Source organism: Heloderma suspectum, chromosome 2 (genome assembly GCF_057233095.1).
Source record: "Heloderma suspectum isolate Gila_16-S chromosome 2, 16-S_ref, whole genome shotgun sequence".
Lineage (NCBI taxonomy): Eukaryota > Metazoa > Chordata > Lepidosauria > Squamata > Helodermatidae > Heloderma > Heloderma suspectum.
In genome coordinates this window covers 21,780,729-21,924,907 of record NC_139459.1, presented here as the reverse complement: position 1 = coordinate 21,924,907, position 144,179 = coordinate 21,780,729, and the positions used below count along the sequence as shown (strand labels likewise).

General features: G+C 45.0%; 1 long non-coding RNA gene across 7 annotated transcripts; it reads right to left on the bottom strand.

Moving 5' to 3' along the window:
- Window positions 1–32,621: 32,621 nt before the first annotated feature.
- Window positions 32,622–108,958, bottom strand: LOC146351971 (uncharacterized). Of its 7 annotated transcripts, XR_014787511.1 has the most exons (6): window positions 108,742–108,958; window positions 95,079–104,585; window positions 77,928–78,009; window positions 58,985–59,076; window positions 42,265–42,666; window positions 32,622–40,873 (listed from the first exon to the last, which is right to left on the bottom strand). It is a non-coding gene; the product is annotated as an uncharacterized LOC146351971 (long non-coding RNA). The 7 variants fall into 7 exon arrangements; XR_014787506.1 differs by lacking the exon at window positions 108,742–108,958 and having other exon boundaries at window positions 95,079–108,735; XR_014787510.1 differs by lacking the exon at window positions 108,742–108,958 and having other exon boundaries at window positions 32,622–40,652; window positions 95,079–108,735.
- Window positions 108,959–144,179: the final 35,221 nt, after the last annotated feature.

Sequence of the window (144,179 nt, the reverse complement as noted above, 5' to 3'; positions counted from 1 at the left end):
ACCTTTGAGGTTCCTTCCAGCTCTGTGATTCTAAAAGGCAGGCCTAAAATCCATCTGTTGTGCATTCAGACTCCTCCGATGTGCTCAAATGCCATTAGGAACCTTTGGGGGTGACGCCAAGTTGCAGCCCAGGTGCAGCAGCTTATATTCCACAAAATGAAATAAATCTACCGGATGCTGCTGAGTGAAAGCCTGCAGACTGTTATGAAAATAAATCTGGTTTGAGTTACTGGCATGCAAGAAAGACCTTGCAAACAGTATCTCAGTAGAATGTTTATGGCAAGGGTAAAAAGGGCTGGGAAAGCAGGACATTTATGCTGGGGGGAAAACTCGTTCCAGCCTATAACTCGAACAACCTGAATGGACAACATTTGAGCAATGGCCATTGCGTTTTGTTTTCTCCTACAAATAGCTGTAGACTTTAGCTGTATCAATAGTAATTTTTCAAAAGCTGGGAGAACTGCGGCACATAGTTGAGAGAGTTATACGTTTGCTCTTTATGCAACAGGGACAATGCAAGGAAACTGCACAGAACCAGCTGTGTCTGAATAAGACCTGTTTATCAAATTAAAAACTGCAGGCAAAGCTGAAAATGTGGGCACAGAAACCTGGATCAGAGTTGTGAATACCGTAGGAATGGTTACTTGTAATGGTATCCCATGAGGTGTCTACTCAGAAGTAAGACACATTGATTTCAATGGGGTTTACTCACAGGTAAGTGAGCATAGGAGCGCAGCCTAAAATTATTATACTAAAGGGCACACCCACAGACTTGTACTGGTTTAAATGCCATTGCCGTTCAAGCCCTGATGATCCTAGTTCCATGGTGGACTAGGAATCTCTGATACAGAATTCTCACCCAACTACAAACCCCATGGTTCTTTGTGGGAGACTATGCCACTTAAAATGGCCTAAAACCAAGTCTAAGTTTGTAATGTAGATAGTCCCTCAGGGTCCATCTGCCTGACAGCTTGGGGTATGTTCCGGAATGTGTGTGAAACATACATCCAAGTACATCCAGACACCGGAACTCTGACTGCACTGGTCACCCCTCCCTAGGCAACCTTTGGACCATGGGCACATCTTGCAATTTGAGAAACTGTCCTGGGCACCACCACAAGATGGCTACCATGGGAGGCATGGCAAGAGACAAGTAACCTGCCCCAAAGACTGAGTACAAGGCAGAGGCTGGGTCTGATTCCCAACACACTGAAAACAATTTGAACTCACAGTTTTCAACACCAGCAGAAACCTATTCCATAGCAATCCCAGCTGCTGTAAGAAAATGTGTTAATTGTTTTTTAAAAAGTGGGAGAAGTAGGGCACCTTGGTCAGTGCTAAGAAAAGTGCACATGGGCACCATGTTGCCTACTCCTGCTCTACTAGATCAGGGATGGGGAACATCATGTGGCCCTCCAGATGTTCTTGGATAGCTGCTCCTATCATCCCTGACCATTGGCCATGCTGGTTCGGGCTGATGGTGGTTGCAGTCCACCAACACCTGGAGGGGCACATGTTCTCCACCCCTGTAAAGAGATGGAGCAATTTTAGGAGTGGTGGACTGGCTTTGGAGTATCAGCATGACATTGTCTTAGGAAAAGCACTTGTAGAGTGTTGGACAAATTCCTGGAGATGGCTATCAATGGCTACTAATCCTGAGGGCTATGTGCTACCATAGGCAGTATGCCTATGTACAGCAGTTGCTGGGGAACATGGGTGGGAGGGTGCTCCTGCACTCATGTCCTGCTTGTGATTTCCTGGTCGACAGCTGGTCGGCCACTGTGTGAACAGAATGCTGGACTAGATGGACCCTTGGTCTGATCCAGCAGGGCTCTTCTGATGTTCTTATGTTCCTGTGAGGCAGATGGCCAGCTACTGATTTTTGAGGTTCAACCTTTTTATTTTAAAATACATTTACCAGATGTTTTTATAAAAATGAACCTGAAATGGCAGCACTATACTATAGTTTGTGGCATGTGCTCCTGCTATAAACACAAATGATAAAGCTCCCCTACTCCTTCCACAATTACCGTGCACTGGTGTATGGCACAGGAGACATTGCACTGTACATATGAATGTGTGACCACAGATCAGCAATTGCATGTCAAAAAAACAGTGATATAGTGGTGCCCTGGGGGAGGATCCAGTGGCGCACTCCCGCTACTGATATAGTGGTGCCCTGGGGGAGGATCCAGTGGCGCACTCCTGCTACTGATATAGTGGTGCCCTGGGGGAGGATCCAGTGGCGCACTCCCGCTACTGATATAGTGGTGCCCTGGGGGAGGATCCAGTGGCGCACTCCCGCTACTGATATAGTGGTGCCCTGGGGGAGGATCCAGTGGCGCACTCCCGCTACTGATATAGTGGTGCCCTGGGGGAGGATCCAGTGGCGCACTCCCGCTACTGATATAGTGGTGCCCTGGGGGAGGATCCAGTGGTGCACTCCCGCTACTGATATAGTGGTGCCCTGGGGGAGGATCCAGTGGTGCACACTCCCTCTACTGTTATTGATGTTGTGCTAGCAGAAACCAATGCTTATGCAATGTCAATAGTGCTTGCTAGCGCAACAAGTTTCCCAGGGAACCCATTGTACTTGCAAGTGCTATTAACATTGCACAAGCATTGGTTTCCACTAGTGCAATGTCAATAGCGCTAGTTGGACAGGGCCATATGAGAATTGGACAGGGCCATATGAGAAATGGACAGGGCCATATGAGAATTTTGTTGTGGCTCACAAATTATCTGAACTTGCCTCGTTCCTAACCCTGAATGTGAATTGGAAGGCATTTTTTAAAAAATGTTTGCAAATTCCTGAACTTGTGAACATGTTTGCAAAATACATTTGTTTTTGAAAAATGCACATTTTGAAATGTACACCCCCCTCCCCAAATACACATTTTTAAGTTTTAGACAATGGGGAGGAAGCTGCACACTCGTGGAAAATGCACACAGAAATGTGCACTTCACCTGTTTGAAATGCAAACTTTTCCCATTTAACAGAACTGAAAAATGGGTTGTGGACCAAAATGGGAGTGAGCTAAACTGAGTGAAGTGCAGAGAATTTCAGCGAACCTGAACATCCCTGGTTCTCCCAACCCCAGCTTTAGAGCCCTCCCTTGAAAACAAATGCGGTTCTTGTGTACAATGTGCCTGCATCTCTGTAGAGCTCTATACCTTTGAATTTCTTTCTCCCTAGAAATGGCCGGAACAGTCTTCCTTACATTCTGTTGGAGTTGAAATTAATTTGAACAGAGAAATCACAAATGAATGCTCCTCATTCATTTGTGATTTGCAGAATTGCAAAATTTGGGATTGTACTGAAACGGTTTTGAATGCACTGCTCCCATTCATATCAATGGAGTTTTAGCCAGAGGACCAGGAAAGTGCCTGATGGGGATAAGTTGACATTTACTCAGGCACAATGAATTCTAACATAGCTGCACTGGAAACTATCATTTCACAGCTTTTACCCAATGATTTTCTGGGACGTAAAGCATTTCCCTTGAAAACAGATCAATTGAGGCATCCTTCAACTGTCTGCCTGCACAACTTCGTCTCCGTGCCAACGGCTAATCAGTCCCTCGGTTCCAACAGCTTCTTCTCTAGTCTGGTCTTCCTCAGGATCCAAACACTTCCTTTCAAAACTGTGCTCAGGTAATTTATAGATACTGTACTTCCACATTTATTTATTTATTTTAAATTTCAACCGGACTCTAATTTGATTTGTAATGTTCCCCAAAAGCCATTCTTGCAAAATCTCTTTTTAACTGTGGCTAATTACGCACATGCGGTTGTGAGATACCAAAAATAAGAGCATCTGATATCATGTTTATTATTTCTCTCACAAAGGGGAAAATCATAAATTCTTTTTAATGGGATCTTTAATAATAAAAAAGAACATAATCATTACTATCAAAAGATGAATGGCTTCCATGGGGTTTACTCACCAGCATTTTGTCTGATTACATCCCTGTTATACTCACAGCATTAATTACTGGAGACTAATTAGACAAAATTGCAATGTAAACCCTAATGAAAACTAGTCTGACACACTCTTTACACTATTCTGTCTCTCTGCTAGTTTACCTTTAGATAGTCGTTAACCAGTGCTTGCTTGCCTATCTATCTATCTATCTATCTATCTATCTATCTATCTATCATCTATCTATCTATCTATCTATCATCTATCTATCTATCGTATGGCACATTTACATCGCATTACAATAAAAACATAGAGCATAATAAATATGAAATGTAAAACATAAAATATAGACAGGAATATTACAAACGTATGTCTAGGTTACAGATATAGTTTTTTACTTCAGTTGTCACAGCCAGGAAATCAGCAAAGTCTCCACTGTAGGCTCGATTTTGACACTGTCACTATATGTTGGGTAGTTATTGCTTATTATTACCAGTGCTTATTCGTATTATCTAAAATAAGAATGACTAGTGATCAAAACCTGGAAGGTTTTCTTTCACCCAGAAATGCTTCTGCCTGTCCCAAGTATCCACAGACTGCTTGTGATTGCGGTCGGTGCTTCAGAGGAAGCACTCTGCATATGTACAGAGGCACTGTCTTCTTTATTTAACTCACATGTTCTATGGCTGAGTTAGGACTACACAATGCAGCGGGAGCACTGGCTTTGCTTCACCTAAGAATTCAGGCTTTTAAACTTGTGATGTGACAGTTCCCATTTGAAGAATGAAAGTTTGTTTAAGGAACATTTCTGGTTAAAAATACACTCACTGGTGCCCCCACAAGTACTAAATAGGGATGGACAAAATCAACCTATTTTCAGTCCATGTTGGTTTCTCATGTATTAAATCATCAGTCTGTTCAGTCCAATTTCCTCATCAGCCTGTTGGTGTTTGGTTTTTTTTAAGCACAGAGATTCACATATATTTTCTTACACAATTTCCTTTATTGTAGAATTTTGTACACAATTTTTCCTAACATACACATCTTTGGGCAGAATCCAATGGGCTGTTTACACCCCTGCCGATTTTCTTACTCCCCGCCAAATTATTCCGTTGTGCAAGCGGCCCCCACCACCTGTGCAGAAGCAATTTAGCACTTCTGGGCAAGGACAACCCAAGACAAGTGGTAAGGCTCGTTTCTGGAAGGAGGCAGATCAGCAGAGCTCACATAATGGAGCTCTGCTGACCTGCCTCCTTCCAGAAACGAGCCTTTCCACTCATTTCAGGGCTTCCTTTAGGAAGTATTAAATCTCCTTTGCGTATGTCGTGGGTCCAACTTGCGCAACAGAATTGGTGGGACCCGCCGCTTGTGGAAGGGAATTGAAAAGCCAGAAAGGAATCAGTGGGAACATAAGCACTCCATTGAATTCTGCCCCTTTTATACAACTTTCCTTAAAATACAAATCTTTGTATGCCATTTTTGAGCTTAGAACTGCATCGCAAAGTTCAGAAAAGTGAGCTGTCTGAAGGACAACTGAATCCCAATTCTCCCCCATTCTAGTAGCAAAGAGTACCCACCCATTCAGTTCTACCCACACAAGATTTGTCTTGGTCAGGATGGATTTTTCAAGATTACACTTTCCTCTGAAGTGTACTGCTATCCATGAAGGCTTAAGCCATAATTCATCTGTTGCTCTTTCAGGTGGCACAGAACTCTTCACTGCTGTTGCTGCAACAGACTAATAAGGCTGCCCTTCTGGAAATTAAAAAAAAAAAAATAAGTTCCCTTTATTTACCGTCACTGTGAGGGCATGGCAGGTTGCTTATGGGGTCAAAGGGCAACTTACTAAGGGTGCAATGCTGGGAGTTGTGGGACTTTTTCTGTCTAAACATGCATAGGATTGCGCCTTTAAAGTCCTGAAAAATATCTAAACTTTCCGTTATCCCTTGCCCATTTTAAATTCCTAGTATATTCTCAATGACAGCAGCTAAAAGAGAGAGTTTGAGGATCACCTCAGGTTGATAAAGGGCTGAAACATACACAGAGCTACACATAAACAGGGGCAGAACACCAAAACGCACGCAAAATGGATGCCTCCCTTCAACACAAGCATATGTGAGCACAGAGCCAGAAAGCCCTCCAGTTGTCTCCAAATAATCACTTTTGGGGGCAGCTGGCAGCCCCCAATACCTCCTCTACTTCCTTTGTAAGTTCAGAAAATTGTGTTGCTGCCTTTCCGCTATGCACGTGCCACTCTCTGCATGTGCCAAGTAGTACACATGCAACAGAATGAGGTGGCAGAGTGGACTGTACCACAGGTGGGTGATACTCCATTGGAATACTCCCCTAGGTTAAAAAGCAGCTCTACCTCTCATTCAAATCTTCACCAAGGTTGGCTGTAGAATCCCTGTCCAAATGTCTGGAGATGGTGAGTGGCTGGATGGGGAGGAATAAGCTGAAGCTGAACCCTGACAAGACCGAGGTACTTTTGGTGGGAGACAAGAGGAGGCTAGGGGATGTTGACCTGGTGCTGAATGGGGTACGGCTACCCTTGAAAGACCAGGTCCGCAGCCTGGGGGTCATTTTGGACTCCCAGCTGTCCATGGAGGCTCAGGTGTCAGCTGTGATCCGGACAGCGCTGTATCAACTCCATCTGATACGGCGGCTGCGCCCCTTCCTTCCCGACCATCTGCTTCCATCGGTAGTACATGCCCTGGTCTCCTCTCGTTTAGACTACTGTAATGCGCTTTATGTGGGGTTACCCCTGAAGATGGTTCGGAAGCTGCAGCTGGTACAGAATGCGGCGGCTCGCCTGATTAAAGGCAGCCGCCGGCAAGATCACATCACTCCAGTGCTGAAGGAGTTGCACTGGTTACCAGTTATTTTCCGGGCCAAATTCAAGGTGTTGGTTTTGACCTTTAAAACCCTATATGGTTCCGGCCCAGCCTATCTTAAGGAGCGCCTCCAGCAGCACCAGACAGGCCGCTTAACAAGATCAGCCTCGGATGGCCTTCTCTCTGTCCCATCAGCCAGGACAGCTAGACTGGTGGGGACAAGGGAGAGGGCCTTTTCTGTGGTGGCCCCCACTCTGTGGAACTTCCTCCCTAGGGAACTCCGTCATGCCCCCTCTTTAATGAGCTTCTGTCGTGCATTAAAAATGTGGTTGTTCAGGCAGGCATTTGGGGTGGGTTAGGGTATTTTAGAAAATGTTTTTATTGTAGAATTTTATTGTTTTAAACTGTTTTATTGTATGTTGTACATCGCCCAGAGTGGCTGGGTGACCAGCCAGATGGGTGATTAATAAATTTAATAATAAATAAATAAATAAAAAACTCCCTGCAAAGAGAAAACTAGCATAGAAGGCAAAGATCTAGGCTAAAACCTTGCTCTCTGATGTGATTGTTTTCTCTTTGCAGGGATTTTGCACCATGCAAGAGTGGTATCTCCCACCTGCAGCCTGGAGTGGTACAGTCCATTTTACCACCAAAAGCAGTCTTTCCCCAACCCTGGTTCTGCTATAAGGGAGGAGCCAGAATAATTGCTTCTCCAAATGTTACCAGCAGCATGAAGCAGGCAAGCAAGCAAAAATGGGGACTGCTCACTCACAGAGACGTTCTCTCTTTTACTGCTTATGACTCATGCATTGATCCAATTTAGCAGTTTACACATTTGAAATAAAAGGATGCTTAGAGCACAAAATGACTAAACTTAGGCACAGTTGAGCTCACTGAATTCAATGGGAAAGTTAAACAGGTACTCAGCACCATTCTTCCGTTGATGAAAAGAGTGAGATCTGAAAACACTTCAATGTGGCTGGATTGTGCTCTTATCCTGTGTCTTGACCTATTTATTATATTAATCTCCAAGAGGAGATCAAACATTTCCAAGAAAATAAGGGTGTAATCCTAAACTCCCAGGGAAATCTGCAGAGTTTGTAGGGTATTGCGGCTGCAGGTGGGTGGAGACAAAAGCCTACAAGCAGAAGCATCTCTGATTCAGTGGCAGAAAATTCCACGATCGTGGCTGACCTGCCTGGGTGTTCCATGGGCAAAGAGGTCCTGAACGGGGTGCTCTGGGGCATGTTGGGGAGGCTGTGGGTCAGCAAAAGCCTGGCATTTTTTGTACATAACATGTAGCCAGCCCCTGAGTCCTTCGGAGCTAATGACTGATTATTATGGACTCTAGCCTTCCTAATGATTATCACTCAGATTACTCTAGCAAGTGATAAATCACCACTTCCACCTTGGAACACACTTTCTCCAGAGGTCTGTAAAAGCCTGAGTTTAGGTAGGAAGTCATGCACCTTTTTAAAAGGGGGGGGGATCCATTTTAGTTAGTATGTGCAAATACTAACAGGGGGAGGGGGAATCCATTTTCAAATCTGTTTTTCCAGTGAAGAGGTTATACCGAAAAGCCATTGACCCATTCAGATGTTAACAGGTTCCTTTCATAGCTGTTGCCCTTCCTTCCTTCCTTCCTTCCTTCCTTCCTTCCTTCCTTCCTTATTTATTTAAAACATTTATTGGCCACCTTCAGGGAAGAAGCCCTTCCAAGGTGGCTTACAGCAATAAAATACATAAAACAGTTAAACTATCAAGACAAGTGGGGAAGGTCGGTTTTCCAGGAACCAACCTTGGAGTGAGGGCTCTGAGGTCGGTTCCCAGAAATGAGCATATCCTATGGCTCTCTAGACAGTGTCTAGTGGCCAAAGGATTGCTCCCTAAAAGTGATAAAAACATAAAAACAATAAAACAAAAATAAAAGCCAACAATAAAACCAGCAACAATGTTAACAGCAGTAACAACAACAATAGCAATCATATCAAGAGAAGGCCGTGGTAAAATAATGTTTTCAACACCTTCTTAAACGCCTGCAATGATGGAGCATGGCGGACCTCCAATGGCAGCTTGTTCCAAAGGTGTAGGACCGCTACAGAGAAGACCCTCTCCCGTGTGATCACCCACCTGACTGCTCTCATGGGTGGGCAGATGAGAAGGGCTTCTCTTTCTGATCTTAAAGTGTGGGCAGACTGATATGGGTGAAGGCGGTCCTTCAAGTAACTTGGTCCCAAACTGTTTAAGGCTTTAAAGGTCAAAACCAGCACTTTGAATTGGGCTCAGAAACACACTGGTAACCAGTGCAGGCATTATGTGATCAAAGTGCCTCCTTATTGTTCCCTTTGAATAGAGGGAATAAGCTATGGTTCTGAGTTCAGACTACGTGATGAGCCATGATTTAAAGAAGCCAGTCTTCTTCATATGCCAACAACAACCATGGGTTCTATTTGTGGTTGTACCTGGTTAACAAACCATGGTTTGTTTGCAGGGATGGGTTCAGACACAACGACAAGCCAGATTCTAACAAACCACACCATGGCTTAGTGTTATGTGCCACGTTTTTAGAGTGTCTCAGGATTCTGTTGTTTCTGCTACAACACAGTAATACGGTTACTGTTCTGGGATACATGCATGCATGCATATATAGTGAATGTACTATATACTATATGCATGTACTATATACTTGAATGCAAAGAATTTTGATCAACTCTTATGGAAGGATCCCTGAATTATTCTTTGGACTCAGGGCCTCAAAGATGCTTCCGTGACCCTACTCATGGGGTTGTTTGGAGGATAAATCAGATGAGAAGTGCAAAGTGCTGAAAATGGTAAATTGCTGAGAAATGTGTTAGAGACATGATTATTAATAATAATCACAACACCACCACAATAAATAATCCCAGTCATGCTGTGTCCACAGTGAAATGCACCAATATAAGTGGTGGATGAAACAGTTATTTCATGACCTCCTTTACAGCTGAGCTGGCAATGCTTAAAGCTCCTTTAATGTCATGACGGATGTGCTTAGTCAGCTTGGCAAGGTCACAAATTTCTTTTCCTCCCCAAGGGCCAGCTGTCCTGGGACACAACCTTTCACAGAATCTCCAAAAAAACCAAAATAAAAAGAGAATTTATGCTCAGTGGTACAAATAGAGTACGTGGGGGGAGGGGGAATCAGGGACAGTCAGGCTGGATTAAACCATCCCAGTCTCAGGACATGCTGAACATTTGTTTTTGCTGCAGAAACCAATGCATTCTGGGCCTATGCTAGACTTATCAGCCAGTTAGTATTTCATTGGCCCAAAGATGTGGCCTCTAGGTGCAGGATGCTACCTTGCTAAGCCGGTTTGGGTCTGGTCAGTGCCTAGCAGGGCTGGGTCAAACATTCTGCCCGGCTGACTGTTCTGAGTATTTGGGGGCAGGGTGTGGTGAAAATCCTCCCAAGGTCCGGGAGAATGTTTAGGCGGAGAGAGGGAACATTTTGGGGTAGGGTGCTTAGTTGCTTACAAGTTTAAACAAGGAGGCAAGGGTAGGGACACTGGAGAAATTCGAGATGGATTAAAATGAGCTCGAATTTCTAAGAATCCGACCTGAGGAATCTACTGCGGAGCACCCCATTCAGGCCGTGCAGAGTCCATGGACTTTCGGATGATTTTTTTACTTTCCCGAAATTTGCGCATATAAATCCGTAGAAAAATACGTACGTTTCTGCTGAGGAAGCGTTGAATGGAATGTGGACAATGCACTAAATGTTACATACTGAGGTAAATTATGTAAATACTTCTGTGAATACTTATGTAAATGTTTACGTAATTATTTCTGTATTTTTCCGCCTGATGAAAAAAATATTCGCATCCATCTGTGGGCGGATGACGGAACGAAAGGTGTCTGACAATCTGTGAAATACCGACAGACCGAATTTTACACAGTTCGTACATCCCTAGGCAAGGGTGCCTTGTTTTTTTTCACCACTTTACTGGATATCATTCTTTTCCCACTTCCTCTCAGCTCCATTTTCAAAAGGGCAGCTCACTGCTTTGGCTGCTGTCCATCTCTCAGCAAAACCCCTGCTTGGAGCCATGGTGTGGATTTTAAAGTCCAAGCAAAGGGTGGGATGGGGGGAGCAGAACACCCTTCCCACCTTGTATGAACTTTTAAGTAGCTAATCCCTCCATATGAAAGCCAAGCAATCTCCCCCTCCCATCAACTGTATTCCCATTCCACCTTCACAAAAGGAAAAAGGTGGCCAGGGGGAGGGGAGAGGAGGTCTTCATCTAGCCTTAGTGCCTCAAAGGGAGACCACCTGTGAACCGTATGTACTGTATATGACCTTGAGTTTAATGATAGAAGAAAGGTGGTATATAAATGTAATCAACAGATGACAGGGGTAAGCTATAATTCTCCCCACACACACACTTTCGTGGCCCCCATTCACAGACCGTCAATCAAACAGAATTTTACAGAATGTACCATTCCTAGCTCCCACCCCACCAGTCCCAGGGGATGCCAGCTAACAGTGCCTGTTTTGAGTCCTATTTTCATTAAAAAAATAGTGTTTCATGTTATAAAATAAATAAATAAATTTACATTTGTCAAGAAGGATATATGTTTACGTTTCCACTTTAGAGGACATCTAATGTCTTCTGTGTTGAGCATGTGGTCTGGGTCTAGGAAGGGTCACAGTCTCTCAGATCCTCAGCCACTCCCTGCCCACTTCCAGCTCCCTCCCCACAAATGCCTAGTTTGTAGTTTCTGACCTCATACAGGACTCCACGGTGGCTGGCTTGGGAGGAGCGAAAAAGAGGGCTCTGATGTATATAAAACCCTCTGAGGCTGTAGGATTGTGTTGTACAAAGCCATTGGAGCTAAAATGGTATGTCTTAGACTAAACTGTACTTGGATTAAGCAAGAATGGCAGTGTGGTGTAATGAGAGCCAGTATGGTATAGTGGTTAGAATATTTGACCAGGACTCAGGAAATTTGAGTTCTACTACTGACTCATCCATGAAGCAAACTGGGAGACTTTGGGCCAGTCACTACCTCTCAGCCTAACCTCCCTCACAGGGTTGTTGTGGAGATAAAATGGGGAGGAGGAGGACCGTGTAAGCCTCCTTGGGTTCTTTGCAAGTGGGGAAAAGGCAGGACATAAATGTAATAAAAAAATAAATACTGTACTTTATATTAGCACTTCCTGCAAATTGTCATTTGGAAGGAATTTGCAAGTATTCACATTTTGCTCTTGAAGTTTTTAATTAGAAACACACAATTTTTAATGTGAAAAATATACAGCATACTTATTATAACCCATAACATTTGATGCACTGCAGTTAAATTATACACATCTAGCTTAACCACAGCGATAATATTTTCCCCCTCCGTCTATTTTTATTTATATTATAACTTTGCATATAAATATTAGAATAAACTGAAAACAGAATAAACCAGTGATTAAAACAGAGTTGTGTTCTGGTAGTAATTTGGAAGTATACTGTATACATTACTCGCTGAAGTCTTTAGCAAATACTTGGGCACAATTTACATGGCAGGAGAGACAAAAACTGTGTCTATACCCCCCAGACCCCTTGTTCCACACAGATCCTGGCTTAACAGTGTCTTAGTAAGCTCACAAGTTTTAGAGATGGGAAAGATAGATAGACAGACAGATAGATGGATAGTTTCTTACGATCCAAGATCAGCACATATAAAATATACAATAATTACAATAATTACACACAGTGTACATAAATATACTACTACTACTACTACTACAGTGCTCAAATGGACCTTGACCCTGGAGTATTAGTCAAATAAGATATTACTGTTTTGTCAAAAGTTTATGAAACACACTGGCCGCTGTGCAAAACCTAGCCACCTTATCAGTAATCTAGGGGTCCTGGTCAGAAAGAAGAAAAAAAGATAAAACATTTGATCTGCCTGGCATTTTTGTGAAATAGGTGCAATAAAAACACACTGAATATCTTGGTAAAAGGAACAGTATAATAGCACATGCCCAACAGTTTCGACTTCCTCTCCATCACAAGGACATCTACTTTCATGGTACAGCACCTTCTGATATCTCCCTCTAAAGGCATGGAAGGTAACACATTGAATCTAGCTAATATAGAAGCTTTTCCGTGTTTGAGAATTATTAAATTAGTCAGGTAATTAGTCGGTGCAAGTACCTTAGTCTCAGAGTTGAGATGTTTAGTGACAGAGCTTAGAATACGTCTGTAGTTCTGTATCCCATATACATTGCTTAATAATTACTTTGGCTTTAGAGTAGCCAAGGGTTATTAAACTGCTGGGTATAAACCTGTAAGGCAGTAATTTCTCTGTCAACACCCTTTTCGAGATGGAAAAGGGTAGGCAAGCTAACTGGGGAATATGCCCCTTTGGCTTCAAGGGGATTTAATTCCATTTCCAAGTAAGTGTATTTAGGGTTGTAGATCTAAATCCAAGAGTTGCACACCAAAATCTTCATATTGCTGAGATCCGCAAGATGGGACCCCACTGAACTCCCCCTCATTTAGCCCAGTCAAAGTGCTTTTCCCATGTGCAGTTTGTGCTAGTTTTGCAAGCTTCCGTCAGTCTTTTCCTGGGCTTTCGTCCCTTTTTCCTCTCCACCCCCCACAACTATGTCAACTATGATGCTGCCTCTAGGGATGTTGGCAGATATCCAGCTTGATTTCTTGCCAGCTTAGCCCCCCCAGATGCCAGTCTGTGGATCCCCTGTGCAAGCTGAGTTGGGCAAGCACAGTGATCCCCGCATACCTGTGAGTGCCATTTTGCACATGAATTGTGGAGAAGCTACTTACATAAATCACAGTTTTCACAAAATGGCAGCCATAAATAGTACCAGTTTAACAAAATTACAGGTGTAAACAGCCTAATTAGACCATTTATGCCTGTACTTTTGTGTAAATAGTGCTATTTACGGCCACCATTTTGTGGAAATTGCAATTTATTAAAGTAGGTTAGTCATGATTTTTATGCAAAATGGTGGCTCATGGGAAGAAGAACTGCACCCCACTCAACGGGCACTCACAGACTGTCTGATGGCTCGCCCAGCATGCCGAACAGGGTCAGGTAAGCAGTAGGGCTCTGATGAGTGGTGTACAGGGTGGGCACGGGTGTATGTGTGTGTGCCCATCCCTAGCTGCCTCTTCTTCCCTGGTCTTGCCACACCTCCTGGCTCCTTCAGAACATAAGAAGAGCCATGCTGGATCAGTCCAAGGGAACATCTAGTCCAGCCTTCTGTTCACACAGTGGCCAACCAGCTGTCAACCAGGAACTCACAAGCAGGACATGAGGGGAAGAGCAGCCTCCCACCCATGTTCACCAACAACTGGTGTACATAGAATCACTGCCTCTAGCACATAGACCTCAGGACTAGTAGCCATCAATAGCCTTCTCCTCCAGGAATTTGTCCAACCTCTTTTAAAGCCATCCAAATTGGTGGCCAACACTACATCTGGTGGTAATAAATTCAATAGTTTAGCTATGAGCTGTGTGAAGAAGTCCTTCCTTTTATCTATCCTGAATCTCCCACCAATCAGCTTCATAGGATGACCCCACTGGGTTCTAGTATTTTGAGAGAGGGAGAAAAATGTCTCCCTATCCTAGGGGTATATGAAACCCCACTTACCTGGCTCCACTGGGGTCCGCAGTTTGGGGGAGGTGATCCATTCCTCCCCCCAGAATCCTTGACGGGGGGGAGGTGATCCGTTCCTCCTCCCCGGAATCCTGCCTGGCTGGCTCTGCTCCACAGCCCATCCGCAGAGCCGCCAGCCTGGCCAACCCACAGTGGGGCCTCCAGCTGCTGCTGGGCTGCTGCAGACGCAAATGTAGGGATGTACGAAACGACTTACCTGTTTCATTTCATGACATCCACGGTGGGGGGGAGGCACTCCATCCCGGCTCCACTCCACGGTGACTCCGCAGAGCTGCTGGCCAGGGCCACCAGCAGCGACATCCAGCCGCTCCTGGGCTGCGCAGGGACGCAAATGGTGGCCACCGTAGCTGCCGCCATTTGCGTTCTTTTTTTTTCGCGGTGATAGGCTATGTAAATATTTACGTAGCCTATCATGGGGGGAAAAAGGGAACAGAAATGGCGGCGGCTACAGTGGCCACCATTTGCGTCCCTGCGCAGCTACGGCGGCTACAGTGGCCGCCATTTGCTTTCCCTTTTTTTTCTCGTGATAGGCTACGGAAATATTTACGTAACCTATCACGGCCTCCGCAGGGATGCAAATGGCATCCCTGCATTAGCCGTGATAGGCTACATAAGTATTTGTGTAGCCTATCACGGTGAAAAATCATGAAGCAAATGGCGGCCACAGATGTGGCTGCCATTCGCAAAGCAGCGCAAACAGCACCAGGTAGGTGTAGGGATGGCGGAGAATTTCTCCCCGAAACTTCGGGGGGCCGAGCGCCAACGTGTTCGGCCCCCCGAACAAGTTTCAGGGAGAAATTCTCCGCACCCCCCCGCACCCCCCCCAGGACGGGATTTACCTTTGCCGAATGTCCCTCCCGGCGGCGGGTCCGGCCAGCAGTTCGGCGGGTGTTCATCTGGGGCGGGAGCGGCAGCCGGTCTTTCGACTGGCTGCTGCCGCCGCCATTGCAATAAAAGAAAAAAGAACAAAAACGCCCCTGTGATAGGCTACGTGACGATTAACGTAGCCTATCATGGCTAGATCTGCAAAGTCAGCCGTGATAGGCTACGTTAATCATCACGTAGCCTATCACGGGTGACTTAAAAAAAAAAAAAAGTGCGTATGGATAATGGCGGCCCCCATAGGGAGCCGCCATTCCCATTCCTTATTTGGTCGCTGTAGTCTACGTAAAGATTTGTGTACGCGCTTTTTTTTTTTTTTAAGTCACCCGTGATAGGCTACGTGATGATTAACGTAGCCTATCACGGCTGACTTTGCAGATCTAGCCGTGATAGGCTACGTTAATCGTCACGTAGCCTATCACGGGGGCGTTTTTGTTTTTTTAAAAAAACTTTTGAGTTCGCGGCCGGGTGAGGCGAGGCGCCTCCTCCCCGGCCTGAATTTCGGCCGGGCGAGGCGGGAAGCCTCCCCCTCGGCCTGAATTTCGGCTGGGCGAGGCAGGAAGCCTCCCCCCCCGGCCTGAACTTCACGGGGGGAGCAGCGAAGCACCTCCCCCCCACCACGAACAAGCTTCGAGGACAGGTAAGTGACTTTCGTCCACCCCTAGGTAGGTGCTCCATTTCGCATGCCTTTTGAGAGGTGGTGAGGAGGGGGGGCTTTGTTCCGCCATGGATTTCGGGGGCCCAAATGCACTGGCATTCAGCCTCTCTGAGATCCGTGATGGAATTCTGTGCCATCCCTATGCAAATGGCGTCCTGCGTAGGGGACGCCATTTGCATCCCTACGCCGGCCCATGACAGGCTATGTATATATTTACATAGCCTATCACGGCTAAAGTGGGAAAGCAAATAGCATAGTGGACGCCATTTGCGTCCCTGCTTTAGCTGTGATAGGCTACGTAAATATATACGTAGCCTATCACGGGCTGGCGTAGGGACGCAAATGGTGGCTGCTACAATGGCTGCCATTTGTGGCCACAGCAGCCTGGCAGTGGCCGGAGCTGCCACCATCGCTGCCACCGCCGCTTCATCTGCCGCTGGAGCCACTGCTGCCACCACCGGAGCCGCAGCCAGGTACGCTCTGTTTCATGTGGCTTTCGTGCGGGGGGGGGGGTTACTCTGTTATGCCACAGATTCCAGAGGGCTGAATTCACTGGAATTTGGCCTCCCTGAGATCCATGGCAGAACTCTGACATCCCTACCCTATCCATATTCTCCATGTCATGCATAATTTTGTATACCTCTATCATGTCTCCCCTTACCCTCCTTTTTTTCCAAGCTAAACAATCCCAGCTGTTGTAACCTTCTCTCATAGGGGAGATGCTCCAGCCTAGGGATGTCAGAGAATTCCGCTACGGACTGAAATGGGATCAAATTCCCTTCAGTCCATGCCACGGAATCCTCTGCGGAATGGCACCACGAGGTCCTGCGGAGCCAGCAGTCATGCGGCTTTTTCCCCATCTTCTGCAAAGAGTCACGAAATTTTCATAAATAAAAACTCATTGTAGTATATTCTAACAATAAATACGTAAGGTTTTTTAAAAAATGAATTGTGCTTACCGCCTTGTTTGTGGGCGTTTTTTTTAAATTGAAATCATCCGGCTCCGTCCACTTTCAGCCAAAACACTTCCTCTTCCTAGGGGCTTCCCAAAAGAAGGCTGTCTTAGGTGTGCCTGAGCGATAAACTATTTGTTTAAATCAAAGCTGTTTTAAAGAAAGAAAAAACCTTTTAAAATGACCTTGCCGCTCCAGGACCAGCATGGTCATTTTAAAAGGTTTTTTCTTTCTTTAAAACAGCGTTGCTTTAAACAAATAGTTTATTGCTCAGGCACACCTAAGACAGCCTTCTTTTGGGAAGCCCCTAGGAAGAGGAAGTGTTTTGGCTGAAAGTAAACAGAGACGGAGGATTTAAATTAAAATAAAAAAGTAAATATTTACGAAAAATGCGATTCTTACAGAAGTTATGCAGGCTCATGGAGATGGCTGGGCACCGAAATTATGGTTGTCGGTACAGATTTATCTTTGTAATTTTTGGAGCGGAAAAAAAAGAGGAGAATTCCAGGGTCTTGTGAACGGCGGAATGGAGCACTGGTCGCAAACTGCGGAAGTCAAGGGGCATGGAAGGTACACAATTCGTACATCCCTACTCCAGCCCCTTGATCAAAGTTGCCCTTTTCTGCCCTTTTTCCAGCTCTACAATACCCTTTGGTAACACAGGCTTGGCCTTCAATGATGTCATTCTCAGGTAGCCCTGGACACATTGGATCTGTCTGACCAGGGTCAGGTCTAAAGCTGAAGGCACCTTCAGCAAAGTCCAGTCCAGTGGGTCCCCTCCCTACAATGGTGACCCCCCAGCTGGGTTGAGTTGACTCCATGTTGAGGTGGAAATGTCACTGCCACAAAAGACATCGTGAACACGGTCTTGGATCTTGGATATCGTGAACACCAGGGGTGTTGCTAGGATATGGGGCACAGGCCCATAACACAGTTTTATTTATTTGTTATTTGTTTCATTTCTATACCGCCCAATAGCCAAAGCTCTCTTTCAAAACACAAATTTGCATATACATTCCCCACACACACACATATACGAGTCTAAGCGCACGTCTAATATATGTGTGTCTGTGTGGTGCGTGCATGCAGTATGCTTGCATGTGTGTATAGATTACATACATACGTACATACATACATACATAAGAAGGGTGCACTAACCCCCCACCCCACTTCAACTCAGACCCCGATTCAGCATTTTGGAAAACATCCCACTTCTGCTCTGGCCAATTAGTAGTCGGTAGGGATGTCAGAGAATTCCGCCACAGACTCCATGGCCCCCTGGAATCCGTGATGGAACAGCCTCTCCCCTGCCACCCCGCGGAATCCCCCCAGAATGGAGCTTACCTGGCGGCAGGTGCAGCGGCAGCTCCAGCGGATGTGGCGGTGGCTCCAGCTGGTCTCCCAGCCACTGCCGGGTTGCTGCGGCCGCAAGTAGCGGCTGGCATAGCAGCCGCCATTTGCGTGGCTTCCTTTTGCCATGATAGGCTACGTAAATACTTACGTAGCCTATCACAGCTTGGCAGCCATGCAAATGGTGGCCGGCATAGCGGCCGCCATTTGCGGCTTCAGCAGCCTGGCCATGGCTGGAATTCCGGCTGTGGCCAGCCCTGGCCGGCAGCTCCGCAGAGTCTCCACAGAGCGGAGCCAGCCAGGGAGAATTCTGGGGGGAGGGACAGAGTGCCTCCTCCCCACCGCTGATGCCCTGGAACGGATGGGTGAGTGGGATTCGGACATCCCTACTAGTCAGATTACTTCAGCTCAGCACCAAACCTGAGTAGGGATGTCAGAGAATTCTGCCACGGATCTTGGTGAGGCTGAATGCCAGTGCATTCAGCCCCCTGAACTCCGTGGTGGAACGGCCTGCCCCCCGCCCCCCGCAGATCCCCCCCGGGATGAGACTTACCTGGGGCGGATGTTCCGGATGGCAGCGGCTCCAGCGGCAGCTTCGGCGAAGGCAGCAGCAGCGGTGGTGGCTGGTCTTCCGACCGGCTGCCGCCACCGCCGCCACCATTTGCAGTCTGTTGTTGTTGTTTTTCCCCCCATTCATGATAGGCTACGTAAAGACGTACGTAGCCTATCACGTCTGGGTTAAAAACAAAAAAACGCGTACGCAAATGGCGGCGGCTACGGCTGCCGCCATTTGCGTTCCTTATTTTTGGCCATCTTAGTCTACGTAAATATTTACGTAGACTAAGACGGCCAAAAATAAGGAACGCAAATGGCAGCGGCTGTAGCCACCGCCATTTGCGTACACTTTTTTTTTTTAACCCACACGTGATAGGCTACGTAAGTCTTTAAGTAGCCTATCACAGCAGAATACAGGGATGCAAATGGCGGCGGCTATGGCCACCGCAATTTGTGTCCCTGCTAGCCAGCGGGCTGCTGTCGGAGCCGGCCGGCAGCTCTGCGGAATCCCCGCGGAGTGGAGCCGGCTGGCCAGGATTCCGGGGGGAGGGATGGAGCGCCTCCCCCCCCAGCGGAAACGGCGGAGCCAGGTAAGCGGGGTTTTGTGCACCCCTCAACCTGAGTCAAGGTTTGGAAAAATGAGTCTTTATGCTTCCTGTTGACTACCATGGGAAATTAGAAAAAAAAAACTGTAATTTTTTTCTCTTGGTCAGAACTGGATAATTTCAGGCATAGTAGACCCCTAGAAGGGGATTACACCTGCCCAATGTCAGAAAAATAGGTGCAGGGTTTATATTTTGATTTTCTTTTAAAGGGAATGGCCAATAATGTTTTAATTCCTTGGAAGAATTGGATAAAAATGTCAGGATTCATTGTCCCATCAGCTGAGATCATGTCTCCAAATTTCAGAGTGCTAGCCACAAGGGCTTTTGTGCAAGGGTGGCCTTGACATTTTGAGGCCTCCAAAAGAGGACATACTTATCTCCCTATGTTCCTTGTGGACCATTGTTCTGAAAGTTACAGACAGCCTAGAGTTGTCCCTAAGTAAGAAACGAGCAAAGTTTCAGAGGATAGGTGCAGCGATTCATGTGGAAGGGGAGTTCTCCAGTTTGGGGGAGGGAGTGATTTGCTTTCCCTTCCATTCACCAGTACTTTCTGGGTAAATTTGTATGAAAATACACAAGTCATTAGAGGTGTCCCCCAGGCAAGAAACCTGAAAAATTTCTGAGGGATATACATGCATTCTAATTTAGAATTGCTAGAATTTATTTACATTTCACCAATGTTAGCAGAAGGGGAACATGGGTGGGAAGGTGCTATTGCGCTCATGTCCTGCTTGTGGGTTTCCAGTGGCATCTGGTTGTCCACTGTGTGAACAGAATGCTGGACTAGATGGACCTTGGTCTGATGCAGCATGGCTCTTCTTATGTTCTTAAATAGAGAGTGCCTCTGAGCATGTGCAGAATGTTTTTCTTTCACCACTGGGCACTTAGATTTTCCCCCTACCAATTCTATTCCCCTCCATGCAGCCATCCCTCCTTATCCTACCATCCTCCAGCAACTCTTCATAAAAACAGATGTCTTGTTTTGTGCAACTCCTCTCTACCTCCTCCTTGTTATGCACAAGCTCTCATTGCATCTTCCTCCCCATAACTTAATTTGTGCCAAGACTTCACCAGAATTCAGCCCATGAGTCTGTTTTCAAAACTAGGGCTCAGTTATGGAGAAACTCTGAGCATGCACTAAGTGCCTTTCCCTCACCACTGAAGCTAGAGTTCATGCAAAAAAAGAAAAAGAAAAAACCCCACACCTACAAATGACAAAACATGCATAGGCCTGAGCTGAAAGGGTAGTCAATTCATTAGACAGAATTGAGTAGGCACTGTATTAAGCCTGCAGTACCATGCTCACAACTCAGGACTTATTTCTGAGTAAGCATGCAGAACATCAAGGTGCAAACCTCCCTGCAGAAGTAACTTGTGCTGGAATCCTATGCACACTTTCCTGAGGGTAAGCCTCATTAAACATAATGGGACTTCTCAGTAGGCATACACATGATTGCATAAATTAGCAATATTTATCTCCCCTCCACCTAAAATAATAAAAAAACAAACCAAAAACTCCTATTTTTATTAAAGCTTTCTTTTCAGAGGAACACAGGAAGCTGCTTTGTACTGAGTCAGGCCCTGGGTCCATCTAGCGCAGTATTGTTGACACTGACTGGCAGCAGCAGCTCTCCAGGGTTTCAGGCAGGATTCTTTCCTAGCCCTACCTAGGGATGTACGAATCCCCTTCCCTGCCATCTTCGGGGGGTCCGCCGGGGGGGGGAGGTGATCCATTCCTCCCCCAGAATCCTCGATGGGGGAGGGAGGCGATCCATTCCTCCACCCCAGAATCCATCCAGGCCAGCTCTGTGTCAAACGTTTACAGCTGCATTTTGGCTAATCGACCAGCTTTACAGCCACAAATGGCATCCTCTATGCCTAGGGATGTCAGAGAATTTCGCCACGAATCTCGGGGAGGCCAAATGCCAGCACATTCGGCCCCCCGAAATCGGTGGCGAAACGGTCTGCCCCCCCGTCCCCCCGGGACAGGAAGTGACTTACCTTGGGCGAATCTCCCTGGCGGCGGAGGCTCCGGCGGCGGTTCGGCGGCGGTTTGGCAGCGGCGGCTGCGGTGGCCGGTCTTCCGACCGGCTGCCACCGCCGCCATTTCCAAATTTAAAAAAAAAAAAAACGTGATAGGCTACGTAAATCTTTACATAGCCTATCACGGCTAGATTTTTAAAAAATACCGTGATAGGCTACGTAAGTATTTATGTAGCCTATCACGGCTGACTTAAAAAAAAACAAAACCCGCGCGTACGCAATTGGCGGCGCCCATGGGCGCCGCCATTTGCATATGCGCGTTTTTTTTTAACTCAGCCATGATAGGCTATGTAAACATTTACGTAGCCTATCACGGCTGACTGCAGGGATGCAAATGGCGGCGGCAATGGCCATCGCCATTTGCAGTCCCAGCTGGCCAGGATTCGGGACGGGAGGGACGGGGCGCCTCCCCCCCGGCCAGAATTTCAGGGGGGAGGGACGGGACACCTCCCCCCTGGCCAGAATTTTTTGGGGGAGGGATGGGGCGCCTCTCCCCCCGACCAGAATTTCAGGGGGAGGGACAGAGTGCCTCCCCCCCACCGCGAATCAAATTTCGTCACAGGTAAGTGACTTTCGTACATCCCTAGCTATGCCATTTGCCTCCCTGTTTTTGGCCATGATAGGCTATGCAAATAAATGGCTACAATTAGGCTAATCGACCAGCTTTATGGCCGCAAATGGCGCCCACTACGCATTTGCGTCCAGGGGACTGACTTAGACAGAGATATGGCACGGCAATGGCTGCTGGCCGTATTGACTTCTCCAGCCCTGTGGAGCTGGCGGCTGGCTCTGCAGGTTCAACGTGGACAGGGATCCGACCTGGATGGTTCCCGTGGGGAGGTGGAGGTGAGTGGTCCGTTCTGCCACAGAGTCCGTGGCAGAATTCTCCACTATCACTAGCCCTACCTGGAGATAGGGGTGTACAAAACACTTACTTGGTTCCACTGGGGCCATCCGTGGTGGGGGGGGAGGCGCTCCATCTACACACACCCCGGAATCCTCCCCAGCCGGCTCCACTCTGCCCCACCCCGCTCTCCCAGCTGCCATTTGCGTGGCTGCCAGCCGTGATAGGAATTCGGCCCCCTGAAATCCATGGCAGAACGGCCTGCCTCCCCGCCCCCCACGGATTCCCCCCCCGGGATGAAGCTGAACTTGGGCGGATGTTCCGGATGGCGGCAGCTCCGGCGGCAGCTCTGGTGGAGGTGGCTGGTCTTTCGACTGGCTGCCACGGCCGCCATTTGCATCCTGGTCTTTGCCATGATGGGCTATGCAAGTATTTACGTAGCCTATCACAGCAAGCCAAGCCAAAAAATCCACAAAAAAACAGCGTACGCAAATGGCGGCTTTATGTAGGTTTTAGCCTACGTAAATATTTACATAAGCTATTATGGCGGGGAAAAAAGGAATGCAAATACTGCCCACTACGCTATTTGTGTTCCCCTTTTTTTCGCCATAATAGCCTACGTAAATATTTATGTAAGATAAAATGGCGAAAAATAGGGAACACAAATGGCGGCCGCCATAGCTGCCACCATTTGCGTACACTGTGTTGGGGTTTTTTGCCCAGCCGTGATAGGCTATGTAAATACTTATATAGCCTATCATGGCAGCCTGGCTGGATGCAAATGGCGGCTGCTAGAGCAGCTGCCATTTGCGTCCGCAGCAGCCCGTCTGCGGCTGGAAGTCCAGCTGCAGATGGCCCTGGCTGGCTGCTCCGTGGAGCCGCCGCGAAGCGGACCCAGCCGGGCAAGATTCCGGGGGGGGGGGACCGGATCACCTCCCCCCCGTCAAGGATTCCGGGGGGAGGGATGGAGCGCTGCCCCCCACCGCGAATCAATTCCGCAAAAATGTAAGTGACTTTCGTACATCCCTAGCTACAGCTATTTTGGAAAAATTAAAGTGGAGGGGGAGAAAGAAGTTTGTGGAGGCTGATCGGATCCTTTGCTGTACTGAAGCTACCAAAGTTCTGCAGAAACCAAAGGTTCCAGTTTGTGAATGTTGTGTGAAATACCAGTATTTCACATGGAACTCCTTCTTCCCTTCCTTCTCCCTCTTCAAAATTTCATTGCAGGCAAGCTCACAACAGTGGGCATGTAAAAGCAGAAAAGAAAAATAGGGGGAGAAAGGTTTTTTGCACCTCAAAAAAACAAAAAAATACAAAACACACCCTACAGCAGAGATTAGGGATAGTGATCACATAATGGTCACCTTAAACACCTTCTGATTAGGATCTCTAATCCCCTGGGTAACTTGACAGTTTTTACTTTTTGTTTAGACTTTGAGAAAAGGAAAATTTACGCATGGCATGCACGAAAGCCACTGGACCTAACTGTCTGAAATTTGGTAGGTTCAGTCAGCTCCATAGGGCCTGCTAGGTCCTCAAATTCCATGAATTTATGTGGAAGTACAAAAAGTTTATAGCTCTTTGCTTTGACAGGTTTTCCTGGAAAAAGCAAATTTTACCTGTGACTAGCACAAAAGCCACCAGACCTAAATGCCTGAAATTTGGGAGATTCAATCCGTTCCATGCGGGCTACCAAGCCTCCAAATTTCATATATTTATCAGACAAACTAAAAATATTATGGCCATTTTTGTTTTCAATGCAAGTCAATGGGAAAATGTTTAAAAAATGGCAATTAGGACAGCTCAAAAGATCCTGGGCACAGTTCAAAAAAAGCCGGAGCCCGTGCCCAGGTGAGCCCTATTCGAATGATGCCCCTGGTGAACACCATGTTTATGTGTGTGTATTGCCCCTGCAGTAGGCTTCGAACTCTTAACTTAGAGGTGCCAAGATAGTGATAAATCAGATCCAGGTTTACTTACAAGGAGATACTTTATTGCGTACAATCAGCATTCAGGTGTACCCAATGGTTGGATCAGACAGCTTTTCTGAACCCAGAGCCATGGGGTAAAATGGGTTTTATACCATACAAACAGGGATGTTGGAGAATTCCGCCACGGACCCCAATGAGGCCGGATTCCAAGAATCAGGCCCCATTGGGGTCTGTGGCGGGACAGAGCACTCACCTCTGTGCCCTTCCAGAATCCGTCCAGGTTGGCTCCTCCATGTGGTGATCCTGCGGAGCCAGCTGCCGGCTCCACAGTGCTGGCGATGCGGCCAACTGCCATTGCCGTGCTGTATCGCTGTGCTAAGTCACTACGTCATTTGCATCCCTGTTTTCCTGCGATAGGCTATGCGAATTATATTTACGTAGATATTTGCGTAGCCCATCACATGAAATGGCGTCCTGTAATAGAGTGCTGTATCGCTGTGCTAAGTCACTACGACCATTTGTGTCCATGTTTCTTCATGCGATAGGCTATGGAAATATCTACATAAATATAATTTGCATAGCCTATTGCTTGAAAACAGGGACGGAAATGGCATAGTGGACGCCATTTGTGTCCGGACTTAGCACAGCGATACAGCATGGCAATGGTGACCGGCCGTATTGCCAGCGCTGTGGAGCCAGCAGCTGGCTCCACAGGATCATCACGGGGCGGAGCCAGCCTGGACGGATCGCCTCCCCCTTGTGGACCCCCCCAGCTGGAATGGGGTAAATGATCCATCCATCCCTACATACATATCAGCAGTGAGGCAGCATGCCAAAAGCAAGCATTAATTAGCGTTCATTCCCAGCCTAGACTAACAATACTTGTTTCCCAGCATGGCCACGTGCAGTTTGGCATAAAAATAGCCTCACTTCCCAGGCACATCCTAGGCCCTGATAAGATACTAGCCTTCATTAGCATGGAATGTGCTGAAGCCGCTATCAACCTTTGACTCATCTCACATGCTCAGAGGCCGACAAGCAAGGAAATTGCACCAATAATGAACTAAAGCAAGCCTTATGGATCTCTAGGCCCCTCTAACACTGCAGGTGACTTGGTTACACTCCTGGGGCCAATACAGTGTGGCAGCTATTTTTTCCCATCACAATGCCCTACAAGTTGAATTGTCTTCTAGGTAGGGATGTACGAAACGACTTATCTGTTTCGTTTCATGACATCCGTGGTCGGGGAGGAGGCACTCCATCCCTCCCCCCAAAATCCTCTCCGGCCGACTCTGCGGAGCCACCAGCTGGGGCAGCCCACAGCGACATCTGGCCGCTGCTGGGCTGCACAGAGACGCAAATGGCGGCCACTATAGCTGCCACCATTTGAGTCCCTTTTTTTGCTGTGATAGGCTACGTAAATATTTACATAGCCTATCACGGCAAAAAAAAAAGGGAATGGAAATGGTGGCAGCTACAGCAGCTGCCAGTTGTGTTCCCTTTTTTTGCTGTGGTAGGCTACGTAAATATTTACGTAGCCTATCACGGCAAAAAAAAAGGGAATGCAAATGGCAGAGGCTATGGCGGCTGCCATTTGCGTTCCTTTTTTTTTTTTTGCCGTGATAGGCTATGTAAATATTTACGTAGCCTATCACGGCAAAAAAAGGGAACACAAATGGTGGCAGCTATGGCGGCTGCCATTTGTGTTCCCTTTTTTGTTGTGATAGGCTACGTAAATATGTACGTAGACTATCACGGCAAAAAAAAGGGAACGCAAATGGCAGTGGCTATGGCGGCTGCCATTTGCGTTCCTTTTTTTTTTGCCGTGATAGGCTACGTAAATATTTATGTAGGCTATCACGCCCTCCGCAGGGATGCAAATGGCGTCCCTGCATTAGCCGTGATAGGCTATGTAAGTATTTATGTAGCCTATCACGGGAAAAATCGTGAAGTGAATGGCGGCTGCAGACGCGGCCGCCATTCACAAAGCAGCGCGAACGGCACCAGTTAGGTGATCTGTTTTGCGCGCCTTTCGCGGGGTGCTGGGGTGGGGGGGCTTGGTTCTGCCACGGATTTCGGGAGGCTGAATGCACTGGCGTTCGGCTTCACTGAGATCCATGGCGGAATTCTCCACCGTCCCTACTTCTAGGGCATTGTCGAAAAACAAGCTGGTATGTTGTTTTGCAAACTGGTACACTTATCCACATGTGATTGTCATGTCCTCTGGTAGAGGCATTTTGCGACAAAGTCTTCCCAGAAATTAACAATATGACAAAGCAAAACATCACCAAGACTCCAGTATTGGCACTTCCAGGTATCTTTCTAAACGTTTTACAGTTTACCCTACATAAAGACTTTATTTTACACTTTTTAATGGCAGCAAGACCAATTATTTTGCAAGCCAGTGGAAAAGTTCAGGGGACTTTTCTCTCAAGGTTTTTTCAGGGGATTTGGGATCTTTTATTAATGGACAAGCTTATCCACCATATGAAAGTTGTTAAAGGTCATGCAAAACTTGAAACATCAGATGCAGTGTGGTGCCCATTTCTGAGGTATGTTGATCATATGTTCCAGACCCCTTCCAGGTCATTATAAGATTTTGCTAACGTACTAAGAGAAAATAATTTCAGCTTGAATGTTTTGCAATTCTGTTTTCTATGCATCCTAACTGAATTGGATTGTGTTTTATTGTTTTCTTTAACTTTCTCAGGCTATGTTTAGCCCATGTTCATTGTGATGATAAAATGATATAAAAATACCCCCCCCCCAGCCCCCCAGCAAAGGATCAATGGCGTCAGCAGTAGACCATGCCGGGATGCAGGAGCTGAAAACTGTAATGCAAAGCAGAGAAGGGCGAAAATGGAAGGATAATTGTGTTCCAGCTCATGTATTTGTCTGGGAAGAGTGAATCAGGTCAATTCGCTTAAAAATGCAGACCGAACAAAATTCTCAAGCATCCTTACACCACCTCCGATATTCAGGTTCGGGGTTTTCTCTACTCTCTCTGAGTGTAAAAGCAATCCATGCTCACAGAATAATATAGGCTTTGATCACATATGAATAAAAGATTCATCACAGCAATGTTACCTGGAGATTTATGCAAGAAATATGTATTACTGAATAAATGGGAATGTGAACAGCGATGATTCTTGTGCTGTTATCAGCTGACATCCAAAGAACCATGTTGCTTATTCGCTGCACCACTTGATAACTTAAACATTGGGAGCACAAGGCAGGCAATATTGCGTTTAGGGAATTAAACAGATTTAAATGATACTACTCTGAATGCAAAGGGTTCTTCAAATGTGTCAGTTTCATTTGCAAAAATATGCATGGCAATCGAATTGGAGAAACAAAGGGCAACATGACAAATTGAAAATGAACTATCAAGGCATCAAAAAGAGAATAACTCCAAAATGGAGAAGTTCAGAAATGACCCAGTTTTTGGATTTTTTGATAAAAGTTAAAGACCATACGACCTGTTATTGTTATAGGAGATCCCTTTGCCTATATAGTTACATTTTCATTTTCTCTTTTATTTCTGCAGTCTTCTATGTAATACTCAAATAAATGGATTACAAATAACAGTCTATTGCACAGATTTAGGGGGATAAGACAGTCCATCCCATGGGCACAAAAATACACATGTGGAAACCTATGCATAGGTGCATAGCTCTGCGTAGACAGGATGTAAGATGGCAGCGGCGGGGGGGGGAGTTGGTAGGCGGGAAGCCAAGAGATGATGGGACATTGGATTGTCCTTTTATATCAGTTTTATATCAATGTAACAATTATAACAACCCAAACAATACTGGGAATGGTAGTGTAGTGCGAGGATACAAATTCTCTGTTACAGATCCCTAGCCACCCTTACAGAACAACACTTTCCAGGGCTCCTTAAGTAGGCTATTCAACCAGTTTACAAGTGAGACTGCAACTAGGGATGGCGGAGAATTTCTCCCCAAATCTTTGGGGGGCCGAGCGCCAACGCATTTGGCCCCCCGAAATCTGTGGTGAAATTCTCCCCCCCTGCCCCCCCCCCGGGATGGGGCTTACCTTTGGCGAATGTCCCTCTTGGTGGCGGGTCCCGGCGGCAGTTCGTCGGCCTTTCGTCGGGGGCGGGGGCAGCAGCCGGTCTTCCGACCGGCTGCCGCCGTCGCCATTACAAAGTGTAAAAAAACCCAACAACCCTGTGATAGGCTACGTAATGATTAACGTAGCCTATCACGGCTAGATTTCCAAAGTCAGCCGTGATAGGCTATGTAAATCGTTACGTAGCCTATCACGGGTGACTTTGGGAAAAAAAAAAGCGCGTATGCAAATGGCGGCGCCCATAGGGCGCCGCCATTTGCGTTCCTTATTTGGTCCCGGTAGTCTACGTAAAGATTTACGTAGACTACAGCGTAGTCTACGTAAATCTTTACGTAGACTACCGGGACCAAATAAGGAACACAAATGGCGGCGCCCTATGGGCGCCGCCATTTGCGTACGTGCTTTTTTTTTCTCTCAAAGTCACCCATGATAGGCTACGTAAAGATTTACGTAGCCTATCATGGCTGACTTTGGAAATCTAGCCGTGATAGGCTACGTTAATTGTTACGTAGCCTATCACGGGTTTGTTGTTGTTTTTTTAGACTTTGTTTCGCAGCTGGGGAGACGGGGCGCTTCTCCCCGGCCTGAATTTTGGCCGGGTGAGGCGGGAAGCCTCCCCCCCGGCCTGAATTTCGGCCGGACGAGGCGGGACGGCTCCCTCCCCTCGCCTGAACTTCAGGGGGAGAAGCAAAGCACCTCCCCCCACCGCGAAGCAGCCCTGCGAAAAGGTAAGTGACTTTCATACATCCCTAACTGCAACACCTACCCTAAAAGGATGAGGAAGCCATGACATTAAACAGGGCTGGCCCAAGACATTTTGCTGCCTGAGGCAAAGGACAAGATGGCGCCCCCTCCCATTCCATGTACAAAAGCCAGCTGGAATGGCAGTTGAATCTGTCTTCGATACTTGCAATGGGACAGCATCCTCTACTACACCTGAAGGCAGCAGACTAGCTTAGGGGGCACAGGGCAGGCCACATGGCAACAGCTCTGTCCTCTAACATCTCACTGCCATCTCCCAGTATCTGCTGCCTGAGGCAACCACCTCATTCTGCCTACTGGAGGGCTGGCCCTGACATTAAAGATCTCAGCCTGAGGCCTTGGATTGCTGCTACTCACTGAACTGCCTGAACAGCAATGATTTTTGGGCACAAGGCAGCTTCCTATGTCCCTGTAGTGCTAGTGGACTTAGATTTGGGTTGAATTGCCAGCCCCAAACCTGAGCATTTAATAGCTATATAGTGCGCTATGTGTAGGGTGGCCACTTATGCCTTGCCAAAAAAAGAGGAAATGCATAAATGTATCACAACAGAAGATGACAAAAGAAGACACAGATTTGCATAAAATTTACGCATATTATTTACATGTATAGATGCAAATCTGGAAATAATTACTACAATTTAAATAGAAATACAGTATGCCTAGGGATGTCAGTGATATCCACAACAGAATCAAATAAGTTTAGATTTCTATGAATCTGCCCCATGAATTTCACAGTGGACCAGCTTTTCCCGAGTCTCATGGATTCCATGAACTTCAAGACAATTTTTTTTCACTTTCCAGAATTATATGCAAATTTAGTCATAGAAAACTATGTAAATTTTTAAAACACAATGGCCAAAAATATCCATTTTCCCCATAGGCTAAAGCATGAAAGTGTGCATTTTAGGGAGATTTGTGCCTTGGGGGACTGCATATTTTCACAAGTGGGATTTTGCTCAAATTCAGGAAACGGGGAAAAAATCCTATTCTGTCAATGAGGAGATGATGGAATGAAGGACACCTGAAATCTGCGAAATGCAGACAGAATGGATTCTTCAAAATCCGTACATCCCTAAGTCCGCCACAGATAATGGGGAAGATTGTGACCAGGTTACCTGTGTGCCTTCTCAGTCTGCTGTCCAGGTGCTACCTGTTAATGGCCTTTCTTGTGGTTCTTTCTCCGTAAGCCGGCTTTAGACTGGACAGGCCTTCAAACAGTACTGTAACGCAAATTGTAATTTTGGCCTCTGTAATTGTGAGGTGTCCAAAACACACCCACATGGCCATCCTATGAGTGGAGTGTGTTTGTGACAGGGGAAAAGGGAAAAGGAGTAATTTTACTTCTCCTTTCTGTTGAAACATCAGGAGTCAAGTACAGGGAGGGGAGGTTTGTAGGCTCAAGAGATACAGAAAGCCAGTGAGATGTAGTGGTTAGAGAGTTGGACTGGGACTTGGTTGGAAGATCCAGAATTCAGTCCCCCCTTGGCCCTGAATGTCACTGGGTGAATTTGGGCCAGTCACTGCTTCTCTGCCTAACCTACCTCACAGAGTTGCTGTGAGGACAAAATAGAGAGGAGGAAGAGGCTCATGTAACCCATCTTGGGTTCCTTTGTGGAAAAAAGGTGGGATATAACTGTAATAAAAAATAAAAAAATTAAAAATCCCTAACTCTAATTCCATCCCACCCAGGAGGCTTACTGCAAACTGCTAGGGGTTTGAGCAGTTTAATCCCCCCCCACACCCACCTCCAGTTTCTTTTCTGGTCAACTGACACCTCAACGTTTGGTACCACCAGGAGCTCACAGGTGCTTGTTAGCCCATTCTGGGGTTTTAAAACGTTTTAAAATGTTAGTTTACAAACGTGTACACACGCCCATTTACCTAGGGAGTCCCTAAGCATTTAGAAATCACTACCTTATTTTTGAGAGGTCCCATTTCATGTGCAAATTGATAGGCAGTCGACAACCTGAGTTCATTATTAGAGGAAAGATGTATGTGGTATATAAACGTGTCCTGACTCGGATGCCTTCCCCAGCCTGGCAAAGCCCCACCAGCAAAGGCAATGTTGTGGATGATGGGAGTTGTAGTCCAAAACATATGGAGAGTGCCAAGTTGGGGAAGGCTCACCTATGAGCCTTTACTGAAGATGATTCAGATATCTTTCGAGAACCCGTCACTGACACAAGATTGTTTCTCCATTTCAGTTGAGTTTAAGCTCACCTTTCCTGCTCTTGTGCTCTGCTCCCTCCTTTATACCATTACTGAGGATGCCATTCTCTGACCTCTCCCCCCCATCTCTGTGTAGCACCAACAGAAAGATGCAGTTGAATCCATAGTTCATTGTTACTCAGATGGCTTGGGCTTCCACTAGGGATGGATGGACTCACCTGAGCCCATGCTCGGCGGGCGCTCAAGAAGCCACTGCTGCTGCTCGCCCACATGAGCAGGGCCTCAAGAGCTCCTGGAGGGCTCAGCGAGCAGTCCAGGCGTGCCCCGCAGCTGCCCACAGCTCCATGTGAGCCACCATTTTTACAAAAGATGGGGACTCTAGATTTTCATATACCCAATGTTGTGCACAAAGGCAGCTGTAAAGGGCCATTTCTGCAACATTAGATATACGGAAAGGGGGGAAAGGGCCCATTATGGCCACTGTTCTGCACAACATTAAATATATGAAAATGTAGAGCCCTGATCTTCCATAAAAATGATGGCTCACATGGAGGACAGGAAGCTCCGGACACAAATGGACAGGTCTGGCAAGTCCAGCTGCTCACGCAGCTCAGCATACAGTGGCGGTGGCTCACCAAGGCAAGTTTAGGGGGGAGCGAGTGGGGGGGGAGAGTCTGAAGGACTCCCAGACCCAGTCAGGCGCCTGCGACATCCCTAGCTTCCACGTGCTTTGCATGTGCTGAAATTTGACATTGCTAGAGGCTAGGAATGAAGTACTTCCTTAGTACTCTCTGCTGTTCTACGTGGTCTCAAGCATCTGGATCTGGCCCATGTCAGAGTCAGGGAATTAGGCTTAATGGACCATTGGTCTGATGCAATAGGGTTGTTTCTTAATAACGTTATTATGTTCTCCTTCAACAGCTGCTGAGATTTATGGCTGGCAAATCCAAGCAGCAAGATTCTCTATTCATAGAAACACAGAATTGGAATTGGAATAAAATACAGTTCATCTCCTTGCCTTTGTTCCATAGAACCCATATGTTGCCTGCCCAGTTATGTCTTCCATGTGTTTAGGGAACGGGAGAAATATATAATGAAGTCTTCTTGTGTTCCTGACTTCACAATTGCTTCAAGATGCCAAGGTGACTCCAAGGTCAGAAAACTTGTGTCTGCCAATTGACAAAGGGTTCTCTTAGAAATATACAAACCGCAATCCTTCCATTATTGGGCCAGTTTATACAGCCTGATCTAGACATGCAACAGAAGGAGGTAGCAGAATCCTGAGGTGGTAGAGGGGGCTGTACCATATCAGATGGAAGGTGGGGTTGCCCTTTTTCTGCGCGCTCCCATCTTTGTTTGTTTGTTTGTTTGTTTGTTTAAATTCTGCAGGTAAAGACGCACACATAAAAATCCAGCACATCAGGAAGAAAAGTTCTGTTCCAGCCCACTTCTTGTGGAGCTTATTTTCTATTTGCAGGGAAACATTTATGCAAAGGAACATTAAGAAAATGCACCTGAAGTCTAAAGCAGTACAGTCTGTGCTGTCACCTCATTCTCTCCTCATTCTCTTGAATATGGAGACCAGGCCTACAATCAGTAGAATCAAATGAGAAAGCTTTTTCTGGACTATACCATTTCAGATTTTAGGTTGGGAAGTTGTATAACTGAATGCTGCATTGTGTGAAGCAAGAAATAGAAAACTAACATGTCAGGAAGAATGGTTTAGGCCTTGCCTACACATGTAGCACAACGACATAGAAATGAGGTGGTACAATGCTGAAGTGTTGGAATGTACTGTACCATCCCAGACTGCAGGTAGGAGATACCACTTTTGAATGGTGCCCATGTAAGAAACTCCCTGCAGATAGAAAACTAGCAACTCAGGGAGAAGAAGAGCAGGTCCAGAAGATGTTCACCGTTACAGAGCTAATGATTCCCAATGGCTCCGGCAAGGAAGTCAAGACACAAGACACACAGGTGGCAAAGAGGACAGGATTTTCATAGAGTCCATCAGCCAGTTTTCAGGAGAAGGAAATGTAAGAACTCCATTCCTTTCAACAGGTCCTGCATGCCTGTTAATTTCTATACACTGAGTGACCATGGCTATAGTCATCATGGCTATCCAGAGTCAGAGGCAGCATGCCTCAGAATATCAGTCACTGAGGAACAAGAGTGTAAGAGTACTATTATGCTCACATCTTGCTTTTGGGCTTCCTAGGTGCATCTTGTTGGCTACTGTAGGAAACAGGCTGCTGGACTGGACAGGCCTTTGGCAGCCCCAGCCCAAGTCTCTTGCCACCTGAGGGAGAGAACGCATGCCACCACCACCACATTGCTTCCCCCTCCCCTTTGCAAACATGTGCATTTCTGTGACTGCCATTTTATTTTTAAAAAAATGGCAACTGCTGAGCTCAACAAGGCCACCGGGGTGAGTGCGGGCTGCTCTCTGAGTGCAGGCACAGGGCGAGTGGGGCAGGGGCTTGGGGGTGGAGTCAGGGGGGGTTCAGCCAGATTCCCGGATGGAATCGGGCACCCACACTATCCCTACTCCTATCATCCAGCCCCAATTAGCAGTCTCTTAGCCATGTTCTGAACTAGCAGAAGTTTCCAGAGCGTTTTTATTGTTAGCACTACATATAACATATTGCGGCAGTGCAAGCAAGAGGTAACAAAGGCATGGATAACTAAAGGAAAGCTACTACCAACATCCAGGTTATAATCCAAATGTAATCCACAAAAAAATACAATGTAATCTGCAACATGTATTTGGGATCCAGAATTTGATAAAATTCTGGTGGTATGTACACAGTATGCACAGAACCCTAGACTATGATTGGGGGTATTGTAATTGCTGTGGGGTCAAATATTATGCAGGGGTCTACAGTACTATCTAGCAATGATATCAGTGGAAGGAGGAGGGACAGTCACTGGGTTGTCTGCTGTTGCTGGCTGCTTGCGGTAGAAGCTTGTTCCATTGGGCCAGTCTACACTTGCATATACAGCTAGGTATGACGCTGTAGTTTGCAGGCAGATTGTCCACCAGATGGTACAGCCTACTCTTTGAGAAATATTTGAAAGGACAACAAAATACAGCAGAAGCCATTTGACAGTCCACATGGCCAGGGTAGACTTAGCCAAAACATTTCCATGGGCATCAAAACTAAAAGATAAGCAGGTTGCAGACTATTGTGGCGGCCTTGTCTTTACATCACCACACCGCTACTGCTGTGGCAATGCAGAACTGTACAGAGCTAGTGCAGAATAGGTCACGACTGATGTACCAGCCTGAGCCAGAAAAAGAGCCCTTCATGCCACTGGGGAGACTTCTGTTCCCTGTTGTTCCAGCTGCCACGTCGACCTGACTATCTAGGCATGCCAAAGAAATCCATAATGGATTTCAGATTTCTGTGAATGTGACCTATGGATTCCACACCAGACCAGCTGTTTCCAACTTGTGAAAATGTCAAGTGGCATAGTAGTTTAAAAAAACAAAATACGTTGGGGGTGGATTTGCGCAAAGGCACACTTGCATTAGGGCAAGTGCGCCTTAGCACAGGTGTGCATTTGCAAATGAACAAAATTGTCCTACCAAAGAATCTGATTCTGTCAATGAGCAGATGATGGAACAATAGACACCTGACAATCCACAAAACACAGACAGAACAGATGTAACAAAAATCAGTACATCCCTACTGTCATCTCTGTTGAGTCCATAGCAGGCTGTGGAGATACCCTTCCTCCCTTGGATAAGACTGATCCCGAACATTGATATTCCTCAGGCCACCAGTTTAATAAACACTCTAAGGATGCTGGAGAAATTCAAGATGGACTAAAATGAGCTCAGATTTCTAAGAATCTGACCTGCAGAAACCACTGCAGAGTGACCCCCTCAGGCTGTGAGGAGTCCGTAGACTTTCAGATTTTTTTTTTAAACTTTCTTGAAATTTATGCATATTTATTCGTAGGAAAATACGGAAGTTCCTGCTGAGGAAAAGTTGAATGGAATGGGGGACAATACGCTAAATGTTACCTACTAAGGTAAATTATATAAATTCTTATGCAACCTCTTATGTAATTATTTGCGTATTTTTCCGCCTGTCAGAAAAAAATATTCACATCCGCCTGTGAGCGGATGACAGAACAAAAGGCATCTGACAATCCATGAAACACAGACGGAGCAGATTTTACACAGTCCATACATCCCTAGGGGACTCAAGACCTGAGCCCTGTGAGTCATAAAGACTAGCACGGACTGGACTGGGGAAATATGGCAGTGCTAAAAAGCCATTATCCCCCAAACTATGTGCACATGGGCATGATTAAGAGGGCATCCCTTATTTTGCCAGTGTCGCAGGAACCTGTTCTATTCCAGGCCATTTATCAATCTAGCCCAGTATTATCTTCTCTGACTGGCAGGAGTTCCCCAGGGTCTCAGGTCAAGGTCTTTTGCATCACCTGTTACTTCAGGTGGCCATGTGTCTTCTTCTACAGAGGACAGTCCTGTATTTGAAGGGCTGCTAGAGAAATATCCTCTATTTGAAGGTGTCTTCTGTTTCAAAGGCCTCCCTGTTCAATTCTGGTTTAAAGACAAAGAGCCATGAGAACTGTTTCCCATCCAGTGAGTACCTGGGCAGAAGGCCTCCTCTTTATAATACCCACCTCTTATACCAGACCAAAACAAAAACCTACCTTCACACCAACAGGTTGGAGTAGAACACTGGAATCACATTTTCAATGCTCTCTGAAAACTCCTTAAAACATGGGTGGCTCCTTATGGGTGGCCATTTGTCCTCTTTTACAGAGGACAGTCTCCTATTTGAAGGGCTCCCAATGGAGCATCCTCTTCTTGAAGGTATCCTCTCTTTGAAGAACTGTTTAAAGGTAAAGAGCCGTAGGAACTGTTGCCCGTCAACAGCAAACTGAATAGGCAGGTACAGGGGTCACCTGGTCACAGTCTTCTGTGCTATGGTCAGATGTACTGTATTTCTACTTAAATCATAATAGTTATTTCTACATTTGCCCTATAGATATAAATTAATATATGTGGATAATATTTTTGTTGTTGTGACAAAATTGTAAGAACCTATGGTTATATGCAATAAAATCAACTAACTGACTGAATATTATGCAAATCACTGTCCTCTTTTGACCTATTTTTGTGTGCGATGCATTTCCTCTTTTGGAGCCATTCAAAAGTGGTCACCTTTCCTGAGGTCCTAGCTAAATTGGCTATGCCAGGGAATAAACCTGGGACCTTTCACATGAAAAGTATACACTTTTCAATTGAGTGCTCCTCCCTCCTCAATGTCTATTTGTGTTGCAGCATGTAAGCTTTCAGGTTACATAGAACAACAAAGTGTAAAAGCACAGATGGGAAATGTAACTGTGAAGAGGGGTGGGGGAGTGTATAGGAATGCCCATCGTTTGAAAATCCGACCCTTTTTGGCCCAACAGATTCCCACTGCTTGCCTGGCTCAGCTTGCATTTGCGAGCCGACTCATGGGTTTCCCCCCGAAACTGGGATTTTTTTTCAGTTTTTTTCTTCGTAAATAGAAAGTTGTGCAACTTGCAGCTGCAATTTATGTAATTTGCACAAATCCTAGCTGCAATTTGTGTAATTTGTGCAAATTCTGCCTGGGATTTGCGCAAATTCTGCCAATTGCAACCACAATTTGTGCAACTTTCTATTTACCGGGGGGGGGGGGGGACTGGAAAATCCGGGAGCTGACTCTAAGTAGATTGAGTCGGGCCAGGCTGCAGGGACATCTGAAGGGGCTATGCTGATGAAAGCTTGGCGTGTTCCACCCCCCGGATGGATTCCTCCAACATCCCTAATTTTGTAGCACGCTAAGGCCTTGCCAGCTTCTTCCATAGAAAGGAAACCAAAAAACACTGAATGTCTTAATTGGATCCTTGTGAAAGATCCCGTGTTTCCACTGATTAAGGCAATTAAAGGTGCAGATTCCACTGCTCAGAGGCTGACATCTTCAGGTGTCTCTACATAACCAAAATTAATGCCACCGCTAGCTGTGTCACCTAGCCAGGCTGTAAAGTAAATTAATTACGGCAACAGAACTAATAACAGCAGCTCAGGCAGAGCTGTAACAATCTTCCTGCTTACCGTCAGAGGCTGCACCGAGACTTTTGCCTCTCTGCTGCCCATGAGTGCAACCTGGCAGTTGCTGACTGTAACGTTTCTATTGTATAGTTTATGCTAAATATGCATATCTTAATTGCATTAGTCAAAATAATTAGCTAATATATTTTTGCATAATGACGAGGTAAGCAAATATCACTGTAGCTCAGTGCTTCTTGCATGAGTAAATTTGGAAAATTAATAGACTCCCAATTTCCTAATTATCTGTCTTTTATTCCAAACTCAAACAATGAAATGCTATTGCGCACTCTTGGGCATCTTGTAATTCAGTTTGCACCTTGAATTTTTTTTTTTTTAAACCACCTGGCTTATTCTCCCCTTCTTCCAGGAAAAGAATCTAAACTACCATTCTTTCCCCTGAATGGTTTTTCAATGAACCTGCTCCACCAGCTTCTTAATTTCTTGACACAGCTCAGGCTCATCATTATAAGAGGTGGGCTGGGGTTTTTTGTTTTGTTTTTTGGTATGCTATAAAATTGTTCTAATTCGAAAATGTTTAAATGAGGAGGGGAAAAGCCTGCTGAATGAAAGATGAACTGGCAATTAAAATACCATCCTTGAGATGAGTAAATCGTGTGGACAGCCCCACTTTGAACTCTGGCAAGTGACTAGAATACCTGAAGGTTGTCAGTTCAGAACGTAATTTGAAGCATGTAGAATTAAGTATGGTCTTAATTTGGGGGCTTCAGAGTACTATTTCAGTGCCCCTGAACCCACTCCCTGCCCATCCCAGAGTCACCACACTCCATTGTCATGACTACAGTGCCCAGTATGGGCTCTCAAATCCAGTCTACACTGAGGTGATTTACCTCTTCATAAATAGCATGTAGTATAGCCCTTCCTGGACTAGATGTGTTTCAGCCTGCAAATCACATTGTAGAATGCTCCCCTGTGTAAAACAAACAAACAACCCGTCTTGTTCCTGGAAAAGTAGTAGGTATACCTTCTACTAAGGGTATAAACTTCCCACCAAGTACTCGCTTTCCAAGTACAAGGAGTTCTGGAGAAGAGGTAGTATTCAAACACTTGATCTCCTACCTGCATTCTGATGTGGTATGGTCCAAGGCCCAAGCTAACTTTTGGCTAATCATGCATAGTGGAGCTATCCATGATTAGCCAAGGATTTCATTTGTGGCTGTGTGCAATAGTTTTTCTTACTGTCCCGTAAGAGTGCGGACCCTGATTTGGATTGGGTCGGTGACATTTCGGGAGGGAGAGTTAAACTTTTCTACCCATTTTCCCTGAAATTCCAACACACACATACACACAGCGGGGAGAGGTATTAAAAGATGGGGGGGGGGGAGAACCTTCATAGACTCCATTGGCAATTGGTCCTGGAAGATGTAAACTGGGTAAATTCTGATAAAAAACGAACTTACCATACAATGAATTTATCATACATCCCCCACATGTCTCCCCTCAGTCTTCTCTTCTCCAAGCTAAACATGCCTAGTTCCTTCAACCTTTCCTCACAGGATTTGCTTTCCATATTCCTGACAATCTTTTTTGCCCTCCTCTGAACCTGCTCCAATTTGTTTACATATATGAATCATAGAATCATAGAATAGTAGGGTTGGAAGGGGCCTATAAGACCATCGAGTCCAACTTCTTAAAATGCAGAATCCAGAACTGAAGACATTACTCCAGATGAGGTCTGACTCGACTCCTAATGTTCAGAATAAAAAGTGGAATTATTACATGATTGCACTGACTGCATAGCTTGGCCCTTAGACCCAAAGATGGAACCTGATATATTAGGATTGCTGCAAGCCCACTTAGCAGTATTCATGTCCACATCACATCCTTTCTTTTTCTTTTTCTTTTTGAATATATTTTTCTTTATTTTATCATTATAAATAAAATAAACAATACCCAAAATACCAACAACCTGATCAATACTACAATTTCCCAGCAATACAATATTCTGATGAGGACACCACATAACAAAGAGAGAAGGAAAAAGAAAAAAAAAGGAAAAGAGAGGAGGAAAGGAAATAAAGACAAAGAAAAAGAAAAAGAAAAGAAGATTCTTTCCTCTTCCCTCCCCCTCTCCCTCCCCTTTAAAGAATTAAGTTTAAACTCCATTACCCCCCAGCCTCTGATGCCATTCTAATTTAAAAACTATATCTATAACCTTAACAATCTTAAGTTTAATAAACAACCTTACATTTCATTATCATATTATCATCAATCTTATATCAAAGAAACAGGTCTACAGTTCATTCCCAGTAGCCTATATTAATAATATTAATAATTAAAAAGAAATACAGTATTATATAATAAAACTTAAAATAAACCTTAAACAATCAGTAATATATTTTATACTAGATATACAAATGCATGTGCACAATATACCCTCAAACAGTAAATTTAAATACAACATACCATATCTATTTTGAAATAAAAAATATAAAGAAAAGCAAGAAAAAAAAGAAAGATGAAAGAGAATAAATTAATATATGTATAATCCTTTATCTTCTGACCTAGCCTGGATCATGTAGACTAAACACAAACAGTTCACAAAGCTTGTTTAAAGATTCCAGTTCATGGGGTTGTAACAGAAATCTCACGCATTTTACGTTCAGCCATGCCTCTGCCATTTCATGATTTAGAAACTTCTTCATCTGACCTTCAGACACAATACAAAGTGTAGCAGGATATTTTAAGTAATATTGTAAGTTCATTTGTTTTGCCATATTTTTCACTTTGATAAATCGCCTTCTTTTATTCGCCACCTCTTTGATGTAATCTGGAAATAACATAACTTTATCTTGTTTCCAGGAAAGGCTTCCACCCTCTCTTGCCAAATGCAGGATATAATTCTTTGTGGAGACTTTTGCAAATTGGACTATGATCATATAGTCAGTCTCTTTCGCATTTAGCACACAAAATGCCTGCTCAATATCAAGTAAATAATCAGATGGGATAGGGAGTATCTCATGCAAAAGTTTATCCACAAAAATAGGCAATTTTACATCATTAGACTGATTTTTAATCCCAATAATACATACATTGGATCTTCACGTGAAGGCCTCCAGTTGAGAAATTCTGTCAGAGACATTTTTAAAACAAACTTGTATTGTAGTTTCATTTCCTGCCACTTGGTCTTCTAGCTCGTTAATGTTCGCCTCCATTTTTTGCCATGATGCATTAATTAGATCCACAACTCCTTACAAGGCGGTGATGGAATTTTGGATTAAATCCAACCTTTTGGCTTGCTCTGTAAATTGCGAAGATAAAGTATCAGAGTAAATAATTCCCCTATATCTTTTGTTTTCGAAACTTTTGACACAGGAGGTACGGGGGGAGTTGGCAGTGATGCCAGACCCTTTCTTTTCCTCGATGCAGTCATGTTTCTCTCAAACAGATCTTGCAGGTCCTCAGATGTTCTCAAATATTGTTAATATTTTTTAAATCATCCCTCAGGAGTTGTTGATATTTCTGAAAGCATATATTATTATGGAACATGTCAGCCCTATTTTCTCCTATGAAACAGGAGTTTCAGAACAGCTTTTTGCACTGGAAAGCTCTGGGGAGATAATCCTGGAATCCAGCCCTCCCCCCTCACTATCTCATGGGGGGTACTTTTCTCCAAGATGTTATCCAGATGCTGCCTTGCCCCCACTTTAATTCCAGGGGGGAATGGAAAGGTTTTTCAACCTTTTAAAAAGCTGTTTGAGAAAGCTCCCACAGAGATCCCGTGGGATGCTGCCAGAGCGACATTGGTTCCAACCCTAAGTCTGTCCACATCACATCCTTGAGTAGCACTGTTTGGCTGAAACTGACATACTCCAACCACAACCAGTATGCAAATATTATCATCATCCTCACCATCATCATCATCAGCATTTCTGTATAAGCCTTCCTCTAAGGAACTCAAAGCTCATTGGTATGACCTAGCCCAAGGTCATACCAATGAACTATATGACTGAGTGGGAATTTGAACCTGGGTCACCCAACACTGTGGTGAGCATTCTAACTGCTACACCACACTGGGTCCTAATGATCTGTGGCAACTGATCAAGTGTATGGTACAGCAGTAAGAAACTATGCAGATGCAACCAAAGTGGGAAGAGCTGAACATTTCAGTCCTGTAGGAAGCAGATTTATAGCCAACATTTTAACATGATTATGAGCAAGAGTCCTGAGGCCTTCTACAGCTGGATTGGAACTTTGTTCCAAAGCATTATGCATCAAATCTCCCAAACAGCAATGGAGTGTACAGAAACAAGCATCAGGGAAAAGGAATTACCCTTGCCTTTCCAAAGAGTATTCACACTTATTGTGGCTTGAGGAAAAGCAATCCAGAATCTGATAAGATTGCTCTTGCTTGATGAAACTCGTTTTGGCAGGATTCTTGTCTCAGCTCATCTCGAGAAGGATAGGAATGATTCTTCAGATTACAGCAAGAAAAGAATGTGTGAGTCCATTCAAATGGTCAGAAAATGTGTGTTCAGACTGGTGTGTGTGTGTGTGTGTGTGTGTGTGTGTGAGTGAGCTCTTACAGACCCCACTTCCAGATTTTAGCCAAATTTTACATCACCTTCTGAAAATAACAGGGCCTTTCGCAAAATTATGGGGGCAAGTTGCCTCTGCTCACCCTGTAAGCACAGGGCAAAGTTCCCTGCAGCTGGAAAGCTAACATAACCAGAGAGGCAGAGCTGGCATATCAGAGAGGCCCTTGAAGGCAAGCTTCCAGCATGCAAAGATTTATTTTTTAAAAGGAAGGAGCATTTAAACAGTCATTTCTCCACCTGCATTCTGATGTGGTATTTGCCCAGAAACTTATACCCATGATTTTTCTAAATATATGATCCGTTTTCAGTACTCACTTATTTGGCGATGGACAAATGTTGCTCAAACACATTGGGATGGGATGGAGAAGGTACAGTTCTGGCCAATCCACACCACTGAGCCACAAAAACCAAGTGACCCTCAGGCATGGCTTCCACCACCATCACAGCCACATCCTTTAAGGCACATGCTTTTGATCTTCTCCTGGAGTCAGGAAGGGCTGCTTAGCTGTACGTATTAATGAATCAATTCTGTTTGCACTGTTTTCTACCACTGGATCCAGGATGGAATGGAATTAGAAAGAGGTCACTCCCTGGGGTGCCTGTCATGGGCTGTCTGCTCAACTATCCCCTCAGTATCAGGAACAAAAATGATACAAACAGATCCTCTTCACGTGTACAGCTGGCAATGCACATCTGTGTAGTTGGCCTGTAGGGTGTCTATTGCAAACAATGAGGAAATGCATCACCAGAAAAGAGGACAAAAGAGAATACAGATTTGCATAAAATATGCATGTGCTAATTTATGGGTATATGTGCAAATTTAGAAAGGATTACGATATTGTCTGAGTTCATGTGTTGGTAACCCAACCCTACCCTCCTCCTCCTTCCCAAGGCCAATTGTTCCCCTTGCCTCTCTGTCTTAAAGCAGGTGAGCCAATGGGCAGTTATACTTAGGATCAGATCCAGCCAATGATCCAGAGGTCCCATCTTCACCATCATCAACACGAAATCCCTAAGCCCATTACAACGCAGATTGTCTGTTGGCAGCAGCCTCAGAAACTATGTGAAACTATATTTTATGTCAATATAAAAGCCTATAAATTAATACATAGTCCTCATTAAAATAAAGAGGGGAAAACCCCAACCCTGTCAGAATTGGCTAAACTAGGATAGAAGAGATCTTTATGAGCTTAAGGAGAGAACACAATCTCTTAACTTTCTTTCTTTCTTTCTTTCTTTCTTTCTTTCTTTCTTTCTTTCTTTCTGCTGCAATATTTTCATTGCCATAGACTAACAGCCAGCTTCTCTAGACAAAAAAGGAAACATACTGAACTCTCAGCAGGGCTTCCTCTAGGGATGTATGAAACACTTACCTGGTTTCGTCCAGGGACATCTGCGGTGTGGGGGAGGTGATCCTTCCCTCCCCCAGAAATCCTCAATGGGGGGGAGGCGATCCGTTCCTCTCCCCCGGAATCCTGCCCGGCCGGCTCCGCTCCGTGGCCAGGTTGCGGAGCTGCCGGCTGGGCCAACCAGCAGCAGGGCCTCCAGCCGCTGCCGGGCTGCTGAGGACGCAAATGGTGTCCTGAGTAGGGGACACCATTTGCGTCCCTATGGTAGCCCGTGATAGGCTACGTAATAATTGACGTAGCCTATGACTGCTAAAGCGGGAATGCAAATGGTGTCCCCTACGGGATCTGGGGGTGTGCAACCCGCCCCACCATCCTGTGAAAGCCCTGCGAAATGGAGCCTACCTGGCTTCTGCTCCAGCGGCAGTGGCAGCTCTGGCTGCTGCTGGGGTGCTGTGGATGCAAATGGTGTCCTGAGTAGGGGACACCATTTGCGTCCCTATGCTAGCCTATGATGGCTAAAACGGGGACGCAAATGGCGTAGGGGACGCCATTTGCATCCCCGCTTTAGCCGTGATAGGCTACATAAATATTTACGTAGCCTATCACGGGCTAGCATAGGGATGCAAATGGCGTCCCCTACTCAGGACACCATTTGCATCCGCAGCAGCCCGGCAGCAGCCGGAGCTGCCACAGCCGCCGGAGCAGAAGCCAAGTAGGCTCCGTTTCGCGGGGCTTTCGCAGGGTGGTGGGCGGGTTGCTCCGTTCTGCCACGGATTCCGGGGGGCCGAATTCACTGGAATTCGGCTCCCCTGGGATCCATGGCGGAATTCTCTAACATCCCTAGCTTCCTCAAACATTAAAGAAATTAGAAGAAAGGAAAAGAAGTTATTGTTCTTTCGGAAACAAGACTTACTCTGAGGTGAAATTCAAAGCACAAAAGCAGTCAAACTCCAAAATACTACATCCAATAGTTCTGAGTATGTGACAGTAGAAACCTCATCCGCTCCAATGCCTTCATCCATATATATGTAGAGATGTTGTAGATGTCCGACTGGGTCGAGGAGTCCATCCCCCCCGGACCGCAACCCCCTGACGGTGCCCGCTGAGCCCCTGCCCTCGCTTGCGCCCACTCGCACCCTCCTGGACTCACTGAGACCTGTCCGGCAAGTGCCCGATACTTTGCCACCTTGTTTTTACAGAAAAAAGGAGAGTTTAAAAATGTGCATATTTAAATATGCACAATCTGGGGCTGGGAAAGCTTAATATGTGCAATATTAGATGCATAGTGCATCTTTTTCAACATTTTACACCATTTCCTTGGGAAAACTCCCCACAGGATCGATGGGGAAGATAGGCAAGAACATTCTGAAGAGGAATGCATGCCTCATGTGGATTCAGGAGACAGAAGAAACATTATGTCCAGATATTGTTTGTTTGAAGCCATTTCAAGGGACGTGTTTAATTCCTGGGGTCTCAGAATAGCTTTGTTTGGTAACACACACACACACACACACACACACACTCCCCATGTTATAATTTTTGATATAATTATAATTCAGGCAAAACTCCTGAAGCAAATTCTCACAGATTGAATTTTTAGTTGCAAAAATGTGGATTTAAATTATATTTTTTTCCATCTGGAGAGTTATTATGGCTTTTTCTGTTGCTTTTATCCTTCCATTTTCTAGATATATATACATGCTTTATTGTATTTTGACTCTGTTTTAACTTTGTAAATCACCTGGATAATTATATATTAAAGGGCAATATAAAAATTAGACAGACAGATGGACAGACCAAATTTGGTTTATAATATTTTCAAACATGGTAGTGTACAATTAATCCAAGTCCAACTAGGGCTTCTGTTTGGTTTTCGCAAGGATGATGGAAAAATGCATATGCAAATACATGATTCCTCAGCCCAATATAGGAGGCAGGGCTGTGCCTGCATATCCTAGGGCATGAAGCTGGATGATTACCTGGTTGGAAAGGGGAACAGAGGGCTGGGATCAATCCTCCTCTCAACACCTGATCCAGGGAAAAGCAGCCTGGACACAGGCCCAGCTGTTACATACATGCTCTATCAGATCTCGAGGGGGTGGGGGAGAAAGAGAGTGGAAGTTCTGCAGAAAGAAAGCTACTGGGGAAGAAAATAATTTGTCTAATGTCAGCTAGGGATGTCAGAGAATTTCTCCACGAATCTCGGGGAGGCTGAATGCCAGCGCATTCGGCCCCCCGAAATTGGTGGAGAAACGGTCTGCCCCCCCCACCCCCCCGGGACGGGACATACCATGTGTGAATGTCCCTGGCGGCGGCGGCTCCAGCGGCGGTTCGGCGGCGGCAGCTGCAGCGGCCGGTCTTCCAACCGGCTGCCGCCGCCGCCATTTCCAAGTTAAAAAATAAAAAAACACACACGTGATAGGCTACGTAAAGATTTACGTAGCCTATCACAGCTAGATTTTTAAAAAACACCGTGATAGGCTACGTAAATGTTTACATAGCCTATCACGGCTGAGTGAAAAAAAACACCTGCGCGTACGCAAATGGCGGCGCCCATGGGCGCCGCCATTTGGGTTCCTTATTTTGGCACGTGTAGTCTACATAAACATTTACGTAGACTACGGCGAAAATAAGGGGAACGCAAATAGCGTTCCCCTTATTTTTGCCGTAGTCTACGTAAATGTTGACATAGACGAAATGTGCCAAAATAAGGAACCCAAATGGCAGTGCCCATGGGCGCCGCCATTTGCGTACGCGTGGGTTTGTGTTTTTTTTCACTCAGCTGTGATAGGCTATGTAAACATTTACATAGCCTATCTTGGCTGACTGCAGGGACGCAAACAGCTGCGGCTACAGCCGCTGCCATTTGCGTCCCGGCAGGACAGGAGGATTCGCGGCCGGAGGGATGGGGCGCCTCCCCCCCGGCCAGAATTTCGGTGGGGAGGGATGGGGCGCCTCCCCCCAGCCAGAATTTTGGGGGGAGGGATGGAGCACCTCCCCCCCACTGCAAATCAAGCTTCGGGTTCAGGTAAGGGACTTTCGTACATCCCTGATGTCAGCATATGCAGAGAAAACACTACCAACTTTTTCACCTAAAAATGGATATTGTAGAGCTGGAAAAAGTGCAGAAAAGGGCAACTAAAATGATCAAGGGACTGGACCATCTTCCTTATGAGGGAAGGTTACAACAGCTGGGATTGTTTCGCTTAGAACAAAGGCGAATAAAGGGAGACATGACAGAGGTGTACAAAATTATGCATGGTGTGGAGAAAGTAGATTGGGAAACATTTTTCTCCCTCTCTCAAAATACTAGAACCCGGAGACATCCCATGAAGCTGATTGGTGGGAGATTTGGACAGATAAAAGGAAGTATTTCTTCACACAGCACATAGTTAAACTATGGAATTTGCTATCACAGGATGTAGTGATGGCGACCAATTTGGATGGCTTTAAGCGGGGGGTTAGACAAATTCCTGGAGGAAAAGCCTATCACTAGTCCTCATGGCTATATGCTACCTCCAGTACCAGAGCCTATGTGCACCAGTTGCTGGGGAACATGGGTAGGAGGATGCTGGTGCTCTTTTGTCTTGCTTGTAGGTTTCCTACGGGCAGCTGGTTGGACACTGTATGAACAAATTGCTGGACTAGATGGACCCTTGGTCTGATCCAGCAGGGCTCTTCTTGTGTTCTTATGATTATAGCATCTCCCCTCTTCCATTCAAAAGGAGTCTAAATGGCCAAACTCTGCCATTTGTATCATGACTTCTTTGAGAATTAAGCTTGGCTTGTTTCGCTCAAAAGCACTCAGTGCAATTGAAGACAGGCAGGTTTGGAGCATAACTATCGCCACCTGTCAGGTCATATTACTGAGATCCTTCACACCAGAGATTTGTTATATTAAGGGGCATTGGAATTACTTATGTCAGGTAAATGAATGATAATTAAATGATATGTAGATTGTTAAAATACTCTTACTGTAACAGGGAAACATAAACAATAACATAACTCAGCCCCATTACAGAATTAGCTTCCTTTCAGCATTTCTCTTTGATTTGCCATTCACTGAAATCACTCTACACTATCACGACCATGCTCCTTCCTTCCACACATCATAAGCTGACATATACAATGAAATCTGGTGTCACCGTTTGTTGATAAGACAGGCTTCCAGGCCCCAAATTTAACTTCTTTGGAAGAAGACACACACACACACACAGATAGAGGCATTGCTAAATCTAACATTATAATAGCTTTCAGAACAACAACAATAGCAGACCATCACTCCTTATCATCAATATGCAACAGAAGGCAACTCGATCAACGTCCAGCTCATGCTACGAGACTAGTGTCATCATTACTAGAGACTGAGTAATTTCTCACAAGGTTTGTCTCAGAAATTGTAATTTGCTCATCAGTTTACAAATACCTCGGTCCAATCTCGGAAGAAAGTTCTCCATTCTTTTGAGAGCCCATTATGTGCCTATAGTGGGAATTGCCCATTATATGCATAGTGGGAATTGTAGCATGGCATCATGCTATGCATCATGATGTCAGGCATCACTACATTATGTTTCCCTCTCTAAATGGCTGTTTTCACATGTCCTACTGTTTTCCTGCAGTCAGTGTGGAGCTGCTGGAGCCAGAGGGAGTGGTTGTGGTGTGAGGTGTGAGCAGCATGAGTAGGAGCTCTGGAAGGATCACCTCCCTCTGCTGAAGGCCATATCTCCTCCTTGCCTGCCAGCCACCCCTGGCTGTCATACTCCTGTCCTGATCTCCTCCTCCTTGGATCCTTTTTCCAGTATCCTCTCACAGTGCCACCCACCAGTACCCAAGTCTAAAATAAATTTTTACATACTGAACAAGGAAAAAGCCTTTCTTTCTGAACTTGAGAGGAATAACCTCAATTGACTAGCTGGATACAGAAAGGAAACTAAGCCATGTATGAGAAAGACACAGTGAACAAGGGGTGGATACTAACCCATGTGACTATTTCTGCAAATCTGATTAGATTTTTGAAGGTTTTCAAATGCAAACTTGGATGTATCAGTTTGGAAAACAGTAACTAAAGGATTAAAGTGACATTATTTCATGAGAATGAGCACTGCAAATGTTTACATTTCCTTCAGAAAGTAAATGGTTCAACCAACCAACATCAGGACATGCACAGAAATGGCAGATTACATGGTTAGTCATGTAGGCTATGCAGGTGCAGAACATAGACATCTTGTTTTGAATAACAAAAGTACCAAAGTTCATAACATAGTCACCCAGCTATGGGCACATTATGAACATAATAGATTTTACCAACAAACTGCCTTCTTTTGAGTTTCATGAGCATCCCAAATCAGGACCCAAAACTGGGTTGCAGCAGGCCAATTTAAGCTGAGTCTCACCAGGACACAACCACCATTTCCTATTTTTTAAAAAATAAGTTTTAAAGGAAATGGGAAAAGAGAGGATAAAACAGATATGGGACCTGGAGATAGATTCAGAGTAATATGAGGGAGGGAGGGAGGGCCAGAAAGACAGACATATATAGAAAAAAAAAGAAAGAAGACAAAAAAGAAAAGTGGGTTCCATGTAGCAGGTAGGGATGGATGAATCTGTCAATTTCACTTCCTCCCACATTCAAATTTTGCATTCTGTCCTGTTGATGAAGAAATTTATTTTGGTAAATTCTTATAAAAAATTACTCAAATGAAATTCTCACACATCTGCACCAGTCAAATTCAGTATCCCCAGTGTGGAGAGGACCTTGTCGTACCTGCATCATGCCACGAGGACAATGTTGGGAAAAAAGAAGTGGTAACCCCACTTCAGTATCACAAACATAGCTGAACAGAGAGGGTTTCAAACCCAGACTTTTAAGAGCCAAGCACTCAGAGCCCTCTGTTGGATGTATGAATCTGTCCATTTCAGTTTTTATTTATTTTTTTATTTACTCCATTTATATCCTGCCTTTTTTCCTCCAAGGAGCTCAAGGCAGCATACATAATCCCCCTCCTCCTCCATTTTATCCTCACAACAACAACCCTGTGAGGTAGGTTGGGCTGAGAGTTTGTGACGGGCCCAAAGTCACCCAATGAGCTTCCATGGCCGAGTGAGAACTAGAACCCAGATCCCCCGACTCCCAGTCCAGCACTCTAGCCACTACACCACACTGGCTCTCAGTGTTTTCCCACATACATTTTTTAAAAAATCTTAAGTTATTCCCATCCTATTGATGAAAAACCATCAAATGTTGATGAGTTCTTATAAAAAATGATCTGAACAAAACTCCCACCCATTTCTAGTAGCAGACTGAGTCTACATTTAGGTCTGAAAAGGTTGACGACCACTGTCTTGGACCAGCATGCAATCTTCTCAGAGCCCTTTCCTATTTTGGCTTTTTTTGAGCATCTGCTGCAGAATATCTGTACATTGCAGGGGATTTTGCCCAGTGGCCATGTTGGTTGGAGACGATAGGACTTGCAGTTCAATACCTCTGGAGGGCACCAAGTTGGAGAAGGCTGTTCTAAGTTCACTGGCTAGAGTTGATGGGCTTCATTGCTGTTCCACATAAACTGAGAGTGAGGCACAGAATGAGTCACTTCTTGTGGCTGTGCATGGCAGGAGAAGATCAGTAGGGGCGACAAGTTTTTCCAGGGAAACTGATCTACTGCTGTTGAATTAAGGGATGGCGTGGGTGCTCAGCTGAGTCTGGGAGTCCGACAGACTCCTCCCTGCTTGTGTCTCTGGGCTGTGCCCGCTGAGCTGCTGCTCCCGCTCATGCCCCTGCACTTGCCGAGCTGCCCACACCTACCCTGAGCTGTTTGCCAGTGCCCATGGTTCTCACAGTGGCCATTTTGCTAAAAAGTAAACATAAAAATGGCAACTCAGGAGTTTCCATACACTTAATATTGCACACACAGCACCTGTAAAGGCCCCATCTATGCAATATTACAGGCATCAATGGCTCATTATACACCTGTAATATTGCATCTCTGGGGCCTTTATAGCTGTTTCGTACACAATATTAAATTTATGGAAGTTCCTAAGTTGCCATTTTTTTCACAAAATGGCAACTGCAGGAACAACAAGCACTCACAAATGGTTCAGTGTAGGTGCAGTAGCTCGGCAAGTGCGGGGGGCACATGTGGGCAGATCTGGAGGTGTGCAAGCAGAGACAGTGGCTGGGCAGGTGCCCAGAGAACCGGGGCTGGGGGCATCAATCCATCCCTAGTTGAATTTCTCATAGAAAAACCACCAATAAGCTCCCAACAAATGCCAGCATCTCCCAGAACACACTTTATAAAACTGCAGCTTCAGAGTGTCTTTTAATAGGGTACGGACTTTTATAGGCAACAGTCTACTTTGATTGAGAGGTCATGATTCCTAGCCTAGATGCTTCTGTTAATGTCTTTTCTACAGTTGCGTCATAAGAGTAACATTACTCTTAGCAGCCAATGCATATGTTGTGTGTAGCTTTCTAACTGGATACAGGCAGTGATCATGGCAGGTTTAACCTATGTTTAGTGTATCACTGTCAATAACTGTTTTGTGAAACTTCTGCAGTATATATGAGCCAGCTGGTATTAGAGGAGGTGTGAAGATATTTTCATTTTGGGGGTGGGGGAGAAAGAGGTGGGAGGAAGGGGAGGTTTGTGGGTGCATTGCAAAGTCTGTTGCCATGAAAATTATAGATTTTATTTTGCTAATATGTCTTTAGTATTTTCACTCAGTTTAGATGGATTTATGCCTTGTGAAATCTGCTGATACTGTGGCACTTATTTTGCTTGGCAGCTGCTATTAAACCTTGTGGTACATTTGCATTTTGTAAACTTTCACTCCTGGGAATCCCAGTGGGGATGGAGAGTTACACCATGAAGTCTGATCCTGGCTGATTTGCCTCTGAGCATTTATGTGTGAGAGAAAAACCTGGGTGATCATGAGATGTCAGGGGGATTGGAGAGCTCTGGAAGAACAATGGGTTTGATCACTGACTTAAACACATTTTTAAGGGTGTGTGTGTGTGTGTGTGTGTGTGTGTAGTGAGGAGGGTGAAAGTGAAGGGACAAACAATTTTGAACTCTATTCCTTAAAGAGCATGCAGAACCATATTTTGATTCAATATATCATACACAATAATCATCCACTATGTTTTGCACACAAAAGCACATGATTCATATTACTCAGATTCAGTCAACCTTGTAATGTCCACCTAATCCAGGCATGGACAACCTTTTGTTGCTGTTATTGAGGGCTTGTGGGTAATCTGTCTGGAGCTGCATGTCAGAAAGGATGTATGAGAAATTCATTTCAGTTTGTTTTTCACCAGAATTTACCCAATTTGACCTCCTGGTTCTGAATGCAGAGTCTGAAGCAAAGTCTGTACATCTCTGAGCATGTGATGTGATTCATGGATGAAAATAATTCATTCAACAACATGTGTACATTTGGAAAATGTGCATGAAAATATGCATACTTTTGAAAATACCCTTTAACAGAAATACCCTTTAATCAATGGGAGAAAAATGCCTGCATTTCAAAAATGCACACAATGGATGCATAAAACTGGGAAAATGCACATGAAAATGCACATGGAGTTTTGTGCAAATAGAAAAAAATGCTCACAATCTGATAAGGACATGAGTCACAAGTGTCAAGGTGGAATTTGAAGAACCACAGCGAACTTGAGTTTTCCTGATTTGCACATTCCTACATGTCTCAGCAGTGGGCAGGGCCAGTGGGTAGGCAGGGCAGAGCCAAAGGGGGTGGGACACTGGGACTCCCCTTTTCTCTTTCTGCCACTTCCTTTTCTCTCTCTCTCCTTTTTCCTTTGCACCCAGTTTTCTGCACTGGAAAAAGTGCACAAAAAGGCAACTAAAATGATCAAGGGGCTGGAGCATCTCCCCTGTGAGGAGAGATCGCAACAGCTGGGATTGTTTAGCTTGGAAAAAAGGAGAGGAAGGGGACACATGATGGAGATGTACAAAATTATGCATGGTGTGGAGAATGTGGATAGGGAGACATTTTTCTCCCTCTCTCAAAGTACTAGAACCCACTGGGGTCATCCTATGAAGCTGATTGGTGGGAAATTTAGACGGAAAAAAAAGGAAAGACTCCTTCACACAGCGCATAGTTAAACTATGGAACTCGCTACCACAGGATGTAGTGATGGCCACCAATTTGGATGGCTTTAAAAGGGGGTTGGACAAATTTCTGAAGGAGAAGGCTATCAGGGGCTACTAGTCGTGATGGCTATGTGCTACCTCCAGTACCAGAGGCAGTGAGCCTGTGTACATCAGTTGCTGGGGAACATGGGTGGGAGGGTGCTGTTGCGCTTGTGTCCTGCTTGTGGGTTCCTGGTCAACAGCTGGTTGGCCACTGTGTGAACAGAATGCTGGACTAGATGAAACCTTGGTCTGATTCAGCAGGGCTCTTCTTATGTTCATATGTTGCACTCCCAGGGAAATGACAAATTGCTCTTGCCATTGATTCCATGAAGGCTTTTGAAATGAGGGTGAGGGCCAGATGATGTGAGGCTGAGAGCCACAGGTTGCCCACTCTGAGCTAAACCAAAGTAGTGGTGGTTCCTACTTCCTGAGAGCCAGAAAGATTGGAGTGAGTAGGAAGCAGAGACCTGTGAATTCACCAGTGGGCAGTATCAGGATTGGGCTCAAGCTCCCTGGTTTAGTTTTGGACTCTGATTCAGATTTGGAGGCAGAGTTAGAAGAACCCCAACCAAGACAGCTAGCAGGGGAGGAAATTCCCCAGGACTAACCAGGAGTCAGGGGTGAATCTTCTCAGGAGCTTATCGAACAGGAGGCCCAGGTTCAGAGACTGCCATCCCTCCTGCCCTTGGGAACTCACCCTTGGTCAGAGGGGGAGGGAGCACTGGAACTGACAGATGCCAGAGTTCAGCAGAGAGTTAAGTGGGCGGAGCTGAGAAGAGGTGGGAAGCAGTCTGCCAGATTGGTTGCCTGTCAGAAATTAGGTCAGGAAGACCCTCCCTGCAGGAGGAGCCCGTTAAAAGCCTAGACATGGCAGGAAAGAGTCCATTTGAGTTGACAGACTTTGTTTAGCTAATTAGGTGTAATGCTACAGGGTGTGAAGAGGTGTTAGTAACTGAAAAAAGGTTTTGTGGATTGCACAGTGAGTCTCTGTTACCTCACTACACAGCGGGAGGACTTAGCAATCCCCGATAGGCAGGGACATGTCAGCACATTCACTCAAATGGTCATCGTCCTTTGGTGGATTCACCACTTCAGCCAGTACCTCTAAAGCTCATCCAAGTCCAGCCAGATCCACAACTATGGATGTAAACTGGTTTAACAGTCATTTCTTTTTTTCTCAGGAATTCTGGGAATTGCAATCCTGTAACGGGATCTGGGGACATCTCAGGGACACTTCTGACATTAACTTTAGTAGTGTTGCACCTGCTGCAGCACATACCCATTCCATGCTTCTCCAGTAATATTGGTAGATACAAGCCACAGAGGAGGAACTCACAATTCAGCTTCTTCCCAAAGCAGTATCAGGGGGTCTTCCAAACCAGAGAAATGCAGCCAGGGGATGGAGCCCACAGCATGCCAGTGAAGTGCAGGATGAGTGCATGCCGTGTCATGCACAGTCTAAAGGGGCCTTCACAGATATTTCTCAGCAGCTCTCAGGAGCCACTGGGGCTAGAACTAGAAACCCTTGGCTCTGTGGGCAGCTGCCCCATGCGTTAAAGCCATCAGAACTGTGGTTTGGACAGAGGAATCTGTCAATTTCAGTTTCTCTCAGTTTCTCATTTTCCTAAATGTAAGTTTGGTTCATTGTGAACTTTGAGAATTTTCCCAATCTTAAATTTGGTTCATTTTGTACTTCAAGAATTATTTATTAACAGTATGAATGAAAAATCCTATGCATTTCTGTGTGCACTCCTCCTAATATATGTATTTTAAGTGCAATTCTGCCCAATATCCACATTTTTGCCAGCAATATTCCCAAAATAATGCAATTTGAATGTTATTCTCACAAATACACACACTTTGGTTTGCACTTTTCCCCTAATATACACATTTTTCTGTGCATTGTTTTGATTGGAGAATTCCATTTCAAATTTTCAAGTGCAAATATAGAAGGATATATCTGTGTGAAATTAGGAACATTGGCATAAAATGTGAATCTAATGAATTTCTCCCCTATCCCTAACTTGGAGCATCCCCCTGGCAGTGAAACAGTCTCAGACTCTGGACTGGCACTGCCCATCCAGCCTGCTCATTAAGGGCGCAATCCTATAGGGACAGGCAGCCACCTCCAAACTCGGAGGCGACCGCCTATCTGATGCACAGCAGGAGAAGCACAGAGGGGATCATTCCCTCCGCACTTCTCCTGCCCTGCATTTGCGGCTAGACAGCCAATTTCGGCTATCTAGCCACAGGAAGGCGGAGCAGGGGAGGAAGCTGCCGGATGACACATAGGATGTGTTGTACCAGCATTTCCACCTCCCCCCCCAGAATGCCCCCCCCCGGAATGCCCCGTTTTGGCTGCTCCATGCTCCTCTACCGAGCATGGGCAATGGGGCTGTTCCGTGCTGCCTGCGAGGCAGCATGGAATGTGGGAGGTCAGTTATCTGGGAACCAATCTTGGAGCATGGGCTCCGAGGTCAGTTCCCAGAAAACCAGATATCCTATGGCTGTCTAGCTACTGACTAGCGGCCATAGGATTGCTCCCTCCACTGTTAGACAGGAAGGGGCATAATGGCCTTCCTGTTTGTGTTGGCATTTTGCTAAGCATCTATGGTTTTCCTGCATCTGGTGAGTTTCTGTGTGTTCTTCAGCTCTGACCTTCTGGTAGAACTCTTGGCTCCTAGTGCCTGCCTCCTGGCACTCCTCTTATAGCTGCCTATAGCTCAGCCCTGACAGTAGCTCACTAAACTACTTTTCCCAGGCTTCTTTGTGGAAGCAATGATGATTAAAATGGTCTAAAACCAATATGTGTTCGTGAGGCAGTCTGAGATTTGGAGAGCCATCGTAGTGACAGCCATTTGCGTGCTTGCAGGCAGCCACGATAGGCTATGTAAGTATTTATGTAGCCTATCACGACAAACATTCCACCCTGACTGCTCATTGGAAGGACAGATACTGAAGCTGAAGCTCCAATATTTTGGCCACCTAATGCGAAGAGAAAACTCCCTGGAAAAGACCCTGATGCTGGGAAAGACTGAAGGCAAAAGGAGAAGGGGACGGCAGAGGATGAGATGGCTAGATAGCATCACGGATGCAATGAATATGAACTTGAGCACGCTCCGGGAGAGAGCGCAGGACAGGAAGGCCTGGCGTGCTATGGTCCATGGGGTCACAAAGAGTCGGACACGACTGAACGACTGAACAACAATCACGACAAACAGCAGGGACGCAAATGGCGCCCACTATGCCATTTGCGCCCCTGCTCTTTGCCGTGGTAGGCTAAGTATTTACGTAGCCTATCATGGTAAAGGCAGCCATGCAAATTTGCGTGGCTACCTTTACCATGATAGGCTACGTAAATACTTACGTAGCCTATCACGGCAAAGATCAGGGGTGCAAATAGCGTAGCGGCCACCATTTGCGTCCCTGCTTTAGCCATGATAGGCTAAGTAAATATTTACGTAGCCTATCATGGGCTACCGTAGGGATGTAAATGGCATCCCCTACGCAGGACACCATTTGCGTCCGCACTCCGCACCAGCCCAGCAGCGGCTGGAGGCCCTGCTGTGGATTGGCCTGGCCGGTGGCTCCACAGCATGGCCGCAGAGCGGAGCCAGCCAGGCAGGATTCCAGGGGGGAGGACTGGATTGCCTCCCCCCCGTCGAGGATTCCGGGGGGAGGAACAGTTCACCTCCCCCCCCAGCAGATGCCCCGACTGGAACCAGCTAAGAGATTCGTACATCCCTACTTCTTTTAAGGCTCCTTTTAATTTATATATTTATTTAAAATGGTTTTTAGGCCACCTTTAAGGATGTAGAAATACTAATAAAAATAGTGATAAATCATTTGCTTTGACAATATCTGTATGTTTCTAAATTGCTGGTTGCTGAGATTTTTGTCACAGCTGGAGCCTTGAGTGTTTTTCATACAAATAATTTCATTGACTTCATTATTCTAATTTTTTTAAAATGATTTCAGTATAAACTTTTTCTTCTCCTATATGCATGGGCAAAAGCACTCCCTTTTTTTAATAAAGCAATTTTCAGTTGTTAAACAGACATATGTTGGTTTTCATTCCTTCTGCGGCACACAATAAAACTAAAGGTTTTTTTTCCTTTTGTTTTTTAAATAGACAACACCAATGAGCATGATGAATAATTAGGTGTGCAATCCTATGCATGTTTAGGCAGAAAGAAGCCCTACGACTCCCAGCATTCCCCAGCCAGCTATGCTATGCTGGCTCAGGAATGCTGGGAGTTGTAGGACTTTTTTCTGTCTAAACATGCATTGCATTCTAAACAACAAACAAGTTCAAACACCTCAGTTCAAACAACAAATGGTTGTTCAGAGATGGCATGAAGTTTTTTAAATGTATTATCCTTCACCTGCTTCGAAAACCTATTTTATATTAGTAGATTTCCAGTGCTGGAAGAGGCCCTAAACCAGGAAATCCAACCCCCTCTTCCGTCCTGAGTTAGGAAGCCAAGGGGGCATAGGACTGATGACTCTAGGATGGTGCCATTCCTGAAGAACACTCCTTGGTTGTTTGGAACAGGGCATTTAGCATAGTGGTGCTCACTATGTTGAATAATCTTTCCCCTGAGATTAGACATGTGCCCACAATTCTTAGTTTTGGTGCATGTTGACAACACATCTATTTATGCGAGCCTTCCCAGTGTAATTTAGCCTACCATGGATAGGTAGATACTATATACTGGATAGGTAGGTAGTATATATTGATTCTATTTATTGGATTTATATTTTCATGATTTGTGTACACTATTGAAATCTGAAGATGTGTGCGTGTGCGTGTGCGTGTGTGCGCATGTACACCTATATCATCATCAGCATCGTCACCATGTTTTATATCGCCTCATAGCTGAAGCTCCCTGGGTGGTTTACAAAGATTAAAAACATTAAAAATACAATATGTAAAATTTAAAAACATAAAAAACATACAACAGACAGTATACACAGAGCCAACATATACCTAAAAAGAATTTTGAGTAATCAACAATCAGCCAACCAAACCACATAGACTCACAAATAAATACATACATAACAGGGAAATTATGCCACTTGAGGTTTTTATTGTCACAGCTCCATACTGACTTGACAACCCTAATGGAGTGAAGAAGGTCAACCTAACAGCAAGTGGTAGGCCACTGGCAAAGCTTCACATCTTGATCTGAACTACCCTGCTGATTCTTGGGCTGCAGGATTCACATAAAATGGACACACTCCATTCATTTTCCAGTCAAGCATGCAGGATGCAGTTCCCTTTCTTTTTAGTTGGAGTCAACGGGTAGGCTGTAGGCATTGGGTGCAGATCTAGAACAAGTGAAGCATCATTTATTTATTGTGGAATGAGCGTCTGTACAATGGTGGACTCCAGTGAACGTTAAGCATATGGAAATTGTCTTCAAACCAAGAGGGTTCAAGGACTTCACCATCCATTTAAAAATATTATTTTTGTCCATTAGTTTTAATGCTTCACCCATTCTCGATGGGCAACCAACAGCCTATGTATAGCAGCTTGGGAAGGGAATCTGAACTGGGAAAATGTTGCAGGAGGAAAAAATTAAAACCCACTCCCTGAGTGCTATGGTCCTGGTCTGAATCAACCCCCCATCACTTCATTTACCTTTTTTTTTTAAGTGGAAGAACATATCACAGCCAACAGTCAACAGAGCCTTCCCTTAAACTTTCACCTGGAACAGAGGAAGTTTCCCCAAGGTCCATGTGGCTCAGCATTATCTTTTTACATTGGTTGGCAGCAGCTCTGCAGGGCTCCAGACAGGAGTCTTTCCTAACTCTACCTGGAGATGCCAGGGATTGAACCTAAGACCTTTTGCATGTAATGCATGTGATCTACCACTGACCTATGGCTCTTGTATCACCTGACAACATATTACCTGATTTGAATCTAGCTCCTGTGTCTTGCTCTGAACTGAAATGTGTACTGTCAGCCCTATCACAAAAGTACTTCTTTATCAAAGGTCTACCAATTATTTTGTACAGAACAGATGTTTTGGTAATTACCTGATTTTTATCTTTGGATACTGGCCATGTATATTTCATTATTGTCATGTTATGACCTATCTGCTAGCAGAGAGGCATATACTGAAACTACCGTTTCCATCCAAGTCTCAGTAAGTTATTGCTCTATAGATTTCATTTGCCATTTTAATTACTGCTCTGGAGAAAATCACAACTCGTTAGTTAAAATGGTGTATATAGAAGTGACATCTATATGCATATCCTCTTCAAAGCAGTTTCATTAGGTTTGGGGGGGAAAAACTGTTTTCAACCCTTAATTATTTTTTTTTAAACCCTCAGGTGCCAGGGCTCAAAGTATGCTTACAAGCCTCCCTATCATGGAATCAAAGCCCCCTAAAAACAGATTTGCCATTGCAAATTGGCAAAGGAGATGCACTCTGCATATTCTCAGAGGAACCTACAGATTTAGTGGGGTGTGGGGAGAAGCTTATTGAGATCCCTACTCTTACATGCATGCACAAAAGTACTTACTTTTTGATTAAAGTGATTTTCAGGGAATCTCCTCTTTTAGAATATGAGATTTTCTGCTTTGATGGCCAAAAGTCAGTTTCAGAATCCTAATGCTGGAGATCAAATAACAATGGAGGTTTTTTTATTTCTGTTATTTGTCTGGTGACCTGGCCATATAAAAAGATTTACCAAATAGTATATAATATTCTCTTGATAGCAACCAACAATTGAAATAACATGGCCAAACTACATATAACATTAAATGCATCTTGGTGTCTCAGGTGTAAGTTCAGAGGAAAATCCATCATACACTATTGGTAGTATTTGCTTTGTGTGGAGGGGGAATCACACATTGGCAGCGAATGGGATTTTTCTTTGGGACTGCAACAGGGGAGGAAAGGATTAAATCCCCACTCCACACCTGTTCTGGCCCCATTAATTATTAACCCCACCACCATAGCTGATGGCATTTGCATTTTTAAAACCTGCACCTTAGATGCAAAGATGCAGTTAACTGTCACACATCGCATGTAATTTGGCCTACAGCATTGTGTTAAAAAATGCTAGAAGGATTGTGAATCATGCTGGGCATACCTATGCAAAACTATTTCTATTCTCATTTCGTTTGTGTGTTTGTATGCTGCTACGGCCTACACCAGGGATGTTGAACCTCTTTCAGCCCAAAGGCCAAATATCATTTTGGATAAGGTCTTGGGGGCACATTCCAGTGGTGGGCAGGGCTGAAGGCAAAATGGACATGATCTGAAATACCAGCATACTTTAGCTTAAACCTCTTACTGCCAGTAGCTAAGCTTTAGAAGAGGCACTTCAACCTTCTAGACAGAGAAAAAAACTGCACAAGATCTGGGAAACCAGCAAACAATCAGTGTTTGGAGGAAAGGGGTGGGGCCAGAGAAAGAGGACAGAGCCACCCGGGGAACCCCATAGGGTTGGATTAGGACACTTGGAAGGCTGCATTTGGCCACCTGATCTATGCCATTAAGAATTGGTTCAATTAAAGGAAGAACACACTTGTCTGCAACATTACGTATCACAGAAATGTGTTATAAATTCCAGTAGTATTTTGATACTGGACAGTGATGTTGCTCTTGGACTCACTGTAGAAATTCCAGAGAGTCAACAAAGGACCCTGTCATTGGATTGGGCTGCTTTTGTCTCCTCTTGTAAACTTACCATCTTCATCATGCATGTGATAAACTGCAGTAAGCGATTGTAGCAAGATCGCATGAGGTATGCAGTGAGGCAGGATGGATTTTTCCCACCTGCTGTGGGTATGATGCTACCAGAGCGACGCTGACATATGTGTGGTTTGGTGTGAATTTGAAGGCCCTGCTGTTTTAGAGAAATGCCCCTCTATTAAATTGCTTGTGCTACGACACACCCCAAAGGGGTTTCTTCTTACAAGATCCAGCTCTCCCTGAAAGAGGACATACTTAAATGAAATGATAATTTAATATTGACCTCCTAATCAGAAGCATTAGTTTTAGAAGGAAGTGGTATTTTTGTTAATATGTTTAGCTGATTGTGGCTCACAGTGAATTTACACACTGGGAAACATTGCCGAAAGCTAACATTTTCTGCTGGCAGATGCTATGCAATTTCACTCCAGCTAAATATATTGTAAGCTTTCAGAAGGACTGTGCCTCAGTAACTTTGTGAGCCTTGAAATGTTGATCACTTGGCATATATGACAATGGCTTTATGGGTTAAAAGGAAAGCATGGTTATGCAGAATAGCCAAAAGAAATGCTGAAGGGAAATAAGGGAGGAGTAAAGTAAGTGAAAAAAAGGATCAGAAGACAGCGAGTGTGAGAAGATAATATTTTAGCATATGGCTTGTATGAAGGTTTACAGATAGGTACATAAAACAAATTCAACTCCATGAAAATGGATGCAGACCAGTATGAGAGTTCTTATTATTTAAGAGACAATATAACACGCCTTTAATGTCTTGAAAGCAAATTATAATGTCCTACGGGACTGGATGGCTCAGTGGATTAATGCACTGAACTCATCCATGACTAATCTGACCAGTAAACATTTTAATTGGTTAGCATTAAAGGAGTCCATCAAGAATGAGTTCAGAATGACTTCACTAAGCCCGTCTTGGTCCTTCAGGTCAATTTTTATAAACCATGGATTATTCAAGATATAGATACTGTATCCTTCAAAGAGGGCTTGATTAAAAAACCAGTGATACTTGTGGTTATTTTTGAACCCTGCTGGCTATTACAATATACAATTGTTATGAAAATAACTTTGCAGTGGATGGAAAACAGTAACTCATCACATTTATGGCCCCCTCCCTTCCAACCAGAACAGAGGGTGGCATATACAGAGTTATTGCAGTTCCTCTCAGGAGATGTAAGTTGGAGTGCAAGATAGAAAGACATGGCCAAGAGATTTGAATCCACTCCTTCCCAGTCCAAGTCGAACAATATATCTGTCACATTGGGAACACATGAACAAATTAAAAGAGAGCTAGCCTAAACCAGATTATCTTATTTTCATTGTATGCAGCGCCTGTGTATTACGTATGCATTTCCTAGATGATAACCACCATGCTCCTGCTGCCATATTCACGTCTTATTTATCTATTTATTTGATTTATATCTGGCCCTTCCTCACAAAGAGAGACAATAGCAGTTCACAACTTATATGAAACACAGTACACCACATAAACAACATTAAAATCTTGACTCTAAAATAAATATATAAATAATAAATAATATATAATAAATATATATTACAATACAATACAATCCTCAACACAAGAAACTGATCAAAAGCAAATAGACCATTTGCCTATAGGCCAAAAGTCTGCACAGATACATTGGTCTTTAACTTGGATGTGACCTCATCTGTAGCCTTCTTCAGGACTTCTTAGTCACATGGAGAACTAGGGATGTTGGAGAATTCCATGACGGACTCCAGTGAGTTCTAAAGAATCCGGCCCCCCGGAGTCCATGGCAGAACAGCCTCCCCCCACCACCACCCCGCGGAATCCCCCTGGAATAGAGCCTACCTGGCAGCGGATGCAGCAGCGGCGGCTCCAGCAGCGGCTCCAGTGGTGGCTCCAGCGGCAGCAGCGGCTCTGGCTCATGTTCCAGCCGCTGCCAGGCTGCTGTGGCCACAAATGGCTACGTCGCTATGCCATTTGCGCCCCTGCTCTTTGCCATGATAGGCTACATAAGTATTTACATAGCCTATGACGGCAAAAGGCAGCTACGCAAATGGTGTAGCGGCCGCAATTTCCGGCCACAGCACCCCAGCAGCAGCTGGAAGTCCAGCTGTGGCCGGCCCCGGTCAGTGGCTCTGCGGAGTCACCGTGGAGTGGAGCCAGCCAGGGAGGATTCCAGAGGGAGGGATGGAGTGCCTCCCCCCCACTGTGGATGCCCCGGAATGGAGCCAGGTAAGGGATTCGTAAATCCCTGGAGAACCTCCACAGGCACAGGAAGCTCTCCTGTTGAGATTGCTGCTAGTGCTGCACCAAAAAAATGTCCTTCCTTTCTGCCCTGAACATTCTCATCCAAATTGACTGAAAGGAAATTGCTTTCAAAAAGAAATTCAAACAAAAAGAAAATTGTGAAGGATGCAAAGTCTAGGCTGCCAACACTTGATGCTGTTGCACCTTGCAGTGGCAGTGCAAAACCCCAAAACCCTTAGAAAAAAAGGAAGAAGTTGTGCTACAACCCTTGTCAATGGTGAGCATTACCTGTGAGCAGGGATGTGAGAACTCACCCCCATTTGGGTTCTCCGGATGTCTGCCTAGCCCCTGTCCCTGCTCGCCAGTCCCCGGATCACTCTCAAGCCCATCCCATGCTCGGGGAGCAGCCTGCACTCACCCCAGCAGCCTTGTTGAGCTCCATGGCCACCATTTAAAAATAAAATAAAATGGCAATCGCAAAAATGTGCATGTGTTTGTATGTGCGAAAATGTGCATTTTTGCAAATGTGCATAGTCTCATGTGTGAAACGTGCATTTTTGCAAAGGCACACATTAGTGTGTGTGTGTGTGTGTGTGTGTGTGAGTGTGTGGAAATGTGCCTTTTCAAGAAAATGCACACTTTCGCGCATACGCAAATATGCGCATTCACAAAATGCATATTTTTGCATGTGCACAAAAATGTGCATTTTTGTGATCAACCTTTTATTTCTCAAAAAATGGTGACCGCGAAGCTTGACGAGGTCACCAGGGTGAACGCAGGCCATTCGCTGAGCGTGGGCAGGGGGTGAGCAGGGGCAGGGGCTCAGCGAGCGGGGCTCAGGGGTGTGGGCAGGAGTGGGTCCGCCAGATTCCCAGACTGAATCAGGCGCCCATGCCATCCCTACCTGTGAGAAACTGTTGGAGATTTTCTCCTCTTCCTGGAGCAATTCAGTAAAGTTGTTCACCCAATTTCTCTGTCCACAAATAGAGTGGAGAGTTTTGAGAGGCACAGGTATGACTGTTACCCTCCAAGTATACAGGGTGATGGATGTGACACAGGAGAGGGGCAGAGCTGGAGTGGTCCTCTCCTCAGATGTGAATACAACACAGTTTGGGGGGAGGGGAGAATGCCTGAAAAGGGCTTATGTGGCATACATAATGTGTAGACAAAGCAGGAATGCTAGCCACTGATATCTGGGGACAGGGGACAAATTCATTTGGTTCACATTTTAATGCAAACCAACCTAATTCACACTTCCAAGACTAATACGCGAACAGTAACACCATTATCCTTTGGGTTTCACACTTCTCTGTATTTTGCAATGCAGTTATCCATTTTTTAGGTGTACAATGCATAATTAGGGAAAATTCCATACAAAAATGTGTACATTAGGGGAAATCACTTGCAAATCTTTGCCTATTAGGAGGAATTCTGTGCAAAACCACATATATTAAGAAAAATGATTCCAAAACATAAACAAATATTTATGGGACAATTTTACCCCAGAAATTGAAAACTGACGCAAAAACACGGTGGAACAAAGCTGTGCCTGAAAAAAAACCCAAAAGTTGTAGGAAGTGAAATAGACAGTTTCATCCATCCCTTCTAAAATCCCAAAGATGGCCTGACATATCCACTTCATGATATGTCCCATGGGCTCTTTTTGCACCCTTGCTTCCTCTGCTTAGATACAAAAGAAAGAGTTACCAAGGGGTACACAGGGAAACCAAGCACCAATACCTCTCCTTGCATGATAGCATTAGCCATCTGACTGAACGTCCTTGCTGATCCCCTTGTTCACTATTCATAGACAGTTTGGTACAGATCACACCATTTGGCAATGTAAGGGTGCAAGGCTGATGTTAAACTGACAGGCAGTTTTGGACAAGTGTTAATCCTGAGAAAGCTAAGAGATTGGCCAGAAATTAGAGGTTTTGAAGAGAGCAGGATCTGGGACAAACCTTGTGAGAATTTACTCAGTCTCTAGTAATGATGACACTAGTCTCATAGCATGAGCTGGACGTTGATCGAGTTGCCTTCTGTTGCATATTGATGATAAGGAGTGATGGTCTGCTATTGTTGTTGTTCTGAAAGCTATTATAATGTTAGATTTAGCAATGCCTCTATCTGTGTGTGTGTGTGTGTCTTCTTCCAAAGAAGTTAAATTTGGGGCCTGGAAGCCTGTCTTATCAACAAATGGTGAAACCAGATTTCATTGTATATGTCAGCTTATGATGTGTGGAAGGAAGGAGCATGGTCGTGATAGCGTAGAGTGATTTCAGTGAATGGCAAATCAAAGAGAAATGCTGAAAGGAAGCTAATTCTGTAATGGGGCTGAGTTATGTTATTGTTTATGTTTCCCTGTTACAGTAAGAGTATTTTAACAATCTACATATCATTTAATTATCATTCATTTACCTGACATAAGTAATTCCAATGCCCCTTAATATAACAAATCTCTGGTGTGAAGGATCTCAGTAATATGACCTGACAGGTGGCGATAGTTATGCTCCAAACCTGCCTGTCTTCAATTGCACTGAGTGCTTTTGAGCGAAACAAGCCAAGCTTAATTCTCAAAGAAGTCATGATACAAATGGCAGAGTTTGGCCATTTAGACTCCTTTTGAATGGAAGAGGGGAGATGCTATAATCATAAGAATATAAGAAAGAGGGGAGATGCTATAATCATAAGAAGATAAGAAGAGCCCTGCTGGATCAGACCAAGGGTCCATCTAGTCCAGCAATTTGTTCATACAGTGTCCAACCAGCTGCCCGTAGGAAACCTACAAGCAAGACAAAAGAGCACCAGCACCCTCCTACCCATGTTCCCCAGCAACTGGTGTACATAGGCTCTGGTACTGGAGGTAGCATATAGCCATGAGGACTAGTGATAGGCTTTTCCTCCAGGAATTTGTCTACCCCCCCGCTTAAAGCCATCCAAATTGGTGGCCATCACTAGGGATGTCAGAGAATTCCGCCACGGATCTCGGTGAGGCCAAATGCCAATGCATTTGGCCCCCTGAAATCTGTGGCGGAACGGCCTGCCCCCCCACCCCCCCATGACTCCCCCCCAGGATGAGACTTACCTGGGGTGGATGTTCTGGGTGGTGGTGGCTCCGGCGGTGGCTCCGGAGGTGGCTCCGGAGGCGGCAGCTTCAGCGGCTGGTCTTCCGACCGGCTGCTGCCGCCACCGCCATTTGCAGTCTGGCGTTTTGTTTTGTTTTTTTACAGAGACGTGATAGGCTATGTAAAGACATACGTAGCCTATCACATCCCGGTAAAAAAAAACAACGCATACGCAAATGGCAGTGGCTATAGCCGCCGCCATTTGCGTTCCTTATTTTTTGCTGTCTTAGTCTATGTAAATATTTACGTAGACTATTACGGCGAAAATAAAGGGGAACGCAAATAGCATAGTGGGCGCTATTTGTGTCCCTTTTTGATTTGCCGTTTTAGCCTACGTAAATATTTACGTAGGCTAAAACGGCAAATCAAAAAGGGACGCAAATAGCGCCCACTATGCTATTTGCATTCCCCTTTATTTTCGCCGTCATAGTCTACGTAAATATTTATGTAGACTTAGACGGCGAAAAATAAGGAACGCAAATGGTGGCAGCCACGGCCACCGCCAGTTGCATGCGCCTTTTTTTTTTTTAACCAGCAGCCACCGCGGCCCGAAATCCGGCTGCGGATGGCCCTGGCCTGGCCGGCTGCTCTGCGGAGCTGCCGCAGAGCACAGCCGGCCGTCGAGGATTCCAGGGGGGAGGAACGGATCGCCTACCCCCCTGTCGAGGATTCCGGGGGGAGGGACGGAATGCCTCCCCCCACACACCATGAACAGAATCCGCAGAAAGGTAAGTGACTTTCGTACATCCCTAGCCATCACTACATCCTGTGGTAGCGAATTCCATAGTTTAACTACGCGCTGTGTGAAGTACTTCCTTTGATCTGTCTTGAATCTCTCACAAATTGGCTTCATGGGATGACCCCATTGGGTTCTAATATTTTGAGAGATGGAGAAAAATGTCTCCCAATCTACTTTCTCCACACCATGCGTAATTTTGTACACACCTCTATCATGTCTCCCCTTACTCGCCTTTGTTCTAAGCAAAACAGTCCCAGCTGTTGTAGCCTTCCCTCATAGGGGAGATGGTCCAGTCCCTTGATCATTTTAGTTGCCCTTTTCTGCACTTTTTCCAACTCTACAATACCTTTTTTTTTTTAGGTGTAGCAGACCTTTTTTTAGATGTGGCTAGGGATGGACGAAAGTCCCTTACCTGGTCCCACAGCTTGCTTCGTGGTGGGGGGGAGGCGCTCCGTTCCTCCCCCCGAAATTCTGGGCGGGGTGGGAGGCGCCCCATCCCTCCCCACCGAAATTCTGGCCGGGGAGGCGCCCCGTCCCTCTGGCCGAAATTCTGGCCGGGAGGGAGGCGCCCCGTCCCTCTGGCTGCGAATCCCGTCTCCTGCCAGGACGCAAATGGTGGCGGCTGTAGCCGCCGCCATTTGTGTCCCTGCAGTCAGCCGTGATAGGCTATGTAAATCCTTACGTAGCCTATAACGGCTGACTTGGGGGGGGGGGGAAAGCGTGTACGCAAATGGCGGCTCCCATGGGCGCCACCATTTGCGTTCCTTATTTGGGCACGTGTAGTCTACGTAAACATTTACGTAGACTATGGCGAAAATAAGGGCAACGCTATTTGCGTTGCCCTTATTTTCGCCGTAGTCTAGGTAAATGTTTACGTAGACTACACGTGCCCAAATAAGGAACGCAAATGGCGGCGCCCATGGGCGTCGCCATTTGCGTACACGCTTTCCCCTCTCCCCATAGTCAGCCGTGATAGGCTACGTAAGGATTTACGTAGCCTATCACGGTGTTTTTTGAAAATCTAGCCATGATAGGCTACGTAAATCTTTATGTAGCCTATCACGTTTGTTGTTTGTTTGTTTGTTTGTTTTACTTGGAAACGGTGGCAGCGGCGGAGGCAGCCGGTCGGAAGACTGGCTGCCGCCGCCACCGAACCGCCACCAAACCACTGCCGGGAGCCTCCGCCTCCAGGGACATTCGACAAAGGTAAGTCCCATCCCGGGGGGTGGCGGCGGGGTGGCGGACCATTTCTCCACCAATTTCGGGGGCCCGAATGCGTTGGCATTCGGCCTCCTGGAGATTCGTGGAGAAATAATCCGACATCCCTAGGTGTGGCAGAATCCTGGCAGAATGATAACTGGTCCATGTCCTGAACACATATAATGCAGGAACTGTACATGACAACATAAGAAGAGCCCTGCTGGATCAGACCAAAAGTCCATCTAGTCAAGGATTCTGTTCTCACGGTGGCCAGCCAGCTGCCTGTGGGAAGCCCACAGGCAGGACATGAGTGCAATAACACCATTCCTCTGGTGTTCCCCAGCAACTGGTGTACATAGGCATGCTGCCTCTGACACTGGAGACTGCATGTAGCCATCATGACTAGTAGCCATTGATAGCCTTCTCCTCCATGAATTTGTCAAATCCCGCTCTAAAGCCATCCAAATCGGTGGCCCATCACTACAACTTGTGGTAATGAATTCCATAGTTTAACTATAACTGTGTAAGGCAGTTTGCTGAAGCTTATTAGCAGGTCAGGATCTGGTCAATGCCTGGAGTGGAGGCTACTTGGGAACCCTGTTTACAGCACTATAAGTTTGATTATGGATGAAAGGTGACATATAAATGTCATACATAAGTAAAATAACTATGATCTGATTCACACATGGGTATTCATCAGTTGAAGATTTCAGCTTTCAGTGATGGCTTGTATATGGGCCATCACAGCTAAAACTCCCATATCTCATCAGATGTGATCCTTTTCAATGGAGTTGGCTGACATATTGAGTTGCAAGCCATTCTGGTCCATTTTACACATGCATGCACATAATTTGATTCTAAACACTGGATTGCAATAGACTTGGTAGACTAGGCCCGTAGGAAGCTGCTTTTTCCCAGTTCTGCTAGCGACGCCAGGGACTGACCATGGGACCTTTGGGCACGCCAACCACCGAGCACCAGTGAATGACACTGTGAAGACATGAACTAATGCCATTGAAGAACATGGCATGTGTGGTGGTGATACAAGGCAATACAGATGTTCTATCTGTGATCTATTCACAGATAGATTCACTGTGATCTATTCACAGATAGATTCACTGTGATCTATCTGTGTCTATTCACACATGGAAGCCATAACATGCAGGTGTGAAACACACACACCACCCTCAAGTGTACAGAAACAGAATGCAATAAATCACATGATATCCATGCATATGTGCACCAGCCCATGATGATGGGCTGCTGATGCCTGATTTAAACATGACACTGCATATGCCAAAGAAATGTCTGATAGGTAGGGATGTTGAGGGCACCCAACTGGGTCCAGGAGTCTATTGCCCCCCCACAACCCCCTGAACTGCGCCCACTGAGCTACTGTCCTCACTCGACCCCCACTCACACCCGCTCATGCCCTCCCAGACTCACCACAATCCCATCTAGTGAGCGCTCGCCATTTTCCTGCCTTTTTTCAGTGCAAAAAAGGGAGTTTTGAAAATGCGCAGATTTAAATATGTGCAGTTTGGGGCCGGGAAAACTTAATAGGCATAATATTACAGGCATAATGCCTCTAATATTGCACCTATTAAGCTTTCCCAGACCCAAACTTCGTATATTTAAATCTGCACATTTTCAAAACTCCCTTTTTTTGCGCAGCAAATATGGTGGGAAAATGGCTAGCACCCACTGGTCAGGATCACGGTGAGTCCAGGAGGGCACGAGCAGGCACGAGTGGGTACGGGCGTGAGTCTGGGGGGTGGAAGAGTGGGAGTGGGGCTTCAGTGGGTGCCCAGAGAACCCAAGCTGGGGTGTGTTCGCACATCCCTACTGATAGGCCCTTTCCAACCCTACTATTCTATGATTCCATGATTCTATGTATAACTGTGGGGGTTCCATGCAGCTGGTATATTGCTTACATTGAATTATCAGCCCCATCTGTTGTCTTAGACTGGCTGGGCAGAGCACATAACTAGTACTGTTTATTCAGCCTTCATTGGCCACAAGGTTTTTTTTTCTTCTGGCCTCAGTTCAGGGCTCTTGCCTTTAAACCCCCAATGCCTTGGGACCTGAGTACCTTAAGAACCACCTTCTCCCATATGTTCCTTTTGTGCATTCTGTTCAATTCTGCTGTCCTTCCTCCTGCAGGCAAAGACCACTTTATTCAAGAAGGCCTTTTTAATTATATTTTTTCCCTGTAATTATCATGTTTTTATTGTATCTTATCATATTGTTTTATTTTTTTAATCAATTTTAATTTTGTAAGGTGCCTTGAGTGCCATATTTTTGGTAGGAAGATGGGACACAAATCAAATAATTTAATAAACAAACAACAACAACAACAACAACAAACCTGCTCCATGTTCACCACCAACTGAAAAGCAGTGGATAGAAGGGGCAGGGCCTTCTCAGTTGTGGCTTAAAACCTTTTGAATGTCTTCCCTAGGGAAGCCCATCTAGCCCCATCAAATGCCTTCCACCACCTGGCCAAAACATAGCTATTTCAGTTGGCATTTGGAAAAAGCTGACTGACAGAAATTGTTGTTTTTTGCTTGTTCTGCTGCTGTGACATGGATACCTCCCCACACACACACTTTTCCTGTTCCATTATCTGTTGTCATTTTATTGTATTATTTTTGTTGGGGTTAATGTTCTCTGTTGTTTTTAATTGTTGTCTGCTTTGGTTTTGTTTGAAGGATAGTGGGATATATACTTTAAACAAATAAATTAAATACATAAATATTATTTATATTTATTTATTTATTATTAAATTTATTAATCGCCCATCTGGCTGGTCACCCAGCCACTCTGGGTGATGTACAGCATACAATAAAACAGTCTAAAACAATAAAATTCTACAGTAAAAACATTTTCTAAAATACCCTAACCCACCCCAAATGCCTGCCTGAACAACCATGTTTTTAATGCATGATGGAAGCTCGTTAAAGAGGGGGCATGGTGGAGTTCCCTAGGGAGGGAGTTCCACAGAGTGGGGGCCACCACAGAAAAGGCCCTCTCCCTCATCCCCACCAGTCTAGCTGTCCTGGCTGATGGGACAGAGAGAAGGCCATCTGAGGCTGATCTTGTTAAGCGGCCTGTCTGGTGCTGCTGGAGGCGCTCCTAGGCTGGGCCGGAACCATATTGGGTTTTAAAGGTCAAAACCAACGCCTTGAATTTGGCCCGGAAAACAACTGGTAACCAGTGCAACTCCTTCAAAACTGGAGTGATGGGCAGGGTTGTACTAATGATGGCATACTTTTTCTACAAAGCAACTAATTACACTCTTTTTAAGCATATGCGCTGCTCTTCTTTGCTAATGTCTAGATTTAAAACACACACAAAAAACGCAGCACCATATATTTTAAGCACAAAGCAGGAATTATCACATTTTGTTGAGGCTCACAATTCTACCTTCATGGAATATATGGACTGATTTCATCCGCGATATGTTTTCTACTTATTACACACAGCATTCCCAAACATCATGAGCTATCCATAAGCAGTATTAGCAGGTGGTCCCCTAAAAGCTAGATTTTGTATCACATCAGCTAGAGCATCCTCCTTGGATTTTGGGTTGTTTTTAAACATTGGAAGATCCAGCAGTCATTCTGAGCATTTTAGGGGGACCAGCATTGATGCAACTTTGTAGATGGTTTTCAGATTCTGCTCACTTCTCCAGAACATAAATTGATGGCTAGACCCTCTAATACAGCATCTTCCATGCTGCTTTGTTTACTGCAAAAGAGTCTGGGAAAGCTGTACAAAGCTGGAAGTGTGAGAAGAGAGACCCATCCAAATGTAGAGTAATTACACACTGCTACTGGGAACAGAGAACGAAAGAGCGTGATTTCCCCAAGGCAACTCAGCAAGTACATGGTTTAGCTTGGTTTTGTCAAGAGTACACTTGCTGAATTTCAAATTTACTTATATTTCAACTTAATTTAGGCAAGCCACCAGAACAGCTGTCAGATAGCAATGAGGCCTAGAGACCTCACAAGAACAGAAAGCATACAACATGACATGTGATCATAATCTCTGGCTGGGCAGCTAGCAAGACTAACAACAAGAGACAAACTGAGAGGGAAGGCTACATGTTAGAGAAGATATGCAGCTGCCACCAAAAGCAGCATCTCCATGTTGAGTTCTCTTCCACTGTCATGTGGTTATAATATGCAGGCAATTGCATGCAAACAGAGATGGGGAAACTTGCAGTGTCTTCTCATGGTGTCATGACAAAGCCATAGTTCAGTGGTAGAAAACATGCTTTGTATTCAGAAAGTATTAGGTCAAGTCCCCAGCTCTTCTAATTACAGTAACTCAGGTAGCAAGTAGGCATAGGTAAGAATTTTGCTCATTTTTTTCCCTAAGAACTTACCACAATTGACAAATTTCTTCATAATCCAGATGGAAAGACCTTGAGGGGTTTTTTTTTAAAGCAAATGTGGGAGAAAGCAAAACTGACAGATTCATCCATCCAGCATCAGGACCTTGAGTGCTTCACTTTTAAAAGTGTGGCATTGAATCTATAACTGGGTTTGTATGACATGACAACCCATCATGGGTTGTTGTATCAAACAAGCCATGGTGGGTTGGTGTGTCATCTGAACCTGGATGACTTGTTGTTGTTGTTGTTGTATTTATATAGCCATCAATGCTCATGGCAGTGTACAGAATAAAACAACAAATCCCTGCCACAAAGGCTTATATTCTAATAGAATCACTAAATAAAACCAAAAGGAATGGAAGGGAATGCACAAAACAAGCATGGGAAACACCACAAAGATAAACAATCAACATTACCAAACAATGAATAAAATCTAAACTAAGTTTCCAAAAGCTTTGGAAAAGAGAAAAGTTTTAAACTGAGATTTAAAAACAGTAATTGAAGCAACCATCCACAAATCCCCTGGAAGAGAATAGGAGCAGCAAGAAAGAATGGACAGAGCTGAGCAAGGGAAGTAGAAGCCCTTGGGCAAATAAGAAACATAGCAATTGAGGAGCAAAGAATGCGAGCAGGGCTATAACGTGAAATAAAGGCTGAAAGATAAGGAGGACTTGGTGTATGACAAACCTTAAAAGTCAAAAGAAGAAGCTGAATCCTAGAAGAAACAGGAAGCCAGTGAAGAGATTTCAGAAGTGGAGTAACATGATCAAAACGACAAGCCAAAAAAATGATCTTAGTGGCAGAATGTTTAACAAAAACCAAGGAACTAATACGAGATAAAGGAAGACCAGTCAGAAGAAGATTGCAATAGTCAAGATAAGAAACAATCAGAGCATAAACAAGAGTCTTAGCAGAAGAGACAGATAAGAACAGTTGAATCCTGGCAGTGTTATAGAGGAAGAAACAACAAGACTTAGCTAAAGCCTGAATATGAGGAACGAAAGAGAGAGAAGAATAAAAAATGAAGCCAAGACTACATGCTTCCTCAACTACATAGATAATAACATTATTAAGCATAATGGAGAATGTATATTGTGGAGAAGACTCAGGGGGAAAACAAGAAGTTCTGTCTTTGCCATATTAAATTTCAGATAATGATGAAACACCCAAGCTGAGATATCCAAAAGACATACCAAGATACGATCGTGAACATCGGAAGAAAGTTCTGGGGATGAGAGATATAATTGTGTATCCTCAGCATACAAACGATATTGGAGGCCACAGGGTGGTTTACTTTTGGCCGACAAGCCATGGCTTGTTCTTGGGGTTGTTTAAGCCACAATGGGCTGGTATGTCATCCGAACCTGGCAAAGTCAACCCACTGTACGTTGTGGCGATCGGGCAGAAAGCCACTTGGCAAGAATGGAAAAATCCCTGCTGTTCTTCCCAAGCAATCTCACCCATGACAGCCCCATGACAATGCCTGTCCCAGCAGCACTTTGGAGGGGCTGGCACTCATTCACCAATATTTGCAGGCCCTGACATTTGCACAAATGGGGGTAGAAAATATATACATTATGTCTGGTCCCAGGAATTTGCACAAATGTCTTCATTTTTTAAATTATTATTAGTTTTTGTCAGCTTTTTGCAGTTGCATAGGTGTACACTTGTGACTGCCAAAATATATATAGCCTTTGCCTTGCCTATTGCCTTGTATGTTTCAGTGCAGTATGGAACGTACAAGGTACTTGACAAGATGGGACTCCATATAGGTTGATTTGACAGCTGTTGACAGTTGACAGATGGAGAAAAGGGGTCAAGATTGCCCCTTACAAGGTGATCCACAGGGTTTTAAGAGTTGAGCTGACACTTGGGCGTGCCCTGCTTCCATTCCACAATTCCCTGGGTTTTCAGCAAGCACTTCTAAGGGAAATCTACGTCTCCAGCCACACACTTTTTGTGGCTTCCATCTGCAGTAACCCATGCTTTAGTCTACGTGGAAATTTGTGCAAATTTGGAAATTTGCACAGTTTTGGGAATTTGCACAGGTTTGGGAATTTTCTGTGCAATTTTCACCATCAATGTTTTGTGCAATTTCCCTGTTTTGCAAAACAAAGAGCAATCGCAAACATGAATGCAAATTGGGGAAAGACGAGTGGCGAGCTGATGCTTGGAGAAACTTGATGAGCTCAAACCTCACTCGTTCACCCATCCCTAGAGTACAGGTCTGTTTTTGTCTCCATCAGGACCAGGAACAATAACCAGGAACTGTCCAAGGTCCTGAAGAGCTCCATCGGGTGCTGCACATTATGAAGACTGTAGAGCAGTGGTGGGGAATGTGTGGCCCTCCAGATATTGTTGGATTGCAACTCCCATCAGCCCTAGCCAACATAGCCAATGGTGAAGGATGATGGGAGTTTCAGTCCAACAACATCTGGAGAACCACACATTCCCCATCTCTGATGCAGACACACTGGAATGGGTTCAGAGGAGGGCAAGTAAGATGGTCAGGGATGGGGAAAATAAGTCCTATGAGGAAAGGTTAAAGAAATTGAGTATGCTTAGGTGTCAGGAATGAATCTCTCTGTGCTGTCTAGCAGCTCAGATTCAGAATCAGAAGGGGAACAGCCAGAACAGAGGGAGGAACCCTCCCTAGTAAGCCCAGATATGGTGAGATTTTCTTCCCAAGACCTTGACACACAGATGGCCCAGCCTGAATGGCTACTAGGCAACTTCTGTTCCAGTGGGGGTCCATGGGGGGGGAGGTGATCCGTTCCTCCCCCCCGGAATCCTCCAGAGCGGTTCCGCTCAGCTTGGATTCCGGAGGGGGGGAACTGGCTGGGGGCCGCTTACCTTCCCTCTTGCCAGCCAGAGCCGTTCGCCTCCTCCCTGTCCCTGCTGATTGCCATGTCTTAAAAAAAAAAAAAAGGCGATCAGGAGGATGTGCCCATAGACTTATACACAAATAGAGTCATGAATCTTTAAGGGTGTACTGATTCCCCACCATCTATTCTGGTGGGGAATCTGTGGGGGGGGAGAGGTGATCCATTCCTCCCCCCCAGAATCCCCCAGAGCGGTTCCGCTCCACTCGGATTCAGGGGGGGAACTGGCCTGGGGGCACTTACCTTCCCTCCTGCCAGCCAGAGCCGTTCACCTCCTCCCTGACCCTGCCAATTGCCTTTAAAAAAAATGTCTTTTTTTTTTAATGGCAATCGGGAGGATGTGCCCATAAACTTATATGCAAATAGAGTCATGAATCTTGCGTATAAGTCTATGTGTCCATAGGCTTATACGCAGGATTCACCGCTCCATTTTGCATATAAGCCTATGGGCACATCCTGCTGATCGCATGTGCCCATAGACTTATATGCAAAATAGAGTGGTGAATCTTGCATATAAGCCTATGGACACATAGACGTATACGCAAGATTCATGACTCTATTTGCGTATAAGTCTATGGGCACATCCTCTTGATCGCTTTTTTTTTTTTTAAGACATTATTTTTAAAGGCAATAGGCAGGGACAGGGAGGAGGCAAACGGCTCTGGCTGGAAGAAGCAGCCGAGTGCCATTCTGCCTCCAGTCCTCCTGGAGTAGAGGTAAGTGGTCCCAATCCGCTGCGGATTCCTGAGGCTGGATTCCAAAGAATCCGGCCTCGTTTGAAACTGCAGCAGAGTTCTCCGACATCCTTAATGGCTACCCCTTTCCTCCACCATGAGAACCCAGGTTTCAGAGGAGTAGGAGAGTGAGGGGCATGACTTGAGGGATGCTAGGGTCTGTCACAGAGCGAAGTAGGAAAAGTTAGAGGCAGGGCTCAGACACTCTGCCAGGTTGGCCACTCGTGAAAGCCAACATAGGAGGGAGCCACCCTATGGGAGGAACATCCCTGAGAAGCAAGTCTGGCCAAGAAATTCTTGCCCAGACTGCTGGCAACTTCTCTATCTTCCACTTCGTTTGCTCTATTGATATTCGTAGATGTGTGGATTAGCTGTTTCCTTGCAGTCTGAGAGTTTCCTAGAATCTGCATATGTAAAGAAGACAGTAGTTAACTAATAAAGTACTGTTAGCCTGAAGCCTTGTTTCCTGGAGGGTGTTGATTGTAGGGATGTACGAAAGTCACTTACCTTTTTGCGGATTCTGTTCATGGTGGGGGTGGGAGGCATTCCGTCCCTCCCCCCAGAATCCTCGATGGGGGAGAGGCGATCTGGTCCTCCCCCCCGGAATGCTCAACGGCCGGCTGTGTGCCGTGGCAGCTCCGTGGAGCAGCCGGCCAGGCCCAGGCCAGGGCCGTCTGCAGCCGGATTTCCAGCCGCGGAGGGCTCTGGGTAAAAAAAAAACGCGTACGCAAATGGCGGTGGCTATGGCCACCGTCATTTGCGTTCCTTATTTTTTGCCATCTTAGTCTACATCAATATTTACGTAGACTAAGACGAAGAAAAGAAAGGGGAATGCAAATAGCGTAGTGGGCGCTATTTGCGTTCCCCTTTCTTGTCTTCGTCTTAAAAAGGTAAAAAAGGTAAAAAAGGTAACAGCGTCCCATGCACCTTGGTGTTCAGTCATGCTGGCCACATGACCACAGAAGCGTCTTCGGACAGTGCTGGCTCTTCGGCTTAGAAATGGAGATGAGCACCACACCCTAGAGTCGGACACGACTGGTTGGGGACACCTTTACCTTTTTTTGAAGACGGCGAAAAATAAGGAACGCAAATGGCGGCGGCCGTAGCTGCTGCCATTTGCGTATGCATTTGTGTTTTTTTTACCCAGACGTGATAAGCTACGTAAGTCTTTACATAGCCTATCACGTCTATGGGGGGGGAAAGAAAAAAAAAACAGACTGCAAATGGCGGCGGTGGCAGCCGGTCGGAAGTCCAGCTGCCGCCGCTGCCACCGCCGCCACCGCTGCCAAAGCCGCTGCTGGAGCCACCGCCATCCCAAACATCCACCCCAGGTAAGTCTCGTCCTGGGGGGGATCTGTGGGGGGCGGGGGGTGGCAGGCCGTTCTGCAATGGATTTCGGGGGGGCCGAATGCACTGGCATTCGGCCTCACCAAGATCTGTCATGGAATTCTCTGACATCCCTAGTTGATTGTGAAGGGAGAAGACAAGGGAACATGACATTAGGCTGGAAAAGAGAAGACTGCAGAACAACATGATAGCACTCTTCAAATACCTGAATGCTGTCACACAGAAGAGTGCAAGGATGTTCCCTGCTGCTCCCGATCTCATGGGCTTAAGTTAGAAGAGGGAAGGTTTTGATTGAAACATCTTGATGGTAAGAGCAGTTCAGCAATGGAACCAATTACCTAACAGATAGCAGGTAGAGGCTGGACAGCTATCTGTTAGGGATGTTCTAGCTTTGAATTTCCTGTCTTGAAGTGGGAGTTCAACTAGATGCCCCCCCCCCCCACAAATCTATGTGATGTATCTGTGGTAGGATTGTACAACATCAGACTACAGATAGATAAATGTATGTTTATAACGAATGAATAGGGCACATACAAAATTGTCAAGCCAAGGAGAAAGATGGAGCCTACTTTTCTTCATAACAAGATGGTTTTAACTTTGCATGATTCCCCCCCCCCCGCCCCTCTTTTATATAAGACTCCAATACCTGCAGGCCGGTGATCATTTATTCTACCTCAAGCAAAGATTTGTTAAACCATCCCACTGGTTCTCATCCTGACCAGTGAAGTTCATCCAGGCCAGAAGAAGATCTAAACAAGTAGCCCCAAGGAATATCTGTTCAAGTACAATGAAATACCATGGGGTGGATTGCTGTTGCTTTACCATTAGATAAAGATAATACCTCAATGCACCCCTTATTTTTATTGACTGACTCCCAAATATAATGCATAATATTTTTGAGTTTATCTTCTCTGATAATTTTAAATATTAAAGCCAAACTTCATAATTTTTCAGGGTATGAGGTTATCATCAAGGCACAATACTTAAACCAGTGTGTTACTTTAGAAAACCATTCTATCATGTTCTGCTGGGCCATATTTTTATGGTGTAGTGCTTACAATAAGAATTGTTTAAATCAATGATTTCCTTACCAATAGAATCCTTATTAGATATCTTCACATAGGAACTTGCAGAGTTTAATTAAAGGAACACTTCTGCTGTGTCCTCCTTGTGCTTTGAAATCAAACAAATAGTTTTAAAATATTACCCTCAATTATACATATAAATCTTGTGCAGATAATGAACATATTCTTCCAATTGCTGAAAGGACTGGACACTTATCTTACTCTTTAAGATAAAATACCACATCCACATAATGCATTGCTAAGTCTCCCTCTTACTATATACAAAGCCCTGAATCCCATTTTCCGTTAAATAATAATCATTGTAATTAATAGACTAGTTATTTTATCTCCCTAATCTGGTTACAGTAATTTATCAAAGGTATGTAAATGAGTGCAAAAACACCGTTCATTATTGTTTTCAAAGGGTACACATTTTTTTGCAGAAGCATATATAATGTAATTCCCTTGAACTTAATAAGATATGTGACTTCATGTAATTCAGGAAAGAAAATCTATTCAGTACTTTAATTTTTTTGTTAAATGTCATGCTCAATTTGTTTTTCTAATATTTCCTTTTGTGATTAATAAAAATGGCTAATGGGATGGCTCTTCTGCATACACACCTTAGGACCATAAAAGATGCAACTGGTACAGGACTGAGATATCTCTCTCTTTTTAAGATGGACATTCAGACAAAGAAAAGGGAGCAATTAGGGATGCTTTCAAAATTCTATTCACACCATTTCTTTTTTAACAGACCTCATTCTCTCCAACAAGGGGCTGAATATCAGTGGGTCTCTACTGCTGTAAACAATGCCATTGCCGTGTTTGTCATAGCCAGGGGGCCAGTATGGCAAAGCATGTTCCATACAGCTCCCCAGTCCACATGGTATTCCTGCTCTGCAAATGGTAAGGAACCATGAGTTTTGTGCTATGCATCACCGAAGTATTTTTCCAGCTCGATTCCCTCCATAAGCTGTAAACCACTGTTACAAAGAGACTTGTTTCCGCTAGAGAAAGTTGTACTTTTCAGTATGGTAGAAGCACCCCCCCCCCTTCATGGATCACTGCCTTGTTGAGGCGAAGGGGCTTGTGTAACTCAGTGAAGCTATAAGCTATGCCATGCAGGGCCATCCAAGACGGACAGGTCATGGTGGAGAGTTCTGACAAAATGTGATCCACTTGAGAAGGAAATGGCAACCCACTAAAGTATTCTTGCCAAGAAAACCCCATGTTAGGGATGGGAGAGAATTTCTCCCCGAAACTTCGGGGGGCCGAGCGCCAACATATTCGGTCCTCCAAAGGTTGTTTGGGGAGAACTTCTCCGCCCCCCCGCCCCCCGCCCCCCCCCGGGATGGGACTTACCTTTCACGAATGTCCCTCCCAGCAGCGGGTCCCGGCGGCGGTTCGGCAGGTCTTCGTCAGGGATGGGGGCGGCAGCTGGTCTTTCGACCGGCTGCCGCCGCCGCCATTACAAGCAAAGTAAAACAAAATGCCCCTGTGATAGGCTACGTAACGATTAACGTAGCCTATCACGGCTAGATTTGCAAAGTCAGCCATGATAGGCTACGTTAATCGTCACGTAGCCTATCACGGGTGACTTTAAAAAATTTTTTTTTAAAAAAGCGCGTACGACTAATGGTGGCCCCCATAGGGAGCCACCATTCGCGTTCCTTATTTGGTCCCTGTAGTCTACGTAAAGATTTACCTAGCAAATAGCGTTGCCCTTATTTTCACCGTAGTCTACGTAAATCTTTACGTAGACTACAGGGACCAAATAAGGAACGTGAATGGCGGCTCCCTATGGGGGCCGCCATTTGCGTACATGCTTTTTTTTTTTTTTCAAAGTCACCTGTGATAGGCTACGTGACGATTAACGTAGCCTATCACGGCTGACTTTGCAGATCTAGTCGTGATAGGCTACATTAATCGTTACGTAGCCTATCACAGGGGTGTTTTTTTTTTCTTTTGAAGTTTGCGGCCGGGGAGATGGGGTGCTTCTCCCCGGCCTGAATTTCGGCCGGGCGAGGCGGGAAGCCTCCCCCCGGCCTGAATTTTGGCCGGGCGAGGAGGGAAGCCTCCCCCCCGGCCTGAACTTCGGGGGGAGCAGCAAAGCGCCTCCCCCCCACCGCGAAGCAAGCTGCGAGACCAGGTAAGTGACTTTTGTGCACCCCTACCCCATGTATCACAAGGTTAAAAGATATGATGCCAGAATATGAGCCCCTCAGGTCGGAAGGTGTCCAATATACTACTGGGGAAGAGCAGAGGGAATTTCCAAGTAGTGCCAGAAAGAGTGAAGTGGCTGGGCCAAAGCTGAAAGTATGGATGTACGAAAGTGACTTAACTTTTTGCGGATTCTGTTCATGGGGCGGGGAGGCGTTCCATCCCTCCCCCCGGAATCCTTGACGGGGGGGAGGCGATCCGGTCCTCCCCCCCGGAATCCTCAACGGCCGGCTGTGCTCTGCGGCGGCTCTGCGGAGCAGCCGGCCAGGCCCAGGCCAGGGCCATCTGCAGCCAGATTTCCAGACACAGAGGGCTCTGGGTAAAAAAACAAAAAACAACACATACGCAAATGTCAGCGGCTATGGCTGCCGCCATTTGCGTTCCTTATTTTTTGCTGTCTTAGTCTACATCAATATTTACGTAGACTAAGACGAAGAAAAGAAAGGGGAACACAAATAGCGCCCACTACGCTATTTGCGTTCCCCTTTCTTTTCTTCATCTTAGTCTATGTAAATATTGACGTAGAGTAAGATGGCGAAAAATAAGGAATGCAAATGGCGGCGGCTGTAGCCGCCGACATTTGCGTACACGTTTTTTTTTTTATCCCAGATGAGATAGGCTACGTAAGTCTTTACGTAGCCTATCACGTCTATGAGGGGGGGGGGAAAGAAAAAGACACAGACTGCAAATGGTGGTGGAGACAGCCGGTCGGAAGACCAGCCGCCGCTGCCGCCGCTGCTGGAGCTGCCGCCGTCCGGAACATCCGCCCCAGGTAAGTCTCATCCCAGGGGAGGGATCCGCGGGGCACGGGGGGTGGCAGGCCATTTCACGATGGATTTTGGGGGGCCGAATGCACTGGCATTTGGCCTCACCGAGATCCATTGCGGAATTCTCTGACAACCCTAGCTGAAAGGACACTCAGCTGTGGATGTGTGTGGTGGTGAAAAGAAAATCTGATGCTGTAAAGAACAATATTGTTTAGGAACCTGGAATGTAAGATCAATGAATCAAGGTAAGCTGGAGGTAGTCAAACATGAGATGGCAAGATTCCACATCAACATCTTGGGAATCAGCGAACTAAAATGGACAAGCATGGGCGAATTTGATTCAGGTGACCATTATATCTACTACTGTGGGCAAGAATCCCTGAGAAGAAATGGAGTAGCACTCATAGTCAACAAAAGGGTGGGAAAAGCAGTACTGGGGTACAATCTCAAAAACGATAGAATGATCTCAGTATGAATCCAAGGCAAACCATTCAACATCACAGTAATTCAAGTCTATGCCCCAACCACTGAGGCCGAAGAAGCTGAGGTTGATCAGTTCTATGAAGACCTACAACACCTTCTAGAACTAACACCAAAAAAGAAGTCCTCTTCATCATAGGGGATTGGAATGCTAAAGTAGGAAGTCAAGAAATAACCAGGATAACAGGAAAGCATGGCTTTGGTGTACAAAATGAAGCAGGACAAAGGCTAATAGAGTTTTGCCAAGAGAACATGCTGATCATAGCAAACACTCTTTTCCAACAGCACAAGAGGTGACTGTACACATGGACATCACCAGATGGTCAATATCAAAATCAGATTGATTATGTCCTTTGCAGCCAAAGATGGAGAAGCTCCATACAGTCAGTAAAAACAAGACCTGGAGCTGACTGTGGCTCAGATCATGAGCTGCTTCTTGCAAAATTTCGGCTTAAATTGAAGAATGTAGGGAAAACCACTAAACCATTCAGGTATGACCTAAATCATAACCCTGATGAATATACAGTGGAGGTGAGGAATAGATTTCAGGGATTAGACCTGATAGACAGAGTGCCTGAGGAACTATGGACGGAGGTCCGTAACATTGTTCAGGAGGTAGCAACTCAATCCATCCCAAAGAAAAAGAAATGCAAGACAGCAAAGTGGCTGTCTGATGAGGCTTTACAAGTAGCTGAGGAAAGAAGGGAAGTGAAAAGCAAGGGAGAAAGGGGAAGATATATCCAACTGAATGCAGATTTCCAGAGAATAGCAAGGAGAGACAAGAAGGCCTTCTTAAATGAACAATGCAGAGAAATCGAGGAAAACAACAGAGTGGGAAAGACTAGAGATCTCTTCAAGAAAATCGGAGATCTCAAGGGAACGTTTTGTGCAAAGATGGGCATGATAAAGGACAAAGAAGGCAGGGACCTAACAGAAGCAGATGAGATTGAGAAGAGTTGGAAAGAATACACAGAAGAACTATACAGGAAAGATCTGAATGTCCCTGATAGCCATGATAGTGCCGTCACTGAACTTGAGCCGGACATCCTAGAAGTCAAGTGGGCCTTAGCAAGCATTACTAACAATAAAGCTAGTGGAGATGACAGTATTCCAGCTGAGCTATTTAAAATCCTTAAAGATGATGTTGTTAAAGTGCTGCACTCAATATGCCAACACATTGGGAACACTCAACAGTGGCCACAAGACTGGAAAAGGTCAGTTTACATTCCAATTCCAAAGAAAGGCAATGCCAAAGAGTGTTCAGACTACTGTACAATTGCGCTCATTTCACATGCCAGCAAGGTGATGCTCAAAATCCTACAAGCTAGGCTTCAGCAGTATGTGAACCGAGAACTACTGGAAGTACAAGCTGTGTTTCGAAGAGGCAGAGGAACTAGAGATCAAATCGCCAACATTCGCTGGTTCATGGAGAAAGCAAGAGAATTCCAGAAAAACGTCTATTTCTGCTTCATTGACTACACTAAAGCCTTTGATTGTGTGGATCACAACAAACTGTGGCAAATTCTGAAAGAGATGGGAGTACCAGACCACCTTACCTGTCTCCTGAGAAACCTGTACGAGGGAAAAGAAGCAACAGTAAGAACCGGACATGGAACAACCGATTGGTTCAAAATTGGGAAAGGAGTATGATGAGGCTGTATATTGTCGCCCTGCTTATTTAATTTATATGCAGAGTACATCATGAGAAATGCCGGGTTGGATGAATCACAGGTTGGAATTAAGATTGCTGGGAGAATGATCAACAACCTCAGATACGCAGACGATACCACACTAATGGCAGAAAGCGAAGAGGATCTAAAGAGCCTCTTGTAGAGGGTGAAAGTGGAGAGTGCAAAAGCTGGTTTGAAACTCAACATTAAAAAAACTAAGATCATGGCATCTGGCCCCATCACTTCCTGGCATATAGAAGGGGAAGAAATGGAAGCAGTGACAGATTTTATTTTCTTGGGCTCCAAGATCACCGCAGATGGTGACTGTAGCCATGAAATTAAAAGACGCTTGCTCCTTGGGAGGAAAGCTATGGCAAACCTAGACAGCATAGTCAGAAGCAGAGACATCACCTTGCCGACAAAGGTCCGTCTAATCAAAGCTATGGTTTTCCCAGTAGAAACATGTGGCTGTGAGAGCTGAACTGTAAGGAAGGCTGAGCACTGAAGAATGGATACCTTCGAACTGTGGTGCTGGAGAAGACTCTTGCGAGTCCCCTGGACTGCAAGGAGGTCAAATCAGTCCATCCTAAAGGAAATCAACCCTGGCTGCTCATTGGAAGGAGAGATACTGAAGCTGAAGCTCAAATATTTTGGCCACCAAATGCGAAGAGAAAACTCCCTGGAAAAGACCCTGATGCTGGGAAAGACTGAAGGCAAAAGGAGAAGGGGACGGCAGAGGATGAGATGGCTAGATAGCATCACCGATGCAATGAATATGGACTTGAGCACACTCCGGGAGAGAGTGGAGGACAGGAAGGCCTGATGTGCTATGGTCCATGGGGTCACGAAGAGTTGGACATGACTGAACGACTGAACAACAACAAAGAATGGTTTTCCATTCCATCCCCCAGGAATGATTTGCTAATGCCCGGGGGGGGGGGTAGTAGTTCTCCAGATATTCTTAACTTCAGCTCCCAGCGTTCCTGACTGTTGGTCATGCTGGCAGGGGCTTCTAGGAGTTGAAGTTCAAAACATCTGGAGATCTAACTTCTGCCTATCCCTGTTTTAGATGCCCTTGAAATAAACAGGCAGGTTCAATATGCCCTGGGAAGAAAACAGAGAGTTAAGAGTTTTGTGTTTAAAGCAAAGTTAATCGCTTATGAGAACATGAAATGTACTTTCTCTCTAAGACACTACAAATAAATTAGCCACAGTGAGGTGGATGCCAGTTCGAAAAAAGTCTCTGTGATGCCTTGTAGGTTTGTCTGTCTTCACCCTTTAAATGAGCAGGGGGGTGAAACAGAGGTCTAATGTGTGATTCATTAACACATATGCTGCTGGAACCCCTGTCTCCTCCCATGCTGTGCTGTTGATTAGTAATTGACATTCCGAGGAAATCAGCCCCATCTCGGCAACTGTAGGGCTGGCAAGGTAGGAGATGTGTGTGCCAAGTTTCACCTGTGAGCCAGGGCCCTTAGTTAATCCAGGGCCATGGTCTGGAAATCCCCTCAATGTGGATTCACAAGGCCTGCATGGAGGAAAAAACCCTTCTCTTTTACAAGAATATGCAGAAGATCTTTACAGCTTCATCGATCATCCAGGGAATAACAATATTATTCTTGCCAAATTCAGGTAAATTTTGCATTTGTGACATATGCCAGATTGTGACAAATGGCAAGACCTCATCATTGTTCCCTAACGAGGCAAATAACAGCTTCCATTGGGGAGGATATTTACATAAAGACCATGGTGCAGCAGAGAAATGTTACCTCATTCTCTCCAGTACTACAATCCTGCTCCAAATCAGAGGCCCATGGAAGAGAAGATCCAGTCATAGATCTCCATTGTTTCATGTGCTGTGGCCCATTTCAAAACCTAAACTACTAGATCAGAGCAGAGCTCCTTGCAAGACTGCAACTCCTCTACAATGTTAAATTAAAATCAGGGGTAGGCATCATTGCAGTGGTGGCTGGTGGCCACTGTGGGTGGGTGGGTGGGGAAATGGTGGGTCACCATGATTTGCCAGTTGCATGAAATAACGACAATGTGGGGAACCATTCAAAGATGGCACCCCCACTCCCACTGGAATACTGCCGTAGTACAGTTCCCTTCGGCACCATAGGATTCCACCACCTCATTCTGGAAAATCAGGGTTCTTAATCGCGTGGAGCGCCTCCACAGATACATGTCGGGCTTCTCCTCAGACTGTAGCCCTACATGAGTTCAGGGTGATGGAAACGTATGAGGAGGGGGCGGGTTAGCATGCTCCTTCTCCTCACAGGTTCTGAATGCTGGAATAGGGCTATGGTGGCAGCTTTTTGGCTGATTCAGTCAGAGCTAGTTAAAAAAAACCCCAAAGGGTCAGATATAAACTGTGTAATATACCTACTACCAACAGCGGATCTACAGGTGCCAAGGTGAAAGGGATCTAATTAATGGCAGCAGCCAAGATAAGTGGCACTTTAACCAACTTTAACTGTTGATGTATGGTGACGTAACATCCCTTCCAATTAATGACAAGGATACAAAACACCTGTATTTAGCAGAGCAGATGCTGTCTTTATGGTTAAGTGCACAGATTAAATTGACTTCTGAAGGACTGGCTATAACTTTCTTTTTCCCCCTACTGTTTGTTTCTCTGTTACTTCCAATGTGTTGTAATATGGTACATTACATTCTAACCCTAGATTTCACACTCGCATAAGCAAGAAATACATACTCTGCCATGATTTAATTAATGTACAGACCTACATCAGGAAACACACATCGCTACATTGGAAAATGCAAGTTCGATTGGCGTAGCTCGACAGTGGTGATGGCGATGATACTACTTGTCACATCTCGGTCATGCTAACAGGAGCCTAAAGCGGTTGGCAACTTAAAATGTTCATTGCCAGGCACTTTTTGTTCCATTGCCTGCGCATTGACAGAATTGGATTTTTTTTGTTTCTGAATTTGCACAAAGTCCCTTTTGTGCAAATGTAGATTTGCAGAAATTTATGCCTGCAAAAATGTACAAATCCCCCCCCCACACACACACACACTCATTTTCATGCTTTAGCCTATGAGGGAAATGAACACTTTGGCAGTTTTAACATTTTTGCACATTTTTCTATGATAAAATCTGCATGAAATTTGGGAAAGTTAGAAAAGTGTCCACAAGTGTGTGGAAACTGCCTGACAGGGGGAAAAGCTGGTCTGCTGCAGAATTCGTGGGTCGGAATCATGAAAATCCAAACTCAATTGGTTCCGTTGCAGATTTCTCCAACATCCCTAGCTATGATGTTCCCTTACATTGCTGTGATAGCCACTTAGATGAAAGGCTGTGGGATGGGGATCTCCAGCTAGGGATGTGTGAACCCACCCCTGTCCAGGTTCTCCAGATGCCCACCCAGCCCCTGCCCCTGCTTGCCGGTCCCCAGACCGCACTCAAGCCCCTCCCGTGCTCAGCGAGCAGCCTGGATTCACCTTAGCAGCCTCGTCGAGCTCCACAGTTGCCATTTTTTTGAAAAATAAAATGGTGATCAGAAAATGTGCATTTTTCCATATTTGCAAAAATGTGTACTTTTGCAAATGCACGTAGTTGTGTACATGCGAAAATGCATATTTTCATGTATGCACAGATATGTGCATTTTTGCAATTGCCATTTAATTTCTCAAAAAAATTGAGAACCATGAACCGTGACCATGAAGCTCAACGAGGCCACCAGGGTGAGTGCAGGCCTTTTGCCGAGTGTGGGCAGGGGGCAAGCAGTGAGAGGGGCTCGGGGGTGCAGGCAGGGGCGGTTCCGCTGGATTCCTGGAGGGAATCGTGTGCCCACACCATCCTCAGCTCCAGCCCAACAGTTCCAGCTGCCACTTTACAAAGAGCCAAAGGATAAGATGAGCCCAGTGAGATGAAGGCTTCTCCACAGAGAATAGATGGTGTGGCTGCCAACTCAACTCCCCATATGAATGCATATTCACATTTGACTGTGTGATTTTTTTATGTATGGTATTATGCATTGCCTTCCTGAGACCACAATCCTGCTGGAAGATTACAGAAGAGTTTAGAATATGAAGATCCATCCAAACCTCTCCAAATAAGGGAAGCGTGTGGCTCCCTCCTTGACTATTTTTTAATGGCCTTTCAAGATATGGATGTTCCAGTTTGCTTTTAAATGAACGGATGCCCATTTTTATTGTATCGTTTTTACTGTTGCTGGGGTTGTAAATGTTTTACGCTGCTGTTTTAATTAGTTGCATTTCATATTTTATTGTTTTAAAAATTTACATGGAGGAGGCTTTCATAGAATCATAGAATCATAGAATAGTAGGGTTGGAAGGGGCCTACAAGGCCATCGAGTCCAACCCCCTGCTCAAAGCAGGAATCCAAGTCAGAGCATCCCTGACAGATGGCTGTTCAGCCTCGTCTTGAATGCCTCCAGTGTGGGAGAGCCCACCTAGGCAATTGGTTCCATTGTCGTATTGCTCTAACAGTCAGGAAGTTTTTCCTGATGTTCAGCCGGAATCTGGCTTCCTGTAACTTGAGCCTATTATTCCGTGTCCTGCACTCTGGGATGATCAAGAAGAGATCCTGGCCTTCTTCTCTGTGACAACCTTTAAAGTACTTGAAGAGTGCTATCATATCTCCCCTCAGTCTTCTCAAGGCTAAACATGCCCAGTTCTTTCAGTCTCTCTTCATAGGGCTTTGTTTCCAGTCCTCTGATCATCTTTGTTGCCCTCCTCTAAACCCTCTCCAGTTTGTCTGCATCCCTCTTAAAGTGAGGAGCCCAGAACTGGACACAGTACTCCAGATGAGGCCTAACCAGTGCTGAGTAGAGCGGAACTAGGACTTCCCAGGATTTGGAAGCTATGCTTCTATTAATGCAGCCCAAAAGAGCATTTGCCTTTTTTGCAGCCACATCCATTGTTGGCTCATATTCAGCTTGTGATCGACAACAATTCCAAGATCCTTCTCGCTTGTAGTGTTGTTGAGCCACGTATCCCCCTTCTTGTAACTGTGCATTTGGTTTCTTTTTCCTAGGTGCAGAACTTGGCATTTATCCCTATTAAATGTCATTCTGTTGTTTTTTGCCCAGCGCTCCAGTCTATCCAGATCACTTTGAATTTTGTTTCTGTCTTCCAAAGTATTAGCTATCCTGCCCAATTTGGTGTCATCTGCAAAGTTGATCAGCATTCCCTGCACCTCCTCCTCCAAGTCATTAATAAAAATGTTGAAGAGCACTGGGCCCAGGACTGAGCCCTGCGGTACCCCACTTGTTACCTCTCCCCAGTTTGAGAAGGTCCCACTGAGAAGCCCTCTTGGAGTCCGATTCTGTAGCCAACTGTGGATCCACCGGATCGTTGTTTCATCTAGCCCACTTTGAGCTAGTTTGCTCATCAGGATATCATTCATGGGGCACTTTGTCGAAAGCTTTGCTGAAGTCGAGGTATATGATGTCTACAGCATTCCCATGGTCTACAAGGCAGGTTACTTGATCAAAAAATGAGATCAGATTTGTCTGGCAGGACTTGCTTTTGACAAATCCATGTTGGCTTCTAGTAATCACGGCATTGTTTTCAAGGTGCTTCCAGATGGATTGCTTTATCATCTGCTACAGAATTTTCCCAGGGACTGATGTCAGACTGACTGGTCTGTAGTTCCAGGTTCCTCCTTTTTACCCTTTTGGAAGGTAGGGACAACGTTAGCCCTCCTCCAGTCATCTGGCACTTCCCCCATCCTCCATGATTTCTCAAAGACAATAGACAGCAGTTCTGAGAGTTCTTCTGCCAGTTCCTTTATTACTCTAGGATGCAGTTCATCTGGCCCTGGAGACCTGAACTCAGTCAGAGTAATTAGGTGTTCCTTGACCATATGCCTATTGATCTCAAGCTGCAATCCTGTCCCTTCAGCCTGCACTTTGCCTTTGCCAGGGGGGTCATAGACCGTCTTTGGGGAGAAGACTGAGCCAAAGTAGGAATTGAGCACCTCTGCCTTTTCTTTGTCATCTGTTATCGTTTTGCCATCCTTATTTAATAGCTGAACCACCATTTCTTTCCTCTGCCTTTTACTATGCATGTAGCTGAAGAAAGCCTTTTTGTCGTTTTTAGCATCCCTTGCTAACCTCAGCTCATTCTCAGCTTTAGCCTTCCTGACGCCATCCCTGCAATTCTGTGCTACCTGCCTGTACTCTTCCTTTGTTGCTTGGCCTTCTTTCCACTTCCTATATGTGTCCTTTTTTGTTTTCAGATCATCCCTAAGCTTTTTGTGAAGCCACATTGGCTTCTTCTGTTGTCTTCCACCTTTTCTTCATGTTGGAATTGTTTGTGATTATGCCTTGAGAATGTCCTTTTTTAAAAGCTCCCACCCATCTTGGACTCCTTTTCTCATTAGCGTCGCTTGCCATGGGACCTTATTGATCATTGTTCTGAGTTTATTACAATCAGCTTTCCTAAAATCCAGGGTACAAGTTTGACTACCCTCAGCTTTTGCTTCCCTTAGAACCATGAACTCAAGTGCAACATGGTCGCTTTCCCCCAGAGTTCCTGTAACTGCTACTTTATCCAGTAAGTCATCTCTGTTGGTTAGGATCAAGTCAAGGATAGCTGATCCTCTAGTTCCTTCCTCTACTTTCTGTAGGAGGAAGTTATCCGCCACACAAGTCAGGAATTTCCTGGAGGGGCCATGTTTTGCAGAATTTGTCTCCCAACAAATATCGGGGAAATTGAAGTCCCCCATTACTACTACGTCATGCTTCCTTAAAACATTGGCTATTTGCTTTTCAAAAGTTTCATCCTCGTCTTCTCCTTGGTTGGGTGGCCAGTAGTAGACTCCGACCACCAGGTTCCTTTTATTCTTTGCTCCATTTATTTTGATCCAGATGCTCTCGATGGGGCTACCAAGCTCATCCTCCTGTATTTCTGTGCAGAGATATGTATTTTTCACATACAGTGCAACCCCACCTCCCTTTCTGTTCCTCCTGTTCTTTTTGAACAAGTTATATCCTTCAATTGCTGTATTCCAGACATGAGAGTCATCCCACCAAGTCTCAGTTATACCTATCAAGTCATAATTTCCCTCCTGTATTAAGGGTTCAAGTTCATTCTGTTTGTTTCCCATACTCTGGGCATTAGTATATAGACATCAAAGACCATGTACTTCATAGTCTGGCTTTCTTCCTACATGTGTCTGAAGACTATTATTGGGCACTGTCAGAGCTGTTCTCTTCATTGCAGTGGATGCACCTACGTCCATTGTTACCCCCAACATTACATCTCCCTTCCCCGTAGGATTCAGTTTAAAGCCATCCTGATGAAGTTCTTCATGCTGTGGCCAAACACATTCTTCCCATCCTTTGTGAGGTGCAACCCATCCCTTGCCAACAGCCCATCTTCCAGGAAGTATAGCCCGTGGTCCCAGAATCCAAATCTCTCTCTTCAGCACCACCTTCGTAGCCAGTCAGTCACCCGGAGTATTTTTCGTTCCCTTTCTATCCCTCTTCTAACTACTGAAAGGATGGATGAGAAAACTATCTGGGCCCCAAAGTTCTTGAGTTTCCTTCCCAAAGCTTCAAAGTCTGATGTGATTTTTTCGTAGCTCCGCTTGGCGGTATCATTTGTTCCCACATGGATGAGAAGAAAGGGATACCTGTCAGTGGGCTTTATGAGTGCAGGCAACCTTTTAGTCATGTCTCTAATTCATCCTCCTAGGAGACAACATACCTGGCGAGTCCATGGGTCTTCGCGACATACTTGGGTCTCGATCCCACGCAGCAAGGAGTCTCCCACTACTACCACTCTTCTCTTCTTGTTGTTGTAGGCCTGGGTTTCCTTGCCTCTGTTTGACTGACTTTCAGCCTCTTGCTCACTCTCATGTAGGTTCCCCTGTGATTCTTCCTCTGCAGGCTGTCCTCCAGTCTCATCCGCAAGTACCTGGAATCGGTTCCACAGCTCCACTGTTTCCACTGGTGCAGAGTGGCATCTAGCTCTTCTTCTCCTAACTGTCACCCTTTTCCAAGGAGTATCCTCTACTCCATTTTTCTTCACCTCAGCATTTCCCACTGCCTCATCTTGCTGTTGCTCTTCAAGCTTCTGGTCTTCTGCCAGTTCCTTTATTACTCTAGGATGCAGTTCATCTGGCCCTGAAGATGGTGGGCCAAAGAATTCACAGAATTCAAATTCTGTGAATTTTCACAGAATATTCACCTTTTCTGTGAAAGGTGATATAAAAATATTTTAAATAAACAAATCACGTACACAACATAAGATATGACACAACAAATATTGCGAGCGGAGATGGGTTAAAGAAGAGACAGACAACAAGGCTTGGATTGAAAATTGGGCCACATTTATTGAAAATATCTGCAAAGGGGTACCTAGAACGGGCACCTGACTGTGCCAGAGACAAGCTAGCACTTCTTGGGTGAAAACACACCCAGCCTGAGGGGTTTCATCACTCTCGCCACCATTCCAGACTGCCCCTTCTGGGGGAGGTAGACCTTCCCCTGTCACCTCCTTCTGGTACCGCCTAAACACCTGGGTGAGTGAGGAGGGTTGGTCTCTCAGGCAACCCTTATCCCCCCCGCTGAGCCGGACAACCCTTTTGCGGGGCCTCAGGTGACACTTGTCACCATAAGGTGCCTCTGCATACACACCATCCCTAATTTCTTTCTGCTTTTGCCCGTCCTAGCTGCCACCAGGAGTAACAAGCCTATTGCTTGTAAAACTCCCCCCCCCACCTGCATTGAAGGAAATCCCACAGGCCCCTTTGCAGATTGGACAAAAATATGTCATTCCCTGCATCGGACAGGTGGACACCATCCTGTCTGTAGAGCTCCCTCCATGTCCAAAGAATTTCCTGGTGGGTGATGAACCCATCACTACGTTCACATAGCCACCGAGCCATTTCCCTGTTAATCTTCCGTTGGGCCCGGTCAATGACAGCATTATTCTGAGGCTTCCAATTGATCCACAAGAGCGTCGAGGACCATGACATTATTACTAGGGATGTACGAAAATCACTTACCTGTTGGTGGATTATGTTTATGGTGGGGGGGGAGGCGTTCCGTCCCTCCCCCCGGAATCCTGGACTGGGGGGAGGCACTCCATTCCTCCCCCCCGGAATCCTCTGTGGCCGGCTGTGCTCCACGGCAGCTCCGCAGAGCAGCCGGCCAGGCCTAGCCAGGCCAGAGCCGTCCGCAGCCGGATTTCCAGCTGCGGAGGGCTCTGAGGGGGGGAACCGTGTACGCAATGGCAGCGGCGACAGCCGCCGCCATTTGTGTTCCTTATTTTTGATGTCTTAATCTATGTAAACATTTACGTAGACTAAGACGGCAAAAATAAGGGGTATGCAAATAGCGTAGCGGATACTATTTGCGTTCCCCTTATTTTCGCCATCTTAGTCTATGTAATTATTTACATAGACTACGACGGCCCAAAATAAGGAATGCAAATGGCCGCCATTTGCGTACGCCTTTTTTTTTTACCCAGATGTTTTAGGCTACATAAAAAGTTATGTAGCCTATCACGTGTGTGTAAGAAAAAAAACTGCAAATGGTGGCCATTTATGGACTCCATGTCAGATTTCAGGTTTAGGCATGCAGTGCAGGGTTGGGCACGGATGTCACCTGCTTTACCAGATGCGCCCTCTCTCTCTGGATATCCTTCTTGGGCTCCAGAGATTATGGCCCTCCCTTTGCACTTCCCAGTATGAAGTTTCCCTGTTCCACGCAGCAGCCTTAACGGCCTTCTTCGGGGCCCTTAGAATTTCAGAGTTGGTTTTTGCTTCCAAATCTGACTTGCCTGGGAGGGCCTTGAGATACTCCGATGTACAGGTCTGTCCCAATGTAATCCACCTACGCATTAGGAGGTCAAAGACTGATCAGTATGGCAAGGGTACGACAGTGGCCCTCGGCTGAGCGCAAGTCAATGAGTTATGCCCTGTCAAGGCCTTACAGGTTTTTCTGGAATGCCATGGGTCGGGGGATGGACCCCTGTTGTGTAGGGATGTCGGAGAATTTCTCCACGAATCTCCGGGATGCCGAATGCCAATGCATTCAACCTCCCGAAATTGGTGGAGAAACGGTCCACCCCCCCTGGGATGGGACTTACCTTTGTCAAATGTCCCTGGCGCTGGCGGCTCCTGGCGGTGGTTCGGCGGAGGTTTGGTGGCAGTGGCGGCGGCAGCCGGTCTTCCGACCGGCTGCCGCCGCCGTTTCCAAGGTGAAAAAAACAACCATTGTGAAGCCATGTTCCAAGTAGAATGCATTCTCTCTGTCAGGGTAGTGTCTTAAGAGCTAGAGGAGCAGCATGATTTTAACTGGGCTGGGGCCCTTTAGGAGGGGGCTGTTGACTGGCACCAGGCTTCCTACTGCCTTGGTCTTCCCTTGGGGAACCCCGCCATCCCCGGGTTCTCGGATAAGTGGTGCAAGGGTGCTGTCCGCCACAAAGGGAGCGTTCATGGAGGAAATGGCATGGGTTCCTGAAGCATGCACCCTTGGAGCTTTACTCCCAGCACAGCCAGCGGTGTTGAACCACTAGACCCACAATAGGCTGGGGGGCCTTTGCGGGAGACAGCTTGGTGAGAATGTGGCCACTGTCAGATCTGTCGCTGAAACCCAGCCTGGAAGGAGTCATAAATTGGAGCCAAAGGTCTTGGTCCTTCAGGTCCCACGCATAGAAGGCTCGATGGTAGCCCTTCTGCGTAGGGATGGGGGAGAATTTCTCCCCGAAACTTCGGGGGGCCGAGTGCCAACGTGTTCGGCCCCCCGAAGTAGTTTCAGGGAGAAATTCTCCGCACCCCCCCGGCCCCCGCACCCCCCCCCCGTGATGGGACTTACCTTTCCCGAATGTCCCTCCCGGCGGCGGGTCCCGGCGGCAGTTCATCAGGTCTTCGACAGGGGCAGAGGCGGCAGCCGGTCTTTCGACCGGCTCCCGCCGCCACCATTCCAATAAAAGTAAAAAAAAAAACCCGCCCCCGTGATAGGCTACGTGACGATTAACGTAGCCTATCACGGCTAGATTTGCAAAGTCAGCCGTGATAGGCTACGTAAATCGTCACGTAGCCTATCACAGGTGACTTTAAAAAAAAAAAAGTGCGTACGGCTAATGGCGGCCCCCATAGGGAGCCGCCATTCACGTTCCTTATTTGGTCGCTGTAGTCTACATAAAGATTACGTAGACTATGGCGAAAATAAGGGCAACGCTATTTGCGTTGCCCTTATTTTCGCCGTAGTCTACGTAAAGATTAGTCTACGTAAAGAGGCGAGCGCCGCTGCCACTGAAGCGAGCGAAGACTCTCTCTCGCACAGTATCAGCTGAGCCTCAAGTGCGAGAGAGCTGGTTGGGAGGGGCGCAGAACTTAAGAGGGCTCTGCCGGCTCCTCCCCACCTGGTGGTGCCACTGGGGGGTACCCAATGGTACCCCACCACCTCCTCTCTCCCCACCCGCCTGCAAAAACCCCTCCCATGACAGACAAGCTGGTGCCAGGGTTAGGGCACTTCTCTTCCTACATGGAGGGTTGAGTCCAGAAGGTGATGCTGGAGAACTACTCCTCAGCCTGTAGCATTTATGCAATGTGGTCCCACAGGGTTCCATCTTGTCCCCCATACTGTTTAACATGCATGTGAAACCTCTGAGGTGGGGGTAATTTGAGGCGAGGTGCCATCAATATGCTGATGACACACATTATTATCTTACTTTCTCATCAAATCAGGTGAAGCAGTGGACATGATGAACTGGTGTCTGGGATCAGTAATGGACTGGATGAGAGCCAATAAACTGAAGCTCAGTCCAGGAAAGAAGTAACTAATGTTGGTAAGTGATTCATCTGCCAGGAAAGTGGTGTTTAATTTGAGGTTGCACTCTCCATAATGGAAAACGTTTTTTATTTGGGAGGATCTCCCAGATACCGCTTTGTTGCTGGAAGACCTAATAGCCTCAGTAACACAGAGAATCTTTGACAGCAGCTAAGAACTCTCCTGGGCAGAGATAAGCCTGTCCGTGCTCTGGTAACACGTAGGACTAGCAATAGGGAAAAAATTCTAATGCAGACTTACCTAATTTCACACTTCCAAACCAATATGTAAAGAAAAACTCAGCTATCCTTAATCCAAATTCGCACTTCTCCAGATTTTCTGATGGAGTTCTCTAATCAAACTATACATGCAAAAATGTGCATTTTAGGGAAAGGCACACACAAAAATGCATATATTCATTAAAATAATGTTAAAATGCATTCTTTTAGGAAAAGTGGTTGCAAAAATGCATATTTTCGGCAAAACTGTGTATTAAAATATATGCATCAGGAGAAATGCACATAAAAATGGGTACACATTATTTGTGCAAACTTTTTTTTTTAATTCCCAAATGCATATGGAAACAGGATGAACCAAACTTACAACTGGAAAAACAGAGATGAAACCCAAATATGACTGGGTTCTGAGATGTGGTGTACTGCTTGAAGACTGTTCAGACAATGCAGTAAGTTCAAAATATTCATGCTAGGTTGCTAACTGGGGCCAGTCAATAGGAATATATCTCTCTAGTGCTTAAATAGCTGCACTGGTTTTTTGTTATTTCTGGGCACAACTTGAAGTGCTGGAGCTTACCTTTAAACCCTCCGTGGTTAGAAACTAGGTAGCTGAGGACGGCCTACTCTGACAAAAGCTTCTTTGTACAGTCAGAATCTCTTTGTAGATCCTCCTCCATGTTCCCCCAACCATCTGAAATGAGGCAGTTGGTGACTGGAGAGAGGCTTCCTTGCTTGCAACACCCTGCTTATGGAATACTCTCCCCAGAAAGGCTCACTTGGCACCCTCCACCTGCCCTTTGTCTTTTTGGTCACAAGTGAAGACCTTTTAGTTTCCCCAGACTTTTACTCTAAGGAAGAAATTGTTTTTAATTTCTACTGTTTTATCTGGCTACTTATCTATTGTTCTTTTTTAATTGCTGTGACTGTTTTTTATTTTTTATTGTTTTAATATTATTTTGAAAGTGGGATTTTTGTGTGTGTTGTTGTTGTTGTTATTGTTTTTACACATTGAAGGTCGGGGTAGGAACTGATTCAACAAATGCACACCCTAAAATGACCCCATGCACAAAGCCCCCATTGCCATTCATTCTCCCGCAACAGTGTGGGAACCGCTTCCACATTCTGTGCTCTCTGACACTTCTCTCATTGAGAGAGAGGGACTCAGTGCATCAAAACATTATTGCCAGAAATATACTGAATTTTAAAAATATATATAAAGCTTGGCCCTGGGCACATTTTCTCTGAAGTCTTATTCAGAGCTCAGTGTGCATAGGGTTGAATAGTGTTGAATTAGCTGCATTCCTATGGGGTAGGGGAGGATGAAGGCACATAGCTCAGTGGGAGAGCTCATGCTTTGCATGCGGAAGGCCCCAGGTTTATCCCCGGCATCTCCCAATATGGCTCAAAAAACTCCTGCCTGGAATCCTGGAGAACTACTGCCGGTCAGTGTTGACAATATTGGGCTAGATGGACCAAGGATCTGACTCAGTACAAGGCAGCTTCCTATGTTCCTATGTGAATCTGTGGCAGAAGACTCACCCAAACCAAAGCCCTGCTGGGCTCACACCACCCAAGGAAAAGTTGGGGGGGGGGGTTCTACCCTCCTCTTTTGGTGGCCATAGCCAACCTATTTTATTTTCCTGCTCCTTGCTTCCAATGAGAAGGGATAAAAACTAGGCCAGTCCCAGGGCTGTCATAGCACACCCACACCCACAAACACACACAATTTTTCATGGGCATGAGTCCCAACACACCCCTTTAGAAGAGTGATGGTGGTGGAGGCTTCTGCTGCCTGAATGAGGAGGCTTCTGATGGGGACTTCCTCCACCACCCAGACAGAGGGAAGTCAGCACTTTTTTTTGCCCCTGGGATGCCTTCCTAGGGACCACAGGAATCCACCCTTAGCAATGTATTCATTCCTGGTTGCAAGGAGAAAGTCCTGTTTAGAGCATATGCACACAGAGTCTGTGCAAGCAGTCAGTTGAATGCATGAAGGAGGGATGGGGAATCATGTGATCCCACCCCCCACCCCCTACACACACACACAATGTGTGAAAAGGGCTCTAGAATAAATTCTCTCTCTCTCTTTCTCAGTCTACTTTTCAGTTTATACCAGTTCTTAAAGCAAAGCACAATTTAAAATTAAGGCCATGATCCAGGGTCAAATCTGGCCCTCATGGGGTCCCAGTTTGGCCCTTTGGGGTTCCCTAGATGGCCAAGCCTGCTTCACCTGGCCCCACCCCCTTTCCCTTGACCACTGAGCATTAGGTGGTTTTCCAGCTTCTGTGCAGTTTTTCCCCCTTTCTAAAAGGTTGAAATGCCTCTCCTAAGATGTCGTTAACAGTCATTAAGAGGTTTAAGCTAAAATATTCTGATGTTTCTGATTTTTTAGCCCCACCCCTTTTATCTTTGGTCCCACTCACCACTGGAATGTGCCCCCCAAGAGTGTCTCTGAAACAGAATGCGGCCCTCAGGCTAAAAGAGGTTGAACACCCCAGATCCAAAGAATCCTCATGGTTTCTTCCACTGCGAAAAATGCCCTCCCCACTATGCCATATGCAATTTTGTAAGCAACTCATGCAATGAGTAAGCAACTCATATGCAGTTATAGGAAGGAACTCCTTCAATGGCACTGCCTATGTAATTCCTCCACCTAGATATTACAGGAAAAGTTGGAACGACATCAGAGGGAATAGGCTCCCATGCCAATACAGCTAAATGTCAATCAAGCTACAATCAGAGGTGGGGATGTATAAGAAATTCATTTCAGTTCAATTTTTACCCCAGTTTACCCAGCTTGCATCTCTAAGAACCAAATATGGACCCCAAAGCCATCTTCACTCAAAGTCTGTATATTTCCAAGCTTGCAATGCAATTCGCAGAATTAGAAAACTCTGTTTGACAAATATGTAGATTTGTAAAATGCACATGAAAAATGCATCGTTTTCAAAAATGCACAGAAGCACGCTTTAATGAATCAAAGAGAAAGTGCATACACTTCAGTACATTTGGGAAAAGGCACATGTAAATATACATGTATTTTCATGTACCTTTTCCCAAATGTAAATATACTTGTATTTTCATGTGAAAAGAAAAAAGCTCATAATATGATATAGACATGAGTCAGAATGATCTTTGAGGTGGAATTCGGAAAACCGCAAAGAGCTCATGTTTTGTAGATTCACACCTCCCTAATCAGAGGTCTCTGAATTTATGGGGCTTCCTCGTTTCTATCCTGTAACAAGAAAACCCTACTCCAATGTGTGGGTTGCCTTGCCTCATCATGGCCATTTATCTGCGCTATGGGTGTATGTTATGTTGTTGTTTTTAAATTGTTACTCATCTAAGGAATGGAGTGAATCAGAAATTAATCATAAACAACAACATGGCTGTCTCTTATCCAGCCAAGAAAGCTGAACAAAAGCACAGTCGAAAGGATGTGCTCGCTACCCAGTATGCATTTTAGAATTGGGTACTAGGAGATTAAAGGCATCTAGTTTACCCTGTGCTTCCTGGGCACACTGGCATCCCACACTGGCACAGACACTGATGAAAGAAAATGCCGGTAGCTATGCAGTTCTACAAATTGTTACAACAAACAAACAACCCCAATATTTCTTTTTTATTAAGTTGCTTCAATGATACACATAAGGCCTAGGAATGGTAGAAAAAGAAAAGTGGGGCGGGGGGAAGAAAAGCAAGATGTAAGCTTTGTAATCCTCTCTAGCACTAAATTTCCAAAACCTGACACTACCGTGAAAGGATCAAAGCCACAGCTAAAACCATTTAAGGGGTGCCACAAAATATATTTCCTGCTATGCAGACCCAAAGCCTCCACTTTGTCTTCTGATGCTGCTGGATAATTAATTTTGACCCCTGCCAAGCCTTCAGAACTACCACAAAATAAAATTAAACTAAAAACAACAACAAATGTTTTAGCAAGCTGAAAGCTATGGATGCAACAATGCTTTCCAATTTCTTGGTTAATTTGTTAGCGGATCCGAGTTTGGTTCCAGGCTCAGTTTAAGGTGCTAGCTTTGACTTTTAAGTGCCTAAATGATTTGGGATCAGAATATCTCAGGAATTTCATGATGTCACACACACACACACACACACACGAACCTGCCCAGGACTTTTGTTCCACCACAAAGGATCTTCTTCAGGTCCCACCACTGGCTCAAATAAGGCAGGTGGATACCTGGGAGAGGGACTTTTGGTTGTGGTGCCTGCTGTGTATGTTCCAGGTCAAGCCTGTAGGGTAGAGTTGGGCAGAAGGTCCAGATGCTTTGGACATCAACTCCAAGAAGCCCCTGCCAGTATGGCCAATCATTAAGAATGCTAGGAGTTGAAGTCCAAATCATCTGGAGATCTACTTTCTGCCCATCCCTGGCTCTAGGAGGCTTCTGCTGCCTCTGTCTATATCAGTGCACATCAAAGCAAGCAAGCATGATACCTGCCTAATAAAGAAGTTGCCGCAGTGCTGTGTGTGTGTCCAGGAGTTATCAACAGGGCACATATAGACATAACAGTGGCAACGAGAATGGGATTGACTAACACTATTGCTGGGCTACCGTACCTGCATTAAGAGCTACCAGGAAAACAGCTGCTAAGTGCGAGGAAGTGGTCTAGGTGGACTGTGGTAGGCCTAGAGGCCTTGTTATGAAGACTAGCCCTAAACTTAGGCCTCAAGTAGGAGAGCTGGGGAGGTGTGTGAGGTGGCCAGATAACAATCCCACAAATACTACCTTTTTAAAATGGGATCCCAGACAGAGTATATGGACCCCTTTGATAATACTGCAGAAGCCTGGACCACATAAATTGGATGCCTTGAGCAGTATTTTGCACTCCATGATATCTAAGAGGAAAATGAAGGGTCTGCATTGCTAAACTACACGGTGGGGCAGACTTACCACCGCTTGCTTCGTAGTTTGATATACACAAAGACAGCAGAACCACCCTAGAGGACTGATAGAGAACACGCACAACAGTGTCCGGGATTTGGAATAACCTCCCAAGAGAGCTATGCCTGGCTACCTCATGGCCTGCTTTTAGGCAGGCAGTCAAAATAATTTTATTTAGGTGGGCTTTTAAAGGATCCTGACAGACGAAGTATGTGCTCTGTTTTTAACTGCTGCTGTTTTGTTGTTGGGTTTAACTGCTATTGGTTTTTTATTGTATATTTGATTGTTTAGGCTATATTTTATATTATTTTGATTTTACATAAGCCACCATGTATATGTTTGTAAAAAAAACAACAGAATCACCGCCACCATTGCCATCATAGCCCCAAGTAGAAACATAGAATTATCTGATGAAACCACCTTAATTTTCCATGCAGATTAACAGTAGACTTTTACAAGATAAAGGTGACTGGAGATAAATTTTGTTTTCGGTTGTGTCATGTGGTTCCACGGTGACATGAAATTAAGGCATTATTGGCCTGCTTGCTTCTGTTGCATATGTGTGCTGCAAGTCCAAAGTAGGAGGTCTGGTTTACACTACATGCAGAACAATAGGTCAGGAAAATGCTGAGGTGGCAGGATGGACTGCACTATTTCAGGCTACAGGCATGCGTCTTTTTTTTTTTTAATTCATTTCTACATTAAAATATCCTGCCACACAGAAAACCAATGCATCTGGCAAAGGATTAGGATAGAACCTCTCTCCCTGCTGTGCTAGCATTCTCTTTGTGGGAGGTGTGTTATTTACGATGGAGCATTCAGAACTGGAATCCTCTGCCTGCAGTCTGAGGTTATGCAGTCTGTTCTACTATTTCAGCATTCAATCACCTCACTGTCCTAGAGAATGCAGGAACTATTGGGCTGGAAGGGACATTGGTGATCATCTAGTCCAAGCTGCAGCTCAATGCAGGCTCGGCAATTCAGGATGCAACTACAGCAACCTTGACAGATGGTTGTTCAGCCTCTGCTTAAATACCTCTCCAGTGAAGGAGAGTACACTTCTGCCCAAGGCAGAGTCAAAAGGCTCTCAACATTAGGTAGTGTCTCCTAACGTTTAGGTGAAATGTGCTTCCCTGTAATTTCTACCCGTTTGTTTTATTCCTGATCTCTGAAGCAACAGAGAACAAAGCTGCTTCATCTTCTGCATGACAGCTCTGTCCCATATCTGAAGATAGCTATCACCAGGGCTGGCATCAAGGGTAGGCATGGTTGGGCACCCACACCCCAGAAGGGGCCCAGTGACTTCTAGAGTTGCTCTTCTTCTTCATTATTGCAACCTGCTTGTTCACCTGCCTCTCACTCTGGCCCAGTCAATGGTGGTGGTGAGAAGTAGGAGAAGTAGATGCAACTTTCTACTTGCTCACTGGTTCTCTGCCTGTCAGACAAGCAAGTGGTAGCAATGATGAACAACAGCAATGATGTTACAACAGCTAGAATTGTTTAGCTTAGAAAAAAGGCGAGTAAGGGGAGACATGATAGAGGTGCACAAAATTATGCATGGTGTAAAGAATGCATGGTGTGGAGAGGGAGCCATTTTATTCCATCTCTCATAATACTAGAACCTGGGGCCATCCCATGAATGTGATTGGTGGGAGATTCAGGATAGATAAAAGGAAGGGCTTTTTAACACACCACATAGTTAAACTATGGGATTTGCTATCATAACATGTAGCAATGGCCATGAATTTGGATGACTTTAAAAGGGGGGTAGACAAATTCCTGGAGGAGAAGGCTATCAGTGGGTACTAGTCCTGATGGCTATATCCTACCTCCAGTATCAGATGCAGTATGCCTGTGTAAATCAGTTGCTGGGGAACATGGGTGGGAGGTTGCTGCACTCATGTCCTACTTGTGGGTTTCCCATGGCAGCTGGTTGGCCACTCTGTGAACCAGATGCTGGACTAGATGGACCCTTGGTCTGATCCAGCATTGCTCTTCTTATGTTCTTATGAGAAGAGCAATAACAGCTGGTGAGAATATAGACTCACTTAGGGAGGGGCCCACTGAGGATGTCTTGCCCCAAGGCCCTGAAAAACCTGGAGCTGGCACTGTCCATCATGTCTCCCCATAATCTTCACTTCCCCAGGTAAACATATCCATCTCTTCCAACCATTCCCATAGAACCCAGACCCCCTCACCCTCCTGGTTGCCATCCTTCAGCCCCGCTCCTATATGTATAGGTCTGAGGGAAGGCCACCCTTGTGCTTACTCCAGCAGATACATAACCACTGGTATCTTGGGGCGGTTCTGCCTCTAGTTTATGGGATTGTGGAGCATGTGTGGGTGCAGTATGGAAAACACAAAGAGAAGAGTCATCAAGACTCTTTGCCATGCCAGTGAACCCCCCTCTACTTGCCAAGGAGTGCCACAAACTACAGCTGGCTGTGCTACTGGTGGCAACCATGCTGCAGGTTGGCCATCCATGAATTGTGGGTAGTCTTCAAGACGATAGGGGTCTGCTGTTCACTTTGAGCACTGTCCCTAAAATATGCTACATTTCAGTGGTATTGGGGAGAGGTAGCAAAACTGGGAAAAAAAGGGATGAATGGGGTATTGATTAAAGTGGATCAAACTGTGGCAAGGAATGTGTAAAAATCAACATACTTAATGGTCTCTTCTTTTTTACAGTGGGCAAGATTTTTTATTTTTTTTTAAAGAATGTTTAAACTACAGCTGAAAAGATTAAGGCTAGACACAAAGTGGGTAAGCCATACCCAAACAACATTAAAGAAAACCAGAGATACACATGAATCAAAACAAGTGACAAAATATCTAATTGTAAGAAAATCTCTTTAAATCACACAAGTATAAAAGCCAGTCAAAGTAAATGAACAAAGGTAGATTCATTTAGCCGATCCATTTCTTGAAGACATTACAGGATAAAATAAGATTTTCTTGAGAAGATGACTAATGCCCCAAATGTGTGCATCTCCATAGTGAAGTGTATGTTTTACAAACTATATATGCAAACTATAGGTGAAGCAATAGATTTCACTAGACTCTACCATGGCCATTTTATAATAAAATATAAGTACCACAGGCACATCAGTCCTAAGTGGGCCGGGGTGTGTGTGCACAAGATGGATGCAACACCTCATCCAAAGCCCTACCAATTCACATTGGCCAGGATGGAAGGTTGTGGTTGCAATGGGGTGGGGGTGGAGGTCTGTTTTTCTCTGGGAGAGAGATTTTTCTGAATTTCTTTCTCACTGGTCACAAAGGGAGGGAATTTCCCTATACCAGCAGCAGGACTGATGGAGCTAACAGGCCTGGATCAGGTTCTTCTGGAGAAAGGGATAGGTATGGGGGAGAAATGTGTTCAGTTCATACTTTAATGTGAACTTATCTAATTTCACACTGATGCAAACTGAAACTCAGTTATCCTTAGAAATTTGCACTTCTCCAAATTTGGCAATGGAGTTCTCCAATCAAAACATGCATACAGAAGTGAGGAATTAAGGGGAAATAACTAGAAAAATGTATTGCAAAAACTGTGTAGATTAAGCAAAATGCATACAAAAATTCATGTATTAGGAGAAATATGTGCAAACATCCTTACAAATTTTCATGTGAACCTAAAAAACATTCTCAAGTTCAGGATGAACCAAACTTAAGAAATTCTCAACATTTGAGATGAACTGAACTTAAAGTTGGGAAAATGAGAATCAGAAGCCCTGTTCGGTCATTTAAAAGGGGGTTAAAACCAACACACACTCCATCTGGGACCTCTCTCTCATTGTGTTCATTGCCCTCTACTTGTGAAAGGCGACTGCCTGAAGAGGAGACCCTCTTCTATCCATGGAGGCTCTCCATGTGATTGAGAACCCTGATTTTCCAGTATTCTCAGTCTCATAGAGAGCCCCCACAGATAGAGAAAGCTCTCCTTTTCAGACAGCTACCTTCCATGAGTACAGGGCAATGAGCATGACAAGGGAGAGGAGCAGGGATGTAGTGCTTCCTCCCCTCATGTGTAGATTTTTAATCCCTTTTTGAATGACTGAATAGGGCTATAGAGAAACTGAAATGAAGAGATTTGTTCATTCCAAGGAACAGAGTGGCTTTGGACTCAGCGAATCCAAAGCTGGCTCCTTCTCACCCCCAGAACAATCAATTTCTGGGCTTTCCATCAGCAGGAGAACTGGCACTGACAGCTGTTCATCCAGGTGCAATGGGGCAGAAAGCATCCCCACCAGCAGAGAGGCACCAGTGGGCCTTTCTAACACCTTATATCCATCAACACCAGGGGTTAGGATTATGCTGCTAGGCATTTAGTGAGGGGTTATAATGTTCTCATCCCCATCCCATTTCTGAACATCTGACATCTGGTCAGAGTTTAGCCATAAGCATCTGGGGAGGGGGCCTTCTTGTTGGTGGCACCTGATGTGTGGAATGCCCCAGGCAGATCTGTAAGGTGACACAACATTGTTACCTTTTAGAAGATAAGTTAGGAGTCTAGGAATGGATGAATTTATCAGTTTCTGTTTCTCTCAGTTTCTCATTTTTCTAATCTTAAGTTCAGTTCAGATCAAACTTTGATGAGAAATTCCCCAGTCTTCAGTTTGTCCCAAAATCTGAGGGTTTTTTAAATGAAAATTTAGATGCATTTTTGTGCACATTTCTCTGAAGACATACGTTTTCTACACACTTTTGCCTAATATGCACATTCTATGTGAACCATTTTCCTAATATAATGCATTTTTTAATACTGTGTTCACTAATATATGCATTTTTGTGTCCACTTTCACCTAATATATGCATATATACACTGTTTGACCAAAGAACTCCATTGGGTTTCGAAGAATAATTGGTTTTCCATTCATATATTGGTAGGGATGTCAGAGAATTTCTCCACAAATCTCGGGGAGGCCAAATGCCAGAGCATTCGGCCCCCCGAAATTGGTGGAGAAACGGTCTGCCCCCCCACCCCGCCCCAGGGATGGGACTTACCTTGTGCAAATGTCCCTGGCGGCAGCGGCGGCGGCGGCTCCTGCGGCAGTTTGGCGGCAGTTTGGCGGCAGCGGCGGCCGGTCTTCTGACCGGCTGCCGCCGCCGCCATTTCCAAGTTTAAAAAAACAACAACGTGATAGGCTATGTAAAGATTTATGTAGCCTATCACGGCTAGATTTTTAAAAAACACCATGATAGGCTACGTAAATGTTTACGTAGCCTATCACGGCTGAGTGGGGGAAAAAAAACGCGCGTATGCAAATGGCAACGCCCATGGGTGCCGCCATTTGCGTACGCGCGGGATTTTTTTTTTCTTTTCACTCAGCTGCAATAGGCTGCGTAAACATTTACGTAGCCTATCACAGCTGACTGCAGGGACGCAAATGGCGGTGGCTACGGCTGCCGCCATTTGCGTCCCGGCAGGACAGGAGGATTTGCGGCCGGAGGGACAGGGCGCCTTCCCCCCGGCCAGAATTTTGGGGGGGAGGGATGGGGCACCTCCCCCCCGGCCAGAATTTCGGGGGGAGGGACGGAGCGCCTCCCCCCCACCGCAAATCAAGCTTCGGGTTCAGGTAAGGGACTTTCGTACATCCCTATTGATATTGGTTCAAAAGTGTGAAATGGGTTCACATTAAAATGCAAACTGAACAGCTTTCTCCCCATCCCTAGTTTGGACTTCTGATTCTCCATGACTTTCAGTGGGTGATGCCTGGTTCCACTGCTTTTATCTAAATTATTTTTACTGGATTTTTAAACTGCTATAAGGATTGTAGCTCTGCTGCTGGTTTGTTGATTTTAGTGGTATCTTTTTATTGTTTTCATTGGATTATTTTTATTGTAAGCTTCTTTGGATTTTTTTTAATAGAAAAGCAGCATATGCACATTTAAAATGAATACATCTATAACTAAATAAAATAGAAAGATATATGTACTTGGTGGCTAACTTAAAAGCACAGCCCACCACACTGTCCTTGTTTTCCTTCCTATCTAATATTCAGTACACTGTCTTTAACTATATCTGCTGGCATCCTGAAACTGTTTTCCCACCAAATTTCATTGTCAGAACCCAGAATAACTATTTGATCTGACTGTATCTGCTGTTCTCATTTTAACCTTTTTTGCATATGTTGGGAGCAAGGGTTGCTATTAAGACTCCTTTTCAAGAAGAGCCCCATCTCTATCTCTATCTGTATCTGTATCTCAATCTCAATCTTTCTTTCTCTCTCTCTCTCTCTCTTTCTTTCTCTCATCTATCTATCTATCAACAGATTCATCAGCTAGGAAAAATTTGCATCCCATTTGCAAATCAGATTTGAACTGTCAGTGCATTCCTGCTATGTGTTATGATCTTTGATTCAAATATACTTAATGAAAGGGCACTTGAAAATACATAGTAGGATGGGTATGTGTGTGTGTTGAAGGACAGTGTTCCTTGATATCAGGTACTGTTAATCCTTGTATTCAGTGAGAGTGAATAGTGCATAATAGTCTCATCAGGCAGGAAAGAATTCTAGGACACAATCTAGCTCAAGTTAAGCACTTTTAAGTCCCATTGTTTCCAGTGAGAAATGTGCAAGCATGTGCTTAACTCTCCCATTGATGTGAATGAGACCTCAAAGTGCTTTAGCTTGGGTTGGATTGTCCCCTTTTGTTTGTTGCCTTTGCCTATGGCAAAAAAGAGTGGAGGCGGGGGGAGCACTGTACAGGAACATATGAGAAAAGTTCAATGATCCCATCCTTTCAAAAAATTTGGAAATATTGCATCTGCAAGGAGTTGGAAGCCAGGGATTCGTTTCACTACATACTCCCCAGATTAGACACATTCAAGTTTTTGTTCGAGATAAATAAGGTTTTTTTCCCCCTTAAAGCAATTTAACAGCTGTAAAGAAAAAAAGGGGGGAGAGAGAGTGAAGACATCCCTTTTCTGCAATCCGTCTCACTGTGGCAGATGCGTGTCAGGGGGCATGGCCTTTAGCAGGACCCAAGGGTTGGCCGGAGCAATGCCAATTAATCATCCAGTAAAATGCTCTTGACAGCTTGGAGAAGGCTCCGATCCCTTTCTCATGATTGCATTGCTAATTTAGCTCTTTAGATTTACTCTGAAGAACTAAAACTAAAAGAACTAAAACTACATTTTTGGTTATTTTCTCTTTAAAGAAGAAGAAGAAAAAGGAGAAGAAAAAGAAGAAGAAGAAGAACCACCCAGATTACAAGAGCTTTTTGTTACTTATGTTACAGCTTATCTTTTATCTATAACTTTTCATCTTTTGGTGAGGGGTATGTTGTTGTTGTTGTCGTTATTTTAATTTAACGGAAATATTTTTTATTTATAAAGAAGCCTTCCCCAATCTGGTATCTTCCAGGTGTGTTGTACTGCAACTCCCATAATTCCCAGCCAATGGCCATGCTGGCTGGGGCAATCTGGGAGTAGTAGGCCTTTTTCTGTCTAAACCTGTATAGGACTGTGCCTAAAGATGCATTGACCATATAATATTTTGGAGCATGTTAACATTATACGTGCATGTTGACTACCCCAGATGAATATTGTAAATGTGTCTACATACACACACTAGTAATGGCTGAATCAGTCTGTTTCCAGTCGGTGTCATTTTCACATGTGTTCACCCATAAGACATGTGTTCACCCATAAGTTTCCTCCCATTTCCTCATTAATATTTGATTTTTTAAAAAAGTCCACATGAAATTTTGCAATTAAAGATGGATTTTAAATCTGTAGGTTTAAATGTATGTTGATGCAGTTTTTGATACATTTGGAATTCCTGAAAGCTTGCCAATAACTATGTCCCGATCTACACATTAATCCAGGAGGTGAGGATCAGGTTGGCTTGTATCGGAATTCACAAAGATTAAACCCCTCAGGTATCCATAATGCAGAGATATACATAGAATAAATGCTGATAATCACATGTATGTGACTGTCATCATTAGGGATGGGCAAATCTATCAAGCTTGATTTCACTCAGGTACTCATTTTTCCAGTCCTAAATTCATTCCATCCCAATTCTGCATCAGGTTGCAAATTCTTTTTCAGTTTTTCCTTTCAGTGTGCATGAAAAACTATGCATTTTCATGCATATTTTTTCAAATGTCCATATTTTTGTGTATAGCTCTTCAAATGTTTGCATTTTAAGTGATTTTCCAATTAATAAAGCATTTTCATGCACATTTTTTCAAGTATATCCATTTTGTGTGCATTTTTTGAAATGTATCACCTTTCAGCACTAGCCAGCATAACCAATGGTGAGGGTTGATAGGACTTGCAGGCCAAAATATTTGGCGGGCAGCAAGTAGCCCATCCCTCATATATGCTAACAGCAAACTCATTCTCCAAGTGCTTATCCTTAGGCAGCCAAAATGGCAATGTCCCCTCACAAGAGGGAGAGATCAGAAGCCTTTGGGGAACCCTGAGGTTTGCAGAACTGCAAAACAATATGAGGAAGGGATTGAAAACAAAGGGAGCATGCTCAGTGGTCACAGAATGCTAACAGGGTGGAAAATGGGAGAGGGAGAGGGAGGGGAATGAAACAAAATGCCTTGGAAGAAGGCATAGAGAATTGGCTGTAATATCAGATGGGCACTCACACTGCAATGTTTTGTTCCAGGCCTCACTTGTGGCATCTAAATATAAAACCACGTTCGGGAACTTTAAAAAACAATTAATCAATTAAATTAATTAATAAACATACTAAGTAATATTAATATTAATTATTTTAATATTGACATTTTGATGTTAAAATATGAATTAATAAAACTTAATACCTGATGGAGCGCCCCTGCCAGCATGAACCGACCCATAGACCACGTTTGTCATCTAAGGCTCTCCTCCGGGTGCCTCCTGTGAGGGAGGCTCAGAAGAAAGACGAGTTTCTTGTCGGTGGACCCCCAATTATGAAATGATCTCCCTGACAAGGCCCGGCTGGCACCAACAAACAGTGTTATCTTTTCAGCACCAGGTGAAGACCAGCCTCTTCTCTCAGGCATTTGGCAGCATATGATAAGGCTTTAATCAGGTCCTGGATTTTTCTTACTGTTGACTGTTTACCATTCTTTTAGATATATGTGTGTCTCTGTGTGTGCTGTCTCTTTATATGTTTGTATATAAATACTTTTTATAAAGTATTTTAAAGATTTTAATAGTTGTAAGCCACCCAGAAGGCTCTGGCTATGGGGCAGTATAGAAACATAATAAATTAAATGAAATAGAAGTTATGGAGCATATGTAAATATCCCAGGGACAGTGTTTACTCATTTGACTTGTTTACTTCTGTTCTTTCTATTCCTTTACATTACAAGAGTTCTATAGAGCTTACAAAATTTGCAGGAAGTTGTGAGAATAGTTTTATAAAGTACTTTCCTATATTTGGAGTGGGGAGGGAGTTATTTTGTTTGCTAGATTCCAATATCCCCTAGACCCCAGATATACACCTTCTGGGGAAATTGGGCATGAAGTAGCATGTGTTATTCCTAGTTCATGTATGGTCTTACTGCAGTTTAAGTTGATAAAAAGGGATTTTTCATCATTATACCAGCTTAGCAGATGCAAATCACATGCCTGGGCAAATCTTAAGGGGACGTGGGGTGATTCATGGCATTAATTCCCTCCCATATAGAGTAAGAGGAAATCCTGGTTCTAGTAAGTGGGTTGAAGAAAGCTAAGGCCTTGGGGTCCAAGAGTAGAACAGTGTGGCTGAACTCATTGTTCAAACATTGATTTTTTATTTTCTGTGTTAATAGTAATCCACTGACAAAGCTAGTAGAAAATTTGGCCTAAGGTTGTCCACCAAAGGAGATTTGTTTAGATTAGTGGGTATAAAACACCCATATCTCAACATTATGCAGTTCAGACAAGCACCAAAAAATTAGAGAGGGTTTTTTTTTGGGGGGGGAATTATTAAATAAGCATTTTATTTTAAGATGAGTGTTCATGTCCTAAAAACATGCCCAGAAACTTCACATGCACAGCAATGATTCATTATTTCCGCTCTAACTACAAGCGTGGCTATTTTAGATCTTCCATTAGCATCGCTTCATGTGTACATGGGGAAAAAACCACCATCTTCTCTCTCATTTTTCTACAAAGGGCAGTAGAAGCCTCTTAAAGAAGGTGGAGGCTTTAACACCAGCTTATTTAGGCTGTATGCCTCTGCCTCATTCCCTTTGGCATGACACTGCTCTTTGCGGGGGGGGGGGGGAGAGGTGGTCGCACTTCGTACTCTGTGACCCTCCTAAACAAGATCTTCCCCTTTTGCTGTTGTGGATGTGCCTTGGCAGACTTGCTTGAGACATCCATACTTATACCCTTTGCAGATATCTCATTGCCATGTTTCTTGCTGCTCTTGCTCTCTAGCTGTGTCTCATTGTGGATTGCATGGTCTGATCAGTGGTGAGAGGAGAGGCTAATATGTGGACATTTCTGCCTTCCAGCAAGTGGGCTGAGCTAGAAAATATTTTTGGTTACTACTGACACTTATGGTCCTGCTTTTAATGGGTGAGGTCTATATTCCACTTGACATTTTTGTACCTGGGTACACATACTCACTGACAAAAATATGTCCCATTACATTTATGAATGGTGCATGAGTGTATTTGAATTGTGGTCTATTTTAATCATGGTCCACTTATATGGACCACTTATATGGACCTAGTCACCCGCATATGAGGATGACCAGGTCTGCATCAAACCTTCATTCATAGGCATTATAAAGATGACTGTGCTTTGAACACTTGACTAGATTGTCAACTATAGCTGATGGCAAATGACTCCCTCCCCACATTTCTCCACTTGACAAGTGAAAAGGGAGGGAGCATTTCAGTAATATTCTCCAGAGGGCAAAATTATCCAGCAGTTTTGGTGGCTCTCTCTTTCATTCCCTCCCACCCACAAGGCCTCAGAATGATGCTACATATAGAGTATTGTGGGAGATTCAAAATGGTGGCAGGGCCACCAACACAGGAGTTATGCTGTTGCTGCTGCTGCTTATGGTGTCAGCAAAGATGATTGGGGGTAGGGGAGAGAAAGAAGTTATGCCAGCATTGCTAACGGTGAGCCCCTCCCCAGCAACTATTGCAGAATTTCCCCTGGAGAAGATCTGGCAAACAGCCCGTCAAAATTTCACACTCCCTAGAACTCGAGACAAAAATAATCTTCTGAGAAATGTTGGCTTCGTACTCAACCTGATGGGACATAGGCCAAGTCTGGAAGAAACTAGAAGCTTAGAGATGGAGCCAAAGCATAATCTGGTGTATAAGGACAGGAGCCTGCTAGACCTTGATAGGTCATGGGTGGTTCCGGGCTGGATCTGGACTGGACTTCACTGTTTTTCAGAATGTAAAACTGGTTGCTGTATAGAATACAGGTTTACTTGTTGGACTAGTAAAATACTAGCTGGTTGACAACTCTAAAGGAGTATGTTTTTTCATACTTGTAATATGTGTACTTGAGTACAAAGACTATCAAGTGAGAATGTGTCCTCCATCAAGGTTCTGAACATTAAATAAAGCTGGGAGTCTGGGGACTTCTGTTTCTTGCCCCTAGCATTAGTGCTCGATGTGGGAAAATACTGTATATTTTGTAACAGGAGAACTCACGAGTTAGTGGCTTGGCTGTTACTGGATGCCGCAAGTGGCTGGTGGCCATGGAGGCAGCAGCTATATCAAAGGGGTTGTATAAATCCATCCCTTTTATTACACCTCTGATCAAAGCTGTTCTTGCCATCAGGCTTTGCCAATAGTATATCATGACCTTGCTCCGTATCCTCGCTGAAGCTAATGCTGATTTTGGCAGAGAGGGGAAAAGGGAGTTACATAGTAAATCTAATGTTGACAGCCCCTAGGGCTTTCTGCTCTCTGGACTCCAGGCTTATACTTCACTGTGTTTGGGACACTGTCTAAAACTGTCATAAGGAGGCCCTGTGTGGAAAATGCCCGAAGGCCCAGTGGCTGGTATCCCCTTTAGAGCTTTCCAGGAAGAATCAGTGTCAATCTTTTTCAGGATGCCAGAAGAGTCTTGTTTAAAACACAGTATGTGAGATCTTAAATAATCATTTCAGTCACGTACCACACACACACACCAACCAAAAATGAAAAAGCGTTCCCCGCTGCTCCAAAAGATTCTGGGACAGTGCTACGGAGTTCTGGTTTCTTTGGAGGAGAGTGCACTCAAGAAGTATGGTGTCTTCATAACATTTGTCTGTTCACCAATATACAACCAGAGCAACTTGGGAGCAAATAGACAGAGCTTTGCTGAAAATTCTTATGCTCCTTTTTTTTTGCAGGGTGCATCCTTTTTTGCATCCTTTGCAGGGTGGTTTCTATGAATCGAAGCCCTCGAAAATCTTGGGAGGGGGAAAGAATTTCCTCAGAAATCTTTGTGCAGCTGCCGCTTACCTTAACTGAGAGGGAACCTTGTTTTAGAGGGTTTTAGAAAGAGCAAAATACCCTCAGCATCTCATATAGTTAAGGTAAGTGGCAGTCTGATGCACAGAAAGATTTCTGAGAAAATTCTCTCACCTAGCAATCCAGAGAACACTGCACCCCATTTTTGCATGGGTTTCATATGTTTGAGAAACCTAGAGGAGGATTTGGCCCAGCACTGTAAATAGACTCCCACTGCTAATGCTGCATCAGGTTGGCTCCAAAGAGAGCAACTGCACCTCAAGCTGTTTCACCTTCAGCCAACTCAAAGATCTCTCCCTCTGCCTAGTTTCAAACTGCAAATGGTCCTAGTTGTCTTTCAGTCCCACCCACAAATTCTGATGGGTGCCACTGTACCAAAACCTGGATCTTAATCATGACCAGAGAAGACTTTTACTCCACCCTTCCACCCATACACCCTTCCCATTTGCTTTGTTGTTGTTGTTCTGAAAGCAGGGGAATGGAAGAGAGTTCTCTGTAATACCTGACGTGCCTGGGAGCACTGGGAAATGTAGCTGAATGGAAACTACATTTCCCAGCAGTCTTTGTGCTTCTATGCATCCACATTAGGGTACCACGTGTTAGAGAGGGAGGAAGATTTTTCTTTCTCCCTGCCCAAGATTACATCACTGAAGGAGCAACAAAGGTAAGAGGGGGTTGAAGGTGGAGAGAGGCAGGCGGAAAGGCAGATGGGTATGGGGGTTTTGGGGATCAGACTCTGTTGTGCAACCGATGACATTACTGGGTACCTGATGTGGCTAGACTGGGCATGGCATTAAGGTCCAGAAAAAAACAAGCTGTTTCCCATACTGTTGGACAATATTTTTCAGTTTTTCTGGGCTTGATTGATGGGGGTGAGCTTTTCCCACCTCTAGTTTTAAGTTCCAGCTCTGCCAGGGACTTATTTTGTGGCCTTGATCATGTCACTGGCTTCCAGTCTCAGTTTCCCCATCTGTAAAGTGGAGATAAGAGTAACTTATTAAGACAAGGATTTCTACGAAGGCCAATGCAAATCAGATTAGAAAACATGTTTCAACTTAAAATTGCTTTTAAAATGATATACAGGAGTAAAAGAAATGGGTTAGATGCTAAAGATAGTAATGGCAAATGTCACATCTATTTATTACATGTTCAGGACCCCCATTAGTGTGCTACACTTCCACACACAAAAAAGACTGACTTTGTGTTATTGGTAGAGAACCTGTATTGTAAACTGTAACACAATTGTTAATTAGCACCTTTGTTTTTCTGCCTCTTTTAAGAATTGACCTAGATCGCATGACAAACTAGCAGGGATGTAGACATGGCAAGGAGAGGTCAGCAAAAGGTTCTGTTGTCTTCTGAAACTTCAGTCTCATGCAGACGAGACAACACGACGAGAAAATGCAGGTCCGTGCCTCCTTTTGGAACACAGATGGATGACATAAAAGCCATGCATCTTTATTATCAGCTATTGTGTAGCATCTGGAACTGGAACAGAGAGGACTGAGTAATTACTTTCCCAGTATCTGTCCCAGGGACAGGTGTATTGTTCCGGGATCTTTCGATGGCTTGCGCAACACTGCCAGAGATTGATGAAAATCATTACATTTTGTGTAGTCAGCAGTCTTGACAACTGGAGCCACAACTGTTTTATTTTACTTATGTATTTGTTTTCATGGGGAACACGCCTCCAACTCTGGAAAGATTACAGGTTCTGCTAGAAAAGTATGGCAGGCAGTGTGGAGAGAATTGGGTGATGGAACAAATTCAAAAAATAGCATGCAGCACTTATGCAAGTTACTAAGAGGAAAGGTGGACTGTTATGTTGGGGAAGGAAATATTCCAAAGTCTGTTTCTTTTCAATATAATTTAAGATGTTTTTCTAGACCAGGGATGACTAAATCCTGTATTATCAGGACCCAGCCTGTTGTCCAAAAAGTGATCAGTGAGGGCCGGAAGTTGCATGTAATTTGCATGACATGTATAGATGCATATTTACAGATGAATGCCTGCTATGTACAGAACCCAAATGACATGACACAAAAGTGTGGGTTAGTTCTGTTTATAGATAGATAGCTTTTATCCCTCCTTTTCTTTATGATTAAGATTGTGGGCACTTTTTTCTTACCACATTTATATTGCTTTATGAGTCAGGATCAGTTCTGGACACCACATTTAGGTCCAATTCTGGGCACTGCACTTTAAGGAAGGATATAGGCAGGTTAAAAGGAGGGAAACAAAGACAGTCAGGGTATGGAAATCAAGTCCTATGAGGAAAGGTTGAAGGAACTTTAGCCTGGAGAAGAGAAGATTATGTTGTATGTTGTTGCTAAGTGTTAATACTGTTAACTTTTATTAGAGGTTACAGGGTGTGCTCACATAGAATTCTGGAATGGGCTGCTGTGACTTACATGAAGTTGTGCTAACAATGTGCAAAGTTCTTTTCTAGCTTCCCTTCTCTCCATGCACACCAGCAGCTTCAGCTCTTCATTTCTAGTGTGCATTGAACTGGAGTGCTCTATTATGTCCGAACCAGGAAGTCTGGTTTAATCTCAGTTAATTGATATCATAATCTAAGATCAAACCTACCATCTATGAAATGGGAATCTGAACCAGGCCATTGAGCTTGTGGCTATGAGTGAACTACCTAAGAAACGAGGAAACAGCAAGAGGGGAAGTCACTTATGTGTCCCCCATAAAAAGAGAAAATATTCTCAGGTGCCTGAAAAAACTTGCTATTATGCCCAACATATTTTAGAAAAGTCTTTTCTGCCTCAGGAGCCACTTATTTTTCTCCAAGTATGTTGCAAAAATCTTTCCAATGCTTCTTCTGTCTTAAAATGCTCCTATGAATGAACCACCACCATGTTTCTGTGAACAGATCTCACTGTCTCATTTTGAATGTGCCTCTTCAGTGACGAGCTCAGAAATCACCCAAAACAGCATCTCTTGAGGGTGATTGTATGCTGTATGTCTAGCTTGTTCCTTTTAAGGAAGGCACAGCAGGAAAGTACTTGAAACACAAAAAAACTTTATTATTATTAGCTCCTTTTCTGCAACCCTTCCCCTTTCTCCTCCGCTCTCTGTCTCGTGCGGGCATCCCATTCCAGATTTGGCAATATAAATTGCAGAAGCTGAGCCCCCAATCCAGATCAGGACCACAGCAAGGGAGGTAAAGGATTAAAGGTGTTGAGAATATTGCAACCTGTCTGCAAGTTACTAGAAGTTGCAGTTAGTTAATTAAAGGGAATTTTGAGCACAGCTAGGCTTAGGATCTCTACTGTGATTTCTTCCTTCCGCTCCGTCCCTTCCTCCCCCTTGCACTCCATTGTTGGAAGCATGTGTTTGTTGCCCTCTCGCTCCTGCTTGTGTAATGGAACACAAAATGGACTGAACAAACTCTTTTTTGAAACTGTATGCTGTACCTGTATTTTATATCCAAGAACATTTGTGAGTAAACTGCTTGACCTTTTTTTCACCAAAGAAGGGTGTGGTCTCTTTTTATTGTGTTAAGATAGCCTGCCTGCATGGGGAACTGGTAAACGCTCGTTCTATTTTGCCTTTTTGTTTTTTCTCTGCTAATTGCCTAACAGGAGGCATCATTACTAAATAATCCCATAAAAAGGAACCCACCTTCCTGAACTAAGCTCCCAGTCCAGATGAGGGTCCCTGCACTTACTCTAGAGTAAAAAGTGTTTTAAAGTGTTTGAAGTAACATGTGCTTTGGGTCTCAGAATCATGGGAAGGCTAGTCTAAATGGACAAATTTACAAAGAACATGGGAATGAACTAAAACTATGACAAATACTGTGGGTCAACAGTGCAGTTAAGGGGTGAACTGCACAATCATAGAATCATAGAATAGGAGGGTTGGAAGGGGCCTACAATGCCATCGAGTCCAACCCCCTGCTCAATGCATGAATCGAAGTCAGAGAGCCTCCCTGACAGATGGCTGACCAGCCTCATCTTGAAAGGCCTCATCAGTCAGTTTCCCCTAAACTAAAATCTGTACTTAAAGAGGGAAAGTAGAAGAATCAGCTCAGGAAAATTAAAACCTTTTACCATTACAATAATTTCTCACCACTGGCCTAACTAATTTCACTCTCTTTCAAATCAAGTTCTTTTCAAAGAGCAAATGACTTTTGCCCCATAAAGTTCAATTTGCACTTTAAAAGGTGTCTCTCACACCAACTAACACTCTAGTGTGATTATGGCAGTCGAATTGGAAGTGAAAGGAGACCATGTGTAGAAAGACAAGTACTTGTCACACTTTTATGAAAAGATGATTTGCTCTCTGCACTGCTTTATTTAAACAGCAGAGCAATACTTTAAAATAAAAATTAAAAATCTGGAACAAAATGGTAACGTTGGGGGTACATCAGGGAAGCAGTCCAGGTTACCTGACTATGCATACCTGAAAGTGCCTTTTATATTGGCTGTGCTCAGATGTTATTTTAAACACATGTACAGGCTGTGTGCAGTGTTTGCTTACATGCATTTACATATTTACATGGCCCATTGGGTCAATGTCATTGTTCAGTGTACACACATGTTAATTGCATTCCAGGGTGCTGAACCCCGTCCCCAAAATAGCTTCAGCACCTTGGATAGCTCCTTTAGAATTCTGGCTGATTCTGCCTGAAAGCCAGAGTGGATCTAGAGCCCCACCGGCATCGGAGCCCCCAGCCTCCACTGCTCCCTGCATTTATTCAACCTAAGCGCACAGCAATATCGGGGGGGCTGAGCCCCTAGTAGGCTGCCCTACCCAACCATGCTAAGGATCAACATTTAGTTCAGTGGATTGCAAGTTGTACATGCCTAGATTAAAGCATTCAGTGTTTATAAACCATCAACTCTAGTTCATGCAGGGCAGTTAATCGAGCCTTGGGACAGGGAGAAATATTTGGCTTCCCAAGCAAAATGCAGCTGTCTCTCTGCTCCCCACTGCCTCCCCTTCAGTTCTTAGAGTCCTGTTTCAAAAAAATGCAATTCACTATTGGAGAGTTGGTGCCTGCGTAGTCGCTCGTCTGTCGGAATAGCCTTTGCATTTTGCTTTCTGGTCTTAATGAAAACGTATTGCACTAGTCATCCATATATTACAAGATGGGCAGTCTGGGTGGCTGACACACACATTATGGGGGAGGCATATATCTGAGTTGAGAAGACGCATCGCGCATCCCTGTCACAGCTCATACACCTTCCCAGATGATGAAGATGTCTGCCATTCCTGAATAACTAGAGGCAGTGCATCAAATACACTTGTGTGGACAGTAATATCTTTATGACTAATGCTTTGTGAATAACTAATGGAATCAGGTCCAAAAATATCTATTTTTAAAAGTAAACGCATATATATCTTTCTGCTTAAAAAAAAAAGTGAAACCCTTGTACTTCTATTATGTCATTCAAATGCTCGTCTTTTTCCTAATGTAATTTTAAAACTTCCTAATGCGATTATATTATTCATTGTATCCTATTAGTGAAAACAAAATTACTTGTATGATCCTATTAGGGCATGACAGAAAGCTGCTGACATGATGGAAAGTTCCTAGAATTCTTCTGTCCAGATTCATGGTGCCATTTTTCTTTATTACTACTGACATATATAGCCTATCACAACATGTTCACTAACATGGATGTGTTGTGCTTTTGGGGAAACAAAGGAAAGCCAGTTAATTCTCCTGTGAGATTCAGAGGAACAGTCTTATTTTCTCTAGGTGCAATCCTAGGAAATGAGGCACTACCTACTGAAATGAAAGGGAATGTCATGTTTCACTGGAGATGGTGGCAGTAAAGATAATTCTGTACAGTGGGAGGTTAGATTCTAAACTAGGTTTAAAGTCCTGCACATGGATATGTTCAAGATTGCAAAAAAGCAGTGAATTTTACATAGGGTGGCCATGTGACCTACTTTAAAGAGGGCTGTCTATTTGAAGAATTGTGCAGGCCAAGATTGTATGTTGTCCCAGTTTTCTGAACAGAGACTTCCAGTAGATGAAGTAGGTAATATAACAAACTTTATTTCTAACACAAACAAAGCCTGCCATCCTGCTGCACATTCCTCTACTATTCTAGCCGGCCACAGCCAAGAGGTAGCTAGCTCCCCAAACGAACTCCTGGGTCATAACTGTTTCTCTTTAAGGGATCATGCACTATCTATTCAGGGATGAACATTACAGCAAGGGTGGGCAGAAAGTAGATATCCAGATGTTTTGGACATCAACTCCCAGCATTCCTGTCCATTGGCCATGCTGGCAGGGGCTTCTGGGAGTAGAAGTCCAAAACATTTGGCGATCTATGTTCTGCCCACCCCTGCATTACAGAACCATAAGAAGGTGAAGCAGGGGCCTTGAAGTTGTCCATCCACAATTAGCCCCTGGAGAGCTGATGGAGCAGGCATACAGGTCATCTGGGGATAGTCTTCCCTGCTAAGCTGAGATGCGTTGTGTTTCTATTTAAATGACAGTATTTTTTTTTCCTAAATGTGCATCTATACATATAAATTTGAACATGCCAATTTTATGCAAAGATGCGTCTTCTTCTTCTGTCTTCTTCTTGGGTGAGTCATTTCCTCCTATTTGGCAATGCACAAGTAGCCACCCCTACACTCACTTAGGGACATGCGAATCAGCAAAACTTGAGCTCGCCGAAGATCTCCAAATTCCACCTCAAAGCTCATTCCAGCTCAAGTCCGTATCAGATTGCAAGTTTTGTTTTGTTTTCTTTTTGCATGAAAATCCATGCATATTTCCATGCATATTTTTCCAAATGCATTCAGCAGTTGTGTGCATTTTTGAAGCGTATGCATTTTTCATGCACATTTTTCAAATGTATACATGCTGTCAAACAGATTCTTTTTGTTCCACGAATCACATTGCAAGCTCGGAAAAGTTTTTACTGCAGATTACGTCCAAGTCTGTGTTCGGTCTGGACAGTATGAACTGGGTAAAATCCTGATGAATTGACTGAAAAATGAACTGAAACATATTTCTTATACATCCCTATGTTTCCTGTGGCTCGCTACTGCTGTTCATGGCTGTGTTTCCACCAGCGATTTACTCTAACCTGGCTGCGTGGTGAGGTCTCTGTGTTTCCATGATGTCGTGGCCTTTCATCACCAGCCCCACGGTTTATCATGGAAAAACCGCTTCTTCTGAGACTGGCTATTGTCCAACTTTTCCTGCTTACTTCAGCTCCATTACTGAGCTGTTTCCACAACCGCACTGGGTTCGGTATCATAGTCCTGCCCTGGGGTGTGTAGCCCAGCCCTTGGGGGTGTGTCACTCACCTGCCCCTGTCCTCACTGGAAGCAGCTGCATGTGAAGGAGAGGGGGAGATGATACTGGAGGGAGCAGTCAGGCAAAGATGAAGAAATGCACTCATAAGCACCCCTGGCATGCAATGCAGTGTCCGCCTGCCTTGGGTATCCCTCTAAAGTTCCCAGTCGAGGTGGTGGCAGGGAAATCAGGAGAGCTGCAAAGTGACGTTAAGGCAGCTTCATGGAGAGATGGAGAGTCATTGAGAGTCATTAAGTCACATCCCCGCTTTAGGAGAAGAAAGGGTTTAAAAGGGAGATGTTGCACACAGTTTTTTTGCTCCTTCATTAAAGTGAAAGTGGTCTTTAAAACTCACTTTAAAGGAAAAAAAACGAACGGGCTGGAGCGGAGTGGTGGGGGGGCAAGGGTGGCAGAGATGAAGAGATGCACAACTACTATATCATCCATTGGCTCTGTTCATCATTTCATCCCTGTGTAGTTCCCTTTAGCGCTTTGTCCCACTTTGTGTGGGCATTTGCTGGGGGGGTTACTTCTGAGTAAACCCATTGGCTGTATGACTTTCCTCTCCTGGGAGTAAGTGCCACTGAAATCTGCATGGCTTGCTTCTGAGTAGGCGTGCATAGGAGTGCATCCCCTTCAATGCATTTACTTGGGTTCTCCCTTCTCAGCCACTCAGGAGACAGGCCTGAAGAGTAGGATTTCAATGGATATTAAAGTGTCTTTGATTGGGAAGCCAGCCAGCCACTACTTCTTCTTCTAGCCCACCTTGCAGGGTTGTTGGGAAGCCAGAATACGGGAGGAGAACAACAACAGTGCCAGGGGAGAGGCAGCCACTAACTGGAGCAGAGCACAAGGGGGCGAGGGAGGGGGAATCGGCAAGAGGAGGAGTCAGGGACATTGATGAGGTAATCAGACCCAACCCAGATGCCATCCAGCCATCAAGAAAATAATTCGATTAGAGCTCAGTGGAAACAGCACAGAGCCCCAGGCTCCAGCGTTGATAAGCCTGGTCCTTAAGGACTGTGGAAACAGGAAAAGGAGATGTGATTGGGGAAACATCACAACAAAGTTGCAAACAAAGTGAAGCCAATAGCATGGAAACACACCCCATAAGTAAGTTGAAGGGAAGGGTGAGGGGTTTGGAGGATAGATCGGTGACAGAAAGGGGCTGGGGGAGCAGGGGACAGGGGTTTGGGGCTGGTCAGCTTATTTTCAGAATCAAATTGGCTCAGGAATGAGTAGGGATGGACGAAAGTCCCTTACCTTATCCCGCAGCTTGCTTCGCGGTGGGGGGGAGGCGCTCCGTCCCTCCCCCCAAAATTCTGGGCAGGATGGGAGGCACCCCATCCCTCCCCGCCGAAATTCTGGCCAGGGGGGAGGCACCCCGTCCCTCCGGCCGTGAATGTCTTCTCCTGCTGGGACGCAAATGGCGGCGGCCGTAGCCACCGCTGTTTGCGTCCCTGCAGTCAGCTGTGATAGGCTACGTAAATCCTTACATAGCCTATCATGGCTGACTTGGGGGGGGAAGCGCGTACGCAAATGGCGGCGCCCATGGGCGCCACCATTTGCGTACGTGCTTCCCCCCCCCCCAAAGTCAGCCATGATAGGCTACGTAAGGATTTACGTAGCCTATCACGGTGTTTTTTGAAAATCTAGCCGTGATAGGCTATGTAAATCTTTACGTAGCCTGTCATGTTTGTTGTTGTTGTTGTTGTTTTTTACTTGGAAATGGTGGAGGTGGCAGCTGGTCAGAAGACCGGCCGCCGCCGCTGCCGAACCGCCGCCGAACCGCTGCCGGGAGCCGCCAGCACCAGGGACATTCGACAAAGGTAAGTCCCATTCCTGGGGGGTGGGGGTGGGGGGGGGTCGGAGAATTTCTCCACCAATTTCGGGGGGCCAAATGTGTTGGCATTCGGCCTCCCGGAGATTCGTGGAGAAATTCTCCAACATCCCTAGGAATGAGTGAAGCTATTTCCTGATTTTGGAGGGGAGTCGTTCTGTTTATTTCCAAGCAAGTCCAAGCTGAACTAGGGATGTGGCGGGGGGGACACACGAACAACTCTCCAGTTTTAAGAATATTTGTTGTGGTTACTGTTTTATCACTGGTATCATTTAGGAAACCAGTCCATACAGGCTTGGGAATATCAACCAACTGAATGTTTAAGAGCTTCTTTTAAGAACGTTGTGTTCCAATTAACTAAATGCATTCAGTTGCATTTAGGTCCTTTCCAAGTGCCAATTCCTGCCTCAAGAATTCCTTTGACACTTTCCAGGGCTGCAGTTATCTCCATGTGGCCTGCCATTGTTTCCATCCTCTTATCCAGCTAGTACAGCTTGGTGGCCATAATCCCAATTGCATTCTCCATTTTGGAAAGGGAAGCTGGTATGGCATCCAGTTTGGAGGGTTGTTGTTTTTTCAAGTCCTTAGAGGCATGAACTGAAAGTTGGAGCTGGTCTTGTCACAGGAAGTTGGAGCTTGGATCGTTTGCTCCTGCATCTGATGTTATGCTTGGACACTGTCCACCTCTCCATCTTTGTCTTTCCCTTTGGACACACTCAATTAGTTCTCTCGGTGTCAGGTACTGAATCTAGGAATTATGTAAGTAAGTGCAGATGAAAGCCCCCCACTCTCTGCCAACCTAGAGGTATGGAAATGCATGCGCTGTTGTTTACAGACCCTGCTAAACTCATTCCACATGATGTAAAATTGGAGTCCAAATTGGGGTGAACAAAGAAAAAAAAAAGCACACCTCTCCAACAAACCCCAAACCCTCCAGATGCAATTTCAAAGCCAGATTCACCCTGGGTTTAAATCATTTCCTGCCATAGCCTAAATCCTGGCACAGGTATCTGCCAGGAGGGTGAGCTGCCAAAGGAGGAGGTTGTTGCAGCAGAAAATTACTGCAATCTCCTTTCCACCACGGGTATGGAGGAACTGTGCTTTAAGGATTAGGACTATGATTATGAAACTGCATAAACAGCCAGAGCAGCCCAAACATTCAATGATGTCTTGGCCAAGAAGGAGCTACTGCCAAGATAGTTGGAATTTACTACCTTTGCTTCCCTTTCATTTTGTCCTGCTGGCTGGCTACCTGTGACTGTGAGGCTAAAATTTTAAAGGAACTGTTTCCTGTTTACACTTGAAAATGCCCTATTCAAGTTGAGAAAAAAGAACAATATGATGCACCATTAGGCTTCCGTAGCAAGCCCACATTGCAAAGCATGAGAATGTGATGGTGATGAGGAAAGTAGATAAAAATTAAACACCCTGTCACATTTTAGGACTTTTCCTCTCAAATTATGGAATCTGTGGCTTGAACCAAAGTGATGTTTCAGCAGTTCAGAGGATTCAGTGTGAGGACAGGTCTCTGCAAACAGCAGTCAGTGGTGAAGTCATTCCTGAAATATACCATTTCAGATAGGGATCTCCTTGACCTGAGAAAGCTAGTGTGTCAGGAAGAAAGCTATGTTGTAGCCTAGTTTCCTTCCTGATGTGCTACTTTTCTATCTGCTTGGGTTACTATCATCATCACCATCACCATCATCATTATCATTTAACGTTTTTCATTCGAACATGCAACTTCCCACCTGCTGTCTGAAATGATAGTCCAGGAACAGTTTTGCCATCTGATCTACTCTTTGGGTAAAGTGGCCCTCAGCATTTGGGGTTCAGCAAAGTGGACCAACTTAATTAATTGTCTCCAATTGGTACAAGGGCCCAGTCTCAGCACACCATATGCCCTTGGTGCTTCCCCCCCAACCACCCTCCTGGACCACTGTAGCACTCAAACACAGGTACTGTGAATGAGGCATGGCTGGGCGGGGTCTTTTGATCCTCATAGGAAAAGCAGTGATTATTTGTGGATTATTATTAGCTAGCACACATTTATACCAAACATTTCTGTAAGAAGGGTAGGAATAAAGGTTTCCCTTAATCTCTTGGTTTTAGATAGGGATGAGGTAACAAGTGATGCTCAAAAATTGCTAGGGCTTTCCGAACATAATCTTGCCTCTCATCTAGTGTGCTCAATTCCCATCTGGGAAATTTGCACAAATCAAGCAGCAACTGAATGGCAGATCTGTGCAAATCTCTTGAAAACTCTGCACATTTCCTAATGTGCAGAAATTTCCTCCACAGACTGAAGTGGTGCTGATTTAGTCTACTGGGGAAATTTGCACAAATCAAGGAATTTGCATGAATCAAACTTGGAATCGGGAATGAGAGGAACGCAAGCACACATTCAACTACTACTTGTGAACAGTTTTGGTGGACGCTTGCTCACGCCCATGTTCAGGGCTTCCAACAGGGTATGGTCACATGTTTTGCGAGCAAAAATAAATTCGCATACATCCCTATTTTTAGTTGCTGCTGATAATGATCCAAAAGCCAGTTTCCCTGTCTATTTCCATGTTTGCAAGCCTTTATCTTCCAGCATTATCCCTCATCCCATCTGTAGCATATCATATCCAGCATATGGCCCCCACCATCCCTGCTGCCCGTTGCCACGCCCCTGAATTAAAAAAAATTCAAACAAAATGGTCCTCTGTGGTGGCTATGGAGTGCTAGGTTGGTCAAATTTAGCTTGCAAACAAGCTAAACCTAACCCCTTTAATGCTACAGAATGGTTTGCCATCAAATTTTGACAACAACCTGGTATTTTCTTAATGTTTCATTTATTTTTCCTGGTGTGGCCCATGAGATAGGGGTTTGGGGGCCAAAAATGGCTGCCAGGTGTCTCACAGTTGCCCATCCTGCCTTACTATTTTCATCTCTTATTTATTATTTATTTAATTTATATTACCACTTTTCTGCCAAAAATGGTGCCAAAGGTGGGCTAACAATTGTAAAATACAGGTCAAGACCCCAAATCTTAACTCAAACATAACATTAAAAAGTTCCATAAAAACACAATTAAAAACACAAAAATAAAAGAAATAGACAGTACCCAGCCAAATTAAACCCCTTCCAGGGACAGACTAACTTACATGCTAAAGGCCTGCCTGAATTAAAACATATTTGTCTGCCAGCAGAAAGACAGCAGAGAGAGGACCAACCCAGCCTCTCTTGATGGAGCGTTGCAGAGCCTGGGAGCAGCCACGAAGAAGGCCCTGTCTTGTGTCCGCACCAGATGTGCCTACGATGGCAGCAGGGCCAAGGGCCTACCCTGAAGATCTTAAAACCCAAGCAGGCTCATCTAGAAGAAGGCAGTCTTTCAGGCAGCCTGGTCCCAAGCCATATTGGACTTTATAGGTCATAAACAGCACACTGAATTGTGCCAGGAAAAAGACTAACAGCGAGGGTAGCTGTTGTAACAAAGGAGTCACATGCTCACTGTAACCTATCTCTGTGTGTCTTCTTCTGTTCTCCTTTTCCAGCCTTTCCATTCCCCCTCCCACCCTGCTGTCAGGGTTTCCCCCCCTCAACAATCAGTCAGTCATTCTGTGGGCACTAAGCATGCTCAGTTCTCATTGGACTTTGGCGGGGGGTGTGTGTGTCCCTTTGTTCTTGTTTTCCTAAAGGTCTTTTGTACTTCTGCAAAGTTCAGGGTTACCCCAGTTCCGCTGATACATCCACCTTGTGCATAGGTGGTACAGTTTGGGTTACATAAGCACTCAAAAACTTGATATCGGAATTAGTGTATAGAGATACCGGTTCAAGATGTGCAACAACAGCTAGAGTAAGGATGCGGAGAGGCAGGGAGTGGGGAAAGGCATGAGATATCCCACATAATTTCTTAGCGCCAAACCCCAGGGGACAGGGAGCATATAGGACTGACCGTATGCTCCCCCACCCCACCTGCCCTCGGAGAGGAAAAGAGTTCATTGTGATAAGGAATCTGAGCCCTGGTAATTCTTGCCATTGGCCAACTGTAAACAGAACAATAAAACGGATGCTATTTACGTCCCTTCTCTTTGCCATGATAGGCTATGTAATGGGGGACTTCAATTTCCCCAATATTTGTTGGGAGACAAATTCTGCAAAACATGGCCCCTCCAGGAAATTCCTGACTTGTGTGGTGGATAACTTCCTCCTACAGAAAATAGAAGAAGGAACTAGAGGATCGGCTATCCTTGACTTGATCCTAACCAACAGAGATGACTTAGTGGATAAAGCAGCAGTTACAGAAACCCTGGAGGAAAGCAACCATGTTGTACTTGAGTTCTTGGTTCTAAGGGAAGCAAAAGCCGAGGGTAGTCAAACGCGTACCCTGGATTTTAGGAAAGCTGATTTTAATAAACTCAGAACAATGATCAGGAAGGTCCCATGGCAAGCGACTAGGGGTGTACGAAACCCCGCTTACCTGGGTCTGCCAGGTTCCGCAGGTGGGGGGAGGCTATCTGTTCCTCCCCCTGGAATCCTGCCCAGCTGGCTCTGCTCCACGGCCAGGCTGTGGAGCTGCTGGGCGGGGCCTCCAGCAGCTTCTGGGCTGCTGCGGACGCAAATGGTGTCCTGTGTAGGGGACGCCATTTACATCCCTATGCTGGCCCGTGATAGGCTACATAAATATTTACGTAGCCTATCACGGCTAAAGCAGGGACACAAATGGTGTCCCCTATGCCATTTGCATTCCTGCTTTAGCCGTGATAAGCTACATAAATATTTACATAGCCTATCACGGCAAAAAAAAAAGAAAAAAGGAATGCAAATGGCGGCGGCTATGGCGGCCGCCACTTGCATTCCCTTTTTTAGCTGGAACATAGCTTAAAACAAACCAAACAAAAGGACAGGTCTGAGAATACCATATAGTGGTCACACTTTCAGAATTATTATAGTTCTGGAAAATGACACCCATTGTCCTTTTTTCACCCCATAAAAGCTTCATTTTCTACTTTTGCTGACGAGTCAAAAATTGGGCTTAAAAAAAAATAGTCAACTATCAGATATGCCCATTCCCTTCTGTGCTAATGTTTAATGATGCCATTCTCTAATAATAATGCATTAAGATGCACACTGAAGCCAACCTACTTCATTTTGCTTTGGTTGGCCTGGAGGACTGGCACTTGAATATCACAGATGAAAGGCTAATACTTTTATCCTTTAAACTACTCAGTCAGCCCCTGAAACTAAAGGACTTAAGAAAAGGAGAATAATTGCTGCTTTGCAGAGTAAGAACAGAACAATGGTGTTTCCCTTGCCGCTCAAGTTCTATTTTACGTCTGTCTTCATATTCACTTCTTTGTATAGGCAAATTAAATAAAACTACTAAAAGCAATATATATGGGGTGGGGGAGTCTCATCTTTACCACTCTTTCTTAATATTGGAATTAATATGTTCATCCTCCTTATGACCCAAACCATATGAAGGAAAACTACTTGGTTGTTGGGAACCTTTGGCTGTGGGTTTGTAGATAAGGAAGTTGACATGTCCATTTTGTATCTCTTAGGGTGCAACCCTATTCATCTTTATACAGGGGAAAAAATCCTACACCTCTCAGCATTCCCCAGCCAGCATGGCTGGCTGAGGCATGCCGGGAATTGTAGGCATTTTTTTCTATCTAAATATGTATAGGATTACACCTTTAATTTCAAAGATATGGGGTACAGTCATGGAAAGCTGCCATATACCCAGTCAGACTATTTGTCCATCTAAGCCAGAATGGCTTACTCTGAATGGCAGCAGCTCTCCTGTGTTTCAGACAGAGCCTTCTCCATCATCTGTTCCCTTTAACTGGAGATCCCTGAGACTGCATCTGGGACCTTTGGCATGCAAATGCCCTACCAATGAGCTATGGTCCCTCCCAAGTCAACTGAGAACTTCCCTTGTAGAAGTCCTGCAGGAATGAATGGGACATGTGCAGTATCTTGGACTACAGCTCCCATAATCAACACCCAGCATGGCCCGTTAGCATAATGGCTGGGGGGTGATGGAAGGTGTAGCCCAACACATCTGGAGGGCCCCAGGTTTGGGAAGTCTGGCTTAAGGTAAGAGCTAGGACGAAACTTTCCTGCTGCCTACCTTAACGTGGGTGAGATCACCTTGCCTCTAAGAGTCAGATCAGTCCGATGACTTTTCGTTGCCTGCTCGTGTTAAGATGTGCCAAGAATATACTTGACAGCTTCCCCTCAACCAAGCCAGACAGCCTTAAATGGGATGAAGGTGTCAAAGCAGTATCTATTAGTGCTGTGCTGAAAATTTCTCCCACTTTTTTTTGACCATTCACCTTCAATTAGATAGAAAAGAAATTGCTTTAGAAAAGAAATTCCATGGTGAAGAAAATTTCAGAGAAATTCTCATGGGTTGGGTTTGGGTTTCCTGTGCTTCCCTAACTTAGGAAGTGGCCAAGGAGTGTGTGCAAGTGTCCTGTCTTCATTTGTACAATCATCTCTCCTGCAGCCTGTAGCCTCCTTGCCTTCCCACACTTCAAGTGAAGCCTAGCGGAAGACCTCATGAGGTCATTCCTTCCATTGGGCTTTTTCCGAGCAGGAAGCACAGGCAGCCCTAGAGGCTGCGGATGGAGTGCTGTGTAATAGAAAGAAAACACACACACAGCATTCTTGGCCGTCTCACAGTGATTAGGTAAGCTCAAAAACATCACAAAAATAAATTGTAAAATACCCTGGCAATGAGGTAGAACAATGGAAGCCTCTTTCAAGGGGAAGAAAACTTTCAGGATATTGGAAGACAGATTTAGGCACAGCACTAACTCCACCTCATTCCTGGAGCTAGACACAACACTGCCCCCCATCACACCAGCATCGTGGTGGATACTAAATGGGGGCCAGCCTGCAAACACAGACAATGCTGTGTTGTCACTTGCAGTGGCAGCACAACCCCACCCCCACCCCACCCCAAAACCCTGCCAATGGTGATCCCTACCTGTGAGAAAATGTTGGAGAATTTCTCCTCCCCCTGGAGAAATTTGATGAAATTGTCCCCCCAGTTTCTCTGCCCACAAATATGGTGGAGAATTTTGAGAGGCCAGTTGTGTACACCTCTACTATCTATTTTCTCATATCCCAGCTCGCTGGCCAGATTTGAGAGGTGGTTTGGTAAGTGAGAGCCTCGTGTGGCGCAGAGTGGTAGGTGGCAATATTGCAACCGAAACTCTCCCCATAACCTGAATTCGATCCCAGCGGAAGCTGAGTCCCAGGTAGCCGGCTCAGGTCGACTCAGCCTTCCATCCTTCCGAGGTTGGTAAAATGAGTGCCCAGCTTGCTGAGGGAAAGGTAGTCATGACTGGGGAAGGCAATGGGAAACCACCTCGCTATAGTCTGCCATGAAAACGCCAGCACATGCGGCATCCCTCTAGGGGTCAGTAATGACCCGGTGCTTGCACAGGAGGAACCTTTCCTTTCCTTTCCTTCCCTTTCCTTTTCTTGGTAAGTGACCCCCGATGAAGCTGCCTCAGAGAGCTCAGCAGCCTCTTCTGCCCCCAATTTCCTCACAGCTGGCCCTGAATCTGCCAGGCGGGTCCAACGGACTGAACCAAATCACCCATACTGCAATTACTCACGCCCACACCCAAACTCATGCAGGTTGGAGTATGCAAAAGCATTCTTGACAGTCAGCTCTCTTGGTGCCACCACCTTCAGAGGCATGCCAGGTGGCAATACAAGAGAGGGCCTTCTTGGTGGCTGCTGCCATGCTCAGGAGTTCCTTGCTGGGACAGGTTGGGTTGGCTTCCTCTCTGCTTTCCTCCCACTACCAGCAAAGGCATCTTTATTCAAGCAGGCCTTTGGCATGTAAGAGGGTCAGTTGAGTTGGAAACTGTTTTTATTCTGTTATTGTTGTGCTTTTTTAACTTTGCTAATCAAATGCTTTTAATGGATTTGTTTTAATTTTAATGTATTTGTTTTAATTTTAATGTATTTGTTTTATTATTGTTTTAATCAAGATTTTATTTTAAATTTGTTAGTTCTTAGGATAGTTCACTGCTTTGATCACCATTTTCTTGGTGGAAAGGCAAGGCACAAATCAATTAATAAAACAAATGCGCAAAACATCCTACTCAGCCCCAGCAGATGACTGGTTAATCCAAGCCCCAACCTGGTGCCCTCCAGATCATTTGGACTCCAACTCCCATTCTCCATGACAATTAGCTTTGCTGACTTGGGCCGATGGTAGTTGTAGTCTAAAACATCTTGTGTGCACCAAGTTGGGAGAGGCTGGGCGGATCCTGCACAGTTGGATCTGGAAGGAGGCTGCCAATGTGGCAAAATGCTGGCGAGGAGGGGGGAGCTGCCCGTTTGAGGGAGTCTCCCCCCCACTGCTTGCCCTGGCAGCCTTGACCATTTGGTCCCATCCTTCACCCCGCAATGGGTAGAGCAAATATGACCCCCCCCCCCGCTGCATCCAGGGATCAGCTTTACTGCAGCCAACAGCTTGATGTTGATGTTGAGTGAACCTGCATGTGAAAATGACACTCTTTTTTTTTGGTATTCCTCCTTGCCCATTTGCTGCAAACCCCAAAGCATCTGCTGTTTTGTCAGTTGCACTTAGTTAAAACGGATTCACTCTTGCTTCGTAAGGGGACCATTTAGGCGAGCTAGCTAGAGAAAATTAGTTTGACTTCACCAACATTAACTAGCCTGATTTAGCATAATTATGATATGCTTTGTGGCATGGGAAGTCACCTGATGCAGGAATCTGGGGAGTGAGGCATGCCTGGTAAATTAAAAGTAATTTTGAAGGTACAGGTTTGATGTCAAATTATATATATATATATATACACACACACACACACACACACACACACCACCGTGGGAGTATTCATTTTATATAAAAGTTCAAACTGGCAAAAGCAGCAGGGTGAATAATCACCTTCAAATACAGCATTTGATTATCAAAGCCCGTCACTGCTGCTTCCAAATCCTGTATAAGCAGACTCAGGAGCTGTGTTGTGTGTTTTTAAAACTAAACTGTTTGTTTCCTGAAGCTACTAACTGAATGTTATTTTCCTACAATGTAGAGTTTGTTCATGAATGTAATTTAACGTATAGGATTCACTGCCAGAAGGTGTGACAGCCGCCACCTTATGAGCTTTAGAAATGATTAGCCAGAGGAGAGACCTACCAATGACAAATATTATAGCTATGAAGAACCTCCAGGTAGAGAGGCAGTATACCCCTGAACTCCAGAGAAGAAGAATAACAACAGAGGAAGCCAGTGGAGGCTGGTGTCTCCAATTTTGGTGGGGCTATCAGCCAGAACCAGCCAGAACTCTAAAGGCACTATCCAAGGCTCTGGACCTATTTTTGGGATAGGGTTCAGCACACCTTTAGAGTTCTGGTTGGTTCTGACTGAAACCCAGAATAGATTAACAGCCCCTTTGAAATCAGAGCCACCAGCCTCCACTGGAGGAAGCCATAAACTTCATCCCCTACTTGTGAGCAGGGCTGGCTGCTGGTTTGAGGGGGCCCTGAATACAGTGTCCTGTAGTGCCCCCCCATGTCAGCAGACCCACTCCTATGGGGGTGATTCCCAGTGGGTTTACCAGAAAACAATGGGGAGCAGCAGCCTGCTGACCAGCACTACGTAACTAGGAGCCACCCTTTTCATTTCCCACAATGCCCTCGATGAAGCATCACCTCAGGGCATTGTGGGAAATGGAAAGGGTGGCTCCATGATCCAGTTGCCCAGCAGTTATTGGAGCACCATAAATATTTTTTAAAGGGAGCCCCCAGGCAGGCATCTGCATTGCATCTCTTCTTGATCAGCCCAGAGTGCAGGACATGGAATAACAATACCAGCAGTTGTCTTAACCCTCTGGGTCCAGGGAGGGCTTTTTCAGGAGTGGTTCCACAATCACCTCTTTAAAGGCAGCAGGCACCACCCCTTTTTATAAAGATGCATTAACCACACCCTGGAGCCACCCAGCCTAATCTCCCCAGCAAGACCTAGTAAGCCGAGATGGGCAAGGATCAAGGGGGGGGGGGTCAGCCACATAGTTGCAAGCGTGTTGTCCATGTCATCAGGCCCCATCAGTCTTGTCAAGCAGTCTGTTCCAACAGAGGACAGCCAATTGCCTTAGGGAAGCCTGTAAGAAAGATAGGAACACAACTGTCCTCATTTCTCCCCAGCATCTGGGATGTAGAGGTATACTGTCTCTGAAAGGGGAGGTGAGCAATCATGGCTAAAAACCATTTATAAACCTGCCCTCTGTGAATTTCTTATTCAAGCTGCTGGCTATCACAATATCCAATACATGGTACCCTGTGGTAACAGAGTACCATAAATTAATCATGTATTGCTACGCTCCTGCATCTAAAATGGCACCACTGGCCTTACGTTCCCAAAATCTTAGAGAACCCCCAGTTTCTAGTCCACATGTTAACTATCAAAGATGTTTGTCTTAATATTTCAGCTTATTTCTTCAAAATCTATGTGCCAGAAAACTGCTTCAGTGGACAATGAATTATTGGCAACCCGGTAAAACTGTTTTAGAGAAGTTTGCCAGGTAAACCAAACAAATATAGAATTGATGTTGTTGTTTTTCCTCCTATTTATGATTTTTTTCCCTTTTAAATTAAAACTGGGGAGAAAAAAAATAAAAAAATGGTTAGGTAGCTGGCCTTTACGCCTTCAATTAATTGAACAAAGATTTTAAAATTGTTCAATTGGTTTCATTAGGAAGTGTATAATAGAATAATAAAGTAAAACAAATGATATAAAGCAGACCCACTAATTAGCTCTACATGATTGATACAGCTTTGGTCTAGGTATTTGATCTCGAACAAAATGCAGTTCCTTGTTAAGAGGATTTTTAATTGATGTGCAAAGAGGTATTAGATGATGTTGGAAAATAATTACTCAAAAGCTATTCATGCATTTGGCTGAACATAACAAATGAAGTTTGGGCACGGGATTTGGCGGAGTGGACACGTACTAATTAATAACGAGAAGAACAAGCATCTTCCAGTAGTTTTTAACCCAGTCTTTGCTAGGAGATTGCCTAGCAATTATACACCATAATGAGGTTGTCATCTAAACAAAATCAACATTACTTAGATGTCAGGCGAGATTGCTAAAGCTGCAACCCATATAAGATGCTCTCTTCACTTTACAGATGGCTATATGGTATTAATCAACAAAAAACATTGCTAGTTCTCCAGCTGCCATTAAAATATGGGAATAATGGGGCAGCGATGCTATTTCACTTAATTTCAGATTGTAAAAATGATGCTATCGTGATGGCAGAGGAGGTTGTAAAGATCCCAAAGGTAAGCTATTGAAAGAGATACACGTTGTAGAATGATGATTATCCAAATCTCTGTTACCTGAAAGACTTAATTATCCTGATCTGCTGTGCCCTCCATTTACTTCCTGTTCATAGTGCATGGAGTACTTCAGGACAGAATGCTGTTGCTCTCCCGGAATCCTTTTTTCTAAAACGAATCATAGCTTTCACTACAGCAAATACTTTAAGGGCGCAATCCTATGCATGTTTAGACAGAGAAAAGGCTTACACCTCCTAGCATTCTCCAGCTAGCAAAGCCTTTTCTCTGTCTAAACATGCATAGGATTGTGCCCTAAAGCACTTTGGCTAGACAGAAACCTTTTTTTTTTTTTTTTACAAAGAGCATTTCAACTACTATAATTTTATATAATGATGTCCCGTTCCTCCTTCTAAACAGCTTTGCTGCTGTGGCTAATCACACTGCTTGCCAATCACATTGGTGATTGAGCCACTGGGATGTAGTGGTAGGGATGTTGCGGGCACTGGCTGGGGTTCGAGGCCTGGTGAGAAATTGCCGCCTTGGCCTCCCAGGTGCCAGTCTGTGGATCGCCGCACTTGCCCAGAGTGCACATGCTGAGGTGGGCAAGTGCGCTGATCCCCGATCTCTCACTGAGCTGCAAAATGGCGGTTTGGCCTTTTTTGTAAATTCCCATTTGCACAAATGGCAGCCGTAAAGCAGCCATTTACACATGATTACAGGCATAAATGGACCACTTGCACTAATGAGGATTTACAAAATGGCTGAGCCGCTGTTTTTATGTAAAATGGCAGTTTGGCAAGGGACCGGGAGACCGAGCACCCATGGACCACCCAGCGGCTCACTGCGGGTGGCAAGCTGGGGTGGGCAGCCAGTGGGGGTCTGGCAAGCGGCATGGGACCCAGTGAGTTCATTCATCCCTCTGTACTGGCTAGAGGACGGGTAGTGGCTCAGGCCTGCAAGCCAAACCTGGCTTGCTTGGGGTGCCAATCTGGCCCTCCAGAATTCCCAAGATGGTCATGGCCCTTTCCCCTGGCCCTACCCCCTTTCTCCCAGCCCAACCCCCTTTCTACCAACTTTCCTCCAGTCCTATCACCTTTCTCCCAGCACTATGCCATTTTCCCCCAGCCCTACCCCTTTTCTACCACCTTTCCTCCAGCCCTACCACCTTTCCTCCAGCCCTACCACCTTTCCTCCAGCCCCACGCCCTTTCGCCTGGCTCTACCCCCTTTCTCCCAACCATAGATCATTTGGCAGTTTCCTGGCTTTTGTACCATTTTCTTCCCATTCTTAAAGATTGAAAGGCCCTCACTAAGGCTTAATTACTGGCAGTAAGTCCTTTAAGCTAAGATACACTGGCATTCTGGGTGTTTCTGGTATTTGGGCCCCAGTGTCTTTGCCCTCACCTCCGCCCACTAGACTGCAGCTCCCCAGAGCTTCTCTGAAATGAATTTGGCCCTGGGACTGAAAGAGGTGCAACACCCCTGGGCTAGAGTATTGGACCTCAGTTGGAGAGAGACCTGGGTTCAAATCTCCACGCAACCCCAACATTTACTGGCTGACTGACTTTGGTCCATCTCTCAGCCTCACAAGTAGGGAACCTTTTTGTTCACCACAAAGAGGTCCAATGCTTTACATGTTCTCCAAGTGAGTCAGCACAAAACACTTGTGGGTAATCGGGCACCTACTACCAGCATCTCCCCTGCTGCTGCCTCCCACTGCATCCCCAAGGGCCCATCCAACTTCCCAGCTGCAGGAGAAGGAGAAGAGATGGAGGCAACTCCAGCTCCTTGGTGGATCGTCCTTACCTACCTAGGAGGTCTCTGGGATGGCACGTCTCAGCAAGCCTGGCAAGAAATTGATGCTCTCTGTGTCAATTTCTGCTTTGGGGAATGATTGTGATGGGACCCATTGTATCATTTTCCCCCTAGGGAAGTGGGGACTTCTGGTCCCCGGGCCTTCCTCAGTGGAAAAGGATGCTCCAATGTGGAGCTGGAGTTCCCTCTGTCACCATTGCCTCACCCTTCCTCTGGGGCCTTGGGTGGGACCTCAGGGAGAAGGCAGGGAGGGTCTTCTGCAGAGGCAGCAGTGGGGGCAAAAAATGCAGGTTCAATCCCCAGCATCTCCAGCTAGGGCTGGAAAAACTCCTGCTTGAAATCCTGGAGAGCCACTGCTGCCAGTCAGTGTTGATAACAGTGGGCTAGATGGGCCTATAAGGCCGCTTCCTATGTTCCCAGGGCCCTGCGTGACCCTCACCTACTCTCAAGTAACTGAACATTGGAGCTCACTTTCACAAACTCCCATTTTCAATTAGTTATGATATCTTTAGTTGTGACAATTTTTTAAAAATGGAAGGGACCATGTACACTACCCTGAGTATAAAAATTTAATATATAATAAACATTGTCTGGGGAATCTGCAAACAATCTCCAGGGACAGAACCTTCTCAAGTAACTGTATGGGGGAATATCACTGCTTTAGGGAATCATCAGCATGATATCAGCAGCCATTACACCAATTGCCACCATCATCTCAGATCTATTTGCATGCCAAGTTTCCAACGGTCCAAGACTGTCATCCTTTAGGCATGGAAGCAAAGGGTCAAGTGTCCACAGAGCAGTGAGCAACTATCAGTAATCCACTATAGCCCATCTTGATGGAAATATTGCCATAAACATCTCCAACATTTGGTGAGCATTTTACCAGAACAGTATATTCACCAATAAAGGGTTGTAGCTTCTTGGAGGAAAAGCAGTATACAAACATGACAAATGGATATGACTGAGAATGCCACTGCTCTGAAAAGCTCAAGCCAGAGTTTCTTGGTTGCCATAATCACCTCTTCCTCATATGGACCTGAGGTTCTTCCTCTTCTGAGGTTCTTTTTCAAGTGCCTCTGCCAAGTGAAGCGGCTATGAATGATACAGCCTTTTCAGTGGTGGCACTCCAGTTGTACAGAGGTCTGCCTGGTGCCCCTTCTGTCATTTTGTCATTTGACACTGTGGTCCAGCAGGTCACTTCCTAGGAAACCACACAGTACACACCCAACACATACAGACATGACCCCTTCTTGTATCCTTCTGTCATAATACCAGAACATGGGGTTGTCCAATAGAGTTAATTTGTGGTAAGTTGAGGAGAGCCAAAAAGACATAATTCCTCACATTACTTATGCATTTGCTATCACAGGATAGAGTGCTGACAGCCACTAGCTTATAACATGGGTTTAATAAAGGATTAGACCAGCTTTCTCCAACCTGGTTCCCTCCAGATGTTTTGGGCTACAACTCTCAGCATCCCAGGGCGTGGTCTGAAAGCACATGAGTCCGCCACCTTGCTGAAGCTAAGCAGGTCTGCATCTGGCCAGTGCTTGTAGGGGAGACCACCTGGGAACCTCATGTAGCCACCTTGAGTTTCACAGTGGAAGAAAGGTGGGATATAAATGTAATAAATACAAATAATCAATACAAATAATACCTGACCATTAGCCATGATGCCTGTGGATTATGGGAGTTATAGTTCAAAATATCTAGAGGGCACCAGGCTGGGGAAGGGTGGATTAGACAATGTCATGGAGACAGGGTCTATCTAGAACAGGAGTGCCCAGCATGGTGCCCGCAGGCCCGCCAGTGGTACACACAAAGGGGACCCCAACATGGCACCCATAAAGCTTTTCCTAAAAAAAAATAAATTCCCATTTTTTAAATACACATACATGGATTTGTATATATCTGTGGCAATGAATATGTATGAAATGCCTATATATGAAAATACAACTTCCTACCTAGCAATTATACATAACCTGGCTATTTCTGTCCACCCAATCCCTTTCCTTACTATTTATCTCCTTTCCCCATCCCTAGCTTTCTTCTTTCTCTCCCTTCCTAGCCCCTAGCCTTGCTCTTTCTCTCTCTCTCACCCATCTGTTGTGCTGTTTCTCTTCACTGCCAGCCTCTAGCTTCACGATTTCTCCCTCTGCACCTCTTTACCTCACTGTTTATACCCCCTTCAAGCCTCACTCTTTCTCATTGCTCAACCCCTTTACTGTGCTATTTTTCCCTCCCTCCCTCTAGCCACATTATTTTTTTCCTCCTATGGCAGCCATTATGTGACTAGCCACATCCTCCATGGGAACCACTTTGTAGTCATGCCCGCAGCACTTTCTCAAATGTGCCCGCTAAGGATGGCCAAATTCACCCACCGTTGCCTCGCATGCTGCTCGCCAGACCCCCACCATCCACCCAACCCTGCTTGGTGCATGGTGCAAACCGTTGGATGGTTTGCAGAATCCCACTTACCCATGACTCACCATTTACATAAACTTGCAGGTGTAAATGGTCCAATTAGATAATTTACATCTGTAATTTTCCGTAAATGTGCTATTTATGGCCACCATTTTGCTCAAAATGGCCATTTACGTAAAAAAGCTTACCCATGATTTTCTGCAAAACAGAGGCTTGCAGGTAAGCGGGGATCCCTGAGGTTGCCCAACTCAGCGCATGCTGAGTCGGGCAAGCATGGGGGTCCACATGGACAGGCATCTGGAGGGTCAAGAGGGGGAATGTCTGCCGGACTCCACCTCCTTCCCAGATTTCCATGACATCCCTAGTGCCCACATGTCCAGCAAGGTTGGGGACCCTAATCTAGATAATTTTACCTCAGTCTAAGAAAATCTACTTTGGACACCAGGTCTTGGGATCAACTAATGAGGGTGTGGTGGTCTGATCAAGTGAGGCAATCCTTATACTCAGAAGCCATAGTTGAGCCAATGACAATAATAGAACAGAATAATATGCGAAAACATAGGAGGGCATGTTAGTGAAACAGCTTGTAGGATCAGGTTCTTGGTCACAGAGCTGAGTCCTTTATCATTCCAGTGAACCCACTATCTCTTGCTATGAAAATCTATCCTCTATTCACAAGAAAGTGTGCTGTCAAAGATATGTAGTATTTGGCATGATATATACTAACAGATGTGAGTGAAAATACTTTCCTAAATCATTGCTTTTAGTTTCTATTCTTCCACAGTTCCAACATATTATTTTTAAGTGGCTTTTTACAAAAATAATATGACCTGAGAATCAACTTCCTGATGTAAGGTTGTAATTCTTGTAGGCTGAATGCCATGTAGTTGCTGCAAAATGAGGAAATGCCACATGGGCATCATTCCAAGATAACACTGACCTGATAAGAAGTAAGATTAGATACGAAATTAGAAATCTGCAAGTTTTACAAATACAGTTTGAGTGGGAGAAGGAACTAAGGGAGCATTAATTCCATTCTCTGGCTTCTTGCTTAGGACTGTATGGTTAGAGAGGCTGTAGACAGATGGTTTTGAAGGAACTTGGCTCCTACAAGTGCTGGCCAAGTTCCTCCTTCTTGCCCTGCTCGCATCCGGATCAAGGCGCAGGTGGGTCAGGAAGGGGCTCAGCCATCTCCTGCAGCAGCAGGCTCCTGCAAGCCATAGCTTCATCTAGTAGCTCCTTCCGACCCTAGTCACATCTGGATTAGGGCACCATTGGGGCAGGAAGAAGGAGTCCACCTTGGCTGGTGCTTCCAAAAGCCACCTGCTGCAAGTAATACGCATGCTGAATCCATGCTTAAAGGGATGGCCCATTCTGCCACAAAGGGGTGGGGCTTGGGGAGGGCAGGGGGCAGAATCAGGCCTGGCCCTACTGTTAGGCAGAGTGAAGCAGTCACCTCAGGCGACAGATGCTGGGAGGTGGCAGCAAGGTGTTGGAGGAGAGACCTGTGAGCCATTTGGCCTTCTCTGTGCCCCCTAACTTAGCATCCTCCATTGCATCTGAAGCAGCAGGCTATCTCATAATTAGTGCTGAAGACAGATTTCTCTGCCAGTCCAGTTGAATTTTGTACATGCAATGGGAGGGGGCACCATCTTGTTCTTGCAGCAAAATGCCTTGAGCTGGCCCTGGGCAGAACCCACAGAGGGTGCTCAACCCTCCGCAGGACAGACTGGGTCCCAGCGAGGGCCAGAGTTTCCCCTCCTCCGGTCTATACACAGCAGCAGTCTACTTGGTATATTATTGATGGTTAATAATACGATCAATAGATTTGATCCAACATACCTAAAAAATCACCTGCTCCTCTATGTCCCATGGTGATATGCAAGATGGAACATGCTTGAGATAATTTTCCACCACATTTTGCCTTTATTTATGGCATGCTGCCTCGTAAAGTTGGTTCCCAGTTTTACTACTTGTTTAGCTTGCATGATCTAAGGGAATTTTCATACACTGCATTTAAAAATGCTTGGGTGAAATCTGAGCAAGCTCTGTGAGCATCTCAAAATCTGCCTGTTGGAAGAACCTTGCTGAAATAAACTAGCAAAGCCTATGATGTCAGATAGGTCCTGGCTCATGAGGCCAGCTGTAATTTTTTTTGCTTCAAAGAAACAAACTCATTCTCCAAATGATCCTTATGTAGCCAAAACGGCACCATTCTGGCACAAGAAGAGATATAAGCAGGTTTGCAGGAACTCCAAGGTTACCAGAAGTACAAAAAAACTTAAGGGAAAAAAACCACCAGTGTGGGGAGGAAACCAAAAAGAGACCAGTGAGGACTGAGCATACTCATTGGCTTCAGAATTCTGTCTGACTATTTCAGGGGACAGCGATGGAAAGCCCTGGAATGGATTATCCTGGAAGACAGCATGGCTGGCTGGAAACCTGAAAAGGATCACTCCACACACATTGCAACATTTTGTTGCAGGCCCCACTTGTTGTGTGTATTTGTGACTTCGGTGAGCGAAGGCATGTCATAGCTTGAGCAGTGGCTGGAGGTTATGGGGGGGGGTATTTTCAGAAAAGGGGGAGCAGTGGAGGCTGGTGGCTCTGATGTCAGTGGGCTGGTGAATCCGCTCCGAGTTTCAGTCAGAGACAGTCAAAACTGGCCCAAGGTGTGAAGCTAGAGGTGTGAAGTTAAAGTTCTGACTGAAACTCGCAGTGGATTCACAGCCCCACTGACATCTGAGTCACCAGCCTCCACTAGGAGACTGAAGAAAAATAGGGGAGAAAAGATTTTTAAAATGGCAAGTGAGAAACCTCAGAGTGTTCCAAAATGTATTTGTACTAATCCCTCTCCCATTTGCCTTCCCCTCCTCTGTTTTATAAATCTGTTAATTAATAGTGTTTCTTCTTCTTTTAGTCTGCCTGAAGAATGTTTTCTTGATTATATTAATAGCAAGCGATAATAGTGTAGATAGTAAAGGTACTTCTCTCTTTTTTGTATATTAGCTTGCCAATCACTATGGAAACTAGCAAACATTTAAAGAGCTGAGACACTGATTAATACCTGCTGATTATTTTGACATTATAATGCTCCGATTTAAATGTAAAGAATTGCTCCATACTGCAAAGATCTCTAGAATTTATTTACATTTGTAATTTTCCCAACTGAAAAAAAAAATATACAATTCCCATCAAATGCTAAAGTGGGTTTTGAAGCAGCCATTTTATTAGCATGTCCAATTGCAAGGCATGGCTTCAGAATAAAAAAAAACAAAATGGTATTGCATATATTCTTCCAAAGAGTTATATTCTGCAAAATGGCCTTTTTTTCCCTAGGAGTGCATGTGTGAGAGAAGGAACTATCCCACAAAATTTCCTCAGAAATGTTGGGTAAGCCCTAGGACCACTGAGAGAAAGGAGAAAAGTAGCAGTTAACTTATCAAAAGCCAGACAGCACCAAAATAAAAGATTAAATAACTCAAAGCCTATTCAGGTTATGAATAGTGTGGAGAGGGTAGAGAGAAAAAGAGACTTTTCTGTAATTCTGTCACAATATTAGAACCTAGGAACATAGGAAGCTGCCTTATATGAGTCAGAGGTCCATCTAGCCCAGTATTGTTGACACTGACTAGTAGCGATGGCTATCCAGGGTTTCAGGCAGGAATTTTTCCACATGGAGATTGAATTTAAGCTCTTCTGCATGCAAAGCAGCTGCTCTACATCTCAGCCACAACCATTCCCAAAAGCGAGCTGCAACTTTAGAGGCTTATCCCAATGATTGGAGAATGGAGGATCCATCATAGTTCTGAGTTCTTGTGCTATAGTCCTTAATCATGTTCCCAGTGACAACAGGCACATTGGAAGCTGCCTTTTACTGACTCAGACCATTGGCCTGACCAGCCCACGACTGTCAACACTGACTGGCAGCAGCTCTCCACTGTTCCAGGCAGAAGCTTTTCCAGCTCGGCCTGGACATGCTGGAGATTGAACCTTTATCTTCTGCATGCTAAGCATGTATTCTAACACTGATCTCTTGCAATCACCCAATGAAACTGAAGGGTAGTACATTCATTGCCAACAAAAGAATGTACTTATTCACACAATATGTTATTTGTTTACAGAATTATTCGCTACCAGAAATGGTGGTAGTGGTCACAAGCTCATAGGTGGCTTCTAAAAGGGTATTAGACAAATGCATGGAAGAGACATACATCTCATCAACAGCTGTTGGCCATGATAATCAAATGAAAATGTCCATATGCAGGTGCGAGTATACCTCTAAGAACCACATGCTGAGGATGCTTCACAGGACAAGTCTGTCACATTCCATGATCCATCCAGACATCCAGCTGGGAGCTGTAGGAAATAGAATTTGGACTTGATGGAAACTCGTTTTTGTGTTGTTATTTTTATATGTTAAGCAAGGAGATATGGTACATCTCCCCTTCATAGATCACTGCCTTGTTGTGGCGAAGGGGCTAGTGTAATTCAGTGAAGCCATAAGCTATGCCGTGCAGGGCCACTCAAGACAGACAGGTCATAGCGGAGAGTTCTGACAAAATGTGGTCCACTGGAGAAGGAAATGGCAACCCACTCCAGTATTCTTGCCGAGAAAACCCCATGGAACATATCACAAGGCCAAAAGATACGACGCCGGAAGATGAGCCCCTCAGGTCGGAAGGTGTCCAATATACTACTGGGGAAGAGCAGAGGGTATTTCCAACTAGCGCCAGAAAGAGTGAAGTGGCTGGGCCAAAGCCAAAAGGACACTCAGCTGTGGATGTGTCTGGTGGTGAAAAGAAAATCCGATGCTGTAAAGAACAATATTGTTTAGGAACATGGAATGTAAGATCAATGAATCAAGGTAAGCTGGAGATGGTCAAACATGAGATGGCAAGATTGAACACTGACATCTTCGGAATCAGCGAACTAAAATGGACAGGCATGGGTGAATTTAATTCAGGTGACCATTATATCTACTACTGTGGGCAAGAATCCCTGAGAAGAAATGGAGTAGCACTCATAGTCAACAAAAGGGTGGGAAAAGCAGTACTGGGGTACAATCTCAAAAATGACAGAATGATTTCAGTATGAATCCAAGGCAAACCATTCAACATCACAGTAATTCAAGTCTATGCCCCAACCACTGAGGCCGAAGAAGCTGAGGTTGATCAGTTCTATGAAGACCTACAACACTTTCTAGAACTAACACCAAAAAAGAAGTCCTCTTCATCATAGGGGATTGGAATGCTAAAGTAGGAAGTCAAGAAATCACCGGGATAACAGGCAAGCATGGCCTTGGTGTACAAAATGAAGCAGGACAAAAGCTAATAGAGTTTTGCCAAGAGAACACCCTGATCATAGCAAACACTCTTTTCCAACAGCACAAGAGGCGACTCTGCACATGGACATCACTAGATGGTCAATATCGAAATCAGATTGATTATGTCCTTCGCAGCCAAAGATGGAGAAGCTCTATACAGTCAGTAAAAACAAGACCTGGAGCTGACTGTGGCTCAGACCATGAGCTTCTTGTTGCAAAATTTCAGCTTAAATTGAAGAATGTAGGGAAAACCACTAAACCATTCAGGTATGACCAAAATCATATCCCTTATGAATATACAGTGGAGGTGAGGAATAGATTTCAGGGATTAGACCTGATAGACAGAGCGCCTGAGGAGCTATGGACGGAGGTCTGTAACATTGTTCAGGAAGCAGCAACTCAATCCATCCCAAAGAAAAAGAAATGCAAGAAAGCTAAGTGGCTGTCTGATGAGGCTTTACAAGTAGCTGAGGAAAGAAGGGAAGCGAAAAGCAAGGGAGAAAGGGAAAGATATATCCAACTGAATGCAGAGTTCCAGAGAATAGCAAGGAGAGACAAGAAGGCCTTCTTAAATGAACAATGCAAAGAAATCGAGGAAAACAACATAGTGGGAAAGACTAGAGATCTCTTCAAGAAAATCGGAGATCTCAAGGGAACGTTTTGTGCAAAGACGGGCATGATAAAGGACAAAAAAGGCAGGGACCTAACAGAAGCAGATGAGATTAAGAAGAGGTGGCAAGAATACACAGAAGAACTATACAGGAAAGATCTGAATGTCCCTGATAGCCATGATAGTGCGGTCACTGAACTTGAGCCGGGCATCCTAGAGAGTGAAGTCAAGTGGGCCTTAGGAAGCAATACTAACAACAAAGCTAGCGGAGATGACAGTATTCCAGCTGAGCTATTTAAAATCCTAAAAGATGATGCTGTTAAAGCGCTGCATTCCATATGCCAACAAATTTGGAACACTCAACAGTGGCCACATGACTGGAAAAGGTCAGTTTCCATTCCAATTCCAAAGAAGGGCAACGCCAAAGAGTGTTCAAACTACCGCACAATTGCACTCATTTCACATGCCAGCAAGGTTATGCTCAAAATCCTACAAGCTAGGCTTCAGCAGTATGTGAACCGAGAACTAAACCAGACATGGAACAACTGATTGGTTCAAAATTGGGAAAGGAGTACGACAAGGCTGCATATTGTCGCCCTGCTTATTTAACTTATATGCAGAGTACATCATGAGAAACGCCGGGATGGATGAATCACAGGTCAGAATTAAGATTGCCGGGAGAATTATCAACAACCTCAGATACGCAGACGATACCACCCTAATGGCAGAAAGCAAAGAAGGTCTAAAGAGCCTCTTGTTGAGGGTGAAAGTGGAGAGTGCAAAAGCTGGTTTGAAACTCAACATTAAAAAAAACTAAGATCATGGCATCTGACCCCATCACTTCCTGGCATATAGAAGGGGAAGAAATGGAAGCAGTGACAGATTTTATTTTCTTGGGCTCCAAGATCACCGCAGACGGTGACTGCAGCCATGAAATTAAAAGACGCTTGCTCCTTGGGAGGAAAGCTATGGCAAACCTAGACAGCATAGTAAGAAGCAGAGACATCATCTTGCCGACAAAGGTCCGTATAATCAAAGCTATGGTTTTCCCAGTAGTAATGTATTGCCTGAGAGCTGGACTCTAAGGAAGGCTGAGCGCTGAATAATTGATGCTTTCGAACTGTGGTGCTGGAGAAGACTCTTATGAGTCCCCTGGACTGCAAGGAGGTCAAATCAGTCAATCCTAAAGG